The sequence below is a fragment of the Coregonus lavaretus genome (assembly GCF_964263955.1).
Source record: "Coregonus lavaretus genome assembly, chromosome: 37".
Taxonomy (NCBI): domain Eukaryota; kingdom Metazoa; phylum Chordata; class Actinopteri; order Salmoniformes; family Salmonidae; genus Coregonus; species Coregonus lavaretus.
The window spans coordinates 9,891,177-9,996,971 of NC_140024.1; the positions used below are offsets into that span (position 1 = coordinate 9,891,177).

At 43.3% G+C, this 105,795-nt stretch overlaps 4 protein-coding genes across 4 annotated transcripts; 1 reads left to right on the plus strand and 3 right to left on the minus strand.

The window, feature by feature from the left end:
• Positions 1–1,812: 1,812 nt before the first annotated feature.
• LOC311111164 (NEDD8-activating enzyme E1 regulatory subunit) lies at positions 1,813–8,118 on the minus strand. Its single transcript, XM_084153852.1, has 20 exons — positions 8,012–8,118; positions 7,513–7,616; positions 7,336–7,396; positions 7,167–7,197; positions 6,994–7,065; positions 6,279–6,358; positions 6,015–6,124; positions 5,772–5,881; positions 5,586–5,648; positions 5,424–5,487; positions 5,186–5,277; positions 4,989–5,048; positions 4,740–4,873; positions 4,324–4,399; positions 4,060–4,099; positions 3,744–3,830; positions 3,537–3,629; positions 3,283–3,397; positions 3,001–3,050; positions 1,813–2,868 (listed from the first exon to the last, which is right to left on the minus strand). The coding sequence occupies exons 1-20, from the start codon at positions 8,050–8,052 to the stop codon at positions 2,759–2,761; spliced, it is 1,593 nt and encodes a 530-aa protein (XP_084009978.1). The 5' UTR covers positions 8,053–8,118; the 3' UTR covers positions 1,813–2,758.
• Positions 8,119–8,891: 773 nt separating this feature from the next.
• Positions 8,892–56,760, plus strand: LOC311111129 (carbonic anhydrase 7-like; the record flags this gene model as incomplete). The annotated part of the gene is made up of 8 exons (XM_084153817.1): positions 8,892–8,928; positions 9,582–9,779; positions 24,531–24,649; positions 24,888–24,983; positions 25,859–25,921; positions 26,087–26,242; positions 28,199–28,300; positions 56,567–56,760. 8 exons carry the CDS (start codon positions 8,892–8,894, stop codon positions 56,609–56,611), a joined length of 816 nt encoding a protein of 271 aa, XP_084009943.1. The 3' UTR covers positions 56,612–56,760.
• A 1,555-nt stretch (positions 56,761–58,315) lies between these two features.
• LOC311111474 (cadherin-16-like) lies at positions 58,316–87,416 on the minus strand. Its single transcript, XM_084154209.1, has 18 exons — positions 87,342–87,416; positions 85,913–85,977; positions 85,667–85,765; positions 83,844–83,978; positions 82,914–83,043; positions 81,979–82,137; positions 78,227–78,423; positions 74,158–74,283; positions 72,778–72,928; positions 72,373–72,585; positions 71,957–72,033; positions 69,424–69,615; positions 66,748–66,989; positions 66,501–66,631; positions 65,528–65,767; positions 59,737–59,853; positions 58,790–58,906; positions 58,316–58,493 (listed from the first exon to the last, which is right to left on the minus strand). Exons 2-18 carry the CDS (start codon positions 85,937–85,939, stop codon positions 58,393–58,395), a joined length of 2,454 nt encoding a protein of 817 aa, XP_084010335.1. The 5' UTR covers positions 85,940–85,977; positions 87,342–87,416; the 3' UTR covers positions 58,316–58,392.
• Positions 87,417–89,917: 2,501 nt separating this feature from the next.
• On the minus strand, positions 89,918–92,247 carry LOC311111234 (GTP-binding protein RAD-like). The gene is made up of 5 exons (XM_084153949.1): positions 92,178–92,247; positions 91,498–91,863; positions 90,903–90,976; positions 90,490–90,694; positions 89,918–90,324 (listed from the first exon to the last, which is right to left on the minus strand). The coding sequence occupies exons 2-5, from the start codon at positions 91,850–91,852 to the stop codon at positions 90,047–90,049; spliced, it is 912 nt and encodes a 303-aa protein (XP_084010075.1). The 5' UTR covers positions 91,853–91,863; positions 92,178–92,247; the 3' UTR covers positions 89,918–90,046.
• Between the last annotated feature and the right edge of the window lie 13,548 nt (positions 92,248–105,795).

Here is a 105,795-nt window from a genome sequence, read left to right on the forward strand (position 1 = left end):
GACAGCAGAGGGAAAACATGTTACTGTAAATGTAGAAATTTACCTGGCTTTTCCAAGTACTTCAATCTCTAAAATAAATTAATTAAATTGATATTAGTATGATAATATGATATTAGGATAAACATCATATTAATCATGTCATGAAGATATGTAATCTATGAATTGGCATTTGGCAAGCCAGTACCCTCTGCAACATATTAACACAATGCACAGACCTCAAACAATCTTTCTTACACTACAGTTGCACATACAGAAAAATGCACAGACATACACTGCTACCCCTTTGCCAGCCATGGTGACAGTCAGACAGTATGATTAAATCAAGCACACATCATGTCATGTCACACAGTTACACAATAAGACCGTTTCACATTGGCACAACCATCTTGTAAATGGATAATGTCTGTGTTTATTTAGTGTCTGTGTCTGTTATCATTAGTACAGACTGTCACAATAATGCAGCCTTATGCAAGACAAAAGCAACTGGCGGGCCCTGATACAGGGAGACAAAGGCTGCACAAAGAGCATTAAAGGTAATTGAAGCCATCTCTGTATGTTTTAAATGGTCTCCACCGTCATGCGGGTGTGTTGACACAGCTGTGCAGAGCGCTGGACACACCATGGGCACACCAGCTAGGTTTGACTGATGTTCTCAGCTGGGCTCATGCGGTCACTGGAGCTGGGAATCAGGGCCTTGAAGAGAAATAAACTGCCAAAGAGACATTACATCAGAGGCTATGCAGGTTATAAAGCCTGGCTGTGTAGCCCGAGGAAGATTGGCAAGTGCCATGAAACCGGCTGAGATAAAATCAGGTTTGTACTTGAGACACATGGCCTTAAAGGACAGGCGATTAGCAACTCAGATCAAGAGATGTGATAAAATCGCAACATTGAAATAAATATCCTAAAATGTCAGGATTAGAAGAGACAAAATTGTCTCTGGAGTTAGAGTTGGAGCCAAGCCGTCTTACGAACAGTCTGTCCCATCCACAGATGGAGCGGTGAAGGTCAGAAAGTAACCATTTGCTCTCTTGCTCGGTTAGCTGAGAGAGCTGCTTCCTGCCTAGAGCCCATGCAGTCCAATCACAACTGTGCGTGTAGATTAGATTCAGGGCTGGTTAAATAAAACTGGCATTCCAAACACAATAATCTTAGACAGAAGATGAAATTTTCTGTTTGGGAAATGCCCTAAGTAGATTTTGGCAGGCCGCTCGAACACCGTGATCTGCACCGTCCTCCTCAGGAAGGAGGCGGGGGTCTTACAGGGAAAAAATCTGCCAAGGGCAAATTTCCACTCAGCTAAATCCTGCAGGCAAAACACAACAAATGAAAAACATGTCAGTGCCCTCTCTAGGCAAGCAACCAACCAACGCATATTCAAAAGTAGCCCACAATTATGTAACAGTGGCCTTCAGTATACAAACTCTCTCGTTATAGGGCCCTGGCTGGCTGCAACACAAATCAGATCATATGTAGGTAATGAAGTGGGCATAATTGTTCTCAATGTTACTGAGCAGCAGCAATGTTTCCAGAGACTGGGACATTGAACAATAACATAGTGACTAATCAACATAATTGGTTTAGGCAGGCTTCTCATTAACATCTTATAGCTAATGATGTCTGGTACAGTGTGTGCTATATAGTCAGCATTCAGGAATTATTCACTCAACACAATGATCCTCTGAGTGTGCCAACACTTAACATGTTCTTCCCGCAAACATGGGAAAGAGAACCCTCTACTGAATGTAATCGGAATGGGATTACACAAACTTCTCCCTTTTTCATATAAATAATGAACTACGCAGGCATTTATGTGCTGTAACAAAATACAGAGCATTTTTATTCATTAGGGGAAAAAATGTCCATACTCCAAGAAATCTTTATGGTGAATTTCTGTTCCAAGTGTGGAGTTAGCGGAGTGCCTGCTCACCACAGAACACACATTGCATTTAGTGACAAACACCACTCCACCAATGCTCTATAATCTGAACTGGGGAAGGAACCAAACCAACAATATATTACACAGCTCCTAGAGGATTTGTTCTTACTTATAGAGACACTTGTGTCATGTTGGGGTTATTCTACCAGTCAACAGGAAAAGGTACCGATTTTCTTTCACATCTTATATCACCATCGGGCCATATGAGGGCCAATGTCTTGGGAATTGTGCCCGATCATGGTCAAATTAGGGTGGCAATTTTGCTTGTTTATCATGAAGCTCACATGATAGTCAGCTCATTTTGATTTGGACAGGAGGACCATGCGCCCCCTACTGCTGGCCATGTAAAGTAGCATATCCAGACTGTTTCCCATCAGGGCACTAGATGTTGGAGCACAATCAGAGTTCCTTGGGGATCTAATGTACAGGTACACCACATGCATTTACCTCAAACTTCATTGTCTGTTTAGTGCAGGATATCTTTAGAGGAAATAATTCAAACCCTGGGACATTTCTTGAATGGTTTGAATTTGGCAGGTAAGATATTAAAATGTCCTAATAAGCGCAACAATGTGAGAGCAAACCCATTAGAGTAAACCAGTCAGGACACAAACATTGAAAAGTAATCGGAAACAGTCCTTCAGAACTTCCTTTAACTTCATTCAGCCACAACAAAATAATAAGTGGAAACATACAGTATGAACAAAGTGTTCCATCTACACAAACTTTCAGTTATCACTGCTACTACACTGCAACTTTCCATTCATATATTTTACAGAGGGGTTAAGTGCATGTCATTAAGGAGGAAAATAGCTTCTTCTACAGCTGAAACGTGGCAGTTGTCTGGGACATGGCATTGTAGATGAACGTGTTGTTGAAGGGAACAAACTGACGAGTGATGATTTTGATGGCCTCTTGTGCAGCAGATCCTAAGGAAACACATTGAAAGCATATGGAAGATGGAACATTTGCACAAACTCCAAGAAAACAAATGTTTATCCCATAACAAAATAATATGAGGATCCTAGACCATAATCGGCTCCAAGTCCTGTAGAACTCACCTCCCAAAAAGGATGCCACTGTGTGTGGCTCAGCAGCACCATAGCGACAGCTGTTGAAGAGCAAAGTGAAATAACATGTAGATTATTAAATCATGTTTCTCTTCTTGATGATAACCTCTTATACCCATTTTACAGTTAATGGAAATATAGTGGCTAAATTACAATTATAAACATAAAAACTGTAGTGAGGTTTCGGAGTGGGCTGTATGTCTGATATGAATTGTTAAAATGGCCATTGTCTCTGCACAGAACAGTTGACTTGACACTATGCACAAAACGTACAACTCGTGAATGTAGTCATCTTTCACATTGACGTTGAGGCTGTACTCCTGCAGAAGGCTGTTCACACACAGCTTCAACTTGCTAATGTCTTCTTCTACTTGGTAATTGTAGACGCCTTCAAAAAGAGGAAAAACATATCACATATCTGGAGATGGGCAGTTTAAAATGGCGGAACACAGTTTAGTTCTGCTGTGTGCTAGGTGGTGGTGACAGACAGTTGTGTTGGGGGCAGAGCTACGCCAGCCTAGCCGTACCTGGGTAGCGGGAGTGCTGCTGATAAAAACGGTCCACAGAGCGCAACATAAGGTACAGCACCATCTCCCCATCTGCACTGTCCATGCAGGAGGCTGAGGAGAGAGAGCAGTATCTTAGTATACACTACCAACACACGTTATCAAAGGGACTCAAAAGAGAAACAATAAGCCAAATCAAGGTGGGAGTCGGTACGGTGTTGGACTTACTGATCTCATCTTTATTGACCGCCTCCACGCTGTATTCTTCAGCCAGAGACCTGCAGCGCACCACCCTCAGGAAGGCAGCGTTCTTACCTGCAGACCGAAACACACAGCACAAGGCCAGGCTCAACCTACTGGACAGTGTTCCCTTTCATCATGGGTTCAAAGTTCAGCCACACTACTGTATCACAAACAACACCTGACCGACATGACGCTTTGAGTTACTGTTAAATGAGTTAGAGTATTCCATTTACATTTCTGTCATATTACATGTCCTGTTCACGTTATATATGGCTGTGTGTGTGCTTGTCAGAATACTCACAGAATAGTTTGATGTCCTGCTCAGATATGCTCTCTGAAGGCTTTGGCAAGGAAAAAGACAAAGAAATCAACCCATTTCGCTAGATAATAAATCAGAAATTCAACCTTATTTTACAATGTTGATACTTATCAACTAAAATGTTGATACTTATGGAGCACTTTCTATATTCAAAACAGTCGAGTACAACTGCTGGAGATTTACTATGTGTTTTTGACATCGCATGAGATTGACTATCCCTGAGACTGCAGAATAAGGTCCACATACCTTTCCAACAGACTGCAGGAGAGACTCTACATGCTTAGACACGACGGATGCATCTTGCATTGCCTTCTCTCTATAACTGAAAACATATGCCTGCATTAATGCCCAGGCCAGGACTATGATGATCATGCCAGCACAAAGCATACCTTGTGTTTGGGAAATAAGGTTAAGGCACAAGCAATCGTACACAACAGTCGAAATCTCAGCATCATATGGTTTGGCAATTCTGCTATTCTACCATTTAACTATAGACATTGGTTTATGGTTTATTATGCAATGATTGGCCTCTCCTTGATATGCCCCGTCTCACAAGCACTGAGCTGTGCTCGCTATTAACTCATAAAGCAACTCAATTACTTTTTAATTAAATCTGTGGCTGGCTGCTTGCCATATAAATGAATAATATAATCACTCCCTACACGTTCTGGAGGTTGATGAATTTCTCTGAGTCCGCAATCATGTCTGGAATGGAGCCACGCACAGGAAGGTTTCCGCCACCTTCGTTTTGCACAAACTCCCTCACTGCTCGCGTCATCACCCAGAAGGCTGGAGTCTGTGTATAACAGAGAAAGACAGAACAACAATCAGTCATGTATTAAACTTACAAATAAATCAGTCACAGGATGCTTCAATCATGGCCTGAGTAGACATGTCATATTTAGACTCACCTGTGATGTAATGTCATTGCATTGCTCTCCATTGAAGATGTCATCAACGCCACTCGAAATCTACAGTGGTGAGAGTGGAGTTAGCAGAGTTGACAAAGTACCAACCTCCAGTGATCTCATACAACCAGCAGCATGGATTAACATAATACAGCTGAAAGGAGTGAGGGGGGTTAGGGGTGAGGTATGAGAAGTGCCACCTTGGTGGGGTTGAGGGCTGTGTTGACATTCTTGATGGCCTCCTCAAAGTTCTCCTCATCCTCAGGAGTTCCCTTCTCATTCTTCAGGATTCCTGAGGAAACCAAGTATCATGAGAACACAAACCATTTACAGTCAGGCATAATCTGGATAAGATAGTGTCTGTAGACATTTAAAATTTGGTGAAAATGTAAAAATACAAATTACGTTTAAAAAAAAAATCTATGTCAAGTGAAATACCTTGCCGAATAAGCTGTTTGAAGGCCTCCTTCTCTTTGTAGTTCTTCGGTAACTGAAAATTGTGCTAGAAAGAAAATATGAAAATGTAATCATCGTCAGCTCTCTTGTACATCATAGGGTGCTGTAGAATGTGCCTTTGATTGTTAGTCACAGAAGAATTACCTCACTGAACCACTTTTCTAGGTAATTGGCAACGATGATGATCCATGGTGTATGACTGTGATCCTGCAGAATGCAAGAGCATAAGAAAATACATGAACCAGTGAGGACCAAATTGCATCTAAAATACAACAATGGCCTAAAAAAAAAAAAACAGGCCAACAAACAGAGTCAACAGCCCAAACACACCTTCTTCCCCATTCCCTCCAAGTCGTAGGACTGGATGTGGTTCTTGAGCTCTGCAAAAGGTTGGTCAAGCCTCAGGTCCTCCAAGGCATTGTCTGGATGAGACTCAATCACTAGAAGAGGGAGGGATCGCAATCAACTTGTTTGAGTGTTTTCGATTAACTGCAAGAGAGCACTGACCTTGAGTGCTTGTCACCATTACTACAGACACAGCAATAAACGCATGACTCACAAGGTTTACTATACCTGTGTGCTCCTTCACTACTAGCCTCATGTAACCGACGAGGCCATACGTTCTACACACCAGGAAAGGTACGTTTGCATCCCACAACACTGACCCCAGTCTCAAACACGTGCTGTGAAAATAAAACCAAAATCATTTACACGACAAGAGAACGTTTTTATATTTGATGTTACTTTGTAAGATTATCATAAATATCAAATAAAAACATTTACATTGAAATGTACGTCTATAGATAAATGTATAAGAATAAGAGAAAGAAATCACACCTTTCTGGCAGCTGGACACCAATCACCAGGGTAAATCTGTGGAAGAACTCAGGGTCGTTGTCCAAGAGCTTGTCTGGGCTCTATAATGGAAAATAAATCACAATAAGAGTTTGACAAATAATACTTTGATCTACTATAAGTGCTCTGCTTGTTTTAGAACACTCAGCAATCAATACACTCAGATAGGAATTGCACTTTGTGGGCAGTGAGACCCATCAATGGCTACTCAACTGGTGCAGCGTTATAGTAAATCTATACCTTGATCGGAATGAACAAGATCTACCGCTACATTTACATTTACATTTAAGTCATTTAGCAGACGCTCTTATCCAGAGCGACTTACAGTTAGTGAGTGCATACATTATTTTTATTTTTTTCATACTGGCCCCAGTGAGAATCGAACCCACAACCCTGGCGTTGCAAACGCCATGCTCTACCAACTGAGCTACATCCCTGCCCTCCCCTACCATGGACGACGCTGGGCTAATTGTGCGCCGCCCCATGGGTCTCCCGGTCGCGGCCAGCTACGACAGAGCCTGGATACGAACCAGGATCTCTAGTGGCACAGCTAGTACTGCGATGCAGTGCCTTAGACCACTGCGCCACTAGACCCTGAGGCTCTTTTATCTCTGACAATATGACAAAATCTGTGCAGGGAAAGCTGTGACAGGGAGAACTGTGACAGGGAGAGCTGCTCATAGTTGAACACACAAACCTCCTCCACAAAGTTGCCAGATACATCAGTGTTCAGCTCCTGTAGCAGCTCTGTGGCAGCCTGGGCTCGATTCTGGAAAACACACCATCCGAGATGACTTGCTATGACATACTGCATGCAGGTAGAGCTTAGATATTGATAAAGTAGAACATCATTAGGTTATAATCGCTCACCCTTCCTATGCTGTTGTTGCTAAGAAAAAAGCTGAGTAGAAAAGAAAAGGAAGTTCATTGAAGGTAAAGACAGTATATTGTATAAAACATTTTAAGATCAAAAGCGCTTCAATGAGGGGATAATACAAACAATAGGCCTTTTTTTTTTAAAGGCCTTTCACGTTCTTACTTATTTCCGACGTCTTCCCCGGAGACTTTGTGTCCATCGACAATAGTGAATGCTCCAATGCCTGAGGAAGAGAGCAACTCGCTTAGGTAGGGTAGCCTACTCATGCATTCCCTTTGAGCAGTGTTTTTCACTCCTGGTCATCGGGTCTTTTCTATTATCAAATATTGAAATATTTACCTGGAAGCACAAGGTTCTTGAGTATTTCAGTCCCAGATGCTGTGGAGTTGATCAGGCATACGTGTGCATTTTCAAGTTGTTCTTGGCCATGGTCTCCCCACAATCTGAAATGGAGTACAGGCCATCATAACAACAACGGCATGTTGCCAATCTCCTTGTCATCTCCAATGCCTTGTTATTTAGCTATTATCACATCTCATCTGGTATGGTAAATAGATGAGAACAAGGAACCCTTTTTGCGATTCAGTCAGTGAACTAGTATGTCAGTGAAGACTAGCTACAGTAGCTAGATATAATTTTACAGCATGCTAGCTGGCTGTCATAGTTAACGTTAGCCCAAGAGAATAGACTATCAAGCATAAAGAGTTAACCTTACTGGGCTTGCTAGCATAGCTACCTTAGCTAGCTGCAGTCTGTCAGTGGATATATATCTAACTCATGCAACGATAGGTTTAACAAATAATTGTATAATTTGCACAGAACTTCCACCGCTACCTACCTCAATTGTCTATCGTATTTCTGCTCTTTTGTAGCTGCCATGATCCGCTTGGAGAAGAATCCCACCGGTTAATTTGATAGCTCCCTTCGCTGATTCGATAGAGAGACAAGTGGCTGAACGCAGTTGTAAATTCAAAGCTGCACTTTCGTTTTAACTACAGTTGACCACCAGAGGGAGAAGTAGAGAACATTCAATCGATTCAAACTGCGCGAAATGTAATTCATTAATTCTGCCACAGTTGCCACCACCCATTCAGACTAATCAAGGAATTTGATTTACTACAGTTTTATAATATGGGTGCTGCACGGTGCATCACATGCCATCGTTTTTTGGTTGGTTTGGGGAAAACAATTATACCCCGACTTTGTTAATACATTTTGAATTACATATTATAATAAGATGTGATGTGTTCTTTTAAATGCTATCTTGGTTATATAATCATAAATATTAGGTATGGGTTTAAGCTGGAAATGTAAAACAACACTATACCTATTGAAATATGTGCCATGCATTATCATTAGAAACATGTTGTGAGACATGTTACTTCATTAGTCCAGAGGAAAGTGTATCTTAATAGACTGGTTTACTAGGTCTAATTATCATAAATGAGGGGGTCTTTCTTTAGATGTTTTGAAGTACAGTAACAGAAATCAAGCAGGGTAATTGAAAAGGGGGCGTGGCAAGGAAGGACCATTACGATTGCCATTCGTCGCCACCTGATCATCCTTCCCAACCTCCACTCCCAAACTTCATCAACACAGCTCACACGCCAGCACTTGATTTTCGGCATTCCATTTATCCCATAGTTTCGTGCGGTCTGGGCTGTGAGTCAAGAGTCAGTCAGCATATCGATAAGGTGAATCTAAGCGGAATCCTCGCAATGACAGGACATCACTGGGGATACGGAGAGGAGGACGGTAAGTAAACCTACCAACCTGAGAGAGCATCACTATGTAGGCTACTGTAGAACACACGGCATCTCAGCGCTGACCTTGTTTGGGGACGCTCGTGCGCTGCGAGTGACTGCATTTGTCTCTGCAAGACTGAATGAATATTTGATTAAATACTTTTTTATTGGCAATAGGCTATAATCACATCCATGTTTTGAACAATGTCGCCTAGGACCTTATTATTAAGAAGCGACAGGTGACTGATTGGCTTCTAAAAAAATAAATAAAAATACATATTGTTTGCTACCTTCTGGGTGGAGATATCGCAGGGATATTCTCAGACAGTAGTGCTAACTTTGAGAGATACAGTAAATGTTAATACGAGATTAGCCCAATTATCCTTATCCTGCATGTCACCTTATTTAGCCTCAATTCAACTAGCAGGTTATAGCAAGTCTGAGTTCTAGGAGAGTCTATCAGAATTGTAAAGGGACAGAGACCCATGATCAGTGTGTTGATTGATGCAGCAACCTAGAACGTTATGTCCTGGTGTGAAATTGAGAATGTCATGTTTTTCTTCTGAGTTTTCTTCTAAGTTTTTGTAAAATGGTGAATGAATGGATCTGATCTCCTTTCTTTACATTCTGTCATGTCCAGCTCTGACTATCTTTGTTTCTAAGGTCCAGATGCATGGCACAAAGACTACCCAATCGCCCAGGGCAATCGCCAGTCTCCCATAGACATAGTTCCTGAGGAGACTGTATACGATGCCACCCTTCCTCCCATATTCGTCTCCTACGACCACTGCAACTCCATCAACATCTGCAACAACGGCCACTCTGTGACCGTGGAGTTTGATGACACCGATGACAAAACAGGTAACAGCAACAAAGGGGAAGAGATCTATATAGACCATATAATCATCTCTGAGTGGAAACCCTCTCTCACAGAGGAAATGCAAACAGAAATACAAGCAATATTGAGATGCAGTGTTGTTTCAGATTCGATCATCGACCCTTCAACTTTGACTGAGTGTGAAAGTCAGCCAGCCCAGGAGGTATTTATCACTGATGTACAGTGCCTTCGGAAAGTATTCAGACCCCTCGACATTTTTCACATTTTGTTACGTTACAGCCTTATTCTAAAATGTATTAAAAATATAAAAGATCCTCAGCAATCTACACACAATACCCCATAATGACAAAGCGAAAACAGGTTTTTAGAAAATGTTGCACATTTATAAAAAATACAAAACAGAAATACCTTAAATTCCGTAAGTATTCAGACCTTTTCCTATGAGGCTCTAAATTGAGCTCAGGTGCATCCTGTTTACATTGATCATCCTTGATGTTTCTACAACTTGATTGGAGTCCACCTGTGGTAAATTCAATTGACTGGACATGATTTGGAAAGGTACACACGTGTCTATATAAGGACCCACAGTTGACAGGGCATGTCAGAGCAAAAACCAAACCATGAGGTCGAAAGAATGGTTCTTAGAGCACCGAGACAGGATTGTGTCGAGGCACAGATCTGGGGAAAGGTACCAACACATTTCTGCAGCATTGAAGGTCCCCAAGAACACAGTGGCCTCCATCATTCTTAAATGGAATAACTTTGGAACAACCAAGACTCTTTCTAGAGCTGGCTTCCCGGCCAAACTGAGCAATCGGGGGAGAAGGGCCTAAATGACTACCGACCCGTAGCACTCACGTCTGAAGCCATGAAGTGCTTTAAAAGGCTGGTCATGGCTCACATCAACACCATTATCCCAGAAACCCTATACCCACTCCAATTTGCATACCGCCCCAACAGATCCACAGATGATGCAATCTCTATTGCACTCCACACTGCCCTTTCCCACCTGGACAAGAGGAACACTTACGTGAGAATACTATTCATTGACTACAGCTCAGCGTTCAACACCATAGTGCCCTCAAAGCTCATCACTAAGCTAAGGACCCTGGGACTAAACACCTTCCTCTGCAACTGGGTCCTGGACTTCCTGACGGGCCGCCCCCAGGTGGTAAGGGTAGGTAGCAACATATCTGCCACGCTGATTCTCAACACGGGGGCCCCTCAGGGGTGCGTGCTCAGTCCCCTCCTGTACTCCCTGTTCACCCATGACTGCATGGCCAAACACGACTTCAACATCATCATTAAGCTTGCCGACGACACAACAGTGGTAAGCCTGATCACCGACAACGATGAGACAGCCTATAGGGAGGAGGTCAGAGACCTGGCCGTGTGGTGCCAGGATAACAACCTCTCCCTCAACGTGATCAAGACAAAGGAGATGATCGTGGACTACAGGGAAAAATAAGAGGACTGAGCACGCCCCCATTCTCATCGACGGGGCTGTAGTGGAACAGGTTGAGAGCTTCAAGTTCCTTTGTGTCCACATCACCAACAAACTATCATGGTCCAAACACACCAAGACAGTTGTGAAGAGGGCATGACAAAGCCTATTCCCCCTCAGGAGACAGAAAAGATTTGGCATGGGTCCTCAGATCCTTAAAAAGTTATACAGCTGCACCATCGAGAGCATCCTGACTGGTTGCATCGCTGCCAGGTATGGCAACTATTCGGCCTCCGACAGCAAGGCGCTACAGAGGGTAGTGTGTGCGGTCCAGTACATCACTGGGGCCAAGCTTCCTGCCATCCAGGACCTCTATACCAGGCAGTGTCAGAGGAAGGCCCTACAAATTGTCAAAGACTCCAGCCACCCAAGTCCTAGACTGTTCTCTCTGCTACCGCACGGCAAGCGGTACCGGAGCGCCAAGTCTAGGTCCAAAAGGCTTCTTAACAGCTTCTACCCCCAAGCCATAAGACTCCTGAACAGCTAATCATGGCTACCCGGACTATTTGAATTGCCCCTCCACCCCAACCCCCTCTTTTACGCTTCTGCTACTCTGTTTATTATTTATGCATAGTCACTTTAACTCTACCCACATGTACATATTACCTTAATTACCTCGACTAACCGGTGCCCCCGCACCTTGACTCTGTACCGGTACCCCCTGTATATAGCCTCCCTACTGTTATTTTATTTTACTGCTGCTCTTTAATTATTTGCTATTTTTTACTTAACACTTATTTTTTTCTTAACTGCATTGTTGGTTAAGGGCTTGTAAGTATGCATTTCACTGTAAGGTCTACACCTGTTGTATTCGGCGCATGTGGCAAATACAATTTGATTTGATTTGGTCAGGGAGGTGACCAAGAACCCGATGGTCACTCTGACAGAGCTCTAGAGTTCCTCTGTGGAGATGGGAGAACCTTCCAGAAGGACAACCATCTCTGCAGAACTCCACCAATCAGGCCTTTATGGTAGAGTGGCCAGATGGAAGCCACTCCTCAGTAAAAGGCACATGACAGCCTGCTTGGTGTTTGCCAAAAGGCACCTGAAGACTCTGAAGATTTAACTTTTTGGCCTGAATGTCAAGTGTCAAGTCTGGAGGAAACCTGGCACCATCCCTACGGTGAAACATGGTGGTGGCAGCATCATCCTGTGCGGATGTATTTCAGCAGCAGGGACTGGGAGACTAGTCAGGATCAAGGGAAAGATGAACAGAGCAAAGTACAGAGAGATCATTGATAAAAACCTGCTCCAGAGCGCTCAGGACCTCAGACTGGGGTGAAGGTTCAACTTCCAACACAACAACGACCCTAAGTACACAGCCAAAACAACGAAGGAGTGGCTTCGGGACAAGTCTCTGAATGTCCTTGAGTGGCCTAGCCAGAGCCCGGACTTGAACCCGATCAAACCCCTCTGGAGAGACCTGGATATAGCTGTGCAGCAACGCTCCCCATCGAACCTGACAGAGCTTGAGAGGATCTGCAGAGAGGAATCACTAAGCTAAGGATCCTGGGACTAAACACCTCCCTCTGCAACTGGATCCTGGACTTCCTGACGGGCCGCCCCCAGGTGGTAAGGGTAGGTAACAACACATCTGCCACATTGATCCTCAACACGGGGGCACCTCAGGGGTGCGTGCTCAGTCCCCTCCTGTACTCTCTGTTCACCCATGACTGCATGGCCAGGCACGACTCCAACAATATCATTAAGTTTGCAGACGACACAACAGTGGTAGGCCTGATCACCGACAACGATGAGACAGCCTATAGGGAGGAGGTCAGAGACCTGGCCGTGTGGTGCCAGGACAACAACCTCTCCCTCAACGTGACCAAGACAAAGGAGATGATTGTGGACTACAGCAAAGAAAAGAGGACTGAGCACGCCACCATTCTCATCGACGGGGCTGTAGTGGAACAGGTTGAGAGCTTCAAGTTCCTTGGTGTCCACATCACCAACGAACTATCATGGTCCAAACACACCAAGACAGTCGTGAAGAGGGCACGACAAAGCCTATTCCCCCTCAGGAGACTGAAAAGATTTGGCATGGGTCCTCAGATCCTCAAAAAATTCTACAGCTGCACCATCGAGAGCATCCTGACTGGTTGCATCACCGCCTGGTATGGCAACTGCTTGGCCTCCGACCGCAAGGCACTACAGAGGGTAGTGCGTACGGCCCAGTACATCACTGGGGCCAAGCTTCCTGCCATCCAGGACCTCTATACCAGGCGGTGTCAGAGGAAGGCCCTCAAAATTGTCAAAGACTCCAGCCACCCTAGTCATAGACTGTTCTCTCTGCTACCGCACGGCAAGCGGTACCGGAGTGCCAAGTCTAGGTCCAAAAGACTTCTCAACAGCTTCTACCCCCAAGCCATAAGACTCTTGAACAGCTAATCATGGCTACCCAGACTATTTGCACTGCCCCCCCACCCCATCCTTTTTACGCTGCTGCTACTCTGTTAATTATTTATGCATAGTCACTTTAACTCTACCCACATGTACATATTACTTCAACTACCTCAGCTAGCCGGTGCCCCCGCACATTGACTCTGCACCGGTACCCCCCTGTATATATAGCCTCCCTACTGTTATTTTATTTTACTTCTGCTCTTTTTTTCTCAACACTTTTTTTGTTGTTGTTTTATTTGTACTTTTTTTGTTAAAAATAAATGCACTGTTGGTGAAGGGCTGTAAGTAAGCATTTCACTGTAATGTCTGCACCTGTTGTATTCGGCGCATGTGACCAATACAATTTGATTTGATTTGAATGGGAGAACTCCCCAAATACAGGTGTGCCAAGCTTGTAGCATCCTACCCAAGAAGAATCGAGGCTGTAATCGCTGCCAAAGGTGCTTCAACAAAGTACTGAGTAAAGGGTCTGAATACTTAAGCAAATGTGATATTTTTTATTTTTAGTACATTTGCAAACATTTCTAAAAACCTGTTTTTGCTTTGTCATTATTGGATATTGTGTGTAGATTGATGAGAGGGGAAAAAAATAATTTAGTCAATTTTAGAATAAGGCTGTAACGTAACAATGTGGAAAAAGTTAAGGGGTCTGAATACTTTCTGAATGCACTGTATATCACTGTGGCGGGTGGGGGGTTGTTTCTGGGCACCTCTATCACTCATCACTTTGACATTAACCAACACAACCACTGTATTGGTAAGGGGACACCATTATGTTATGGGTACTGTGTAGTAGTACTATCATGCTATAACCACCACCCTTGCATGCACATGTGACACTTTTATATAGTGGATGCAATTCTACCTACGTATGCAGATCAATTCTTTATTACAAAGGTTAGCTTACACTTTGCATGGTCTTAGTCAGTGTTGTTGTGTTTATGCTTCAAAGTTCACTGACACCAGATTCTCCACCTTCGTCCATTCTGAGCAGTGTAGTAGGTTGTGGAAGCCTAATGCCCTAAATTATACAGCATTTACTTTTATTGCCAGGAAACCTCAACTGTTCAATATTATCCATTCAAAATATGTTTTGGATTTGCGCACTCAATCACAACCACCATCAAAACGTGGTTGATGGATAGACCACCTAAATTTGTATATCATTAAGGCCACTCCTACTGGACTGTATGATTCAGTGAGATGTGTTTTGGTGGATATAGTGAAGCCAGTATTTAACTGTAGGAGTGTCTGTCTGCCAGAGCAGACATCTGACCACATCAGGTAATCTTCAGGGTTGTGTCATATCTGTCTTTAAACTGACAGTCCAAGTAAACAAAGTCCTAGACAAATGAAAAATGGGGAGAGCTGCTTTGCTTCTGTGGCATCAAAAGGTCATTGGAACCAAGGGTCTGAAGAGAATGACAACCAAATAAGTTGAGGCTTGTATCTTGAAAAGTGGTCAAACTGAAAGCCTACAAAAAAAAAGGCCTCATACCCCTGCACCTCATACCCCTGCACATGGACTCAGGACTGGTACCCTGTGTATATATAGCCAAGTTATCATGGACTCAGTACTGGTACCCTGTGTATATAGCCAAGTTATCGTGGACTCAGTAATGGTACCCTGTGTATATAGCCAAGTTATCGTTACTCATTGTGGATTTTTCCCTTGTTATTATATTTCTATATTTTTCTCTGAATTGTTGGGAAGGGCCCATAAGCAAGCATTTCACTGTTAGTCTACACCAGTTGTTTACGAAGCATGTGACAAATTCATTTGATTTGAAAAAGGCCCTCCTCAAAAGGAAAATACAAGCCACAACTGATTTTGTTTTCAGTCTTAAAGTGTGGCTGTTTGGCTAAGGTGCAGATCACTATGAAAACAAATTCACAGAAACCAAACAAAGAAGTTCCATTCTGCATGACATGGTCTTTTGATGGATAGGATTCCCTATCCTTTCACCATCAGGGACTGTTTGGAAGTTTCACACCTAGGCATGCCCATTTGTCCTGTTTCCTTTTTGTGGTTGTGTCCTCTCTCGTGTATGTGTGTGTGTGAGTGTACCTTTTGTACATGTGTGTACATGCCTAGTGTATCATTAACTCAGGAAATGTATGAACATGCTCTAAAGCACACATTACCCAGGTGCCACATTATCTTATCCACCCAACCATTTCATGCGGATGAATTATTTGACGCATGAAAAAAGTCACAACCGGTCTGATGGAAACAGAAATGCAGGTACAATTTTATAAATGTCAACAGACAATTGGCGGTGGAAACGCCTTTGCGCAAACATTGATATAATAACCATCAAATCGAAGCAAACTTGGAGTCACGCGATGATATGTTGTGTGGTACTCCCACTACGACTCAGGAAAGCATGCAGTTTATTAGGCTACTGATGAAGTAAGTAATGATGAACATCACAGGGTGGTGAAAGTGCACAGTGATGAGCTTGATTAGGGTTGCAAAGCTACTGGTAGTTTACCAAAGTTACCGGAATCTTCAGAAATGTTGGTAAATAACAGAAAATACAGTGCATTCGGAAAGTATTCAGACCCCTTGACTTTTTGACAATCAGGGGAGAAGGACCTTGGTCAGGGAGATGGTCACTTTGACAGAGCTCCAGAGTTCCTCTGTGGAGATGTGAGAACCTTCCAGAAGGACAACCATCTCTGCAGCACTCCACCAATCAGGCCTTTATGGTAGAGTGGCCAGGCGGAAGCCACTCCTCAATAAAAGGCACATGACAAAATGTGGAAAAAGTCAAGGGGTCTGAATACTTTCCGAATGCACTGTATATGCCAATCTATTGTAATTTTTACTTGAATACGTTTTTAAAAAATGTGTGTATATATATATATATATATATATATATATATATATATATATATATATATATATATATATATATATATATATATATATATACTGCTCAAAAAAATAAAGGAAACACTTAAACAACACAATGTAACTCCAAGTCAATCACACTTCTGTGAAATCAAACTGTCCACTTAGGAAGCAACACTGATTGACAATACATTTCACATGCTGTTGTGCAAATGGAATAGACAACAGGTGGAAATTATAGGCAATTAGCAAGACACCCCCAATAAAGGACTGGGTCCAAAAATGATGCAGAAAAATTAATCCATGCATTTGTTACTTCTAGGTTAGACTACTGCAATGCTCTATTTTCCGGCTACCCGGATAAAGCACTAAATAAACTTCAGTTAGTGCTAAATACGGCTGCTAGAATCCTGACTAGAACCAAGAAATTTGATCATATTACTCCAGTGCTAGCTTCCCTACACTGGCTTCCTGTTAAGGCAAGGGCTGATTTCAAGGTTTTACTGTTAACCTATAAAGCGTTACATGGGCTTGCTCCTACCTATCTTTCCGAGTTGGTCCTGCCGTACATACCAATACGTACGCTACGGTCACAAGACGCAGGCCTCCTAATTGTCCCTAGAATTTCTAAGCAAACAGCGGGAGGCAGGGCTTTCTCCTATAGATCTCCATTTTTATGGAACAGTCTGCCTATCCATGTGAGAGACGCAGACTCGGTCTCAACCTTTAAGTCTTTACTGAAGACTTATCTCTTCAGTAGGTCATATGATTGAGTGTAGTCTGGCCCAGGAGTGTGAAGGTGAACGGAAAGGCTGGAGCAACGAACAGCCCTTGCTGTCTCTGCCGGGCCGGTTCCCCTCTCCACTGGGGTTCTCTGCCTCTAACCCTGTTGCAGGGGCTGAGTCACTGGCTTGCTGGTGCTCTTTCATGCCGTCCCTGGGAGGGGTGCGTCACTTGAGTGGGTTGAGTTACTGACGTGATCTTCCTGTCTGGGTTGGCGCCCCCCCCTTGGTTTGTGCTGTGGTGGAGACCTCTGTGGGCTATACTCGGCCTTGTCTCAGGATTGTAAGTTGGTGGTTGGGGATATCCCTCTAGTGGTGCGGGGGCTGTGCTTTGGCGGAGTGGGTGGGGTTATATCCTTCCTGTTTGGCCCTGTCCGGGGGTTTCTTCGGATGGGGCCACAGTGTCTCCGGACCGCTCCTGTCTCAGCCTCCAGTATTTATGCTGCAGTAGTTTATGTGTCGGGGGGCTGGGGTTAGTTGGTTATACCTGGAGTACTTCTCCTGTCTTATCCAGTGTCCTGTGTGAATTTAAGTATGCTCTCTCTAATTCTCTCGTTCTCTCTTTCTCTCTGAGAACCTGAGCCCTAGGACCATACGTCAGGACTACCGGGCATGATGACACCTTGCTGTCCCCAGTCCGCCTGGCCCTGCTGCTATTCCAGTTTCAACTGTTCTGCCTGCGGCTACGAAACCCCTACCTGTCCCAGACCTGCTGTTTTCAACTCTTTAATGATCGGCTATGAAAAGCCAACTGAGAGACCTGAGCCCTAGGACCATACGTCGGGACTACCGGCCGTGGTGACTCCTTGCTGTCCCCAGTCCGCCTGGCCTTGCTGCTATTCCAGTTTCAACTGTTCTGCCTGCGGTTATGGAACCCCTACCTGTCCCAGACCTGCTGTTTTCAACTCTTAATGATCGGCTATGAAAAGCCAACTGAGATTTATTCCTGATTATTATTTGACCATGCTTGTCACTTATGAACATTTTTGAACATCTTGGCATGGTTCTGTTATAATCTCCACCCGGCACAGCCAGAAGAGGACTGGCCACCCCTCATAGCCTGGTTCCTCTCTAGGTTTCTTCCTAGGTTTTCGCCTTTCTAGGGAGTTTTTCCTAGCCACCGTGCTTCTACACCTGCATTACTAGCTGTTTGGGGTTTTAGGCTGGGTTTCTGTACAGCACTTCGAGATATTAGCTGATGTAAGAAGGGCTATATAAAATAAAATTGATTGATTGATTGATTGGTTTGCAGGTGGTGACCACAGACCACTTCTCAGTTCCTATGCTTCCTGGCTGATGTTTTGGTCACTTTTGAATGCTGGCGGTGCTTTCACTCTAGTGGTAGCATGAGACGGAGTCTACAACCCACAAAAGTGGCTCAGGTAGTGCAGCTCATCCAGGATGGCACATCAATGCGAGCTGTGGCAAGAAGGTTTGCTGTGTCTGTCAGCGTAGTGTCCAGAGCATGGAGGTGCTACCAGGAGACAGGCCATTACATCAGGAGACGTGGAGGAGGCCGTAGGAGGGCAACAACCCAGCAGCAGGACTGCTACCTCCGCCTTTGTGCAAGGAGGAGCAGGAGGAGCACTGCCAGAGCCCTGCAAAATGACCTCCAGCAGGCCACAAATGTGCATGTGTCTGCTCAAACGGTCAGAAACAGACTCCATGAGGGTGGTATTAGGGCCCGACGTCCACAGGTGGGGGTTGTGCTTACAGCCCAACACCGTGCAGGACGTTTGGCATTTGCCAGAGAACACCAAGATTGGCAAATTCGCCACTGGCGCCCTGTGCTCTTCACAGATGAAAGCAGGTTCACACTGAGCACATGTGACAGACGTGACAGAGTCTGGAGACGCCGTGGAGAACGTTCTGCTGCCTGCAACATCCTCCAGCATGACCGGTTTGGCGGTGGGTCAGTCATGGTGTGGGGTGGCATTTCTTTGGGGGGCCGCACAGCCCTCCATGTGCTCGGCAGAGGTAGCCTGACTGCCATTAGGTACCGAGATGAGATCCTCAGACCCCTTGTGAGACCATATGCTGGTGCGGTTGGCCCTGGGTTCCTCCTAATGCAAGACAATGCTAGACCTCATGTGGCTGGAGTGTGTCAACAGTTCCTTCAAGAGGAAGGCATTGATGCTCTGGACCGCCCGTTCCCCAGACCTGAATCCAATTGAGCACATCTGGGACATCATGTCTTGCTCCATCCACCAACGCCACGTTGCACCACAGACTGCCCAGGCGTTGTAGGGAGGTCATACAGGCATGTGGAGGCCACACACACTACTGAGCCTCATTTTGACTTGTTTTAAGGACATTACATCAAAGTTGGATGAGCCTGTGGTTTTCCACTTTAATGTTGAGGGTGACTCCAAATCCAGACCTCCATGGGTTGATACATTTGATTTCCATTGATAATTTTTGTGTGATTTTGTTGTCAGCACATTCAACTATGTAAAGAAAAAAGTATTTAATAAGATTATTTCATTCATTCAGATCTAGGATGTGTTATTTTAGTGTTCCCTTTATTTTTTTGAGCAGTGTGTATATGTATATGTATGTATGTATGTATGTACACACAGTGGGGAGAACAAGTATTTGATACACTGCCGATTTTGCAGGTTTTCCTACTTACAAAGCATGTAGAGGTCTGTAATTTTTATCATACAGTGGGGAAAAAAAGTATTTAGTCAGCCACCAATTGTGCAAGTTCTCCCACTTAAAAAGATGAGAGAGGCCTGTAATTTTCATCATAGGTACACGTCAACTATGACAGACAAAATGAGTCCCTTTGCAGAAAAACAGCCCCAAAGCATGATGTTTCCACCCCCATGCTTCACAGTATGTATGGTGTTCTTTGGATGCAACTCAGCATTCTTTGTCCTCCAAACACAATGAGTTGAGTTTTTACCAAAAAGTTATATTTTGGTTTCATCTGACCATATGACATTCTCCCAATCCTCTTCTGGATCATCCAAATGCACTCTAGCAAACTTCAGACGGGCCTGGACATGTACTGGCTTAAGCAGGGGGACACGCCTGGCACTGCAGGATTTGAGTCCCTGGCGGCGTAGTGTGTTACTGATGGTAGGCTTTGTTACTTTGGTCCCAGCTCTCTGCAGGTCATTCACTAGATCCCCCCGTGTGGTTCTGGGATTTTTGCTCACCGTTCTTGTGATCATTTTGACCCCACGGGGTGAGATCTTGCGTGGAGCCCCAGATCGAGGGAGATTATCAGTGGTCTTGTATGTCTTCCATTTCCTAATAATTGCTCCCACAGTTGATTTCTTCAAACCAAGCTGCTTACCTATTGCAGATTCAGTCTTCCCAGCCTGGTGCAGGTCTACAATTTTGTTTCTGGTGTCCTTTGACAGCTCTTTGGTCTTGGCCATAGTGGAGTTTGGAGTGTGACTGTTTAAGGTTGTGGACAGGTGTCTTTTATACTGATAACAAGTTCAAACAGGTGCCATTAATACAGGTAACGAGTGGAGGACAGAGGAGCCTCTTAAAGAAGAAGTTACAGGTCTGTGAGAGCCAGAAATCTTGCTTGTTTGTAGGTGACCAAATACTTATTTTCCACCATAATTTGCAAATAAATTCATAAAAAATCCTACAATGTGATTTTCTGGATTTCGTTTTCTCATTTTGTCTGTCATAGTTGACGTGTACCTATGATGAAAATTACAGGCCTCTCTCATCTTTTTAAGTGGGAGAACTTGCACAATTGGTGGCTGACTAAATACTTTTTTTCCCCACTGTAGGGACACTTCAACTGTGAGAGACGGAATCTAAAACAAAAATCCAGAAAATCACATTGTATGATTTTTAAGTAATTAATTTGCATTTTATTGCATGACATAAGTATTTGATCACCTACCAACCAGTAAGAATTCCGGCTCTCACAGACCTGTTAGTTTTTCTTTAAGAAGCCCTCCTGTTCTCCACTCATTACATGTATTAACTGCACCTGTTTGAACTCGTTTACCTGTATAAAAGACACCTGTCCACACACTCAATCAAACAATGGCCAAGACCAGAGAGCTGTGTAAGGACATCAGGGATAAAATTGTAGACTTGCACAAGGCTGGGATGGGCTACAGGACAATAGGCAAGCAGCTTGGTGAGAAGGCAACAACTGTTGGCGCAATTATTAGAAAATGGAAGAAGTTCAAGATGATGGTCAATCACCCTCGGTCTGGGGCTCCATGCAAGATCTCACCTCGTGGGGAATCAATGATCATGAGGAAGGTGAGGGATCAGCCCAGAACTACACGGCAGGACCTGGTCAATGACCTGAAGAGAGCTGGGACCACAGTCTCAAAGAAAACCATTAGAAACACACTACGCCGTCATGGATTAAAATCCTGCAGCGCATGCAAGGTCCCCCTGCTCAAGCCAGCGCATGTCCAGGCCCGTCTGAAGTTTGTCAATGACCATCTGGATGATCCAGAGGAGGAATGGGAGAAGGTCGTGTGGTCTGATGAGACAAAAATAAAGCTTTTTGGTCTAAACTCCACTCGCCGTGTTTGGAGGAAGAAGAAGGATGAGTACAACGCCAAGAACACCATCCCAACCATGAAGCATGGAGGTGGAAACATCATTCTTTGGGGATGCTTTTATGCAAAGGGGACCGGACGACTGCACCGTATTGAGGGGAGGATGGATGGGGCCATGTATCGCGAGATCTTGGCCAACAACCTCCTTCCCTCAGTAAGAGCATTGAAGATGGGTCGTGGCTGGGTCTTCCAGCAAGACAACGACCCGAAACACACAGCCAGGGCAACTAAGGAGTGGCTCCGTAAGAAGCATCTCAAGGTCCTGGAGTGGCCTAGCCAGTCTCCAGACCTGAACCCAATAGAAAATCTTTGGAGGGAGCTGAAAGTCCGTATTGCCCAGCGACAGCCCCGAAACCTGAAGGATCTGGAGAAGGTCTGTATGGAGGAGTGGGCCAAAATCCCTGCTGCAGTGTGTGCAAACCTGGTCAAGACCTATAGGAAATGTATGATCTCTGTAATTGCAAACAAAGGTTTCTGTACCAAATATTAAGTTCTGCTTTTCTGATGTATCAAATACTTATGTCATGCAATAAAATGCAAAATTAATTACTTAAAAATCATACAATGTGATTTTCTGGATTTTTGTTTTAGATTCCGTCTCTCACAGTTGAAGTGTACCTATGATAAAAATTACAGACCTCTACATGCTTTGTAAGTAGGAAAACCTGCTGAATCGGCAGTGTATCAAATACTTGTTCTCCCCACTGTGTGTGTGTGTGTGTATATATATATGTGTGTATTTAAAAAATATATCGGTCTCCATATTGTCCATTAATTGCTAGTAGATAGACCATATGGTTAAAGAGAAAATAGCCTAATTAATGAAAAAAGCATCTAATCAACAATGTTATCATTTTTAATGACCTCTGCATTTCTTCCAACGATTGACTTTTTTTTTTTACAACTGCCACCAGTTTGACAACAAATACATTGACAACAAATGCACACTGACATAGCAAAATAAATGTGTAAAAACAAATATAAAGGATATTTCATGCTGAAACCCTCACATTTTAACACCAATGGTATTCACTAAGCTGATGGTTTATATTTAGGATAATGTTTTACAGCTGTCATTGTTTTATTTGAAAATCTTATTTAATTATTTCATATATTTTACCTGTGATAAGGCCACACAGAGGGCCAAAGATAATTAGACACCTAACAACATCTGAAGTACCCAAAAGGGCCAGTAGTTGTCTTGTGATAGATTACATAAAATCCTTGCAAGATTCACCAATTCTGGTAGTTTACTGGTAATATACCTTGCCTTTGCAACACTAAGCTTGATGCTCCTTTCCAATAAATATCGAGGGTCTTATTCTGGTGACGTGATGATCGATGCTTGGCTGCCCTTTGACAAATAAAAATAATCTCGCTCTTATCCATAATCTCATGTAGGTAGACTACCAGCACTGTATCTGCCAGCTGTTGGCTAGAGCACACGTGCCAAGACCAGAGTGGGCACATTTAGCTATATAATGCAACAGTTTTTGTGACAAAACCATCAGTAGAGTTGAAAATGCGATGGAAACCCATTTAACTTGTATTTTTTATTTGGTACAGGGGAATTTAGCCGCAAAAGCTATTTTTATGTGCAATATGTCATCACGCACACAATAAGTCTGTTTGATGGAAACTCATCTCTGGTGGGAAAATGATTTTAGAATATTAACATAAAAATCTGTCGCCAATTAGATGGAAGGAAACCTCGCTTGTGACACCGCTCTCTGGCATTCTCTTCATCTGCAATCACAAATAATTTTTTTAACTTACTGCCCTGGCCTCCCTGGAACTCTTCAGTAAAGCAAAAATTATCCTAAACTGTCACTAGCAGAGCCCAGCCCAGACACTGTCTATCCTGGGGACCTTATCTTCAGCACCACCCCTATTAGATTACAGTTAGTGACAGGACAAATCCTCAGCAAATCAGGACGCACGGTCAAAATAAACTAATTTGTCTTATACATTTTAGTCATTTAGCAGACGCTCTTATCCAGAGCGACTTACAGTTAGTGAGTGCATACATTATAATTTTTTATTTTGCATACTGGCCCCCCGTGGGAATCGAACCCACAACCCTGGCGTTGCAAACGCCATGCTCTACCAACTGAGCTACATCCCTGCCGGCCATTCCCTCCCCTACCCTGGACGACACTGGGCCAATTGTGCGCCGCCCTATGGGTCTCCCGGTCACGGCCGGCTACGACAGAGCCTGGATTCGAACCAGGATCTAGTGGCACAGCTAGCACTGCAATGCAGTGCCTTAGACCACTGCGCCACTCGGGAGAGTGGTAAGGTATTCACGAAGACATGCAGTTGTTGTAATACAGTACCTGTTTAGCCAAATGCTCTCTAGTACTGTAGGTAGACAGTTATTAGGGAGAGTAGTAAACAGTGTGGTTGTGGGGCAAGGCGCCTTATGTGTCTGTCGGTGTCATCTGTCTGTATCAGCTTAGAGAGAGTGATTTAATGAGCAGTGGCAGGTGTTGCCAGGTTGAGTCGCTCTTCCAGGCCTGGTGTGTGGGGTGGTGGTGGTGGTTCTTGCCTGCCTGTCTGCCTGCCTGTCTGCCTGTCTGGTGTGTTGTGGCCTGCAGTGGTACCATGCCAGGTATAGGAGCATAGAGGCATGGCAGTGGCTGACTGATGTCGCTCCTCTTCTGCCCTGACAGTAATCAGGGCAGGCCCCCTTGACAATGCCTACCGGCTGAAACAGTTCCACTTCCACTGGGGCGGGAAGGGCAGCCACGGCTCCGAGCACACCGTCGAAGGGAAGACCTACGCTTCAGAGGTGAGCGTTTCCCCCTAATCACACAGAGGGAGCCTAGGTAACCCCATCTTCCCCGATATACATCTGCATCTATATTAGCCAAGAAGTAGTTTTCCCTTCTCTGGTTCGGTTGACCTCTATACTGGGTAACTGGTTTGTTTAGTACCCGAGACAAAGAGGCTGTGTTTCCCTGAATGTGGGTGCTTGGCTCAAGCTTGTCCCTAACCCTGCTGCCCCTCCTCCCTGTTTCCTCCTGCAGCTTCATCTGGTGCACTGGAACGCAGACAAGTACAAGACATTTGGGGAGGCAGCGGCAGCCCCCGATGGCCTGGCTGTCCTTGGCATCTTTTTAGAGGTGAGATGATCTCTCCCGGGGTACCCCCGCTTCCCACCTTCCCCCCCTGCACCAGCCAGCAGCTGTTCATCTGTCATCCATGTAAATTGCTTTGGAATTTAATCTCTTTCTGCTTCACCAGGGCTGTTTAACAGGCATTAGACTGAAGACCAGCAATCACTGAAGGAACAATGTAAAAACATGTTATGATATTATGTCTGAACAGAGATGACAAAAACATTTCACACTTATTTGTGTTGAAAATGGTTCAATCATACCAGTACCATGTGGAAAATATGTGGCACATGCTTTTATATACAATGTATTTATATAATATAAAGTATATCATTTATGTGTTTATGAAATATATCTTATTGATAACACATTGATGTATACACTGACTGTACAAAGCATTAGGAACACCTGCTCTTTCCATGACAGACTGACCAGGTGAATCCAGGTGAAAGCTATGATCCCTTATTGATGTCACTTGTTAAATCCACTTCAATCAGTGTAGATGAAGGGGAGGAGACAGGTTAAAGAAAGATTTTTAAGCCTTGAGACATGAGTAGACAGTATGTGTGCGATTGAGTGTGAAAGGGCAAGACAAAATATTTAAGTGCCTTTGAACGGGATATGGTAGTGGGTACCAGGAGGCAAAAAGGGGTTCAACTCAATATTAGGAAGGTGTTCCTAATGTTTTGTACACTGAGTATGCATACAGTACATGATGGTAAAAAAAAAAACATTTCAATATATCATTGTGGCAATGTCCGTATAATCTACTGTATATATTTAGAATGTTAATGGAAAGCATACTATTTTCTCAGATATGACAATCTGGTTGGGCTAATGTATGAATGTTGCGATAAAAAGGGAACGTGTTTTGTTTACAGATCGGAGATGAACACAGAGGGTTAAACAAGATAACAGATGCTTTATACATGGTGAAGTTTAAGGTAAGTCCCACATTATGTAAAAGAATGATTCACCTGATGAGTGACTTGAATGATTCAACAGGGCATTTAAAATGTTTTATAATGTTGATACTTTGATAAAAGACTCATCTTTAGTGTAGCATAATCAATATTTCTCATGCTATTCTTTGTTCTATTTGCACCCAGGGAAGCGTTGCAGATTTCAAAGGTTTCAATCCCAAGTGCCTCCTACCTAACAGCCTACACTTCTGGACCTACCCGGGTTCACTGACCACGCCACCTCTTCACGAGAGTGTCACTTGGATCGTTCTGAAGGAGCCAATCATAGTCTCAGAGAAACAGGTGGGAGCCCTCACCATCTGGTAGGGGTGAATCAGTATCACCTGGGCCTAACCAATATGGAGATATCTCTGCCTATGGAAATGTGGGGTCTCTGCTTCGGGAAACCACAGGGAACCACTGCTTTTGTCGTGATGTAAATGATAAACCATTTGAATGACAGGCCTCTGCCCTGGTGGTGGGTGTTCTGCCCTTCCTCTGCCCTTCCTCCATCAACACCAGAGAAAAGTTCAAGAAAGAAAAAGGCACAGAGATTTTTATACTGATTCATGTTGAAGTGTGGGAGTGTCTGAAGGTATTCTTCTGAACCACTGAAATTGATAAGTAAAACTATGTCAAGGTTCACTTTGTGATGGCTCACTTGCAACACTATGGCTGCGTTTACACAGGCAGCCCAATTGTGATCTTTCTTTCCACTAATTGGTCTTTTGACCAATCACATCAGATATTTTCAGATCAGCTCTGAAAAAGATCTGATGTGAAAAGATCTGATACCTCAAAAGACCTATTAGTGAAAAAAATATCAGAATTGGGCTGCCTGCGTAAATGCAGCCTATCTGTTTTACAATAGACCAATTCAGTTCTCTCCTCTTTTCATTGTGAATGGTTAATGATTTGAAACATCAATATAGTTGCTTATCAATATGAAGGCTTTATGACCATCAGTGAGTGAGCTGGGTTTGTCCTTGAGCCGTCTTTGATGTTACTGCGGCTGGGCTTTGATTGGAGGATGCCAGGGAAGTGGGCTCAGGCGTGGTTGTGAGTGGATTACTGCATGTGTGGCTTGGATGCCATGCAGTCCCTCTGTGTGTGTGTGTGTGTGTGTGTGTGTGTGTGTGTGTGTGTGTGTGTGTGTGTGTGTGTGTGTGTGTGTGTGTGTGTGTGTGTGTGTGTGTGTGTGTGTGTGTGTGTGTGTGTGTGTGTGTGTGTGTGTGTGTGTGTGTGTGTGTGTGTGTGTGTGTGTGTGTGGAGGGCTGCAGCAGTGGCCTGCTGTAATCCTAGTGGGAACCCTAGATGTGAAAGACCTCTTTGTGGATCCAGGTGCCACAAGTCACAGCTTAAGCTCCATTCAAACAGTGGGCATTACCCCCGAGCTCGTGACAGTCACGCACACACCGAGATTCTTTACTATGTAGCTGTGTAGTGCATATTCTCTGAATTACTGTAGACTAGATTCTCCCTTGCAGTTGCTCATAAAGCTTGAAAGGAGAGTGAGTCTATTATCTACTCTAATGGTGTAATTGGCTAATAGAACATCTAATTTCATTCATTTATGCTTAGTAGTTCTAATTAATTCAAAGCACAGTCTTCTATAGCTAAATGGCTAATTGAAGACTCATTTATTAACCCAGAGATTGTCTCGTCTTCTTTTTTTGGAGTTGTTTTATTAACATGAATCATCAAGAAAGTAGGCTACAGCCTTAGGACAATAAATGAATACTGTGTCAGGGATCTGGTGTTATGGATGTGGAGCAGTAGACTGTTTGATGAAGTCAGGGTGCATACCCAGCTCTGCTCCATTATGACCGGCTGTTTACCAGGGAGGTGACTGCATGCCTTCCAGGTCCCCTCCTGGGCTGGCCCTGTTTTGTGTTCTTAGCCTTTTTGCAATGGCACTGGGAAACGTAATTAAAGTCAGCTTTGGCCCATCGGCATGCTGTCTGCATACCTCTGTTCCTGGCCTGGCTGATTGGGCTGGCCCTGGGAGCACAGGCCTGATCCCTCCCTGCTCCCTCGCTGCTCTTAGTGTAGGACTCCAGGGCACAATCCTTTGATCCCTGGGAGCTGGTTAACATGATGGATGGAAGTGTTTTGGCCTTTTTAATTGTGAAATTCTTTGGGGATACTCAGCAGGGAAAAGCCCTTCTTACATAAGAGGGTATTGTGTTTTTCCACCCTCAGACACTGCAGCCAGGGACTATAAGGTGTTTCTTTCTGTCTACAAACATCTCTCCACAGATGGGAAAGTTCAGGATGCTGCTCTTCAGCGGAGAGGAGGAAGAGAGCAGGAAACGCATGGAGAACAACTTCCGACCCCCTCAACCCTTGAAAGGCAGGAAGGTGCTAGCATCCTTTGACTGACGTGACTGTAAATGACCTCCAGGTGGCAACGACAAAGTGTGGTCTATTATATGCGAGAGTGAATGTCTGAATAGCGTTTATTCTCAACCTTGAATATCCTGGCCTGAGTTTTACTACTGATGATGAATAGAGAACAAGGGGTATGAAACAGCACATCTCCCTCTACTGGTCAATTACCTTCAACAGCACTTTAATTGAATGTCAGATGCCAATATCAACATTTGAATCAGTCATAATGACTATGTGCCCTCTGCACAGCTCTATATTTTGAAACATAAATTAGTAATGATCTGCAACATTTTTATGAAGTGAAATATATTGCTCACATAGCCATCCAGACATTACCTTGACAGAATACAGCGTAATGTATGTAACTCTGTAGTGAATACATTTTTTATCTGATTGTACCTTTTCAAACAAAAGTCAACGTGGCCTCAAATGGGAGTAGTGAAAAGCGTTTAAGTCAATGAACAGTCGCACTCACACACACACAAACACACACACCATTTTCCACCCACCCAGTGGATTGTTATTGCTGAGGCTGCTATTGTTTCTATGCAAGGTGCCATATCTTCTTCCCAAGAGTTTAGCCACACCTTATCCACCATTGGAAGATGACGCCAGTGCTCTGTAACATGTTGTCTGAATCCTGACAGCCTTTTGGTGTTAATTTATGTCGATCCATATTTAGCTGGGCTATTGCAGCTGGATCCACATTGTCCTAGTTGCCATATATACTTTAACCCAACAACCACAACTGTAGGTGGAATTCGATCAGCGAATGGCTGCCAAATCCCAATTGCTCAACTGTAAGTAAAGAGTTTACGCCTTACTTTTGTGGTGGTGTCCAAGACAACAATGCTGATCTATGCTGTGATGATAAGAAGTCCGCTTACACTGTACTTTGATTATAAAGGTTTATTTATATCAAAGGGTTCCAGTGTCAATTTACAGATATCTGCAGATATCTGGAGAACAACGGCCCAATCTGTAATATGTTGTTTTCTCCCCCTCCTTTGTTCAGAACATGGTATTTATATCCTATGTAACATAATATGGCGTGATTTTAATAGACCAATCCCCGGCCTCTACATATCTCCCAATGTCCTCTATTCCAAGAAACCTATGTAGTAATGCTTTCCAGATGTTTCAGCAAAGCAGAGTAGAGTTCATCCATTACACCATTTGCAAATGTCAGCAAAATCATAGACCCTCAGACACTACACTTTCCCCATGCCCTGACAGCCCAGTGATTGATGCAAACGCACTAAGGCACTCTCAGCTGTACATCAGCTTTAAAGATGCCAAGCATACGCTGAATAGAGTATTGAGCTCATGTTGGGATAAAACAGTTCCACTTTCGAGAGATGAAGGAGAGGGCGTACACATACAGTCAATTCTGTATGTAAATGAGACACTTCTGTAATGGGTTTATGTCCATGTCTTTGTGTGCTGCTCATTTCTCCTTCGCCACAGAACAGCCTCCTCCCTACAGTCTGCTTGTACACTACTGTACGATACCTTGTTCCAGGCAGGGTGTTGCTCCAGTGCTGTTACGATAATGGAAGGTCTCAGTAAGTAAAGGTCATAATGATTAATAGAGCCCCACTGTAGCGGCAGTTGTAAGAGAAATTGCTCCTCGGTCTACTATGTTATTCTTAATGGAAGTCCTGGCGTCTGTGTGTTTTGAGTAGTTATACATAATGCTGTTCAATAGATAGAGGTGGACTTTACCAATATGGACAAACTGGTAGGGGGACACCCCTCTGCCTAGTCCCACCCATGGGAATTAAGGCTTGTCACTTTAATAATGTTTGCATATCTTGTATTACTCATCTCATATGTATATACTGTATTCTATACTATTCTACTGGATCTTAGTCTATGCCGCTCTGACATTGCTCGTCCATATATTTATTTATATATTCTTAATTCCATTGCTTTACTTAGATTTGTGTGTATTGGGTATATGTTGTGAAATTGTTAGATATTACTGCACTGTCTGAGCAAGAACCCCAAGCATTTCGCCACACCAGCAATAACATCTGCTAAACACCTGTATGTGACCAATAACATTTGATTTGATTTTGGAACTGGCACTTGAGTTATCTATTTCAAACAATTGATATTATACAATATGAGAAGGGTTATTTATGAAATATTTACTATGTGAATCATTTTGCATGAACTGGTGTCTAATTGACTTATTGTTTGTTTTGTAAATTGTAGCTCTAAAAAATATTAGATTGCTTCAGTACCGTTGTTGTTTCAGAAATAAAAGATGTGCTGAAAAAATATTTGACAGCCATTGGTTTGTGAGTAATTTCAGTACGCATTGAACCTTGAACCTGGTACAAATGTATGTGAACGTGTTCAAACAAAAAGCTTCTCAAGACTCTTAATGTTTAAACTCGGTCTCACTAATCAGAAGCTGTGTGAATACGTAAATGTAATCAGTACGCCTCTCAGCCCAGGGGTGAGAGAACAAAGAGAGACATCGGTCAGTGATTAACCGTGCTTGTTCACTGATATGAGCACACAGTTGTGAATTCTTGCATAGCCCCAGGCTTGTAGAGCAGTCTGGCTAAGAGCTTGCTCCTGAGTGATTGTGCTGTGTGAGGGATATTCAAAACGCTCAGCCCATTTAGTAATCAACCCAAGGCTCATTTCATCTCTCCCAGACACATGCTAATGAACGTACTGAGAGGGCTCTTACTGTTTGCCTAGAGCCAGGCTGTCACTCTGCCACCTTTATTTCCATAACCAGGGTTGCACAACAACCATGGACCACTGCTTCAGATGCACCAGGCTCAAGGCAGGACAGGGGATTTAACACACCATAACAACACCACCTTACTGAAGACAGAAACAGGCTGACTAGACCTCCATCGCGCGTATGTTGATTTTGTCCACCCACACCAGACGCAATCAGGACACGCAGGTTGAAATATCAAAACGAACTCTGAACCAACTATATTAATTTGGGGACTGGTCGAAAAGCATTATACATTTATGGCAATTTAGCTAGCTGTTGCTAGCTAATTTGTCCTGGGATATAAACATTGGGTTGTTATTTTACCTGAAATACACAAGGTCCTTTTCTCTGACAATTAATCCACAGATCAAACAGTAAACAGATCAACAGATGATGCAATCTCTATTGCACTCCACACTGCCCTTTCCCACCTGGACAAGAGGAACACCTACGTGAGAATGCTATTAATTGACTACAGCTCAGCGTTCAACACCATAGTGTCCTCAAAGCTCATCACTAAGCTAAGGATCCTGGGACTAAACACCTCCCTCTGCAACTGGATCCTGGACTTCCTGACGGGCCGTCCCCAGGTGGTAAGGGTAGGTAACAACACGTCTGCCACGCTGATCCTCAATACAGGGGCCCCTCATGGGTGTGTGCTCAGTCCCCTCCTGTACTCCCTGTTCACCCATGACTGCATGGCCAAGCACGACTCCAACACCATCATTAAGTTTGCCGACGACACAACAGTGGTAGGCCTGATCACCGACAACGATGAGACAGCCTATAGGGAGGAGGTCAGAGACCTGGCCGTGTGGTGCCAGGATAACAACCTCTTCCTCAACATGATCAAGACAAAGGAGATGATTGTGGACTACAGGGAAAAATAAGAGGACTGAGCACGTCCCCATTCTCATCGACAGGGCTGTAGTGGAACAGGTTGAGAGCTTCAAGTTCCTTGGTGTCCACATCACCAGACAAACTATCATGGTCAAAACACACCAAGACAGTCGTGAAGAAGGCACGACAAAACCTATTCCCCCTCAGGAGACTGAAAATATTTGGCATGGGTCCTCAGATCCTCAAAAAGTTATACAGCTGCACCATCGAGAGCGTCCTGACTGGTTGCATCACCGCCTGGTATGGTAACTGCTCGGCCTCTGACCACAAGGCACTACAGAGGGTAATGCATACGGCCCAGTACATCACTGGGGTCAAGCTTCCCGCCATCCAGGACCTCTATACCAGGCGGTGTCAGAGGAAGGCCCTAAAAATGGTCAAAGACTCAAGCCACCCTAGTCATAGACTGTTCTCTCTGCTACCGCACGGCAAGCGGTACCGGAGCGCCAAGTCTAGGTCCAAAAGGCTTCTCAACAGCTGCTACCCCCAAGCCATAAGACTCCTGAACAGCTAATCATGGCTACCCGGACTATTTGCACACCAAGTTCTATTTTAGCGCCTGGCTATGCAGATGCTCACTGACGCGCGCAAGCAATGATTGAATAACATGTATGTACATTTATTTTGCAACGCTCTGGCACGCGATGCGTCCGGTCTGATCAGCATGTATAAAGGAGTCACTACAGACCCGGGTTTGATTCCGGGCTGTATCACAACCGGCCGTGATCGGGAGTCCCATAGGCGGCGCACAATTGGCCCAGTGTCGTCCGGGTTAGGGGAGGCTTTGGCCGGGGGGGACTTTACTTGGCTCATCGTGCTCTAGCGACTCCTTGTGGCGGGCCGGCGCCTGCAGGCTGACCTCGGTGGTCAGGTGAAAGGTGTTTCCTCCAACACATTGGTGTGGCTTCAGGGTTAAGCGGGCAGGTGTTAAGAAGCGCGGTTTGGCAGGTCATGTTTCGGAGGACGCATGACTCAACCTTCGCCTCCCGAGTCTGTTGGGGAGTTGCAGCAATGAGACAAGATCGAAACTGGGTAGAAAAAGGGGGTAAAATAAAAGAAAAAAGAAAAATAAACAGGCTGTCTTGGCTGGGTATTAATTGGCTACTGCTGACCTTTGCTGTGGAAAGGAGTGTTCATGTACCTTTTTAAAAGGCATCTCCAGTGGTCTGTGTGGGCTGCAGGGGTGCATTGATAATGATCATGGTGCAGGGTGCCTTTTGCACCCATCCATCCAGTTTCTACTTCATGACCCTGGTGACATCTTTAACTCTCGACTCCCGATTTACATCCAGTTACCAGTAGAAGCTGCAATGGGAACCTAATCTCTGAAATCCCAGACCTAGGGCAACAGCACTAGTATGCTGAAACATTGGTGACATTGTGGGAGGCAATCGTCTGCCTCAGGAGACTGAGAACCCAGCATCCTACAACTACCACATCTGTATTCAATTTTAAAGATGTCCACATGGTGGCAGCATTTACCATCATATACAACAGGAGTGCTCCAACAAGACTTTAAGACTGATTCAACTTGAAGAGCTTGTGATGCCATGTAGCGCTTCATACTAAGAGACCATATTTAACCTCAGGTTTCGCTGCATCATGAACATGTTTTATGCCCTAGTATTGCAAACCGTGACAACTGTCAAAACTTCCAAATGGACCACAAATAAACTGAAGTATGTAGTCTTGCATGAATTGACACGCTTTACTACAGTATTTTCTGTAGGGGTTATTTTAGATTAACTCATTACTTGACCAATATCAAACTATTTGGTAGTGATAGTACTTCTCTAAATAGATGTGTCTTTGTCTGAGTAGGCTATATTGGTTTCATTTCACATAAAGAATGGTCAGATAGTCATTTAGTTGATTTGAAGAATTCTGATACTGTCCAGTATTTCTTAACTGGTCTCACTTGTCACCTGAGCAGTAACATCTATGGAAATATTCTGTTTGCAGGTACATTAATAATAAATTAAACCGGGTGTGTAGTGTATATTTAACATATCTTCTGACATAACCCTCCTAAGATAGCATCCAATGAGCTTCCTTAAGCCTGAGGATACCTGAGCAAGCATATCATTCATGAGCACAATCAATGTGCCGTGTAATTGAAACTGCATTTAGTCATCCAAAATAGATCCTGTCAGATATATATTTGGCATCAGGATGTCTGTTAGGATGTCTGTTATTTCTACTGATGATTCTCTGATATGGCAACATCTGACCAGCCATAGAGATACGAACCCAATCGATCTACTATCTGTAGGACAATACACCTTGTGTCTTGGTGCTTGAGCACACTGTCAGGTTGTCTTTTTATTGACCATTTAGATAACACTTTACATGAAGTTGCTTGTATACTTGTGTAGCAACGCTGTAATTATATAGTAACAACATTGTTGTTACATAGTACTTTGGTAATTGCTTTGTGATTGCATAGTAATGGAGTTGAGCGGTTTCGTTTTTTAAGACTGTTCCTTCACTGCACATTGGACTGATGTGTTTTTTCCGTTTTTGTTTGTTTGTACAATGACATTATCTTATCTCTGATTTATTTATTATTTATATATATATTTATATACACAGACTACATTTGTTTGTTTTATCTGATTTAATTCTCAAATTACATCAGCAAAGTGGAAAAGGGTCCTAAATCAAGTTTTTTTACTCAATTTGCCAGGCCAGGAAGACTGTTATAGGCAGTAATAGGCATTAATGTTATTTCTTCTTCATCAGTTAACATGCTGCAGTTACCATGGCTACAAACAACACAACGCAAGCTCCTTCTTGTATCTCCCCCACTTGCCTCTGAACAAGTGATCTATCGCTGTCACCCGCCAGAAATTAAAGGATGCCGTCCCAAAATATCTCACGCCTGCCTCCCAAAATACTTGGGAGCACTGCATCGACGCCTCCTAAAATACACGTGTTTTACTGTATGTGTTGGTATCTATATTTAGCAGTGTGTAGGCGTCGATGTGCAGTGCTCAGTGTAGGGTTCCTATAGACGTGCAGCTCCACTGACTCCATGGCAGACCAGGGTCTCTCATCCCATAACCTTGAGCTGGCTCTGAGGCTCAGCCACCACAGCTCTATCACCACTAGGACATCCTAATGGGACACTGCAGTCAGGTGATCACACTATCACAATAGCCTTTACACATAAAGCAGTGTAAAGCAAATGGTGGGTACCCTCTTCACACAACCTCCACTGAGGGTCATGGACTGTAATACTGGCCCTGGCAGCAGACATAAAGCATGATTTATGGACTGTTTTTCTCCAAAACTGGAAAATTGTCTAATACCCAACAAGCATTTGTGTCTGTGTGTCCCTGACCCATCATGGATATATTGGCAAAATGGAGCACATGCACTTTACCTTGTTTACTATGGTTCCTTCACCTACCCATAATGCGACACCACTGGTGTTAGGTCACAAACGGCTTATGCAGGCTGGCAGAAACTCCACACACAACCTTCAGGGAACCACCGGAAACAGGGAGACGGAGTGACCCCAAATGCACACTGATTCAGTGCATGGTGATCTGATTTGCTTCCATAGTGTTGCTACAACAGTAATGGTGACAGAACATGAGTACCCTACTCCTCACTGTCCACGTCTGCTCTTGGCTATGCTGAGCTAGTCCTGACTGGAAGCACTGACGTGAAATAGTGCCAAGGGGAGTGAGATGTCTAGCCAGATGCCTTCCACATGATTCGTTTGAGAGAGATGGCATGCTCACAGGGCTGATGCTGGAAATGGGCTTTCCCCTCTCCTTCCCATAGAGAATAACCAAGAGCTCTGAGAGATCACCAGAATATACAGTAACTGCCTTTCTACTTACTGCCTTTTTTCCATGTCCCCCGCCCCACCAGGAATACCATCCAGAGAAATGTTAAACTGCCATGGGATGTTGACAGAACTGCTTTTTTGTTGTTGTTTATTGTCATGAATCTTGTCCTGGAGGCAGACCTGAGCGATTTCCCCTTAGATAGGCCAGCTGCAAAGTCAAAATTGGCTATATTGTAAAAATTCAGGATTTTTTTTTATGTTGCTTTTTGGTCTTATATTGAACTAAAATATAAATGCAACATGCAACAATTTCAAATATGTTACTGAGTTACAGTTCATATAAGGAAATCAGTCAATTGAAATAAATAAATGAGGCCCTAATCTATGGATTTTACATTACTGGGAATACAGATATGCATCTGTTGGTCACAGATACCTTTTTTAAAAAGGTAGGGGCGTGGGTCAGAAAACATCAGCAAACACCATACACGTGGTCTGTGGTTGTGAGGCCGGTTGGACCTACTGCCAAATTCTCTAAAACGACGTTGGAGGCGACTTATGGTAGAGAAATTAACATTGAATTCTCTGGCAACAGCTCTGGTGGACATTCCTGCAGTCAGCATGCCAATTGCACACTCCCTAAAAACTTGAGACATCTGTGGCATTGTGTTGTGTGACAAAACTGCACATTTTAGAGTGGCTTTTTATTGTCCCCGGCACAAGGTGCACCTGTGTAATGATCATGCTGTTTAAACAGCTTCTTGATATGCCACACTTGTCAGGTGGATGGATTATCTTGGCAAAGAAGAAATGTTCACTAACAGAGATGTAAACAAATGTGTGCACAACATTTGAGATAAATATTTTTGTGCGTATGGAACATTTCTGGGATCTTTTATTTCAGCTCATGAAACATGGGACAAACACTTTACATGTTGTGTTTATATGTTTGTTCAATATAATTTAAGGTTAGGGGTTGGCATTAATTAGGGTTAGCAGTGGGGTTAAGGTTAAGGTCAACCCTTGGTCTGTGTTCTATAGTATGACAGAAGATCCCTCTTGAACATGCCAACATGTTGACCCCTGACCCTAGCAATAACACCAGCCAACAGGATTGACAGGTTTGCATAACCGAGCAGTTAGCCTGAAATATTACCGCACTTTGAGAGTTTCAAGTAGTAAACCTCTCACTCCTTCTCTCCACATGACCCAAGTCACCCCCTCTCTAGTATGTGACCATCAGACAGCTTGGCCTGCCTCTGGGTTCAAGGAAAGTCATCAAATGGATGACCAACAATATCTCCTACTGCATGGACTCCAACCAACATGGTTAAGGTTGACTCGTCACTCGCCACATCTGCTATCTCCTGAACCCACCACGCTTAGGTCTAGGGGGGTCAATCACGTACCCAGAGATCATTAGAAATGTTCCAAGACCCAGGATCTAAAATAGTCCCCATCGCCTTTTGTAAATCAAAGTGTATCTATAAAAAGCAGTGGGCTGACCAGCAGCCTCAGCCACATCACCCTATCTTTAGCTTTATTTATGTCCTGCTGTTGACAGCACCACTTGCAAGCTTTCCAGTCACCGTTCAATAGGTCACATGTCGGTAAGCCCTCGTTGCTGGAAAGCACCGTCTATTGAAAACAGGCCAGCCGGGCTGCCTTACAGCAATACTGCCTGCAGCTATAGACCTCATCATTATTACATTAACAATAATTCTTTCCACCGACGTACCTTTTTTTAAGGTATTTTATTGATTGATGAGAGATAAGCACCTCCTCTGTCGTAACAACATGATTCACAGTGTTATGGTAATCATGTATACTATACTGAATACAAATATAAACCACGCCAGCCCAGGACCGCCACATCCGGCTTCTTCACCTGCGGCATCGTCTGAAACCAGCCACCCTGATGAAACTGAGGGGTTTTTCTGATTGGCTGGCCTGGTTCCCCAGTGGGTGGGCTTGGCTCCCAAGTGGGTGGGCCTATGCCCTCCCAGGCCCACCCAAGGCTGATCCCCTGCCCAGTCATGTGAAATCCATAGATTAGGGCCTAATTTATTTATTTCAATTGACTGATTTCCTTATATGAACTGTAACTCAGTAAAATCGTTGAAATTGTTGCATGTTGCGTTTATATTTTTGTTCAATATATTTTAAATGAAGGCTATAAAATCCCTCCATAGGGGATTTACCATGACTATACAAGTTTGTATATACTTTGTCTGATATCTATTACTCTAAATATGCTAAATTAATGTTAAAGGCCCAATGCAGCAGTTTTTATCTCAATATCAAAACATTTCTGGGTAACAATTAACTACCTTACTGTGATTGTTTTCAATCAAAATGGTCAAAAAGAAACAAAAATTGCTTCTTAGCAAGGGCAATTTCTCAAGGAAGAATTTTGCTAGGACTGTCTGAGTGGTCTGAGTGGGGAGGGGAAAAACAAAAACTAGATGTTATTGGCAGAGAGGTTTGGAACTCTCTTATTAGTCTACTAACGAATGTATTGCCTGGTAGGCCAAAACTCCATCCAACCAAAACTGGAAATTTCAGGCAGTCTTTTCTAACAGATCTTACACTATCATTATCATCATTTTCACAATTTCACAGTATTATTCCAACCTCCTAGTGTGGAAATACACTGCTCAAAAAAATTAAGGGAACACTTAAACAACACAATGTAACTCCAAGTCAATCACACTTCTGTGAAATCAAACTGTCCACTTAGGAAGCAACACTGATTGACAATACATTTCACATGCTGTTGTGCAAATGGAATAGATAATAGGTGGAAATTATAGGCAATTAGCAAGACACCCCCAATAAAGGACTGGTTTTGCAGGTGGTGACCACAGACCACTTCTCAGTTCCTATGCTTCCTGGCTGATGTTTTGGTCACTTTTGAATGCTGGCGGTGCTTTCACTCTAGTGGTAGCATGAGACGGAGTCTACAACCCACACAAGTGGCTCAGGTAGTGCAGCTCATCCAGGATGGCACATCAATGTGAGCTGTGGCAAGAAGTTTTGCTGTGTCTGTCAGCGTAGTGTCCAGAGCATGGAGGCGCTACCAGGAGACAGGCCAGTACATCAGGAGACGTGGAGGAGGCCGTAGGAGGGCAACAACCCAGCAGCAGGACTGCTACCTCCGCCTTTGTGCAAGGAGGAGCAGGAGGAGCACTGCCAGAGCCCTGCTAAATGACCTCCAGCAGGCCACAAATGTGCATATGTCTGCTCAAACGGTCAGAAACAGACTCCATGAGGGTGGTATGAGGGCCCGACGTCCACAGGTGGGGGTTGTGCTTACAGCCCAACACCTTGCAGGACGTTTGGCATTTGCCAGAGAACACCAAGATTGGCAAATTCGCCACTGGCGCCCTGTGCTCTTCACAGATGAAAGCAGGTTCACACTGAGCACATGTGACAGGCGTGACAGAGTCTGGAGACGCTGTGGAGAACGTTCTGCTGCCTGCAACATCCTCCAGCATGACCGGTTTGGCGGTGGGTCAGTCATGGTGTGGGGTGGCATTTCTTTGGGGGGCTGCACAGCCCTCCATGTGCTCGCCAGAGGTAGCCTGACTGCCATTAGGTACCGAGATGAGATCCTCAGACCCCTTGTGAGACCATAAGCTGGTGCGGTTGGCCCTGGGTTCCTCCTAATGCAAGACAATGCTAGACCTCATGTGGCTGGAGTGTGTCAGCAGTTCCTGCAAGAGGAAGGCATTGATGCTATGGACTGTCCCGCCCGTTCCCCAGACCTGAATCCAATTGAGCACATCTGGGACATCATGTCTCGCTCCATCCACCAAAGCCACGTTGCACCACAGACTGTCCAGGAGATGGCGGATGCTTTAGTCCAGGTCTGGGAGGAGATCCCTCAGGAGACCATCCGCCACCTCATCAGGAGCATGCCCAGGCGTTGTAGGGAGGTCATACAGGCACGTGGAGGCCACACACACTACTGAGCCTCATTTTGACTTGTTTTAAGGACATTACATCAGAGTTGGATCAGCCTGTAGTGTGGTTTTCCACTTTAATTTTGAGGATGACTCCAAATCCAGACCTCCATGGGTTGATAAATTTGATTTCCATCAATAATCTTTGTGTGATTTTGTTGTCAGCACATTCAACTATGTAAAGAAAAAAGTATTTAATAAGATTATTTCATTCATTCAGATCTAGGATGTGTTATTTTAGTGTTCCCTTTATTTCTTTGAGCAGTGTATATATAAAACACAGGAAAATCACGTTTTGACTGGACTAGGCCTTTATGGAGAAACAAGGATTGTGGATGACTCCATACAGTTTTCCATTACAACTTTTTGGCATGCTGTATAAGTTTGTCCTTTGTCTAAAAATATCAAATATAAAGTAAACATCTTAATGACTAATTAAAGATGTGCTATATAAGAAACTGGACAACCTAATGTGAAAACAAAGTGAAGGTCAAACAAATAAATCCCCAAACTTCCACTCGGAGCGTTTTGTGCTCAGTGAGTGAAACAACTGTAGCCTTCAGCTGGCTTTGCAGAGAGCACCAATGACTGCCTTACACTCACCCAGGAGCCTCGACAGGCCTGTTTCCCTGAGGCCAGGGATCTAAAGTCCCTCTCCAAGTTTCCAGGACACATGCTTGATAAGGCAGCAGCAGCAGGCTTATTTTGGAGTAGCCATTCAGTGGCTCTACTAATGTGAGAGACAATACCCGCCATCACTAAGTGGAGAAAGTGGAGACTCAGAGCACTGGACGTGACAACTCTGTTACTTAACGCCATAGAGTCGTTTTGATATGTTGCGTTGGTGCTTCGTATCCATGGCAACAAAGGGAGAGGTCAGTTAACCTGGGGGTGTAGGGGCTAAGCCGCAGCCAGGATGACAGGAGGCCAGGTGTTGGAATTCCTGAGAGGAACCCAATACGGGTGTGGATGATTAGTTAATCCTGAGAGATCCACAGGGCCCAGCCGACACACTGAAGCTGCTTGATGTAGTTAGTGTAGTAGTGTTTAAACTTGATGGTCAGACACCAGCAGCACCCTGGGTAGTGTGTAATGTCACGTCCACATTATGGCCTATATAGCATCGCAGATCAGTTAACAAGAAATGGAATAGGGTTATATGCATGTTGCAACAATGTTTGTCTATAAAGCCATCTTAGGGCAGCTGCCAATATATTTAAGCACTTTACTTACCGTACAGAGTCATGGACAATACTGTCTGAGATCACAGAACTATAAAGGCGTCCGCATTCTAGGTTCGGTTTGCTCCTAGCAGAACTTGGCTAGGCGAAGCGAACGTCTGTGCCTTGCATACTCCCTTAAAAGACCTTTGATTGAAAATCTAGAAAAAATCTGCAATATTACTGTTTGTCCCTCCTGAGACGCTGTAGCAACAACATACCCAGTAACACATCCTCAAAATAGTCAGAATTAATCTAAGATCAATCTAGAAATCTGTAATTAATTTTGACATTTTAGCAAAGGAGGTCTTAGTCGCATAATTTTACATCTAACTAAAATGTTTGGTGCAGTATTTCTCAAGTGAAAAAATGTGCATGCAAACTAGTTGTCTCTCGGTGAATGACAACAAACACTTAATTGAAGAATCCCATCCATAGTTCCCACTCCTACTAGGAGTAGTACTGTCGTGACGTGAGTTACATTAATGTGATGACTGTTATTTATCGAATCAACTAACTATGTTTAATTGTCACTCGATTAAATTAATCATGTAACAATTAACTCATTAGGAATTTGGGGCACCACAGAATAAGTTGTTTAACGAGTTACCATGTCCCGAATTAAACTCTTAGAAGATATACATGTTGTAAACGTCCCTTTTTCAGGACCCTGTCTTTCAAAGATAATTCGTAAAAATCAAAATAACTTCACAGATCGTCATTGTAAAGGGTTTAAACACTGTTTCCCGTGCTTGTTCAATGAACCATAAACAATTAATGAACATGCACCTGTGGAACGGTCGTTAAGACACTAACAGCTTACAGACGGTAGGCAATTAAGGTCACAGTTATGAAAACTTAGGACACTAAAGAGGCCTTTCTACTGACTCTGAAAAACACCAAAAGAAAGATGCCCAGGGTCCCTGCTCATCTGCGTGAACGTGCCTTAGGCATGCTGCAAGGAGGCATGAGGACTGCAGATGTGACCAGGGCAATAAATTGCAATGTCCGTACTGTGAGATGCCTAAGACAGCGCTACAGGGAGACAGGACGGACAGCTGATCGTCCTCGCAGTGGCAGACCACGTGTAACAACAGTGTAACAACACCTGCACAGGATCGGTACATCCGAACATCACACCTGCGGGACAGGTACAGGATGGCAACAACAACTGCCCGAGTTACACCAGGAATGCACAATCCCTCCATCAATGCTCAGACTGTCCGCAATAGGCTGAGAGAGGCTGGACTGAGGGCTTGTAGGCCTGTTGTAAGGCAGGTCCTCACCAGACATCACCGGCAACAACGTCGCCTATGGGCACAAACCCACCGTCGCTGGACCAGACAGGACTGGCAAAAAGTGCTCTTCACTGAAGAGTCACGGTTTTATCTCACCAGGGGTGATGGTCAGATTCACGGTTATCGTTGAAGGAATGAGCGTTACACCGAGGCCTGTACTCTGGAGCAGGATCGATTTGGAGGTGGAGGGTCCGTCATGGTCTGGGGCGGTGTGTCACAGCATCATCGGACTGAGCTTGTTGTCATTGCAGGCAATCTCAACGCTGTGCGTTACAGGGAAGACATCCTCCTCCCTCATGTGGTACCCTTCCTGCAGGCTCATCCTGACATGACCCTCCAGCATGACAATGCCACCAGCCATACTGCTCGTTCTGTGAGTGATTTCCTGCAAGACAGGAATGTCAGTGTTCTGCCATGGCCAGCGAGGAGCCCGGATCTCAATCCCATTGAGCACATCTGGGACCTGTTAATTCAGAGGGTGAGGGCTAGGGCCATTCCCCACAGAAATGTCTGGGAACTTGCAGGTGCCTTGGTGGAAGAGTGGGGTAACATCTCACATAAGAACTGGCAAATCTGGTGCAGTCCATGAGGAGGAGGTGCACCGCAGTACTTAATGCAGCTGGTGGTCACACACCCCTTTGTTCAGGGACACATTATTCCATTTATGTTAGTGACATGTCTGTGGAACTTGTTCAGTGTATGTCTCAGTTGTTGAATGTTGTTATGTTCATAAAAATATTTACACATGTTAAATTTGATGAAAATAAACGCAGTTGACGGTGAGAGGACGTTTCTTTTTTTGCTGTGTTTATATCGATAACAGTCACTTATTAAATCATTACCTCATCAGTCTCATTCTGAACGTCGCATAATCCTTGAACCTGCAAGAACCCTAACTTTATTGATGAATCAGCAATACACAAATTGGCTTAATTATTGATTTACTAACTAACTAAATAATAACACAGAATACAAACACACACACACACACGGTATAGATTATTGATTACTAACGTAATACAATGAAAACAGCTCCCTAGTGGACTGGACTAACAATAGCATGACTGCTTGGTTAGGGGAAGGAGGGGTCAATAGAAAGTTATTTAGTGAAAGTTCTAGACACTTTACATGTACAGCTGCAGACTTATATGATAAGGTCTAGTGCGTGGTCTTCTTCTCATGTAGAGATTGAGAATTTCTGAGTTTCTCACCATTTCAAACGTGCAGTCGCCACTCTCACGTTTTCTGGTCTTTCTGGTCTAACCATTTTAAGCCGTGTAGCCACCGCTCCACACTTCCTGGTCTTTCTGGTCTCTGATTCAAAGTTCTCACCATTCTAAACGTGTGGTCGCCACTCTCACGGTTTCTGGTCTGTAGAGTGTCAACCATTTTAAGCCGTGTACCGCTCCACCCTTCCAGGTCTTTCTGGTCTAACCATTTAAAGCCGTGTAGCCACCGCTCCACGCTTCCTGGTCTGTCTCATTCAAAGTTCTAACCATTCTAAACGTGCAGTCGCCACTCTCAGGTTTTCTGGTCTAACTTTGATTTGTCTTTCAAGCCTTTATGCCCTCTTGGTAAAAGGGGCGTCCCTACTTGCTGGCACGATCTCTGATGGCACTTGGGGTGTGGCTAGTCACTGTGCATAGTTTATATGAAAAACTATAATCTCATTAGAATAAATCACATTCCTATCTTCACCAAAATACTCCCATACTTGATCAATTATTTTATACAACATTTAGATGTAAACTTGAAAGATGGAATGTGTACACTTTCCGAGATACAGTTATTTAGTAATACCATCCTTAATACGTCACAAAACAATAAACAATATGACATGATTATTCTTTAGATCCCCACCGACCATTCCAAACATTTGGATCTCAACAACAATGTTCCAATGTCCAATCTTTTGATGTTCGAGTTTTTAGGCGGCAAGAGTCTCTCTGTAACAAAGAGATTTCTTTCTTCCCATACTAGAGACCAAAAGGAGTCCTTTTCTGCAAACTATTTATGACTGGCTGTTAAGTCATAAAACCAGCCCAACTCCCCCTTCTCCTCTCCTGTGGGAGAGAGGGGGGGTCTGGCTATCTGTCAGCCATTTGCCAAGCTGATCTGGCACATATAATCCTCACCAAGGAGAGAGTCATGACAGTACTGTTGGCCTATCACCGACAATGGGGCGTAGACTTCGGCTACTGAAATTTGACTTGCCTCAAGAAAATGTTTTGTGTGGGCGAACAGCTGGCAAAAAACCTGCCGAACACCAAAACGAAAACCTGTCTAATTAGAATGAATAATATCCGACAATACCTTTTTAATTATATGCGCTATACATTTTGCTAGAATTTTTGCATCACAACACTGAAGTGTAAGGGGCCTCCAATTTTTTAAATGAACTGGATCTTTATATTTTCCACTTGTATCCTGTTTCAGTAATAATGAGATCAGACCTTCTTCTTGAGTGTCAGATAATCTACCATTTACAGTGAGGGAAAAAGGTATTTGATCCCCTACTGATTTTGTACGTTTGCCCACTGACAAAGACATGATCAGTCTATAATTTTAATGGTAGGTTTATTTGAACAATGAGAGACAGAATAACAACAAAATAATCCAGAAAAACGCATGTCAAAAATGTTATAAATTGATTTGCATTTTAATGAGGGAAATAAGTATTTGACCCCTCTGCAAAACATGACTTAGTACTTGGTGGCAAAACCCTTGTTGGCAATCACAGAGGTCAGACGTTTCTTGTAGTTGGCCACCAGGTTTGCACACATCTCAGGAGGGATTTTGTCCCACTCCTCTTTGCAGATCTTCTCCAAGTCATTAAGGTTTCGAGCATGACGTTTGGCAACTCGAACCTTCAGCTCCCTCCACAGATTTTCTATGGGATTAAGGTCTGGAGACTGGCTAGGCCACTCCAGGACCTTAATGTGCTTCTTCTTGAGCCACTCCTTTGTTGCCTTGGCCGTGTGTTTTGGGTCATTGTCATGCTGGAATACCCATCCACGACCCATTTTCAATGCCCTGGCTGAGGGAAGGAGGTTCTCACCCAAGATTTGACGGTACATGGCCCCGTCCATCGTCCCTTTGATGCGGTGAAGTTGTCCTGTCCCCTTAGCAGAAAACCATAATGTTTCCACCTCCATGTTTGACGGTGGGGATGGTGTTCTTGGGGTCATAGGCAGCATTCCTCCTCCTCCAAACACAGCGAGTTGAGTTGATGCCAAAGAGCTCGATTTTGGTCTCATCTGATCACAACACTTTCACCCAGTTCTCCTCTGAATCATTCAGATGTTCATTGGCAAACTTCAGACGGGCATGTACAGTTGAAGTTGGAAGTTTACATACACCTTAGCCAAATACATTTAAACTCAGTTTTTCACAATTCCTGACATTTAATCCTAGTAAAAATTCCCTGTTTTAGGTCAGTTAGGATCACCACTTTATTTTAAGAATGTGACATTTCAGAATAATAGTAGAGAGAATTATTTATTTCAGCTTTTATTTCTTTCATCACATTCCCAGTGGGTCAGAAGTTTACATACACTCCATTAGTATTTGGTAGCATTGCCTTCCACAAGCTTCCCACAATAAGTTGGGTGAATTTTGGCACATTCCTCCTGACAGAGCTGGTGTAACTGAGTCAGGTTTGTAGGCCTCCTTGCTCGCACACGCTTTTTCAGTTCTGCTCACACATTTTCTATAGGATTGAGGTCAGGGCTTTGTGATGGCCACTCCAATACCTTGACTTTGTTGTCCTTAAGCCATTTTGCCACAACTTTGGAAGTATGCTTGGGGTCATTGTCCATTTGGAAGACCCATTTGGGACCAATTTTTTACTTCCTGACTGATGTCTTGAGATGTTGCTTCAATATATCCACATAATTGTCCTTCAACATGATGCCATCTATTTTGTGAAGTGCACCAGTCACTCCTGCAGCAAAGCACCCCCACAGCATGATGCTGCCACCCCCGTGCTTCACGGTTGGGATGGTGTTCTTCGACTTGCAAGCCTACCCCTTTTTCCTCCAAACATAACGATGGTCATTATGGCCAAACAGTTATATTTTTGTTTCATTAGACCAGAGGACATTTCTCCAAAAAGTACAATCCCCATGTGCAGTTGCAAACCGTAGTCTGGCTTTTTTATGGCGGTTTTGGAGCAATGGCTTCTTCCTTGCTGAGCGGCCTTTCAGGTTATGTCGATATAGGACTCGTTTTACTGTGGATATAGATACTTTTGTACCTATTTCCTCCAGCATCTTCACAATGTCCTTTGCTGTTGTTCTGGGATTGATTTGCACTTTCCGCACCAAAGTACGTTCATCTCTAGGAAACAGAACACATCTCCTTCCTGAGCGGTATGACGGCTGCGTGGTCCCATGGTGTTTATGCTTGTGTACTATTGTTTCTACAGATGAACGTGGTACCTTGAGGCATTTGGAAATTTCTCCCAAGGATGAACCAGACTTGTGGAGGTCTACTATTTTTTTCTGAGGTCTTGGCTGATTTCTTTTCATTTTCCCATGATGTCAAGCAAAGAGGCGCTTGAAGGTAGGCCTTGAAATACATCCACAGGTACACTTCCAAATGACTCAAATGATGTCAATTAGCCTATCAGAAGCTTCTAAAGCCATGACATCATTTTCTGGAATTTTCCAAGCTGTTTAAAGGCACAGTCAACTTAGTGTATGTAAACCTCTGACCCACTTGAATTGTGATACAGTGAATTATAAGTGAAATAATCTGTCTGTAAACAATTGTTGGAAATATTACTTGTGTCATGCACAAAGTAGATGTCCTAACCGACTTGCCAAAACGTTAGTTTGTTAACAAGAAATTTGTGTAGTGGTTGAAAAGCAAGTTTGAATGACTCCAACCTAAGTGTATGTAAACTTGCGACTTCAACTGTATATGTGCTTTCTTGAGCAGGGGGACCACTGCAGGATTTCAGTCCTTCACGGCATGATGTGTTACCAATTGTTTTCTTGGTAACTATGGTCCCAGCTGCCTGATCATTGACAAGATCCTCTCGTGTAGTTCTGGGCTGATTCCTCACCGTTCTCATGATCATTCCAACCCCATGAGGTGAGATCTTGCATGGAGCCCCAGGCTGAGGGAGATTGACAGTTATTTTGTGTTTCTTCCATTTGCGTATAATCGCACCAACTGTTGTCACCTTCTCACCAAGCTGCTTGGCGATGGTCTTGTAGCCCATTCCAGCCTTGTGTAGGTCTACAATCTTGTCCCTGAAATCCTTGGAGAGCTCTTTGGTCTTGGCCATGGTGGAGAGTTTGGAATCTGATTGATTGATTGCTTCTGTGGACAGGTGTCTTTTATACAGGTAACAAGCTGAGATTAGGAGCACTCCCTTTAAGAGTGTGCTCCTAATCTCAGCTCGTTACCTGTATAAAAGACACCTGGGAGCCAGAAATCTTTCTGATTGAGAGGGGGTCAAATACTTATTTCCCTCATTAAAATGCAAATCAATTTATAACATTTTTGACATGCGTTTTTCTGGATTTTTTTGTTGTTATTCTGTCTCTCACTGTTCAAATAAACCTACCATTAAAATTATAGACTGATCATGTCTTTGTCAGTGGGCAAACGTACAAAATCAGCAGGGGATCAAATACTTTTTTCCCTCACTGTATATGCGCGAAATGTTTAGACTGGGAACCATATGACAGGCTTTAAGAGTGCTTTTAGCTTTGCTGTCCCATCATCTTGGAACACTTTGCAGAAGGACTTAAAATGATATCATTTTATTCTGATTGATGATTTTAAATCCCAGATTGGAGGGCTGCTGACTACTGACTGCACATATTTTAAAACCTGCTCTTTTAAGCTCTTTTATGCACTTTGTACTGTTTTAACTTCCATTCATTGTTACGTTTTATGTGTTGTTGTATCTATTGTGTAAATACATGTATGCTGCTCTCTTGGCCAGGGCTCACTTGAAAAAGAGATGGAAATCTCAATGTGACTTCTCTGGTTAAATAAAAGGATAAATAAAAAATTTAAAACAAAGCAGCTTTGTGGACATGTAACACGACATTGGATACTCTAGGTGACATCTCACTCTGTGTAATAGTTTTAGTTCGTGTAACCTTCAGCATTGTTTTGTCTCTGTTTAATTTTGTTATTGTCATTATTGGTCCATCTGCTCTTCAATTGTTTTAAAAGCCTTCATTATAATAATGTATAGAACATCCACCTGTCAACATCTGTCAGTGCATGTGCTCATCCCTGTGTGTATATTTGCGTTAGGGAGTCATGTTTTTGGATGTGCACAGGCTCTGTGGCCCACAGGGTGCTGTGAAGGGAGAGGTTCTGTCAGGACCGGCGTAGCTCCATGATACCAGCAGAGGAGAGGGAGAAAGATTTGCAGGAGATATGAGCAGCAGCAGCCGTCACAACTCCCAGGCTCAACTTTTAATGGAGCTATCTTTGCCTCTATTGTTACTGGGACAGAGCCGTCAGATTAGAACCACTGATAGTCCCCTCACTGTGGGAGGTCCTGTGAAGCTTGGTGTTTCAAATTAAAGAGACCTTGGAAAGAGGGTCAGAGGGTGAGGGTGCGATGAGTTTAAAGAGGGGGTTTATGTAAATGGAAAAAGTGAGTTCAAGACCTGCATTTGTCATTTCAAATGATGCCACTAGGTTCTCTCTCTCGCTCATATCCCAAAACAAACAAATGAGTAAGGAAGAGTCTACGCTGTCTGCTTTGCCTCTAATCTTCTTTAAACAGTCTAGTAATGATTATCTTTAATTTCACCGATTTAAGATCCAAATGCTCTCTTCTCTGTTGGCGTCTTTGTTTTGATTTGACACTGACTGACCTACTATAGCTCCCATTATGATATCAAGCAATATCATATTCACGTAGCCAGGCGTACTGTAGTTTAACGTGTATACATTGATTGCATGTATAGTAAGGTGCTGATCAATATGTACCTTGAAGCCTTATGCCTGGCCTATCTTGAATTTACCTTGCAGTAGGAGATGAAATATCACACAGACTGCCTATGCCTTGTTCTGAGTGGAATCGCCCACACAGAGACAGAGGATCACATCCCACACAGCTCAAGGCTGCTTCTGCTTGTGACCTTACACGTTGGCACTCAACTACACACTCCACAGACTCAGACAGTGGGCGAATAGTGTGGGATACTACTGTATGTCAGTGTGACTGTGGAGCAGATTAGTTCGAGGTGTTACTCTTCTACTATCACATACTGAACGAGTGAGCTGGAAGTGCTGGGAAGAGTGGGCGGCCATGTTGGATAAAGTGAGCAACTCTTGCTCTTTTGTAGTGTGGCTGAGCTGAGTTGAGCCATCAGTAAGCCTTGAGAGGAGATGTGAGTGACTGTGGAGGCTGACTCTGTGTGTGACAGTGCACTGCAAAGGAGTATGTGTGAGTGTGGAGTGTGTGTGGGAGTAGGAGTAGGAGAGATGGGGTTGTGTTGGCAGGTTGTGTTGGCAGCAAGTGACTGTTCAGGGTGTTTGTAGTGCTTGAAATCAATTTATGTGCTGTGTTTTGTTGTTTTGTTGTAGGCAATTATTGATGAGGGGTGATAAATTGGTCATTCGGGTCATGGTAGGCACTTACATGGGAATAATATGTAAAAAACTAAAAACGGTAATTAACATGGTTATTCATAACTGGAGACAAAAAGCATTATGAGTGTTGTGGGACAATTATAGGTTTTGTTCAGTGTTGTAACAGAACAGCAGCAGGCCATGCAGGGTGCAGCATTTTATGAGTGATAGTGCACAGTCACATGTGTTGTGTTCCCACAGCATGCTCTCATTATGATGAATTGTACTGACTGCTTTCCTTTTAGTGAAGTCCAAACCTCTATCTGTTACTATAGGAGCAGATGGGAGGAATCTTAAATGGATTTTCTGTTTTACTGGGGATTGTCTCACTAAATTACTAGTCTTTTGTGACAGATGGAACATTGAGTAGATGGCCAGACCAGCGAACATGCAATACGGTTCTGGGTGCAGAAATCACTAAATTACAGACCGTAAACATCTTACAATAAGAGAAAAATCATACACATACTGCATGTTGTACTGTATGTGGTATGTATTGGACATGCCGGCAAAAGCCAGCCATGCAGGTCCACTCATGATCCTGATTATTTTCATAGCACCTATTCAAAGCGTTGTTCTGGCTTCCCAAAGAAAGCTGCTTAGCTCTCAATGTCCCCATCCTAATGTGAGCCATGTGATTTAATGAAACCATTGTCCCTGAACAACCTTCCCTCTCTCCACAGCCCTCCACTCCTCTCCTCTTCTCTCCCCACCTAGCTGTGAATCACACAGGTAGGCCTAGTGGTCCCGTATGGCTCAGTTGGTAGAGCATGGTGCTTGAAATGTCAGGGTTGTGGGATTGATTCCCACCAGGGACCAGCAAAAGTACATAAATGTATCCAGTCGCTCTGGATAAGAATGTCTGCTAAATGACTAAAATGTACTTCCCTCCCTGCCATGTAATCACGCTGCTCTTTTGTGAAGTGAAAATGTCACAGATTCAAATAAAAAATATGAATGATACTCTTTTTGACATTATGTAGCAGTTGACTGAGGAGAAAGAAGCTTGTCATTGCATACAATTGAGGCATTATGTGATCTTCAGGAGGGTTACAATAATCAAACTGCTCTCCATGTTTTCATCCCACTTATTTCACTGGAAATAATGATGGTTCATGATTACCTGTAACCTTTTACCTATCACAACATTATAGTGTATTTTGTGACATATTGTTGTAGCCCATCACAGTGGCTTTTGCCATTTTCTACTATTCGTCTGACTGAGTACAATAAGAAGTGCTAGACCAGATGTAAAAGCTAAGCTAATTGTATTAGCAAAGCCAAGCAGTCGCATTCTCACAGGGCGGCCAATTCTGACTGCCTTATTGCAATTACACAAAGGTCTATTCCATTAGCCCACGCCTGGAACACCACTTTGATAGGGAAGATGCAGAGCCCATTAGCTGCTATATGAATTTAAACGTCTGTGCCTCTCTGTGAATTATCGTGTACTGCGTCACAAGTCGCAAGGCTTCAAGGTCCAAATGAATTAAGAGCACCATCCACATCTCGTCCACTGCATTGCCATCCCGCAGATAGCATGAGTGACTCCCAGACCTGGTCCAACCTGCTGCTTACTTACAGAAACAAACCTCCAAATTGGTTCTTTTTCATACAAAAAGAGTCATAAGAAATCAGACGGACTCAGACATAAAGCTATTACAGGCTGTTTCTATGTGTTCTTCAGCAGTCTAACAGGCAGTAATGTACTTCTGTCTTTTCAAAGGACTTTCTGCTCCCACTCTGTTGCTTGGCAAATAATACCTAAAGTGGGTCTGGAGACTGGAGAGTGCCTTTTCTTTAGCTGCCTACTTACACACCTCCGTGCCTTGATGAAGTGATGACCTTGCTCTACTGTAGCACAATGCAAATGTCACATGTAATGTTACGTGAACATGCACGGGGAAATGACTGTAAAATCATTATGAAATACAAATACATCATGTAGAGTGTACATTATTGTAGCATACATATTATTTTGCCTGTAATTTTCTTCAGAAGTGGTGATACCAATGGTTTTAGGCTACTATCTGTTATTGTTGTGTGAGGGCAGGACACGAGTGCTGAGAATGCTCTCCTGTAGTTCTAGGACGTGATTGCTATAGTAAACACAGGATTAACGCCACTCAGCGTAGCCAGTGGAGCGACACAGTTTCTGGAATAAACCCCTCCCCTCCTATGCCAGTGCCAGCCCCCTTAGGCAGGATCCATCTGTCACTAAATGGGACCTTATTGGAGCCAAACCATGCCTTTCTGTTTCTGGGAAGGCTATGATGTCATGAGGAGCAGCTGGGGACAGCTGGATATGCTTGATATAGTTCCATGCAGCACAACCACAGTTAGGCTACCACAGTTAGGCTACCACAGCGCAGAGGCAGCCAGCTGAAGCATGAGGTTCACTGTCATGCAATCCTATACATCAGTAACTTTTTCAATGTTTCCTGTCACTGTCTGTTTACAAGTTCATATGGAAAGACCTTGAATAGCCAGGGCTTTCATAGGTAGGATGTTAATAGGAATAAGAAATAATTATAACTAGGTGTTTTGTCAGCAAATCCAATCATGTTGTAATCAAAACGCTAAATTCAGACACCCTGTTTCTTGATTTCATGTTTCTTGTTTTGAACTTTATTCAAATGAGACTCTGCATTTTAATTTCAGACGAGGGTAATGTAGACAGACGCAGACACATTTGAAGGAGAGTAGTCACTTTCTGCAGACCTATTCGTGTGTCACAGAGCAGACCCAAATCACAACTCCAAAATTGGATTTCATGCTTGTCCCTTTCCCAAACCCACAAGAGATAGAAATGCTCGATATGATTATATATGCGGATCAGGGAAATGACATGTTTCCTGGTAGAGAGATGAAGGCTTCTCCTATTCTGTCTTTTAACCTTCAGTCGACTTCTGTAATCTTGCCCGTTGTAAACAGGCCGGTGCAGTGGAGGTAGGTGGAGAGGGGCTAAGTGGCAAAAGCCCTATTAAATTAATCAAGGCAGCGAAACGGCCCTCTCTTTCTGAGAGATTAAGTGGGTTTATAAATAGGCGGTGACGGTAAATTCCTTCCAAGTGTAGAAATGTCTATCTGCCCAGAGTGTTGTTCGAATTTGCAGCGGTGAGAGCAGCTAATTTTCACACTGCTGCCAAGGCTGGCATGGCATCACTTTAAGGTCATTCACTTCCTGCCCTTACCAACTGAACAGGGTAGTTGACAGACAGTAGAAGTGGGTCCCCACTCACGGTCAAGCCCAGCAGAGGTACCCCCGGGATTCCCTAATGAAACATTCAGCATGGTAGCTTTTAAACTGTCTCAGGAACACTTGTTAGGTTCTATAATGGTTACTGTGATCTCAAACTTTCCCAGTGTTTGACATGGACTGAAATAGGTTCCGGGACTCATTTTGGGTTACGGTACTGTTTATATTTAGGTGCAGGAGCTCCACAATACTTTTGAACTAATATTCTATAAGAGGAACAGGAGCTCAAGCAGGAGAACATTTGAGGTGCCGGTACTCACCTCCGGTGAGCTCCTGCCCAAGTCAAGCACTGAACTGTCCTACATGCTGCTGATAAACAGATAACCCCCATTACAGATGAGCACATTATCATAATAATAATAATAATAATAAATAATAATCAAACATTATCATGTTTGGCCAAAGTCAAATTGCTCATTGAGAACTCAAAATATACTTTTTAAAATGGGGGGAAAACATACCACAATGTTAAGTGACCCAGCAATTGAAACAGTACAGAACGCAAGCAAAGTCACAGAGCATACATATGTGGTGCATTACCTCTCATTTTCCTTGAGCCAGTTGGTGGGGACAGAGTCGAAAATGTTTCCTTCAGAAATGTCCCTGCCCCATAGCCAGCTTAACCACTCTGGTCCACAGAGAGGTTAAATATAGAGCAACAGTCCCTCACAGCCATACTAATGCTTGACCCTATGTCAAAAGCAGGCTTGTTGGGCCTTTTCTACAGGGCTTTTGCGGTTATTCTGATTCCGAAGTACGTAAGCTAATGTTGTTTTTAGCTGGGTCACGTGTGCATTAGTTCCAGTGTAATTCCCTTGTGTATGATTCCATGCACATGTACTGTAGGCTACTATTAGAAGACAACACAGGGGAGCATCTGCCTGTTCTATATATGGTACACTGGATTTAAATGTTCTTTTTATTCGTCCTAATGCTTTCCTGTTGTTGTTGTTATTGTGTTTTCCCTAGTACAGCCTAGTACGCCTGTGGAGCATTGTGGAACATGGCTGAGCCTGTGGATGTGAACTCCTTTCTGCTTTGATACACCACAGCCCATTAACTCTGCATGGGAGATTACATCGCTTACCCATCTGCCAACCTGCACACAGATGTATACATGAATAGCTATTGTCTCAGCGTCCACATAAACCAGATGCCTGACAGGGAATAATTTGGCTGCTGGTCTTTGTTCTAAGGGCTGCCAACAGAGATTGGGCCAATTGCTCCAAGGGAAAATGCACCATTAGAAAACCATAATGCATCAACTTGGCTAAACACCTTTCCTTTTTTTCTTTTTTTATAAAATGGTGTGGGTTGCCGCTGGGCGTCATTCAGCGGACCTTGAGCGTTGGGCTATTTATGGATCCCCCGGGTGTATATATAGACCAGCACGCTTGTCAGGTCATCTAGGTCATGTATGCTATTGTCAACATCCTGTAAATTGGAGGCACATTGCTAAATGTGATTAAGACTGCTCTCTGGATAATCCTGGCTGTCCTATTACATGTACAACCATTTTGAGATGGTTATTATAGATCCACATGGGATGGAATTATTAAAGGCCCAGTGCGGTCAAAAACGTGATTTTCCTGTGTTTTATCTACATTTCCACACTATGAGGTTGGAATAATACTGTGAAATTGTGAAAATTATGATAATGCAATTTTAGAGGTTTCTAGAGCTGTTTAAAAAGAACCCCTGAAATGTCAGCCTGTTTTGGTGGGATGGAGCTTTGGCCTGCCTGCTGACATCACCAGGCGGTAAATTATTTAACATACCAATAAGAAAGAGAATTCCAAACCTCTCTGCCAATAACAGCTAGTTTTCAGTTTTCCACTCTCCACTCAGACCACTCCCAGACAGTCCTAGCAAAATTCTTGCTTGAGAAATTGCTCTTTGCTAAGAAGCTATTTTATATTTATTTTATACCATTTTATTAGAAAACCATAAAAGTAAGGTACGTACAGGGTATTAAACCTGGGATTGCTTTAACAATACATCAACCTCGATGTGGTTAAGCCTCCTAAAAAGCATTGTGAATGAACAGTAGGCTTCTCTTTTCAATAGATTTATTACAATGTGAAATGTAATCAGTGGAATGATATGGTGCGAAGAATAGATTCAATTTGTCATCCTGCATTTTAATTACAAGGTTTAAAATCAACATTAAACAGGAAAAACCTACTGATTCTTACAAATCATTACATATCAATATTTAAAATAGCTAAAATAGCTTCATGCTAAAATAAATAAATAACAAGTAAATGTAACATCCCTATATGCATAGCAGTATGACGCAATCTTAATCAATGATAACATTGTAATTGCGAGAAAGTATTGTGTGTGTCACAAAATATGACAGATACTATAACTAAAACTCAACAAAATGTGTCATATATGTCGTAGGTAAGCAATGCCAAAAGTCTACTACTAGGGTGGTTCTTGAATTGCGGTGGCATTTAAAACCATGGAAAACACTTTAAAATGACAAATAGTTACATTTCAAACATGTTTTAGTCAAGGATAAAATATAATACTAGACATTTATACTGCCTTACGTTTATACATTGTTTAAAGTATTTAGGGTAAGCAAATTGCCTTGTCCCAGTTGTGACCTAGTAGAGTTGTAGTCAGAGTCATATATTAAGAGAGTTCAGCCAGGTTTTTAGAACGGACACCATGTTGGTTTCAAGTTTTATTAGTCGTATGTACGGGATACGCATGTTATACATAATATACATCGTCCAACAAAATACTTGTTAGTGCCTTTATTCACAATATTTTGGTGATGTAACAATACGAGAGTGTCTCCAACAATTCCCTATGAAATGACCCGCCCCTCATGACAAAGTACTACTCAATTACTACACAAAACGTATTTGTGCAGTAGTGACTATGTAGAGACTTGTAGGGAGTGTGTAGTGAATGTGTAGTTTATGCACTACTCAAGACACACAAGTAGAGTTTTGTAGTATTCAGTAGGAAAAAAGTAGTGTTTCCAGTAGTAATCAAATAGAGTTTTTACTACTTGATGTTGGTAGTAAATAAGTATCACAACACTACAGCCAGAGTACACCGCTTTTTCGCAACCACCAAAGAAGACAAAACAGGAAGTCGTAGCTACTGTTTTTGACAATCCCGAATGTAATCATCTTCAATCCTTTGTCATCCTGTCTTTCATAGCCCTTATGCTGGCACCATCTTTTATATTTTATGAAAACTTTCATGCCATTGTTTAGCCATTTATATAACTTTTTACTACATCAAAAATATTGCTAGCCAAAACGGTCTTAGCCGTTAGCCGTTGTCATAGAGATGTATTGAGTTTAGCCTAGCTGTTTGCTAGCCACATTGAAATGTAGCTATGTAGCCTCTGTTTTCAACATGCTAGTTAATCAGTATGTGTGTTTGTATGCAAATGTCTTTATTTTCTAAAAGGTTACGTGGTGGAGAAATGTGGCTGCAACAAAAAAGAGGATCTGAAGATAGTTAAGTCAAAGCTGAATGAAGACAAGGCCTCAAATGGATTAACAAAAAAGTGTAAATGTGTAATTTAATATGTAATTAATGTAATATAAATAAAGAATGTACATATAATTGTTTGATGATATAACTACAGTTAGAAACTTGAGGAAATAACATGTGCACTAGTCTAGTAGTGAAACAAGATCTCAATAGTGATTTTGAATAGGCAAACAGTAATAAATGTTTTCAAAAGGGTTTATGTAGGAAATGAAAAAGGATCCGGAGCAATTCAGTAGTGATCAGTAGTGACACAACACCACACACACAGATGGCAGTAGTAATTCAATAGGGATTGAGTAGGCATGCAGCAGTAATGTACTAGATACCCAAAAGCTTAGTAGTTACACAGTAGTCATTAAGGGATATTTATTGTAGTGATTTAAGTAGGAAATATTTAGTGTTCACCAGTAGTGAAACGTTCCAATTTGTCACTCATTACTACTTAAATTACTACATAAATCACTACTGGTTTACTACACATCTCAATAGCAATCAAGTAGTAAAGCCAGTAGGTTTTGTGTGGTAATTCAGTAGTACTTTTTCATGAGGGGGCTGTAAACAAGTAAAACAGAGCAGTACATTTTACAGACGTTTTTAATGATTAGCATTCAGGATAATGTGTATCCAAGTCTTTACTGTGTTGTAGTGTCAACAAATTGCATATCTGCTTTCACTGGACATCTTCATAGGTTTTAAAAATGATCAGAAATAAACATTACAATGTGGAAGCGTCGATGATCACTTAGCAATGGCTATGGAGGAAAAAGTGGCGCTCTCAGAACATTCAGACAGAAATCACATTGGCCAAACTCTCTCTATATATACTGTATGGCTCTGGTTGTTGTGACATGTTTTGGGGGATTTAGATATATCTATTATTTTGAATTCTAGAAAGTAAACAAAAGTATTAAACATACTGTATAGATCTATGAAAACAAAGTAGGCTATTAAAATACACATTTTTTTTACTAATATAATGTGTCCCTCAGTTTTATGTCATTGGTGTTACCGCCTCGAAAATCATTCATTACGTAAGGGATAATCAACGAGAGGCATGCGTTCTATGCAAAATAATGAACGACTTGGAAGGTGTGTTCAACGACGCGCTAGCGGATCCCTCCAATGAGCATTCCCTCCAGTGGCAAACTGTTAACGGGGTAGTGGTCTATTTTAAATACAATTACAAGCTAATCATACCCTTTTAGTATATCATACATTTGAGGATTCCATTGATACTTTGGTGTGTCTAAATCCAAAGTGTCACTTGGGGTTACTCTATTTAAATGAAGGGAAATTACATTGTGAGCAGAATTATTAATCATATCACTTTAGTAAGTGATTTTTAAAGGGTTAATGAACTTAGATTTTAGTATATGTGGCCTCCATTTCAGAAAATCCTAGTTTACCTAAAATGTATCATAGGTGTTTTCGTCTTTGGTGTTAGTACTCCTACTGGTGGTACAAAGTTATCATAATGGTGAAAATGATTTAAAGTAATTAAGCTGCCATTAGTTGATTTAGACTGGGAAGATGTACCCAAATACATTTACTGTAAATAAAAAAAACTAGGAAAGTTAAGTAAATTTTTTCCCAAATGCACAAATACCACCGCAACCCAAGAACTACCCACTAGGTAAATACTATGCACAGTACTGAATAAACATTCTCACTATATCATTGCTCTACTGTTATGGCCCTGTCCATAAGGGCACAGTCAGAGACATATGCAGGCAGTACCCTCACAGTGAGATCCTCAGGGGCTCTCTCTCCTGGTTGGTTTTGCTCGGCGGTTTGGGGTTCTGGTAGGACAGCCTCACAAACACAACGATTAGAATGATTCCTGGGATAAATAAGAAAGATAAAATTAGGCCCACCATACTAAAATTTCCCATGACTAACTCAAATGTAAGATCCTGAAAAAGATCCTAAGTGAACACAGATCATCATGACACAAAATTACACAAAGGACCATGTTGCTTACACTTGAGGCTCGGTTTCTGTACAAGCACTTTGTGACAACTGCTAATGTAAAATGGGCTTTATAAATACATTTGATTGATTGATTGATTGACTTCGCTGTTTTCACTTGGTATCTTAAAGGTGTTCAGTCTACAATCCAACAGCAGCTACTCTTACCTATGACCCCAAGGGTTCCCAGAAGGATGCCAACGGTGGACTGGATGGTTGGCATGCCTTGCAGCTGCTTAGCGGCGGTCCTGCAGTTTCCTCTCACATTGCACGGGCACACCGTCACTGTGATTTAAGACACAGTCAACACTACTCACACAGTACAGGGACATATTCAGCTCTCATAAGCACATTACAGATACCCTGAGCAGGTCACGATGACAGGGAGAGAACATCTCCATGCCCCTGCGGCCTCAGGGTTTTACTACGGTAAATCAGTTCAGTGTGCTGTAGAGGGGGGATCACCAGGCAGACTGGGCTGAGACCAGGCTGCGACAGGGAGAGAGGGTGCACCTGCGGCCCATCCTGCCCTGAGACTGAGTCAGTCTGAACACAATGTCTCAGGATGACCAGTACTCTATTCCAACATGCTGCCATACATCAGGCATATAGGGCAACAAATCTACAGGGATCTATGAGATGTCCTTTTCTATTTACAGAGCAGATGCTGTCAACCAGATTGAGTTTTGGAGATATTCTGAGGGGTGGGAGGGCCAGGAGAAAACACATGAACACAGACCAAGCATATGTCCAACCCACTGCTATTTGTTTTCAGAGAAAGGACAGACATTACAGAGTAATTACAGCTCCAACATCCCAGTGTGAAAGGAAAACCCAGAAGTGACATTGATTGTAAACAATGCATGTTTCTTTTGATAGTTCAATTGTCAATCGACATGACTGTAATAACAGCACAGCTACCAGAGCGAACAATGGTGGTGCTGACAGAAATGTATATTCTACTGAAAGGAATGGACGACAAATAACGGCCATCTATTATAGTGACAACATCACAGTTCCAGTTGTAATACATGAGAAATGACACATGTCACATTTTGCAAACATGTCAGCGTAGAGCAAAATATTCTGCTTCAACACATATCAATGTGTGTCACCTGGCAGGTTGATGAAGGTGCTCCTGGGAGGAGAGCTGCTGTCAGAGATGGTGAAGGGGACCGTGTAGACCTCAGGAGACAGGTACGGGATGTTCAGGGACAGGTTGGTATGGGTGTCTGGGGAAAGACAGATATTACATTGGTAGTCTATAGTAAACTTTTATGACAAAAGTTTATTGGGCTCCATAACTTTGAAAGGTTCTGTACGTATTCTTGGTAAAATTACATAATTGTTCACATTTCATAGAATCATACTCTATACAAAAGTATGTGGACACCCCTTCAAATTAGTGGATTCTGCTATTTCAGCCACACCCATTGCTGATCGGTGCATAAAATTGAGCACACAGCCATGCAATCTCCATAGACAAACATTGACAGTAGAATGGCCTTACTGAAGAGCTCAGTGACTTTCAACGTGGCACCGTCATAGGATGCCACCTTTCCAACAAGTCAGTTAATCAAATTTCTGCCCTGCTAGACCTGCCCCGGTCAACTGTAAGTGCTGTTATTGTGAAGTGGAAACGTCTAGGATCAACAACGGCTCAGCCGCGAAGTGGTAGGCCACACAAGGTCACAGAACAGGACCGCCAAGTGCTGAAGCGCATAGCGCGTAAAATTCAGCTGTCCTCTGTAGAGGGGGGATCACCAGGCAGACTGGGCTGAGACCAGGCTGCGACAGGGAGAGAGGGTGCACCTGCGGCCCATCCTGCCCTGAGACTGAGTCAGTCTGAACACAATGTCTCAGGATGACCAATACTCTATTCTAACATGCTGCCATACATCAGGCATATAGGGCAACAAATCTACAGGGATCTATGAGATGTCCTTTTCTATTTACAGAGCAGATGCTGTCAACCAGATTGAGTTTTGGAGATATTCTGAGGGGTGGGAGGGCCAGGAGAAAACACATGAACACACACCCAGCATATGCCAAACCAGGTCCTATTTGTTTCAGAGAAAGGACAGACATTACAGAGTAATTACAGCTCCAACATCCCAGTGTGAAAGGAAAACCCAGAAGTGACATTGATTGTAAACAATGCATGTTTCTTTTGATAGTTCAATTGCCCATCGACATGACTGTAATAACAGCACAGCTACCAGAGCGAACAATGGTGGTGCTGACAGAAATGTATATTCTACTGAAAGGAATGGACGACAAATAATGTCCATCTATTATTGTGTCCTCGGTTGCAACTCTCACTACCGAGTTCCAAACTGCCTCTGGAAGCAACGTCAGCACAAGAACTGTTCATCGGGAGCTTCATGAAATGGGTTTCCATGGCCGAACAGCCGCACACAAGCCTAAGATCACCATGCGCAATGCCAAGCGTCAGTGGGAATAGTGTAAAACTCGGCAATTCTGGAACAGTGGAAACGCGTTCTCTGGAGTGATTAATCATACTTCACATTCTGACAGTCCAATGGACAAATCTGGGTTTGGCGGATGCCAGGAGAACGCTACCTGCCCCAATGCATAGTGCCAACTGTACAGTTTGGGGAAGGCCCTTTACTGTTTCAGCATGACAATGCCCCCGTGCACAAAGCGAGGTCCATACAGAAATCGTTTGTTGAGATCGGTGTGGAAGAACTTGACTGGCCTGCACAGAGCCCTGACCTCAACCCCATTGAACACCTTTGGGATGAATTGGAACGCCGACTGCGAGCCAGGCCTAATCGCATAACATCAGTGCTCGACCTCACTAATGCTCTTGTGGCTGAATGGAAGCAAGTCCCCGCAGCAATGTTCCAACATCTAGTGGAAAGCCTCCCAAGAAGACTGGATGCTGTTATAACAGCAAAGGGGGGACCAACTCCATTTTAATGCCCATGATTTTGGAATGAGATGTTCTTTTAAGACCAATTTGATTGACGGTACACAGAAGTATTTTGTCCATTTTGGCTAGCGTCTAACAGCAAAGTAAACATCAGAGGGAAATTCCAAAAGCTCCAAAGCCCGTGCGAGAACGAAAAACATTACCTCAAATATATTTTTAAACATCTGCTTGTCCTCAGTAAAGAGTCTGGTATACAGGCCAATTCAGATAAATAACCGTGGCTGATTGATTAACTAGGTTTTGGTGAACACGAGTAAAATACTGGCATGATCAATAGCCCACATAAATGTTATTCTACATTGCAAAGACCTAGGTTTTGTTTATCATACACATTCTGTATGTGTGAGGGACCTGTCTGGTAGACCCTCTGTGACTCAAAACAAACACACTGGCCAATGGGTGACGAAGGTTGGAAGGGGGGGGGGGGAGGGGTTCTAGTGCAAATGCACTGATACTTTATCTAATCTATGAACGAATCCAAAATACAGCGGCGTATAACGTAGAGGCAGGAGCTCCCGTCTCGTAAACAGAGGGTTTACTATCAGACTGTTAGCTGTTATCTGGGGGTCCAAAAGCCCCTGGCTGGCCTCAGACACTGGTCCCCTTCATGTGCCTCTGTTCTGAGACTGTGACGCACCTCTGGACCAACACAAAGAACATTCTTATCTTCTTCTATCTTCTACTATTATCACTACAGGTCCTCAGGTGTGACATTTATTACATATTACACAGCCTTACACAGTTTGACTTGTCATTATGTACCGTGTGTAATGTCAGATGTACAGTGCACTTCCCCCCCCCAAAAAAAATAATAATTGTAAAGTGGTTATCCCACTGGCTATAGGGTGAATGCACCAATTTGTAAGTCGCTCTGGATAAGAGCGTCTGCTAAATGACGTAAATGTGCCCTTGAGCAAGGCACTTAACCCTAATTGCTCCTGTAAGTCGCTCTGGATAAGAGCGTCTGCTAAATGACTAAAATGTAAAATGTAAATGTAAAATGAAAGTATTCAGACCCCTTCCCTTTTTCCACATTTTGTTACATTACAGCCTTATTCTAAAATGGATTACATTGTGTTTTCTTCTTCTCATCAATCCACACACAATACCCCATTATTGCAAAGCGAAAACTGGTTTTTAGAAATGTTTGCAAATGTATTAAAAATAAAAAAACATAAATAGTATTCAGACCCTTTGCTATGAGACTCGAAATTGAGCTCCAGTGTATCCTGTTTCCATTGATCATCCTTGAGATGTTTCTACAACTTGATTGGAGTCCACCTGTGGTAAATTCAATTGATTGGACATGATTTGGAAAGGCACACACCTGTCTATATAAGGTCCCACAGTTGACAGTGCATGTCAGAGCAAAAACCAAAAGGTCAAAGGAATTGTCCGTAGAGCTCTGAGACAGGATTGTGTTGAGGCATAGATCTGGGGAAGTGTACCAAAAATATTCTGCAGCGTTGAAGGTCCCCAAGAACACAGTGGCCTCCATCATTCTTAAATGGAAGAAGTTTGGAACCATCAAGACTCTTCCTAGAGCTGGCACCCAGCCAAACTGAGCAATCGGCAGAGAAGGGCCTTGGTCAGGGAGGTGACCAAGAACCCGATGGTCACTCTGACAGAGCTCCAGAGTTCCTCTGTGGAGATGGGAGAACCTTACAGAAGGACAACCATCTCTGCAGCACTCCACCAATCAGGCCTTTATGGTAAAGTGGCCAGACGGAAGCCACTCCTCAGTAAAAGGCACTTGACAGTCCGCTTGGAGTTTACCAAAAGACACCTAAAGGACTCTCAGACCATGTCAAACAAGATTCTCTGGTCTGATGAAACCAAGATTGAACTCTTTGGCCTGAATGTCAAGCGTCACATCTGGAGGAAACCTGGCACCATGTTTTTCAGCGGCAGGGAAAGTGAGACTAGTCAGGATCGAGGAAAATATGAACGGAGCAAAGTACAGAGAGATCCTTGATGAAAACCTGCTCCAGAGCACTCAGGACCTCAGACTGGGGCGAAGGTTCACCTTCCAACACAACAACGACCCTAAGCACACAGCCAAGACAACACAGGCGTGGCTTCGGGACAAGTCCCTGAATGTCCTTGAGTGGCCCAGCCAGAGCCCGGACATGAACCTGATCGAACATCTCTGGAGAGACCTGAAAATAGCTGTGCAGCGACGCTCCCCATTCAGCCTGACAGAGCTTGAGAGGATCTGCAGAGAAGAATGGGTGAAACTCCCCAAATACAGGTGTGCCAAGCTTGTAGCGTCATACCCAAGAAGACTCGAGGCTGTAATCGCTGCCAAAGGTGCTTCAACAAAGTACTGAGTAAAGGGTCTGAATACTTATGTAAATGTGATATTTAAGTTATTAATACATTTGCAAACATTTCTAAAAACCTGTTTTTGCTTTGTCATTATGGGGTATTTTGTGTAGATTGATGAGGGGGAAAAAACTATTCATCCATTTTAGAATAAGGCTGTAACGTAACAAAATGTGGAAAAAGTAAAGGGGTCTGAATACTTTCCGAATGCACTGTATATCATCTCGTGAGGTAAGGCTGCAGCCGGCAGGCTTCAGTGCCATAAATAGTAGAGGAGCCCTTGGTCTTCCGCATCCTCAATGGTTTTTATTGTGACTTTTCTTTGATGTCATAATTGACAGGAATAGTGTATGTGAGAGTTTTTTTTAACCTGGTTTTATCACGGCCCAGGAATAATGGGAAATATAGAGGTAAATCATTGCTGTATCTATTTATGATTCATTAGAATTGATTGACTGTCTGTTCAGTGGTGGACAGGAACAGTGGAATCTACTGGTAAACTCTCAGGACAATCACGTCACAGCATACTCTGTGAGCTTCTCAAAGACAGAGGCTGCGTCACACCTCCGTCACTCTCTCCAGCCTCCCCAGTTGTCAGGGAGGAGGGCGAAGAGCCATAAAGGTGAGGTAAATAGGTGCGCCATGGCACGTCTGCAGCAGGTGTTAGTAGGGACAAGTCTTGCAGCTGCTGGGTGCTGCTGGGAAAAATACACTTTTAGCCTCTTAGCCTTTCAGCCCAGCGGGTCCCAGCTGTGACATCACACAAATTAAAGGGGAAATATAATTACAGCCGGCCTCCGCCTCTTCCATTAATAATGCATCAGAGAGAAAGGGTGAGAGAAAAAAACGAAAGAGAAAAGGTTGACACAGTGAATCAGAAGAGAGGCTGTGTCAGCACAGCCAAGTCGACAAGTCTGATTACTGTATGTCAGCCTGACACATTACAGACAGGTACAGCGACAGGAAGAGGCAATTAGGCGTATTACTGACACTGCCAAGTCAGACAGCCTCAGAAGAAAGGATGAGGGCAATTTACTTCCACTGCCAGTCAGTGTCTCAGTTCCACTCACTCTAATCCTCTCTACACGTCTCTTCTGGATCTACAAGCGGCCTGAATGGATCCCTGAATTACATCCTACTCACCATTCATCACATTGTAGCAAAACACCCTGGATTGTTCTCTTTCCAATGTTATTACAGGTACACAGACACGGGTAGCCACAGTGAGAGCGTCAGGTCTAACGTCACCATGATGACTCAAATAGAATAAGTGGTCTAATTTGTCACTGTAATTTAGCTGTCTGGCAGTGGTTCTTACACAGACATGACTCAACCAATCCAACACCTCGATCTGGATTGATCCTCCAGAGAGGTTAATGTTTCCTGGGTCCTACTTCCTACAGTATGGTGCTAGCCTACAATGTCATAGCGTTGGGTCACCCTGTCCCGACTACAGTCACTACACCTATAGTATTGTCATGCTGGATTGGTTACTAAAATATCTGATGGGCCAAGAGGTTGTTTTAAGACTGTGTTGATTTTTCTGTTTGTCTGAAAGAAAAAAAAAATGTGTTAGCGAAAAAACTGAAGTTAGGTTATCTGGATGGTGAGGCAGACAGTCGCACCATTGATGGGGGTGAGTTTCCAGTTGCCGCGCACAGTGGCGTCACTGCGCAGGGAGAAGTTGAGCCTGCCACCGTGCTGGGGACCATCACTGTCCCGGGATGCCAGCACCAAGGCCTGGTCCTCCCAGCGAGGTGTACACAGGTACTTCCAGGAGTAGTCCCCCACCAACACAGGACTGTTGTCATTCACATCCAGGATATGTACCGTTACCAGGGTGGAGGCTGACAGAGAAGAGTTCCCTTGGGGGCAAATAGTTCAGTTTTAATAAACATTAGTACCCATTGAATCACTGGTAACAATAGTCCTCGTATTGGGTGCTGCTGGCCTTGACAAGCACAGAGAGGGACATTAGAAACCACAACCTCTCTGAACTACAAAGCAGATTTTAAAATGTTTCTGATACCTGTACACTTCGATCCAACCAACATATTACAGTATCTCCTCCACCAATTAACACCACTGTCCTCTCTAGCCTCTACCGGTTTGGACTCAAGATGTGAGTAAGAGCCCCCATTCTGCGGGTAATGGACCAGTCTGAATTGAATTTCACTAGACATGATAATAAGTGCATACGAGGGATGAGGGCAGTGGGTAATTGGAGAGGTGCCGTGTGCAGCTCTCAGACCCTGCAGGTCTATCTTCTGTTCTGAGTCATACTTATCTAGTGTTGGGAGGATTGGATTTGAGTTTTCTATACAACATACACCCCCTCCTCACTCCCCACTCTACACCCACCAGCTAGCTGGCTACACACTGGCTGTCACTTCGCATGACTCACTCCCTGCTTATTACATTGTCAGTGAATACTGTGTGGTCTTGAATTCTCAATGGAAGTATTGCTTTAGCCTTGCCTTATTAAATGTGACACCCACTGGGACAAACAGAAGGCCGAGGTCTAAGCTGCCCTGAAGCCTCTGTCTGGAAAGATAGAGAAATATAGAAATAGACATTATTCTCAGAAAATCATCTTACGTCCATCTTCAGCCATGACCTCCATAGTGTAGGTGCTGTTTTCCTCTCTGTCCAAGGCCTGGACGGTCTTCAGCTCACCTGAGTACTTCCCAATGGAGAAATACCTCTTTGTGTCTCCTCTGAGCGAGTATCTGGACAAAAACAAAACCCAAACCATTAGTACGTATTACTTCAGAGTATATGTGGGGTGCCTTTAAACTGTGAATTAATGTTTATTTTTCATTATTTCTGATGAATGATGTTTCACCTGATTGGGTGTGAGTCTGGGTCATATCCACGAATAGTGGCAATAACCCGTCCTGGCTCCTCCCCCTCTCTGACAGTGACCTCGTAGTGGCTCTGGGACAGGATGGGGCCCTCGTTGATATCGTCCACATAGATGGAGACGGTTGCCGTGGACGCTGGGCCATACCTCCCTCGGACCAGGGCCACTGGGTTTTGAGCACTAAGGACCAGGATGTACTCGCTCTCCCGCTCGAAGTCCAGCACCTGCATGCATACAGGTTGCCATAGAAAGGCTGCTCATATGGAAGCGCATGCACTAACATACATGTAGTGTTCTGAGAGCTGTGAAATATGGGAACATAGTGTTCTACATACAGTGCAAGAATGAACACTAGGAAAATAATAATGGGAGGGCTTTACTAACATTTCCTAGAAAACAGCAGACTTTATCTAAAGAGCAAAAAGCGGTCAGTGAATCTGTTGTGAATGTGCCATTTCAGCACTCCATGAGATGCACAGGCTGCTCATTTAGACTGAGCAAAATATCGAACCGCCCCCTCCAGAGGCATGGGATTGTATTACGCTCATCGAGCAAACACAGGAGGTCAGAAAGAGCCTGCATATGTCTGCTGGGAATCGGCGCGTTCCACATATTTACAGACTGATTCTACAGCGACTCTAAAGTAAACAAGGCCTCTATAATACCGTCACCTGCATGTGAGACAAGCTGATTTACCGGCAGAGTTTTATTTCCACTGTAAAACAGAAACTGGAATGACAGGGACGGCCATTTGATTCAAGGGTCAACTGACATGAATCATGCTTGTGACGGAGAATCCCATTAGTGGACAGCCGTTGCTATGCTTACTCTGTGAGTTGTCTACGTTCTGGTGAAATGAAGTGATTGTTGTTGCTAATAACATGTAGCCTGGCCCAAATAGCTACCTCTGTTGCTAGAGAGAAAACACAGACGTTCAGACGTTGATCTGTGTTGGAGTGACTAATGGTGCTGACTGGAGGTGAAGTGCTGGTTTGTGTCAGGCAACAACCAGAAGAATCCAACCACCACTCAGCTGCTGTTGCTGGCCTTAAGTTACTGTGTGGAGGGCGGCCCACTCGGTTAAATGGGGACACTTGAAGCATGAGAGTCTCCAGCTCAATGGATTTAAAAAGAAGGAGACGATTACTTGTGATCCCCTCTTTCATATCAAGATCATAATAAGATCAAAGCATTAGTCCAGTGTGTGAGGTTGTGTGTGTGTGTGTGTGTGTGTGTGTGTGTGTGTGTGTGTGTGTGTGTGTGTGTGTGTGTGTGTGTGTGTGTGTGTGTGTGTGTGTGTGTGTGTGTGTGTGGTATGTGTAGCGCATGCGCGTGGGTGTGTTCGTCTGTAATCTCCATTCTTTCCCCTGAAAAGGATTGAATCAGCTATGTGCACCTGCCACCCAGCACACGGCCACTGACCACACACTTTTCTATCCCATCATCTCTAATTCACCATTCATGACGGCAGGTGTGTATGCGTGTGGGAGACATTTCAACAGAACTCATGCTTGACATGGGTCTGGTAAAAGGCCCAGAGTTTTTCCTGATCAAGTCACATAGATTATCATGCTACACCTAACCTCAGACACATCTGCCTACAGTACAGCAGGAGCTGAATATCCACATTGATATCATCTTTACGCTATCAAAACAACTGTAGCACAGCACCAGAGAGCCAGATGAGCTAGTGTTTAGTTAGCAGTGCCTTGCCTATGTGGTTTATAGTGAGTAAACTGCAATTACTTTCTACAGACTAATGGCACTGTGCGATTATTCAATTAGACTTTGTGGAATCTGTTCTTAATAAGACAATGGGACTACCCTCTGGGTTGTGTCAGTCTCGCCACAAGGTCACATATTAGTGAGCATGCTCTGATGCACTAACATGCTATTTTATCGTTGGCTAGCTTTAAGCGTGTACCTGCTGCACAAACAATACACCATACGTGGTGCTTCAAAATTAGCTACAGTAGGCCTATGTCAGAGCCTTATACGGCTCTGTCATACATTTGATATTGTTACTGTATGTCAGGGTCCATCAGATACAATGCAAAGGGGTTGTGCTCCAGTCCTATATCAGTTTAGACAACTCCTGGTTTACCTCTGTGGAATATGGGTAACATTTCTCTACTCTCATAGAGAGGTAGAACATAGTTGCCACACTTCCAGGGAATTGGGACACACACAATGACAAACACTCTCTCTTTGTCTCCAAAGCCCTCCTGTCCAGGCCAGGGGAGAGCTGAGGCAGGGCGATGCTGAGGCGGGGCTGGGAGGGTGGAGGGGATTACAGGAGACCAGGGAAGAGCCAGAGAGACACCCCAGGGATGGGCTCAGATTATTTTGGGATAAACTCTTTTTTTTTGTCATGGCTTATTTTTGGGACACGTGCCGTTGAAATAGCCACGTGTGTGTATGAAGAGACACAGAAAGTGATATACAAGATTCAATATGCCTGTATCTTTTCTTTATGGTTACTTACCGAAATGCATAATTATTAGAGTCTACATTGCATATTTCTATGAAGATATTATTACTGTTGAGATCATGTTAAAATGCATCATATTCATCGACGTCTAGGGCTCTCTGGGTTGTGTCTTATTTGTGAATGAAAAAGAGAGAATAGAGACTGTTGAATGAAGGAGATGGCCGTACCTTGGAGAGGATGATTGAAACCTCATTGGTCTGCTTGTCTGTGACCAGCGTGAACACCTCCTCCTCGTTGCCAGACTCCAGCCTGTAATTCACCTGCCAGCTGTCTCCTCCCCTCTCATCAGCATCCCACGCCGACACCACTGTTACCGTGGCTCCCAAAGGAGCATCCTCTGCCAGGTGGAAGGGGCCGTACTAGGAGAGAGGGGGAGGAGGGAGAGAGAAAGGTGAGAGGAGAAAGGGAGAGAGGAGGGGGGGATGAGGACAGGGAGAAGAAAAAGATCATGAAGCAGGGGCTACTACATCTGCATTGCTTTCTCTCTGGAGTTTTAGGCTGGGTATCTGTAAAGCACTTTGTGACAACTGCTGATGTAAAAACAGCTTTATAAAATTAATGTGATTGATTGAGAAATAGTTGAAAAGTATATTATTTAGTATTAGATTGATTTAGCTTAGAATGTGCACTTTTAGGACTACTCCATTGGTTCCGTTGTTCCAGGCAAACTAAATCAAGTGCATTTCAAAAGTTTTAACATATTTGACATAATCTAGGTTATGTATTTGACCCAGGTCTGGTGTGTGTATGCAGGCGTGTCCCCTGTGGCCCTGTGTTGTTGACCTTCATTCACACACCTCCTATCTCTCTGCTTGGGAGTCCTTTAATCTGCCACTCACTGTGACCCTCCACTGAAGCGGCTGTGTCTCTGATCTGCTTGCCCAGGCTAGAGGGTCGCTGATACCATGGGTCTCACCACTCACCTGCCAGCTCCCTACAAACCCGTTCACATGTTGCTGGAAAAAGCAGGGGCACTCTGGCGTGACCCACTCAAGAGCTTTTTCCACCTCTGTGTGTGTCTGTGTGTGTGTGTGTGTGTGTGTGTGTGTGTGTGTGTGTGTGTGTGTGTGTGTGTGTGTGTGTGTGTGTGTGTGTGTGTGTGTGTGTGTGTGTGTGTGTGTGTGTGTGTGTGTGTGTGTGTGTGTGTGTGTGTGTGTGTGTGTGTGTGTGCCATAGTGAAAGAACATGAGCCTGGGGCTGGCATCGACTCAAGAAATGATCGACAGCATTGTTGAGGTGCATAGAGAATCCAAAATGAGAATGGCTGTAAATCTTTTGCCATGGCTTGCACCCAATGAGGAACACACTGGATGACTCTGGAATGACTGTAGAATATGAAGGCAGGGCACGTCTCCTGTATCTTAACAGTACCTTCTCTCACTCCGAGAGCATCTAAACATAACAAGCACAGTTGGTGTTTACATTGACTTAGTCTAGCACCAGGTCAACGAGAGCTTTGTGTGTTCATTGTCACATGTCCCCATCTTAAGATGGCGATTTGCTCCCACATCTTTCACGACTATCCTGTCTCCTGCATTATTCAGGAGGTGTGGGTGTAGACTGTTTTCCATTCTGGAACAGTGTGTGAGAAAACAGTCTATCTTTGGCCCGTATACTGCATACCTTGAGGCCAGAGCTAACCCAATGTTGTCTCATAGAGACCTCAGCTGTGACTTCATTATTCATGAGGATCGACTATGGAAAAGACCGCTGGAAACACTGACTGTCCCCAAAGATGCTCTCATAGATCAAAAATAGCCTTTATGTTAAGATTAAGGTCAATTTAATTGGTAGGCTCAGGGACACTCCCCCCGTACCAGAGGAGATGACGACACTGTGCGGCTAATGAGATCTCTTATGATTCACTTCTGAGGGCTTTTTATTGACAAATTCCAGAACAATGCAGTTCATTTCTCTATTAGAAGGGATGCATTTTTCACTTTTAACAAAGTATTTCATATTTCATCTAAAACCACTTTTTTGGACTAGTGTGCTCAGACATAATATTGAATATTGCTCAGTGCGATGATTTTTCTATAAAGATGTGAAATGTTCCGACTGCTGTAAGTGTGAGGGATATCATTTAGAGCTGTCTTATGGCGATGCTGTGGATTTGCCTATTCTATAAATAAAGGATTCTCACAGGCCTCATCTGAGGCTTACTCAGATTAACTCAGAGAACATTGTCCATTTGGAGCACAATGAGAAAAAACCCTACAATAATATGGTTCCATCTCTACAGATGTAGGATATTAATTTGATCACCCTGTTGCGGGAGAACTTTCCTGCAATGCACGAAATGTAAAACGTGTAGTGTATTTGAGGTTTAAAAATGCTTCTGAAATTTCCGATTTGATTTTCCATTACGAAAAATTGCCCATTAATTATAATCCACATAATAATTCACATTTTCTGTTGCTGCAGGATTACTTTCCTGCTGTAGCAAACTGGCTCAAATGATGATCCTACATTTGTATAAGCCTGAGATTAAAGCTCGGATCCCCCTCGAAGCACTCCATCTCGCTCCCCTCTGGGAAATCAAATCAGTGACCTGGAGGGAGAGTTCACACAGCAGCCATCCAACAGAAGAGAAAAATCTAATATATAAGCAGATAGATTTGCAATGAGTGCTCTGAATCACTTCTATCCCCCAAACCCCAAATCACAGGTCAGTCCCCTCTTCAGCCTGCGTAAAGGTACCTCGTGTTGAGTGAAGACGGGTGCGTTGTTGTTCTCGTCCTGCACTGTCACAACCACAGTACAGGAGCTGTTTAACCCTGCAAATGAAATCATCATCAGAGAGAGATAGGCTCCATTTGTGAGTCATTTCGTTTGGCATGCCTCTGTCATACTGATGCCCTCAGTCTTAATCATGATCATCAGTCACTGTAGTGTCATATTTAAACAATATTCTCCTCAGAGGATACATCTGCTAGTCTAAAACTCATTTACAATACCACTGCACCCGTGTCTACATATCACAATAGGTTACTACTATAGAGTATCTCTGGATTATCTTTACATTGTACTATGCATACATTATCTTTGTGGAAGTAATCCCTCACCCCTCTCCCTAACACCACAGAACCACATTGCCATGCAGTACTGTTGGTCACCTTTAGCGTCCTCAGCAGTGATGGTCAGTGTGTACTGTGGGGCGGCTCCCTCTAGGTTGTCTGCCTGCACTGAGATGACCCCAGAGTCACGGTCCACCCGGAACAAGGCACGAGGGCTCTCTGGGATCTGGCCAACCAGCCGGTAGAAGATCCTCACGTTATCTGTTTTGGGATCATCGTTGTCGGCTGCTTGAACTGTGAGGATTTCCGTCCCTGGGAAAAGAGCAAAGTCCTCACAGATTAGTGTGTGGGCAAAACAAAAACAGAATTGAACCCTCTCCATAGTTTTTATTTTTTTTCGGAGTATTTCGTTTTAAGCCTAAACAAAAAGCCTTTGTGATCCAGTTTGTTCCAGAGTTATCTGTAGGAGTGTGTTAAATGAGTGTTCTGAGGGTTGTGCCTCACCCCGTGGGGCGAGCTCCTTGACCACGGTGTGGTACTGTGTAGTAGGGAACGTGGGCCTGTTGTCGTTGGCATCGCCCACCATCACCCTCAGCTCCACAGGCTTGGCGATCTCCCTGCCGTCCGGACGCTCCACCACAATGCTGATCTGGAACTAACAGACAGAGCCACATGGGGTCATGTACTTTCACAAAATGTCAGATAGATTAAATCTCCCTGTCTGGATGCACAGTGAGACCACAAACAGTCACACTGGAATAACACAGAGCGCCAGCTCTCAGCCTGGAAAGATCTTCATGTTCTGTATTGAACGTGGCACAATTACACACTGGAACATCAGTTTGAGATAAAGCCACAACGATTTTGTATTTATTATCTATTGAGCTTTCTTAGAATAGATGGGGGGATGGGAGGTGTGTGGGGTGTATGAGTGTGAATAAAATGTGTTGTTTTTTTTAGTGCAGATTGCCCCCCTCCCCCCTTTCACTTCAACCTGAAGACAGGCAGTGACTGTGTGTCCATTGATTCATGGACTGCTATTCAGCTCACAGCACTGAGCCATTTTGCTTGTATAGCGCCTTCTTTGACACGTCCAGGGATTATTCATCATCTCTGCACCCCGTACGGGCACACAACTCTGTCAACACCAAGTGAAAGGTACTGTACATGTGCATCCCCCTTCTCCTCTCCTCCCTCTTCCCTCCATCAGCTGTACGAGTCACATGCCGCTGACATATGAGTCTCAGTTAGTCAGCGTGGAACCATCTCAATCAGGGAACCTGGACTGCCTCACTCGTGTTGTTTTGTGTGAGGAGGTGTATCGATAGGCTGTGACTCAGTGTGATGCATGCTGGAACATGACAGCTCCATCACGGTAGGTGACAGTCACTGCCAGGCAGGAAGAGAGGTGAAGGAGGGGAGAGGGGGTGTGTCTGGCTTTATAATTACTGTACTATAGGTAGAGTTCAGACAGAATAGACTCTCAGAGGGCTTTCTGTAGAAACAGAACATCCAATACAGTGATGGATTTCTCCTTACTTGTGTCAGACCAGTGAGCAGTAAGGTCTCTGGGCAGACATGTTGCTTGCTACTCTGCAGAATGACCCCAAAGTCAACCTGTGCCAAAAAGTGATGTTTATCTAATCCTGTACAGCTTTGGAGCTTAGCTTCTTGGCAAACTCCAGAGGAGGAAAAAAGACACGTTGTGATTTGAGTCATGATCCTCCTTTTCTTGTTTACCCCGATTTTCCTCTGTCCTTACAGTGTAATGTCGTACATCACATGACATTACTCTGCATTCACTGCCCTAACAAGTCTTTACTCTACGATAAATACAGGGGGTACGATAGATACAATGTGAATGAAAACAGTGTGCCCACTCACCTGGTCCTGAGTCTCTCTGTCTAGTGGGGCGTTGAGAGAGATGACTCCCTCTCTGCTGACAGTGAACAGCATCTCTGGGAATTCCCCCTCCAGGCTGTACTCTACCAGACCCCCACTCCACTTCACCTAGACACAGCACAGGGAAGCAGGGAAGGCACCGAACAGGTCATAAACTGAACATCGTCAATTCAACATTCTCTCTGCACTGCAGGATTGTAGGATTGAGCCCCCCTTCAGCTGTTCTCTCTCTCTCTCTCTCTCTCTCTCTCTCTCTCTCTCTCTCTCTCTCTCTCTCTCTCTCTCTCTAGTAAAGCATAGATACCTAGGCTTTACTAGAGAGGGAAACCCCTGATTTAAAGCACAGGGCTGGACAGGGAGCTGTATGATTGGCTCAAAGGACCCCATGAAACAGCACCCAAGAAGGAGCTGTGTACATCTCCTCATCACACTGTCACACTCCACTCCATTGTTTTGGAGATGGCTCCCCAAACATTGAGGCTGTGTATACACAAGACTCTCTTCTCACTACTGCCTTACTCCCAGTGTTATTGTGTTTCAGGGCCTCAGTGCTTTGAAGAGATGTAGTATATAACAACGTGATTAATGACTTGGTTGTTCTAAAAATGGAGGAGTAGAGCACACTAGCTGATGTAATGTTTTGCTTTCAGTGCTTTTTTAACAGCTTGCAGTGCACGCTCTGTCTTCTATGTCACCTTGTGAATAAGCAGTCTTAAAAGGCAATTCCGCCACTTTTCAACTTCATATTCATTATCTCCAGCACCATACCAGTGTCTGCGTATGTGAAAATGGCGCGTTTCTATGATCTGTGGTTAAAAGGATAAGAAGAAAGGTCCTAAAACATTATTCAGTGATTTTCAAAGCCTGCAACGAGATTCTAGACAGAGGGAGGGTATTTTCTTGCTCCTTGCGTCACCGCGCATCTCATGTTTGAAAATCACTCTTTTTAAAATGTTTTCATTTTTTGATTATGTCAACAAAACGTAGAAATGCGTCGTTTTCACATTTGTAGACACTGGTATTGTGCTGGAGATAATGAAATGAGGTTGAAAAGTGGTGGAATTGCCCACAACTTCTGTATTTCTAATAGATCCATTTTATTTTACAAATCTGACTTACATGTATAAGAAGTATGCTCAATGTGGAATTCTCCTGCCTTGATTTAGCCTGATTGTTATTTTGGAAAAATACAGAAAATGCCCAAAGATGAGCAATGCTTCTTGAGATCAACAACCAAAGTGCACCTATATCAATGATATGTGACTGAATGAAAATATTTGGAAAGAGAAATGCATAATAGAAGAAAAATACATCAGCATAATGCATACGTGTTGCACGACATTTCACTGGGTAGATAAATGACTTTCCATGCTGTTGATAGTAAAGGGCTCCCAGCCATACACAGAGTCTTTCAACATGACCCCCCCATCTGTTTGGTAACAGCATAGCTGTGAGTCCTACCGCCTACATACACATGGTGGTAAATGCAGAGTGGGTGGAGAGAGGCTTTTCCCATCATGTAGGCACAGTCACCAGTGGTGGATTCTACACTGTTAACCCTTTACATGGACATGCAGATGTGGTATTATGTGGTGCCTCTACAATACAAGTTACAGCCTAATTAATTGTGATATAGTAATAGTATGTTGACAAACAGATTCCTACTAAGTAGATGCACTATAAAAAACATAAGTAATAGCCGATATAATCTTTACATTGCAGTATAAAGTAATAATATACATCATGATGCTTTGTGGTCCTTTGTAGCGCTTAGCTCAGTTGGTAGAGCAATGGCGCTTGTGGATAAAAGTGTCTGCTAAATGGCATATATTATTATTATTATTTTGCAATCAGATTTAAAAGAAGCATATATTTTTTGAGAATCTCAAGAACAGAGTCATCTTGTACTTTAAACCTGGTCCATGCTTTTCTGTCAGCCTCCCACCTCCCTGACCCCGCCTCTGAGCTGTGAAGAGCTCTAGAGCACAACTTCAAACACATTCTCTCTTTCTCTCTCTCTCTCTCACACACACACATTTATGTTCTGGCAGAGATTTGGAGGATTTGTTTGAGATTTTGCCTGTCCACATTTGGATAGATTTTATTTTAGGTTGGTAAATTGCCATTGAAAATGTGAAAAAGATCAAATCTGCCCACGTTTTGAGTCCACACGTTTTCAGTGGGCGGATGGAGCTGGCGTGAGTGAGAGGAGGAGAGGAGGAGGAGAGGAGGAAGAGGAGGTGGAGGGGAGTTACTGTGGTGACACCCACAGACCACACTGAAATTTAGAAATACACATATTCACAGCAAATCATGACTTTATGTTCTCGAATTTGCATTACTGTCTTGAGGTCTTAAGTTTGCATTTCTGACAATGTTCCATTGTTGTAAGCACCTATATATAGAAAACAGACTATTGTTTTCCAGACTAATAAATGTTGATAGAAATGCAGAGAAGATTCATACTACTGAGCAGTAACAGAACGTCTAGTTTTCCTCTTTCTGATAATGTCAGATGTTTCCGGTTATTCAAATCAAATCAAATTGTATTTGTCACATACACGTGTTTAGCAGATGTTATTGCGGGTGTAGAGAAATGCTTGTGCTTCTACCTCCGACAGTGCAGTAATATCTAACAAGTAATATCTAACAATTTCACAACATATACCCAATATGGTTAATTTAAGAATATATACATAAATGGACAAGCATGCACAGCTTTACACAGCTTTAGTGATTTTGTGCTGATGCAAGCAGTGGGCCGTGGCTAATATTATAAATGTTGAATAACAAGCTAAACGTCAGACTGTAAAGCAGACCAGGTGCAGATACAGAGACACTGGCCCCGCACAGAGCACAGAGACTGATCCCTATTCAATACAACCGCTAAGTCAGAAACAAAGTGTGAGGTTTGATTGAGCAATCTTCGACATTATGGACACACACACAGACACACACACCGACAGCGGGAACGGAACCTCAGGCTACCGTGACTCAGGCAGGGGAAAGGCTAGGGGTATGAGTGACATTAATAATGCACACCTTGGTCGCTTAGGAAAGCCCGGAGGGGGGGGGGGGGGCTAGAAAGATAACAACACAACTGCAGTATCCTGATGATTCACCCATTCCTTTACAAGGAACAGTCAAATAGAATATCTGAGGAAAGTTCACAGTGTTTGACATTTGTCAGAAGACCCCTTTCCATTTTTCTAGACTAGAGGCAAATGACACCTGAGTATGTAATGTATGCAGGAATATACAGATATCTCTGTGATCCCTGAAAGCATCACTGTGTGTCACCTGTGAGATGGGGATGGAGAAGGAGCATGATACTATGTCACCTGTGAGATGGGGGTGGGGTAGGGGCCAGGGAGGTTCTACCTGTGAAATGGGGATGGGGTAGGGGCCGGGGAGGTTCTACCTGTGAAATGGGGTAGGGGCCAGGGAGGTTCTACCTGTGAGATGGGGATGGGGCCAGGGAGGTTCTACTTGTGAAATGGGGATGGGGTAGGGGCCAGGGAGGTTCTACCTGTGAAATGGGGTAGGGGCCAGGGAGGTTCTACCTGTGAGATGGAGATGGGGCCAGGGAGGTTCTACCTGTGAAATGGGGATGGGGGTAGGGGCCAGGGAGGTTCTACCTGTGAGATGGGGATGGGGGTAGGGGCCAGGGAGGTCCTACCTGTGAGATGGGGATGGGGCCAGGGAGGTTCTACCTGTGAAATGGGGATAGGGTAGGGGCCAGGGAGGTTCTACCTGTGAGATGGGGATAGGGTAGGGGCCAGGGAGGTTCTACCTGTGAGATGGGGATGGGGCCAGGGAGGTTCTACCTGTGAGATGGGGATGGGGGTAGGGGCCAGGGAGGTTCTACCTGTGAGATGGGTGTGGGGCCAGGGAGGTTCTACCTGTGAGATGGGGATGGGGTAGGGGCCAGGGAGGTTCTACCTGTGAGATGGGGATGGGGCCAGGGAGGTTCTACCTGTGAGATGGGGATGGGGCCAGGGAGGTTCTACCTGTGAAATGGGGATGGGGGTAGGGGCCAGGGAGGTTCTACCTGTGAGATGGGGATGGGGTAGGGGCCAGGGAGGTTCTCCTGGAGGCGAACAGGGTCTGGTGACGCCCAGGTGTTTCCCGTCACCTCCACCGTCACGATGCCCATGGAGAAGAAAGCGTTGGGTTTCCCCCCCATGTCCTTCACCATCACTGACAGCTTGTAGCGGCCACACATCTCTGGGTCCAGGGTGGAAGCCCCTGGAACACACACACATATATATCAATATATTACAATCAGACATTTAGACAAACACACAAAATAAATCACTGAGGTCAGCAGTAGCATACGTCATAATTATTATCATATATAATGATAACCGGGGGCTGTAGGCTATAGGCTATATATAGCAGTTGAATATACAGTAACCACCACAAGTGGGGCAGAATGAAATAACCAAGGGGAGAAATTGGGCTGTTGAATGATTGTGGTGGCATGTTAGGTGTTTAACTGAAAGTGTTTTCCAGTCTGATTTTATAGGATATGTCTCAGTGTCTAGAAACACACAGTTGACCTGTAAAATGTAAAGCCCTGCTTGGTGGCTATAATGGGTCACTTAAATTGAATGGCGGACTGCTACGATCCAGGGAGTCCTGGAGCTGCATTACGTTGTTCACAGACAGCACGTTAAAAAAAGCGGGAAAACATTGTTAATAACCCACTAACAAGGCCATCAGAGTCCTAAATACGTAATTAGCCAATTTCACAGTTAAATGGATGTGACACTCTGGCTCTATGGACTTTATAATTGAGCCAGGGTTGTTCTTTTTCATGTGTTTGGGTGTATTTCATTTGGTGGTGTTGGGGATGGGTGAGTTTCATTTTGTTTGTGTCTATGGTGATTGGTCTATGACTCCCAATCGGAGGTAACGAGTGTCAGCTGTCGGCTCGTTATCTCTGATTGGGAGCCATATATATTCTGTGTGTTTTCTCCTTTGTTTTGTGGGTTATTGTTTCCGTGTTGCTGTTAGTCTGTATCAGTATTTGAACTTCACGTATCGTCATTTGTTGTTTTCTTCGTGGTTGCTTTAAATAATAAAGTCATCATGTTCACTCCACGCGCTGCGTATTGGTCCGCTCCTTCAGATGATCGTGACAGAATAACCCACCACAAAAGGACCAAGCAGCGTAACAAGCGGCAACAGGACCTACCTACACAGGAGTTATGGACGCCTCCTAAGGATTTTTGGACATGGGAGGAGATTCGGGCTGGAAAGGGTCCTTGGGCACAACCGGAGGAATATCACCGCCCTCGTGAAGAGCTGGAGGCAGCCAAAGCCGAGAGGAGGTGGTACGAGGAGGCAGCGCGAAGGCGAGGCTGGAAGCCCGTGGAAGAGAGGCAACCCCAATAAATTTTTGGGGGGGGGCACATGGCTTGGGCAGCTGGGCAGCAGGAGGCTGCCACAGGGAGAAAAGGAGAGAAGGCTAACGGAGTACGGGAGCCATTGGCGAGTGGAAGGAGGGAAGTTGTTGTGGCACGGCATGAGAGACTGAAGTGTGTTACCAGTCCGGTCCGGCCCGTTCCTGATCCGCAGTTAAGGCCATTGGTGTGTGTTCCCGGTATGGACCGGCCTGTTCCTACTCCACGCACCAGGTCCACGATGTGCGTCGCCAGCCGGCCAGAGTCTGCCGTCTGCCCTAGGGCGTCTGAACTGCCCGTCTGCCAAGCGCTGCATAAGCCGCCCGTCTGTACTGAGCCTGCAAAGCCGCCCGTCTGCCATGAGCCTTCAGAGCCGTCCGCCAGATCGGAGCCGCTAGAGCCTTCCGCCAGACAGGAGCCGCTAGAGCCTTCCGCCAGACAGAATCATACACCTGCTATGGAATCAGCAGGAGCCGACGCAGCCCATACTAGACTGGAAGCTCAGGTTCGGGACCAGCAAGAGCAGCTCCTGCAGATGGGAGCCGCCCTGCTGGAGGTGATGACTGCAATCCGAGGCTGGGGTCCGCCTCCACCGCCAGCCGCCCAGCCAGCACCATCAGCCAGCCATGAGCAGCCAGATCCGTCAGCCAGCCATGAGCAGCCAGATCCGTCAGCCAGCCAGGATCCGCCAGAGCCGTCTAGCCAGGATCCGCCAGAGCCGTCCAGCCAGGATCCGCCAGAGCCGTCTAGCCAGGATCCGCCAGAGCCGTCTAGCCAGGATCCGCCAGAGCCGTCTAGCCAGGATCCGCCAGAGCCGTCCAGCCAGGATCCGCCAGAGCCGTCCAGCAAGGATCCGCCAGAGCCGTCCAGCCAGGATCCGCCAGAGCCGTCCAGCCAGGATCCGCCAGAGCCGTCCAGCCAGGATCCGCCAGAGCCGTCCAGCCAGGATCCGCCAGAGCCGTCCAGCCTGGATCCGCCAGAGCCGTCCAGCCTGGATCCGCCAGAGCCGTCCCGCCGGGATCCGCCAGAGCCGTCCAGCCGGGATCCGCCAGAGCCGTCCAACCGGGATCCGCCAGAGCCGTCCAGCCGGGATCCGCCAGAGCCGTCCAGCCGGGATCCGCCAGAGCCGTCCAGCCGGGATCCGCCAGAGCCGTCCAGCCGGGATCCGCCAGAGCCGTCCAGCCGGGATCCGCCAGAGCCGTCCAGCCGGGATCCGCCAGAGCCGTCCAGCCGGGATCCGCCAGAGCCGACCAGCCGGGATCCGCCATTCAGTCAGGTACTGTCCCTTAGCCCGGTGCTGCCCCGTAGTCCGGTGCTGCCCCTTAGTCCGGTGCTGCCCCTTAGCCCGGTGCTGCCCCTTGTCCCGGTGCTGCCCCTTATCCCGGTGCTGCCCCTTATCCCGGTGCTGCCCCTTATCCCGGTGCTGCCCCTTAGGCCGATGCTGCCCCTTAGTCCGGTGTTGCCCCTTAGTCCAGGTGGGGTTAGTTGGAGGGTGGTCATTGGGAGGAGGCTACCGAAGCAGGTTGTGACTGTGGTGGGGTGGGGATCACGACCGGGGCCAGAGCCGCCACCGTGGACAGACGCCCACCCAGACCCTCCCCTAGTCCTGATGTTGGTGCGCCCGGAGTTCGCACCTTTAGGGGGGGGTACTGTGACACTCTGGCTCTATGGACTTTATAATTGAGCCAGGGTTGTTCTTTTTCATGTGTTTGGGTGTATTTCATTTGGTGGTGTTGGGGATGGGTGAGTTTCATTTTGTTTGTGTCTATGGTGATTGGTCTATGACTCCCAATCGGAGGTAACGAGTGTCAGCTGTCGGCTCGTTATCTCTGATTGGGAGCCATATATATTCTGTGTGTTTTCTCCTTTGTTTTGTGGGTTATTGTTTCCGTGTTGCTGTTAGTCTGTATCAGTATTTGAACTTCACGTATCGTCATTTGTTGTTTTCTTCGTGGTTGCTTTAAATAATAAAGTCATCATGTTCACTCCACGCGCTGCGTATTGGTCCGCTCCTTCAGATGATCGTGACAATGGACCTATAGTGGCAGCCAATGGGGTGGATTGGGGTTGTTAGTGTTGTCTAGCTTCAGTCATGCTGTAACATAGGGCCACCATGGTAACCAGAAGTCCTGAAATAGCACCAACACTGCCCAAATTGGGACTGTTTTTATCAGAGTTAACTGGTGTACGTGTGTATGTGTGTACGTGCGTGTGTGTGTGTATGTGTGTGTGTGTACGTGCATGTGCGTGTGTACATGCGTGTGTGTGTGCGTGCGCATGTGTATGTGGATTGAGAGGAGTGTACTAAGTAATTCATTTAACTGTGAATTGAGAAAAGTAAGACAATACCATGTAGAATAAAACAGGACAGTTGAGTGAGGGGCCTATAACTCACCGTCCTCAGTGAGTGACACCTCGCCGGTCACAGAGTCTATGAAGAACATGTGACTGGAGGGGATCCTGGGGGTCTGGTCCATCAGGCTGAAGCGCAGGTCAGCATGGGCTGTGTTACGGTCGTCACGGTCAGATGCCCCCACCTGCATGAATGAGATCCCTAGCCAAGAGAAAGATAGACAAGCTTCTGTACAGCTGTGTACATTCACACTGTGATTTGACTAGTCTATCATAAGCAAGGATGACAATGGCTATTTCTTATAGTGAAACATCCTTACTCAGTTCAAATCCCAGTATTCCTCCTGGACAATCCTGATTTAATTATGATAACCTTCAGACTTTATTCCAACATAATTTTACATAACTTTACATTTGGTAAAAACATGAATTGTTTAACATATTTGTATCTACTGTCGTTCATGTGAATAGAGGCACACTTTATGGGGATATTACTATAACCTCTCAATGTAAAGTCTGCTCTATAATTGCCTGAAGTTCACATCACAATGTTATCAATGGTAACCCACTATCTGTTGGTGTGATGCTCACACTCACACAGCACCCTCCGTTTATCCACTCAACCGTGAGTCCCCTCAGTTACATAAATCCAAACGCTTGAGTCATCTCTTACACAAAAACTCAAAGAACTACCCCACAATAGCTCAAGGTCAGACTGTAGTAAGACCCCAATAAAAAAGATGAAGCACATCACCTCTACCTCTAATACATGTCCTTCACTAGAGCCATGTGGTTAGTTCAGGTGATACTATTTCTGTATAAGTCATGAAGATTCAGACAATGCAAACATCACTCATCAGTATGTATTGGGAAATAAACTCATGAATATGTCACAAATTTAAATCCCTTCTGTGAACTCCGGTATTTGTTTTCTCCTGAATGGTGGATGGGCTCTATGTTCTGGCTAGTATAACCAACCTTTCAGAAGTCCCAGCTGCACACTGCCTCTCATGCTCTCCTCGATAAACACAGGCACGTTGTCGTTCTTGTCAATGACGCATACTTCCACCATAAAGCTCTGAGACTGCAAGGATACTGTGAAGGACACCTGTGATGAGCGCACAAGGTTTCAAGCGCTTAGTACCTAATCGTGCCCCTCATAACACGCTAAAGATGTCTTCAATGCTATATGAAGACATTGTAGTCTCTCACTTTTACATATACAGTATTTCTCACCAATCTGCTCCACACTAAAATTGTAACATTTTATTAGGCAGAGATCTAAATTAAGCATGGAGGTAATAGCATTCTTTCACTCAGGCTGCTACTCAAATGGCCAATATTGACTTCCTAATTTAGGTCTATCTTCCGTTCCTGCAGTGACTGGCTATGCCTGTCACGCAATCCTGGGCTAACAAGGGTGACATTACTTGACTTCCTGTAGTAATTATTTTCTCTAGTGGCAATTACAGCTGAGAAGCTGGGGGGGAAAACTCACTTCCAGCTTAAAGTAAATGCAACTGTAAGTATGAAGGGCAAATATAAGTTAATTAAGACAAATACGGTAGCCTAAAGATCTAATTTGATTGTAATTAACTAAGGATATTGTGTCTCATTTGATGTTGCTAGACAGTACATTGTTTGAGGACAAGCCAGAGATAATACACCCCAATCAAAACAAATCATTGCAATATATTGCATTCAATTTGATGGTATTTTTGATGAGGATGATTACAATATCGTTCCATCCATGCAATCTCATAGGTCACCTTGTGTTCCATCTTTGCCAATGGCCATAATAACCGCATGGATGATTAATCACGTATTGTGATGTATTGTAAACGTAATCATGTATTGTAAACATATCACTACATGCATAGATAATGCCATAAATGTGTGACTGTCAACCTGCAGAGAGTAAGATGGCTGCTTCTCTCTGTCCAGAGGCTTCAGGGCATAAAGAAATCCTGCCTCAACTCCAAAGATCCCCTCATCGTCCCCTTTCACCACAACGTCAGTGTAGGTAGCTGGGAGGTCAGGGAGCTGTGTTGGACAAGGACAATAATATTAATTCAATCTACAATTCCCTCTTCACTACAATAGACTTTAACTTTAGTATTCTCGGCAAGAGTCACATGTGCAGCTAAAATAAAACTTCTGGTTACTGTGTGTGGGCAAATGTTGACCTTTTACATCATAGTTGAGAGGATAACTGTATGTCACTGCAAGCACAGGAGATCTCTGGGCCTTGTGTAATGTCTTTTTGCTCTGCTCATATAAAGTCAATTGATTATTCACCCATTCTATGACGTGTAAATGGATGAATATGTGTATGTATAGCTCCATCTGGCAATCCTTTTGAATCTTTTGAGTGAGCGGTTATGTGTCATAATGAACGTTAACATTTTCCCCCTTATGGAAAACTTGTTCACCGCTGACAGTTTGTTCTCAAGGGTGTCACAAGCTGCTGGCAGAGGGGCAGTCACAAAACAGACGCTCTCTGGTCCAGACCCACAATGCCTGTGTCTGGCCCGGCCATGGTCAGATATGAATGGGTATCCTAGTCATGTACTGTGTGACTGTCTATCGTAGAGGACTGTCATGCAGCCTGGCCTGGCACGGTGTGACTGTGGCATGGTTAGAGCAGCCTATGAAACAGGAGCATGCTGGTGATCTCGTGCCACTCAGCGCTGCATGTTTTACGGCTTCACATACCACATAGCAACTGGCTCTCAGCTGCCAAAGCCGTGCCAATGATCTCAGCATGTGTTCAACTCCTGAGAACCTAACACTTTGATTTGGTCTGGGATACTTCTTTCTTGACTGCTCCATAACCTCATTTTAGATCAACAGGCTGCAAAGTCTATATTTAAGGCTATGCAGTGGTTGACAAAGTAGCTAATCGTTCACACCAAACATTCTTCTCTTGTCATGCATCTAATGTGTTGACATGAAATGCAAATGTTTTCATGACAGAAATGTATCTTTTTCATTCTTACATTCATGTTATGATTTTAAAAAACAGCTATCATGTGCCAGAGCAGGATACCTGAGAAGTTCAGAGCCGTTCAAATAGTAAAGCTGGTGAGAAAACAACTCTGACTCATAGACCTGACTGTCAGTGCCATTTCTGCTCAAGAACACACATTTTAAAGTAATAATGTTGTCCTTTCCACCCTAACACAAAGTAGAGCCAATTATCCGATCTCCACCATGTCCGCCATTAGAGTGAATCTGAGGTATGTTTTGATCATACATCATGCAAAAGGGAAGAACTGACTGGACCACGCATTTAATTTGACAGCTTCAAAAGGCCTTCAGTTACAGTGTCAAACACATGCGCTGCCAGGACAAACCTGATGATTTCTAAGTGAAGAAAAGAATCCTCCTGGCATGGATGCAGGGCTGGCGGTCTAGCATTAAACAGACAGAGGCGCTCCAATTTTTGTTTCGTGATGAGGGAGCTGTGCGGGAGTAGCTCCGGTATAATTATATCTTGAGCGCTGAATGCAGTGCAACAGCAAACCTTTTTATGGCTCTTCTCCCTCTTTTACTTGCATACAGCCATTAATACATAAATCTCAGCAGGACCAGGGTATGATGCATCACACAGACTGGCAGCAATATGGAGAGAATTATTCCTTAATTATTATTTTCCAATAAGCAAGCTGTTTTGTTGTAAATGTTTTTTTTTTGTTGCATAAATGGTGAAATTAACTGAAAAGTCTTACCTTAGCCAGGTACCATGGGAAAATACCATCATAGTTTTCAGGGACGCCAATTTTAAGATTGGCCCCTGAGCACTGTGCGGGAGTCTGAAGTACCACCAACTACAAAAATCCAAGGAGGCAAAAGACAGCATGACTTTCAATCATTTAGTTGAAGTTTATTTTCACGTAAATAGTATATCAAAATCATAATAATCTGAGATTGCTTTAATAACCTGTGAAGGCCACATTCAAAGGAAGCATACTTACAGTCAGTGTAATGATAAAGATGGACATAACTTATCTTCCAGTCATGTGTTTTTGTAACTGTATATCTGTAAAGGCAGGATGCACAACATTTCCAGTCAAACAGTGGTTATTTTTTACCTTTGGGAACACATGGTTTCTATGATTTCTGTCTTGTTACGGATTGATTATCACTGTTATGAAGCAGAGAATGAAAGATGGAGAAAGGGAAAGAGAAAGAGAGAGAAAACCCAGTGTGAATGCTGCATGTGCAACTATTCTATTTTAATCATCTTTTTAAAAAATATTTACAAAAATTAATAGACCTGCCAATCTGCAGAATCAACCATCTTAAAAATGTAAATACAACTTCAATAGGCCTACACCTGTGCAAGAAAATGTTGCATTTAAATGGCTGTTAGGTTAAATATATACTCAGTAGCCACAGGCAGTAGGCCTACATGGTACATTAATGTCTCATCACATTCACAGACTTAAAAGCGGAACTTACCCTGCAACCTGGACTCAGGGGTAGAGGTAACATAGTAAATTACAATCTGAGTCACTCAAATTAGTATGATATGTTACGAATTACAATTCGTATATGTTACAAATTACAATTTGTATGATATGTTATGAATTCTAATTTGTTTTGGCTAACGTTAGCTAGGTGGCTAACACTAACATTAGCTATGTGGCTAACATTAGCTAGGTTAGGGGTTAAGGTTAGGAGTTAGGTTAAAGGGTTAAGGTTAGGGTTAGGGGAAGGGTTAGCTAACATGCTAAGTAGTTGCAAAGTCGCAAAAAAATTGTAAGTAGTTGCAAAGTTATACACCCGACCAACCACCCTCCTTTAGTTTTTGCCTTAAGTAACCTTCTGTCTTATGTAACCATACTGAAACCATACTATTTTGAGTGTACTATGTTACATCTAGTCTATGAGAGCAGGCTGCACTCTGTTTCCCAGGGCATGATTACACCTGCGACACAAAACAGCCTAGCAATTAATTGTTCTCTCTATAACAAGAATAAATAAATATTATGACTTTATAGTATGTGTTATATGGTCACAAAAGACAAGGCAATTGGCACAAGAAAGAGTTAATGATGAGATTTGGCACTCCAGTAAATCCCCCCAAAATAAAATAATGCTGGGCACAGGTCGCGGGAACCTCTGTGCCTCCCTGATGGCCCATCGCGCCGCAGACTACAATTCACAATACCCATTGGCCATTCGCTTGCAACAATATTTACATGTCTTATTATGATTTACAAAGACCGGCGAATGAAAACAATCTCACTCTCTGAACCTCAACCTGTAGGCCAGAATAAGAGCCTATACCTCACAAAAACGGAATGAATGATTGGCAAACATCACTTATTTACCTAACACTCCACGATCATTTTTGCAATTACATTTTTATTCGAAAACGTTATATTTATTGTGTCTTACCTTCTCTCAATCATGCGCGTTCCCTATGAAGGAGGGAGAACGGTTTGCATAGTGTGGAAAAACGAAGTGCATTTGCACGACTCTCCAGTTTAATGTTTTACTACCTTGTTTCCTTCCAGTAATGCTGTTGGTCAACAAGACTCCAGTCCACTGAACAATCTATTAATGAATATTTATGAGGACGTAAATCAAATAACAAGGTCTGTTTTATATACAGTACCAGTCAAACGTTTGGACACACCTACTCATTCAAGGGTTTTTCTTTATTTTTACTATTTTCTACATTGTAGCATAATAGTGAAGACATCAAAACAATGAAATAACACATATGGAATCATGTAGTAACCAAAAAAGTGTTAAACAAATCAAAATATATGTTTTATTTTATATTATTCAAAGTAGCCACCCTTTGCCTTGATGACAGCTTTGCACACTCATGGCATTCTCAACCAGCTTCATGAGGTAGTCACCTGGAATGCATTTCAATTAACAGGTGTGCCTTGTTAAAAGTTAATTTGTGGAATTTATTTCCTTCTTAATGCATTTGAGCCAATCAGCTGTGTTGTGACAAGGTAGGTGGGGTATACAGAAGATAGCCCTATTTGGTAAAAGACCAAGTCCATATTATGGCAAGAACAGCTCAAATAACATTTACATTTACATTTTAGTCATTTAGCAGACGCTCTTATCCAGAGCGACTTACAGGAGCAATTAGGGTTAAGTGCCTTGCTTAAGGGCACATCGACAGATTTTTCACCTAGTCAGCTTGGGGATTAGAACCAGCGACCTTTCGGTTACTGGCAAATAAGCAAAGAGAAACAACAGTCCGTCATTACTTTAAGACATGAAGGTCAGTCAATCTGGAAAATGTCAAGAACTTTGAACGTTTCTTCAAGTGCAGTCGCAAAAACCATCAAGCGCTATGATGAAACTGGCTCTCATGAGGACCACCACAGGAATGCAAGACCCAGAGTTACCTCTGCTGCAGAGGATACATTCATTAGAGTTAACTACACCTCAGATTGCAGCCCAAATAAATGCTTCACAGAGTTCAAGTAACAGACACATCTCAACATCAACTGTTCAGAGGAGACTGCGTGAATCAGGCCTTCAGGTCGAATTGCTGCAAAAAAAACTCTACTAAGGTACACCAATAAGAAGAAGAGACTTGCTTGGGCCAAGAAACACGAGCAATGGACATTAGACCGGTGGAAATCTGTCCTTTAGTCTGATGAGTCCAAATTTGAGATTTTTGGTTCCAACCGCCGTGTCTTTGTGAGACGCAGAGTAGGTGAACGGATGATCTCCGCATGTGTGGTTCCCACCATGAAGCATAGAGGAGGAGGTGTGATGGTGTGGGGGTGCTTTACTGGTGACACTGTCGGTGAGTTATTTAGAATTCAAGTCACACTTAACCAGCATGGCTACCACAGCATTCTGCAGCGATACGCCATCCCATCTGGTTTGCGCTTAATGGTACTATCATTTGTTTTTTAACAGGTCAATGACCCAAAACACACCTCCAGGCTGTGTAAGGGCTATTTGACCAAGGAGAGTGATGGAGTGCTGCATCAGATGACCTGGCCTCCACAATCACCCGACCTCAACCAAATTGAGATGGTTTGGGATGAGTTGGACGGCAGAGTGAAGAAAGAGAACTCCTTCAATACTGTTGGAAAAGCATTCCTCATGAAACTGGTTGAGAGAATGCCAAGAGTGTGCAAAGCTGTCATCAAGGCAAAGGGTGGCTACTTTGAAGAATTGAAAATATAAAATATATTTGGATTTGTTTAACACTTTTTTGGTTATTACATGATTCCATATGTGTGATTTCATCATTTTGATGTCTTCACTATTATGCTACAATGTAGAAAATAGTAAAAATAAAGAAAAATCCTTGAAAGAGTAGGTGTCCAAACTTTTGACTGGTACTTTCGTTTTTGGTGTAACCTAATTGTTTTACGATCTGGGTAAGAAAAGATATGGAATAGTTGTATTTCTTATTTTTTTATTTTAAAAAATCAAATGTAAACATAACAAAATTATTGAATATTAAAAGGAAGTGCAAATCAACTGTATTTAAAACAAAACGTTAAATTCACATGACAAATATAACTTATTATTGCTTTCTTCATTCACATCTGGACTGAAGGTTAGGACAATAGAATCATATATTTTTCCAAAACCTGGCCTAACCCCCATTACACATTCTTCCTGTCCTCAGTATCATGGCCAAAGTACGAACCTGCGTACCCAGTTTCAAGTAAAAATGACTCCAGGTGACAGAATGCAGGGAAATCACTCATAGGGCTTACAGTTCCATTGCTTTTCAGGACAGTGTACCATAATGTAATCTTTCATGAGGGCTATATACAACACGACCAACACTGCATGCAGTAGAACCAAACACACTGTCCCCCATTATCAAGGCAATCTTACAACTCATGGTTGAAAATAACAAGCCTTTGTGGATTGAATATACATACACAAGAACTATCAACAGCTATACATAAGGCAGACAAAAAATTTAAATAATGAAACTTCAAAAGCCAGATCATTATCATGGATATGTCTGTTGTATTTAATTAATATAATAAAATATATAATTTCTGTACAGCTCTATCAGTCCTTGGGGTTAGTGTTAAAAACACACAGCGTCTGGTCTTGAAGGCCAAAGAGAAAACAGCAGTCCAGATACTGTACTCTCAGAGGACCGAAAGGTCATGGCAGGACTTGGACTTCTGTCTGAAGGCCATCTTCTTGTTCTTCCGGGCCACCATACGGCCCAGGAAACGCTTGGCCTTCTTGCCGATGCTCTCGCGTCGTTTGCAGTTGGCCATACGGCGAGCGTTCTCCTCCTTGCTGTCTTTGCGAAGGCGGATCTGCCGGACAATGCCCTCGAACAGGTCCCTGACATTGTGGTGGAGATTGGCTGAGGTCTCGATGAACTTGCAGTCAAACACCACAGCGCAGGCGCTGCCCTCTGCAAAAAAAAAGGAGGGGAGGCGCAGGTGAGAATCTATAGTGTTCCCTGGGGACAGTGACTTCACAATCATCATTATGCCTTTGCATAACACCTTTATACTAGCTTTAACTATAGCAGTAATTCTAAAATAAGTAGCACTAGGCAAAGATCACTGTCACTTACCATCCACAGAGACTTCTCTGGACCGCACCAGATCGCTCTTATTACCCACAAGGATGATGGGAATGTTCTCAGACTGGCGAGCTCTGCGTAGCTGGATGCGTAGCTCTGACGCCTTCTCAAAGCTGGACTTGTCTGTCACTGAGTAGACGATAATGTAGGCGTCACCTATCCTCATGCACTGTTCCTTCAGCCACTGACTGTTATCCTGTAGGCCAAGAGAAATATAATTACATTAGTTACATTGCTTATCTAATCAAAAGCTACAGGTGATCAAATTAAAGTTATTATAGTGATATATGATATTATACATCAGCATTAGAGCACTACGCATTACATCAAATGATATGCTATGACTAAGACCAATTTTACTGAGGGTCAAACTGAAATTGCATAATTTGCATTATATGCCTCACCTGTTCCCAAATGTCGTACAACAAGATGGACGCCTCCTCCTCGTCCACCTCGAACGATCTGTCATATGTGTTTCCTGAAACAAAAGCAAGCAGACAGATAAATACTCCTGGCCACAATGTTATAAACCCACTAACTGGGTCAAGTGTGAGGTCTCACTCACTATTGCCCATTTCTATTTCCCATTTCATGATGCCTTTAGTACAGCTTATTAACTCTCAATTAACCTATATCTGTGATGGGTACTACAGTGCATTACTGTCTCCTTCACTCAGTCATTGATTTTCATATCTCCCATCCACTATCTCTGTGGCTGTATATGTCAACAGCAGTACTTTGATATGTGTGGCGCCTTACTGACTGGATGGAAATAGCAATAATCAATGTACTTCAACCTGTGTGCCAAGATGATATGGAAACCAATCCTATATTTACTTAGTTTGCAGCCTATGTGCATTCACTCTAATGGGGTGCTGAGAACAGCCACAGTCAAACAGTTATTTTCTTTGTTTTGAAAACGTATTGCATTGTAGTGTATTCTCAATGTCATATAAACTTCAACACCATCATCATCAGTAATGGTCATCAGACACTCACCTGTCTCGTCGCAGTCGTGACCATCCTCGACTCCACCGAAAATACGTGCCAGGCTAGACTTGCCGACACCCTGCTCGCCGAGGAGAACCACCTTGTACACCTGTCCCTCGGAGTCGCTGCCGGAGGAGATAACGGAATCGGACGAGTCCGATACACAGCTGTCTCGGTGAGGCTCGCCGGGGGTGTAGGACGTGCAGCGCATGAGGTTGGACAGCTCTCCAGTTTGCGCCTTGCGCATCTCGCGGTCATCCACCGGCATGCTTCTTCTGTGCAGGTTCTGCAGGTGCATGGGAAACGGCATGCTCCCTCTCCTTTTGTCCATGTTCCGCAATTTGTCACCTTTATTCAAAGTCATTACTTTTTTGTCTGTGAAATAGATGCGCTCTTTAGTAGGATTATGCTGTTAACATGAAAAGCAGCCAACTCTGACAAAGAATGCATTTCTCATTACCTTTTTATCCTTTATTAGGCCACAACTTATATGAACTTTTGTGTATTATTTTTTTGAAAAATTACATTTAAGACAATAATGTGCTTGTATTCTATAATATTAATTAAGGTTTGATTGAGCATTGAGCAATGTTAAAATTGAAGTTGAACTAAAATGATTTGAAATAGACATAGCCTAATTAATGTATTATCACGACCGCAAAATCATTCAATTCCATAAACAAACTTACATTTGATGTGCGTCTGAGGTATTCCAAAATACTGAACCAGGCAATCCACTTTCCGTTATCGTCGTTACTCAATGAAGGGAAGTTTCGGTTTGATCCAGTGAACAGTACCGATCCCCATATTTATCTAGTAGCCGAGTGAGTGACGTCACCATGAGGCAGGGTTTGCCTCTGAGAGTCAGGTCTCTTCTTATTATAGTAGTAGTACGTAACATCATGCCAGGGAGGGAGGAGAGGGAGTGAGGACCGCTCCACAGAGACGTGATTGAAAATGATGCGCGGGCGGGCTGAGGGATTCTCCCGTCCTGCAATGCAATGCCATCATGCCACTGATGTAATTATTTTGCCGAGTAATTCGCCCATTTACTCTCAATAAGTTATAGCCTACCTGTGTTGAAGGGGTAGGCTAACTAGCATAGTGTTAACACCAGTTGGCCCAGAGCCATGGAGAGTTGGCTTGACACGGTTTCCATGCTTTGTGATGGCGCCAGCTACAATTCATCTGGACAGGTGAGGTGTTCCCAGCCATTCACAAGGCTTACCATATTCAATCAATCCTTTTAAATAACACGATGTGTTTGTAATTGATAAGTTATCTACTACAAATTGTCAGAGGATTAGCCAAGATCAACTGAGACATCAAGCATTTCCAATAGATGCTTCTCAGCATTTCCGCCCATAGGTCGCGTAGCCATGGTGACACAAGTTGTGAATGAGACTAATGTGAAAAAAAGTAGCTGTTCACCACAGAAATACGACACGTTATTTCTTAAACCGACGCCTAGACGTATCACTGGGGCCACAGGTATCCCACATGACTCAGCAGGCGACAGGAAAGAAAGACCATAAAAGAAATCCATTGCGATCCAAATTAATGATGATTTCACCTGCATGAGTCTCATTGAGGTTAGTAAACCTAGTCTGTAGTCGCCATCTGATGGTGGTTATGTGAAATGCACAATGTTATAGTAGGCTGCTGGGACTGCAAGGTCTGTTTGTCTTTTACCATTCTGCTTCCTGAGAAGAAGGGAAGACCAGTGACAAAGGAATAATTACTAGCCTACTTCATTCCTCATGATTGGAGACAATGCTCAATGCATAAAGTCATTGGGTGGTGTTTTGGTGGACAGACTAAAGTGAAATGCCTTCTCAAGTGACATTAACTGTAACACAGTTCCCAAAGGTTTTCAGTTGAATAGCACAATGTTTCCAAAAACATGTTTTGGTCAGATCTTTTCATCAATTGATGTTTTTCTCTGTTGCCATTTTTTTTTTTTTGGTGCTCTATGAAACGTGTTTGACTCACTGGGTTTCTCTGACTCAGCTTTAGCCTGTACTTTTTAACGGGTCATACAGTGTCATATTTACAGTACTGAAACAGTTATTTACAGGAAGAGAAGAACAGGCCTTCCTCCCCCAGGGTTGGATAAGCTTCTCTGGTTCCCCATCAGTGGGAGAATCAACATGACTTGTCTCTTTAACAAGGAAAGTGACCTTGCATAGGGCTCTTTAATTAACAATCCCACTCTATGCATGTGTTCAGTACATGTTTTTATCTTCTGTCTCCATCACACACATACACATGCAGAACAGTGTGGAGGTGGAGATGTTTATCTCCATTCTTATAAGCAAAGTCCACATTAAGCTACCAGCTGTTTTGTCCTCAGTGACTCACTAGTTACAGTGGGGGAAAAAAGTATTTAGTCAGCCACCAATTGTGCAAGTTCTCCCACTTAAAAAGATGAGAGAGGCCTGTAATTTTCATCATAGGTACACGTCAACTATGACAGACAAATTGAGGAAAAAAAATCCTGAAAATCACATCGTAGCATTTTTAATGAATTTATTTGCAAATTATGGTGGAAAATAAGTATTTGGTCACCTACAAACAAGCAAGATTTCTGGCTCTCACAGACCTGTAACTTCTTCTTTAAGAGGCTCCTCTGTCCTCCACTCGTTACCTGTATTAATGGCACCTGTTTGAACTTGTTATCAGTATAAAAGACACCTGTCCACAACCTCAAACAGTCACACTCCAAACTCCACTATGGCCAAGACTAAAGAGCTGTCAAAGGACACCAGAAACAAAATTGTAGACCTGCACCAGGCTGGGAAGACTGAATCTGCAATAGGTAAGCAGCTTGGTTTGAAGAAATCAACTGTGGGAGCAATTATTAGGAAATGGAAGACATACAAGACCACTGATAATCTCCCTCGATCTGGGGCTCCACGCAATATCTCACCCTGTGGGGTCAAAATGATCACAAGAACGGTGAGCAAAAATCCCAGAACCACACGGGGGGACCTAGTGAATGACCTGCAGAGAGCTGGGACCAAAGTAACAAAGCCTACCATCAGTAACACACTACGCTGCCAGGGACTCAAATCCTGCAGTGCCAGACGTGTCCCCCTGCTTAAGCCAGTACATGTCCAGGCCCGTCTGAAGTTTGCTAGAGTGCATTTGGATGATCCAGAAGAGGATTGGGAGAATGTCATATGGTCAGATGAAACCAAAATATAACTTTTTGGTAAAAACTCAACTCGTCGTGTTTGGAGGACAAAGAATCCAAAGAACACCATACCTACTGTGAAGCATGGGGGTGGAAACATCATGCTTTGGGGCTGTTTTTCTGCAAAGGGACCAGGACGACTGATCCGTGTAAAGGAAAGAATGAATGGGGCCATGTATCGTGAGATTTTGAGTGAAAACCTCCTTCCATCAGCAAGGGCATTGAAGATGAAACGTGGCTGGGTCTTTCAGCATGACAATGATCCCAAACACACCACCCGGGCAACGAAGGAGTGGCTTCGTAAGAAGCATTTCAAGGTCCTGGAGTGGCCTAGCCAGTCTCCAGATCTCAACCCCATAGAAAATCTTTGGAGGGAGTTGAAAGTCCGTGTTGCCCAGCGACAGCCCCAAAACATCACTGCTCTAGAGGAGATCTGCATGGAGGAATGGGCCAAAATACCAGCAACAGTGTGTGAAAACCTTGTGAAGACTTACAGAAAACGTTTGACCTGTGTCATTGCCAACAAAGGGTATATAACAAAGTATTGAGAAACTTTTGTTATTGACCAAATACTTATTTTCCACCATAATTTGCAAATAAATTCATAAAAAATCCTACAATGTGATTTTCTGCATTTTTTTTCTCATTTTGTCTGTCATAGTTGACGTGTACCTATGATGAAAATTACAGGCCTCTCTCATCTTTTTCACTGGGAGAACTTGCACAATTGGTGGCTGACTAAATACTTTTTTCCCCCACTGTATATTGGGTTGCTCCTGCTGTTTCATTAGCATAACATTTTAAACATTGAACAATAGGTCAGTCAGTGTTTATGTAGCCTACTGAAGCCTGCTGAGTGGTCTGAGTGGTGTTCACTGATTGTGGGCTATATAGGTATGAACACCTCAGCATGAGAACCCAGGGTGTAGGCTGTTGTTATTTAAAAATATATGCACACATGACTGTAAGTCGCTTTGGATAAAAGCGTCTGCTAAATGGCATATTATTATTATTATTATTATTATTATTTACAGAAAGACATTTGAATATTTCCGTTAGTGCCTTCACTGTGAAGTGAATGCCTACTCAGAATGCCTACTCTGTGAAGTGCGCATGTGCATTAACTAAACAATGCAATTTTTACAACTTTGGCAAAGGGTAAAGTCTACAAAACTTAGTCCACTCTGTTCGGGACAGATTCTAGTTTTGGGAACAGAAAACTGTATTGAGATCAAATATTTCATCAATGAGAAAATTTGCAGAATCTCGCCCAAAATCCATCTCGTAAGTCTTCTCCCACTGCCGGCCACTGGGCTTCCTCTCACTACCATATTTGGTAGCGAGAGGAAACGCCAAGCGGATTCTTCACTTTTATACATCCGGGGAAATATCTGTCTATCTGCGTTACCAACCGTGGATATTGCTCGTGTGCCTGCCGCTAACTCTAGCAGGCTGCGTGTGCATGTCGCACGTGGCTGGCTAGTCGAACACTGAATCCTTCATTGAAACAATGCTGAAACGTCAAACAATGTGCAAGTCAGTGGTACATTTTAATTTGTGCCGAAATCGAAATTAAAGAAACTTCAGCAGGCTATCGTGTGAAATAGACTTTTAGAAGTGCCATCTTTATTTTATTACTTTGGTGTGGTTATCAATTCACAAGCACCTTTTTTCCCACTCCTATGATAAAAATAATTTTATTAAGTCCTACAAAAGTTTTACTGTGTGTGAAGTTTCAAATGCATTTGTCATTACTAAATGTGTAATGTGATCGATATATTAACATTACTCTTTTTTAACACACAAAAAAACATTTAATCAGTTGTCTTCCTCAAATGAAGCAGATGATGACAATCTTTGCGAGAGGGCGGGAATCTGATTTAATTGGTCCTCAACTCGCGGATCAGACTCTTCATTCATGATAAATGTAGTTGGCCCTGAGTTAGCCTGCCCCGGAGCAGGTTAGATCTGAAGATTTCGTTAACATTGAAATGTACCTGGCTAAAAGGCGAGACACTTTATTGGTAGCAGTTATCCAAAGTTGAACTCAGAGTTAACCAAAGTTACCTCGCTAACTCTTCAAACAACATTCGTAGTATAAGGCTCTGCAGCCTGGCTCTGGCATTTTCAGGTATTTACTTAAAAAAAGAAATGGTAAAATGGTAATGACACAATAATAACCTATGTCACAAGGAATAGTCTTATGTACTTAAATGTCCCATAGGGAATAAAGAGGAGTAAGTAAGTAGTCGTGCAAGGAATAGTCAGCTCCACTGAGGCATACTGTATATCAGAAATCTTCATGTTGCTTTTGTACAATACTACTCAACCAATGCTGCTCGGATAGGGTACCCCTATCATCTCCAACGCAACAAGGAGACTACTTCAGAACAGACAGATTGTATCTACAGGAGTCTGTAACGACTCTCTCTTGCCCCTAATCTGAGACACCACATGTTAGCTGGAAATGCATTGGCAATGGTAACTTTTAAATTCAACATCTTAACCCATCACACTGACCCCCTCCTGACCTCTGATGACCCTTCACACAAAACAGCCTTTCAGGTGAACACAAACTAGTGGACTTCTATAGGGGTAAATGACTTCAGACAAATAGCTTGGTTGTGTGTATCAGTAACAGCATAGATTTGGTGCTATTTTGGTGGAAGGCACTGACAACCCTCAAGGAATTGGAAATGGTCTTTAAATGGGCTAAATGGAACAGCATTGGAAAAGTGTTCTGTTACAGTTAGAAGAAACCGTATCACTCATCCATTTTTAATGCACAGAAATGGCAGCAGATTCAAGAAGTATCCAGGGATAATAACTCCAGAATATTTCTACAACTTTATTTAATTTTGCTTTGTTTCAAACAAATTATATCACACATTTTATTGATCACAGTAGGCTAGTTCTAAATGAACTACTGCATGTAACTCTAAATAAGGTGGCATGCTATGTTAAAAGGTATGGTTTACTTTATCCTCAGTGTAACACATGTTAAAAGAAGAATACTTTATTGCCCATGTTTACAGAAAACAGATATTTGTCTTGTCTTAAGTTTCAATTGTCAGGAGATCGCTCCCACCAGATTTTCCCGTTGGACCTGGGATTCAAACCTGCAACCCTCCGGGACCTTTAGATCTTCAGTCTAACGCTCCCCCTACTGTGCCAAGGATATTTCTCATTAGACGAGGTTGTGCCACCAGGAATGAACAAGTGTAGCGATTTCAGGGGGCATTTTCTACCAAGAATGAACATACTCGCCGATGCCGACCCTGTATCGAATCCCGGCACAGCTGCTGTATTGAATCGTTGTTTTTTATGGTTTCTTTTCCTACTGTGAAAATCTGACAGTAGAAAAGCATCGGGCTTCTTCCGACAATCCTCCCTCGTCTTACCCCGTAAATCTGTCAATATGAAAACCTGTCTCTTTTCGTCAAACTGCTCACCCTCGTCAGGATTCAAACTTGTAAAAGGATAAATGTGTTAAGTCTAAACACCACAGGAGTTCAATCTTGTTTATCTCAATTAAGAGAAAGGGCTTAATCTATACATTTAAGATCATTTTCACACCAAAAACGTAATGTTAGCTAAATAGTTTTGAGTGTAAATCAAGGAAGTAATTGAAGATACTGAATTGGAGGAAGCCGTGAGAATGACAAATATTCTCTAATTGTTTGAAATGTTGGAAAATTAAATACACTGAACAAAAATGTCTCATGTTTCATGAAAAGCTGCATGTCACCCATTGAGCATGTTTGGGATGCTCTGGATCGACGTATACGACAGCGTGTTCCAGTTCCCGCCAATATCCAGCAACTTTGCACAGCCATTGAAGAGCAGTGGGACAACATTCCACAGGCCACAATCAACAGCCTGATCAACTCTATGCGAAGGAGATGTGTCGCGCTGCATGAGGCAAATGGTGGTCACACCACATACGGACTGGTTTTCTGATCCATGCCCCTACCTTTGTTTTAAGGTATCTGTGACCAACAGATGCATATCTGTATTCCCAGTCATGTGAAATCCATAGATTAGGGCCTAACATGCTGACCACACCGCTCGCGTTACGTGCTCGAACTTTACAAAATAAATGTACACATACATGTTATTCAATCATTGCATCCACATGGTTCTATTTGTGATGCTTGACGCGCTGCAAGTCCGGCCTCTCCCATCTCTTCATTGGTTTTTAGGAGCATATACCCACGTGGGTGATTGAAAGATGAATTGAGGTCCACACTCCAGTCCAGTTGGTGGTAATGCACCTTAAAGTTGGTTGCCAACCACCATATAAAGTCCAAAGAAGAAGAAGAAGCCTGAAGGAGGAGTGATTACTAGAAACAAACTCTGTTTACCCTTTTATCTGTGGATTAATTGTCGGAGTAGAGGACCTTGTGCATTTCAGGTAAAATAACTACCCAATGTTTATATCCCATGACAAATTAGCTAGCAACAGCAAGCTAGCTAGCTAAATTGCCATAAATGTTTAATGCTTTTCGACCTGTCCCCAAATTAATATAGTTGGTTCAGAGTTCGTTTTGTTTTTTCAACCTGCGTGTCCTGATTGCGTCTGGTGTGGGTGGACAAAATCAACATACGCGCGATCGAGGTCTAGTCAGCATGTAATGAATTTATTTTTAATTGACTGATTTCCTTATATGAACTGTAACTCAGTAAAATCTTTAGAATTGTTGCATGTTGCGTTTATATTTTTGTTCAGTGTAGTTTATACAATGGAGCATTCAAAGACTGACATGAATTGATCAAAATGTAATTAGAGCATTCAGCTAAGGGCTTTTGTGCTCAGAGTGAATTAAGAGGAAGGGGAGAATACTGTTGAATAATACATCATTGAAAAATGATGCTTTATAAGCTTGAAAAATAGTAATACAGTTAAATAAACACCACAGATGGACAAACAAATAGAACACAAATAATTACAATGATATATAATTAAGTGAAAATAGAGAGAGACTGACAGCTGACTCCATCAGATTGCCCAGCCCATAAGGAGGACAGGGGGCTGACTGAGGGACAGCCGAGCATAGACGTGGAGGATGGACAGAGGCCCAGCCGGGCACAGGTGTGGAGGTCACAGACAGAGGCCCAGCCGGGCACAGGTGTGGAGGTCACAGACAGCAACGTGGTCACAGAGCATTTCATATTGTTCTGTAACTAAATCCAATATATTGATTTAGTATTAATTTGTGTATGTCTATCATCCATTTTGAATGATATGTTACGAATTACAATTCCTATGATAAGTTACACATTTGCTAAATGTACAGTATGTTAGGAATTTGCAAAATGTATGATATGTTACGAATTCCAATTTGTTGTGGCTAATGTTAGCTAGGGGTGGCTAGGTGGCTAATGTTAGCTAGCTGGCTAACTTTAACTCGGGGTTAGGGTTAAGGTTAGGAGTTAGGTTGAAGAGTTAAGGTTAGGGTTAGCTAAAAGTGTTAAGGTTAGGTTTAGGGTAAGTAGCTAAAAAGTAGTAAATAGTTGCAAATTAGCTGGAACCATGTCGTCCAAAAAGTTATACTTTTGAATCATCTGTCCATAGAACGTTCTTCCAAGAGTCTTGATGATCATCCAGGTGCTTTTTGGCAAACTTGAGTCAACTTTTTGGACGAGATTGGTCCCATTATGCCTGGCGAAAACCAAACACTGCATTCCACAGTAAGAACATCATACCAAAGGTCAAGCATGGTGGTGGTGGTGTGATGGATTGGCGATGCTTTGCTGCCTCAGGACCTGGACGACTTGCCTTAATAGAAGGAACCATGAATTCTGCTCTGTATCAGAGAATTCTACAGGAGAATGTCAGACCATCCGTCTGTGAGCTGAAGCTGAAGCGCAGCTGGGTCATGCAGCAAGACAATGATCCAAAACACACAATCAAGTCTACATGAAAATTGCTCCAGACCTAATCCCAATTGAGATGTTGTGGCAGGACTTGAAACGAGCAGTTCATGCTTGAAAACCCACACGTCACTGAGTTAAAGCAGTTCTGCATGGAAGAGTGGGCCAAAATTCCTCCACAGCGACGTGAGAGACTGATCAACAACTACAGGAAGCATTTGGTTGGAGTCATTGCAGCTAAAGGTGGCACAACCAGTTATTGAGTGTAAGGGGGCAATTACTTTTTCACACAGGGGAATTGGGTGTTGCATAACTTTGTTTATGAAATAAATTAAATAAAAATGTAATTGTTGTGTTATTTGTTCACTTATGTTCCCTTTATCTAATTTTAGGTTTTGGTTGAAGATCTGATAACATTCAGTATCACAAATATGCAAAAGTAGAGAAAATTAGAAAGGGGGCAAATACTTTTTCATAGCACTGTATAGATGGAACATTAAATTAATAGTGTTTAACCTTTACCTAACATCTCAACTTGCTCAGCACATTAGAACACACACACACACACACACAAGCATAAGCAAGTACATGTTTATTCAATATCAACAGCTAGCTAGCTGTAGTGTTTGTTAAGTAATTTCTAAGTATCTAATGTTAGCTAGCTGGGTGTGACTAAACATAGGCCTACTATAAAATCACACAATGATTTCAGCCTAGTATGGAAATATTGGGGCTGTCATTAGACTATTTTGACAACCTGTCAAAACACGCAGCTAGCTACTGTTACTGTAAATACTGTACAGGGATACTAAGTTGTTAGCCAACTGTACTAACGTGATGTAGCCTAATACACTTCACTGGTGAATGAAATGTTGGCATGGTAGAGACGGAGATGATAGACGTTCCGGCCAATTATATAACTGTTCTCATTGGTCAATTCTTGGTTGCAATCGCCGATATGATTGGTTGAGGCAACCAGAAATGTCCTTGACTCACCATTGTCAGGGGGACTGCAATTACTGAGCTCTGTTGTCCATGTTTACAGAGAACTGAAATGTGTCTTGTTTTGCAATGCAATTGTCAGGAGATGGCGTCTAGGTGTAGGGGGAGATTCTCAATTGGTTTGCTCAACTCCTCCATCCTCTCCTCGCCTCCTTTTGAAAAAGGTCAAAGCTAACCAAGGAGAGGAGGGGAGGGGAGGGGAGGAAATGTGGAAACAAATGCGCTTGAAGGAAATGAGACTCTCCTTCACTCAAGCCTCATCGTGCAAATTACATTTAGGCTACAAGGGTTTAATCACAAATGAAATGTGTAAAGTAGTAAAAAGACATGTAGCTAGTTGTGCAATACGTTTTATAGAGTAAAAGATAAGTAGCATATTGTTTTAAAAAATTTGCATGCTTTTCTCCTCCCAGTAAACAACAGCTGATTCAAAGGGGATGTGGCGGATCTCAAAACTCTTCCGCTAAGGACTGAGATAGGATACTGTTGTGCTTCCTCTCTGGGAGGAGGCTTTCAATCAATCAAATGTATTTATAAAGCCCTTTTTACATCAGCAGATGTCACAAAGTGCTGTACAGAAACCCAGCCTAAAACCCCAAACAGCAAGCAATGCAGATGTAGAACCACAGTGCTTGTATGGAATGAGAAGCTCCATCTCCACTCGCGCGTCATCAGGCAAATTACACTACCAGTCAAAGGTTTGGACACACCTACTCATTCAAGGGTTTTTCTTTATTTTTACTATTTTTTACATTGTAGAATAATACTGAAGACATCAAAACTATGAAATAACACATGTGGAATCATGTACTAACCAAAAAGGTGTTAAACAAATCCAAATATATTTTATATTTGAGATTCTTCAAATAGCCACCCTTTGCCTTGATGACAGCTTTGCACACTCTTGGCATTCTCTCAACCAGCTTCACCTGGAATGCTTTTCCAACAGTCTTGAAGGAGTTCTCACATATGCTGAGCACTTGTTGGCTGCTTTTCCTTCACTCTGCGGTCCAACTCATCCCAAACCATCTCAATTGGGTTGAGGTGGGGGGGATTGTGGAGCCCAGGTCATCTGATGCAGCACTCCATCACTCTCCTTCTTGGTCAAAGAGCCCTTACACAGCCTGGATGTGTGTTGGATCATTGTCCTGTTGAAAAACAAATGATAGTCCCACTAAGCCCAAACCGGATGGGATGGCGTATCGCTGCAAGTGTGCATTGAATTCTAAATAAATCACAGACAGTGTCACCAGCAAAGCACCCCCACAACATAACACCTCCTCCTCCATGCTTTACGGTGGGAAATACACATGAAGAGATCATCCGTTCACCCACACCGCGTCTCACAAAGACATGTCGGTTGGAACCAAAAATCTCCAATTGGACTCCAGACCAAAGGACACATTTCCACCGGTCTAATGTCCATTGCTCGTGTTTCTTTGCCCAAGCAGGTCTCTTCTTCTTCTTATTGGTGTCCTTTACTAGTGGTTTCTCGGCAGCAATTTGACCATGACGGCCTGATTCACACAGTCCCCTCTGAACAGTTGATGTTGAGATGTGTCTGTTACTTCAACTCTGTGAAGCATTTATTGGGCTGCAATTTCTGAGGCTGGTAACTCTAATGAACTTATCCTCTGCAGCAAAGATAACTCTGGGTCTTCCATTCCTGTGGCGGTCCTCATGAGAGCCAGTTTCATCAAAGCGCTTGATGGTTTTTGCGACTGCACTTGAAGAAACTTTCAAAGTTCTTGACATTTTCCGGATTGACTGTCCTTTATGTCTTATAGGACAGTCCTATAGGACAGTCCCCCGCCCCACCTTGTCGTAACACAACTGATTGGCTCAAACACATTAAATTCCACAAATTAACTTTTAACAAGGCACACCTGTTAATTTAAATGCATTCCAGGTGACTACCTCATGAAGCTGGTTGAGAGAATGCCATGAGTGTGCAAAGCTGTCATCAAGGCAAAGGGTGGCTATTTGGATATAAAATATATTTGGATTTGTTTAACACCTTTTTGGTTACTACATGATTCCATATGTGTTATTTCATAGTGTTGATGTCTTCACTATTATTCTACAATGTAGAAAATAGTAAAAATTAAGAAGAACCCTGGAATGAGTAAGTGTATCCAAACTTTTGACTGGTACTGTATGTTTACAGGGTTGGATCCCAAAATCAATGTGTAAAGTCATAAAAACAAATTAAGTCAGTTGTGCAAGACAAATTGGAATATAACATATATGTTTAGCAAAATCTTAACCTTTTGTACATTTTGCTAATTCATTTAAAAAAAAATGGAAATTCGTAACATCATACGAATTGTAATTCATAACATATCATACGAAATGGATGATGGACATCCACAAATCATACATACAATTTGAAACGTAACAGATCATACTAAATGGAGTGTCTTTGATATATGTACAGAATAATATAAAATGTTCTGAGACCAAGTCGGGTCACGGAGAAATTATGGAGGAGTTGAGGAGAGGATAGTATTTTGTCCATGCGAGAATCTCCCTACAATCACTGCTCACCAAATTAGAACTGTCTCAAAAAGAAGACCTGCCGAAACCCGGGATCGAACCAGGGACCTTTAGATCTTCAGTCTAACGCTCTCCCAACTGAGCTATTTCGGCTGTACATAGAACTGTACATAGAAAGCTGACCCCATAACTATTAACTGCCCCCATAACTATTTGTCATCTGCGGTTGGTTGTCCGGTGGATTCAGTTTACTTCAGGACCATGAATATTTATATTCATCTTTCTCCAACAAGAAGTAAAAAACGCACCCATATGGATGGAATAATCGCTCACGCGTTCTTTTTCAAACTGCTAGAAAGACAATGCTTCCACCTGCTGGTCCCCTGACAAACTCACACATACTTTTAGTTAGAATTTTTATCAAAATTAGGCGAACCTTTTACTGACTACAGGTACGAAAAGGAGTCTTCTTGCTAACCAACCGATCCTGTCAGATTTGTATTATTACTTTTTGATAGTATTCATAAATTATTGTAGCTGCATTTGTCTTTAATTTGAATCACGTTGACGTTTGCTTATGCAATATCCATTTTTTCTGAAATGTTTTATGTAAAAGTAATGACATATTTTCTTCCCTAAACCGGATAAATTGTGAACTACAAATATAGCGACATTTTGTAGTTTATTTTTCTAACCCTAAACCTAATCGGATTCGTATCAATATATTCGCCGATGTCATTATAATATGCCTGTAAATTGATATTTACCTTCATTACAACCTACATAACGCTGTGCTGCATCAGCACATGCCAGACATTTTTGGCCAATACCAATAACCGATATTTTCCTTGCCAAAAAACCCCAATACCGATAACCGATATCTTAAATTTTAGCGGCCTTTTAAGCATTCTAGTACAGTTAAATAGTTTAAACAAAGTGTCGTGTTCATTTGTTTAGTTAGGAACAGATTGTTTAATAACTTGTACATGAGAAAAATTACAAACCATGAATGTATTTTATCGCACAGCAGATAATCATGAGACAAATATTTTAGCTGCCACGTATTACAAAAATGGTTAGGTTGTTGGTGGCTCTTCTTACTATCCAATCTTGACTGTATGGAGAAATTTAAAAATGCTTTGAAATAAATATTGGTTTAAACTAAAAAGTAGTTAGTCATTTTAGCTTTAACTGCTTGAAAAAAATACTGTCTCTAGGCAATGTCATAAACTGCTATAAATGGCACAACTTTCAAAAGTGCTCATCTGACTCTACTAGCCCTCCTGTAGTTCAGTTGGTAGAGCATGGCCCTTCCAACTCCGGGGTTGTGGGTTCGATTCCCACGGGGGGCCAGTATGAAACAAGTATGCACTAACTGTAAGTCGCTCTGGATAAGAGCGTCTGTAAAATGCGAGCAAATTTACAACACATCATCTCATATTTCATTCAGGAAATTAACAAAACTGCATTGTTTTAAATTAAATGAAAATCTTGACCTATACCAGCCATGAATAAACAACAGAAAAGCCATTGGGCTTAGTCATTTTCCTCCCCAGTGACTCTAGATGGCAGGGTTACAATATTACTGCCCATTTACAATTTTAACATTTGGGGGAGGTTTTTCTTCACAAAGAGGACCTGCTCGGCTTTGTCACAAGAGAGTCTGTTTCTTTTTTCGTCTACAATGTGTGAAGCTGCACTGAAAAGGCGCTCACAAGATACTTGTGCGCAGCTTTAGC

What these genes read in the sequence shown, in the direction of transcription:
- LOC311111164 (XM_084153852.1), bottom strand. Translation starts at nt 8,052, where the DNA reads ATGGCAGCTACAAAAGAGCAGAAATACGATAGACAATTGAG. An exon ending in CTGGCAACTTTGTGGAGGAG is followed by an intron (nt 6,359 to 6,993) that starts GTTTGTGTGTTC and finishes TTTCCATTATAG; the next exon opens with AGCCCAGACAAGCTCTTGGA. An exon ending in AGTGGCATCCTTTTTGGGAG is followed by an intron (nt 2,869 to 3,000) that starts GTGAGTTCTACA and finishes GTGTTTCCTTAG; the next exon opens with GATCTGCTGCACAAGAGGCC.
- LOC311111474 (XM_084154209.1), bottom strand. Translation starts at nt 85,939, where the DNA reads ATGTCCATCTTTATCATTACACTGACT. An exon ending in CACTGCTGAGGACGCTAAAG is followed by an intron (nt 72,034 to 72,372) that starts GTGACCAACAGT and finishes TTTCATTTGCAG; the next exon opens with GGTTAAACAGCTCCTGTACT. An exon ending in GGTCATGGCTGAAGATGGAC is followed by an intron (nt 65,768 to 66,500) that starts GTAAGATGATTT and finishes TTTGCCCCCAAG; the next exon opens with GGAACTCTTCTCTGTCAGCC.
- LOC311111234 (XM_084153949.1), bottom strand. Translation starts at nt 91,852, where the DNA reads ATGACTTTGAATAAAGGTGACAAATTGCGGAACATGGACAAAAGGAGA. An exon ending in TCACGACTGCGACGAGACAG is followed by an intron (nt 90,977 to 91,497) that starts GTGAGTGTCTGA and finishes CTTTTGTTTCAG; the next exon opens with GAAACACATATGACAGATCG. An exon ending in TGTACGACATTTGGGAACAG is followed by an intron (nt 90,695 to 90,902) that starts GTGAGGCATATA and finishes CTTGGCCTACAG; the next exon opens with GATAACAGTCAGTGGCTGAA.